Consider the following 144,179-nt stretch of genomic DNA (forward strand, 5'->3'; position numbering starts at 1 on the left):
AAAATTATTTTAATAGGAAAATTCAAACACTGTGTCAGAAGAAAAACATCTTAAATACTACGATGTGCTTTATGGAGCAGTTCGGTCATAAAAATACATGCAAGTTAAGCCAACTATATATTTTTTTCAGTTTGTCGACACAAAGATTTTACTTCCATAGTGGAAATATTAATTGTTAGAATAGATATTTTAACATGTTTGTTACTCTTTTAAATGTAGAGAAACATTAGTACTTCTTCATTAGCTTGAATAGCTTGTAGATACTGAAAAACAAATTAAGAAATCATAAATTTTTAGGGGTCTCTAATTTTTTTCCATGTAAACACATACCTAGCTATTTACCGAATCTAGATTCGGTGCATTCCTGATGCTCACATTGCTGTGAATTAACATGGTCTGGTCAAGTAAGCAAAATCCAGACAAACACTACTATAAATGGATGTGTAATTGCATTTTCAGAGACACTACATAGTTGACATTAGAGGAAAAGTATTTTAAACCCATTTAATTCTGTTTCATGCTAGTGACAGGTCTTTCCAGGATTTAGACATGTCACGTGAAAAGTAACAATTTGGATTGCTTAATTTGTAACACAGGACTTAAATGTTGAAGACAACATTCCATCTGTGGAATTTAATAATAACAGAAACTATAAAGTGTCCAAATTTTAATCAGTAGTTCATCTTAAAATTGGATCTATTAATATAACTAAGAAAGTAGGACTCCGAGTAGGGAAGGTTGTCTGATTATGTCAATAACCAATGTGCTTGGAAAACTTAATTAATTCAAATAGATAAATAAAAGTGTTGTTGTAATGAATTATGTTGTGTAAAAGTTTGTTAGTGAATAGAACACCTTTGAAAAATGTATATTTTTATGTTAAATGGCAGTAGTTGTTGGTATTATACAGTATCAGGTGAATTTATTACTTCTTTTTGGCAGTGGGTCTTACCATTGCTTTTATAATGTTGAAGAATGCACAAGTGAAAATATGACTCTAAATAAATGTACTGTCTAGTGATTTTTGAGGAAAAATAGCTACTGTAAGATTTCTTTATTATGGTGATTTCAGAGTATTTTACTTTGAAAAGTAACATTAGAATCTGTAGGTTTTACAACAGAAATGTTTAAAACTTAAAGAAAAAGGCAGTACCACAGAGAGATAATTGAGAATTGCTATTAATTTGTACTTAAAGAAAACAGGTTTTCTGAATTGCAAGTAAAAGCATTACAAAATTTTTATTTATTCTAAGCATTCCAGAAAACATAATTTTTAATTTTTTTTCTGATTATTCTTCATCTTGCATAAAATGTGTTTATGGATGCTATTACATGTTACATCTGTCTGTCTATGTGTCTAATTTTTTTACATTTAATCTAGTATTTACACCTGACCCTTCTGTGTTGAAGAACTATTGATTTGTGAAGCTGACTTTTTTGTTTCGGTCAAGAGATTTGCACTTAATGGAAGACTTGTAGAAATACAAAACTGTTGAAGAGTATTGGAAAACATGATTTATGTTGCATGCAAAGCAAACAAAACAACTATAACAGAACTTGAACTTTGGAGCCAGTGGCCTTATCAGGTCAGACCAAAAGACTGGCAGTCTTTAGTCTAGAGAGCAGAGGTCTAAGTGGGGATAGGATATGATCAAAGTTTACAAAATGGTGAAGGTGGTGGATGAGATAAATGTGGAACTGTTGTTTGTCAAAACCTCTCATATTAAGAGATATTTGTTGAAAGTAGCAAGAGTTAAGTTTAAAACTAATAAAAGAAAATACTACTTTTTGGATACTGTCCGACAATATTCTGGAGTATGTTGTCACAGGAGGTTGTAGAGGCAGATTTAAAAAGGGATGAGAAAAATTCATTTTTAGAAAGGCTCATGAACAGATAAGAAATGCAATAGGCATTCTTCTATAACATTCCTTATGTGACAGTTCTGGATAGTAGGGGGAATGAAGAGAATAAACCATAATGGCCAGACTTGGTCATCATTATTATTGCTGTGATCAGAGACTGAATACAGGGCGAGATGAATCCATGGACAGATTTAGTTGGGTGTTTCTTATGTTTTTATATGTTCTTTAGTGACAGGTAATAATTAAGGCACAATTTCATGCTATACTACAGTTGGAAATATAGCGTGTAGATTGTTCTCAAGATATAATGCTTTTGCAGTGTTTTTATAACTAGAGTTTATGTGGTTTTCATGCTAGGTTAACTGTTCATAAGGTCTTCTGTCTCTCAAAAGATGTTGAGATAATGCCCAATATATCTTTATGTGGCTTCGGTACATAGAGATTTCAGGTAGGCATGTTTCATCTAGTAAAATAAAATTTAAAGAAAAAAGAAAAAAGAACAAAAAATTCTCCCAGTCCTGAATCAGTCTTTCTACAGGGCAGGAGACCTATCTGTACACAATTTTGACATTCCTGACATTATACATGGATGCGATTTGGCATTCAGTCCTCAACATATTCTTCTCTGTCATGATTTATCTGTCAAGATGATGTATATCCATAAAAGGAGAAATGAAAAACTTTACAGTGTTGCACATCAGAGGAAAGGTGAAATAAAACACCTACTGATCTCAGAGCTTTTATCCTGACAGTACACTGCTTCTCTTGTATATAGGGAAGATGAGCTCTGGAAAATTTGCAATATATTTCTGTTAGTTTTGTTCTAAAATTTGTACTAGGCATTGATGTAAGATCAAATGACTTGAATTGTAGTGACTTCTCTGGGACTTGTAAAAGAGAATGTGATGCTATCTGTATCTGTAGATGTTGAGATTCAATCCTCATATTGGAAAATGAACTGCCACAACTGGCATGTGTGGAGAAGGACGCCCAACACTGAACACAAAAGTGGACCCTTTGGAGGGTCAATTCTGAGTGTACGAATATAGGAGAATGAAACCAGAATTGCCTTTAGTAGGCATAAAGGTATTTCTGTGTGAAGAGTTTCTGCGTGCTCCAAACCTGATTGCCTGAACCAACACTTGTTTTTAAAGATGCTTACAAGAAAAGGTGTAAGGATTTTCAGTTTCTTGTCTAAGAGTTTAGAAGCTGCTGAAAGTAACAGTTGAAGCACGTGTCATGCTGCTTGAGGCATGCTGAATAGCAGCATCTGAGATTTGAAGGAAGCGAAGAGGGCACAGAGGAGCACCTGAAGGGTGTTAATGTACTGTTAACCCCCAATCTGTATATTCTGTGCTTGTAGATAACATTTGTACCACCTCTAGGGAAAACAACGATTCATACAGTTATTGTTAGAAATATTTACAACATTGTGGGGTATATTTTATCTGACTACTGTAGCATTTGTATTGTCTGTCTCTTTAGTTGAATGGTTGTCACTTGCATACAATTTAAAAATAAACTAAGGAGAAAAAGTTGCATCTTCTGATTGGTACATTGAAAGCAAGTGCTTTCATGATGCATAAAGAAAGTAAAAAGTAAACTTTGAAAGTAGACTTGCAATGTCAAAAGAGAATAAAACAGTTATAATATGTTTTAAATAAATACATTTAAAATATTTTAACTGCATATTTCTTTTTTTTTCTATGTAAACCTGCTGTAACTCAAATTCTTACTTGGGGATAGTCTTTTTTACACATTTGACAGTTTCCTTTGATTCCAGGTGATTAAGGCTGTAGTAGTATGCTGAACTAAATAGTAATTTAAAATAATGAAGGTTCTTGTAAAAGAAATGTTTTGGAAGATGGTCTGTTTCTTATGATTTATTCATGGCATTCAAATTTGCTTTAGATTTTTTTTAATAAAACCTGTGAGTAGATTTTGACTATAAAGTATTCTAATTTGTGGTTATTAGGCTATTTGTAAATTTATTACAACTTCAGACTGCAGATATATATATGGGTGACCAGCAGGGAGTCTCAGTGTGTTTTGTATGACTGTTCAAGGACAGTGTTGAACTCAGAAAAGACCATATAAGAAAAAGACACAGTTCCTTCTGACTCCTATATGAGAGAAAAAGAAATTGGTGAGCTTGCAAACTGGAATCAGCCAGGCCCTAGACCTGGCAGTTGGATAATAAGTCTGAAAACTCCTCTTGTTCACTTGCATAAGTTCATGTCTACTTATGCAATTGTTAGTGAATGCATATAACTTACATTAGTTCACTTCATTTTGTTTTCCTTGAAAATACTCCAGATGATGGCTCGCTAAAACATATAAAAATACCATACTGTTTCTTTTCTTCAGGTTATAGTAACTTAAACAAACAAACAAACAAAACCAAACAAAAAAAAAACCCACCTTACTCTGTTTTTAAACAAATACTTTTCATTATTTTTGAATTAGTGATTAATAATAATTTTGTTGGGTTTTTGCAGATTGTTCAGAGTTTGTTAGGTTTTAGTTGCAGAAGGAAATAAAAATTTGTCAGTTTTGTATATAAAATAATATTGTGATTAACCTTAAGTGTGTGGCTGAATAACACTAAACTAGAGATTTACCAAAGGAGTTTTTTATTTTAATGTATTTTTTACAAGGATAAACCTCATGTGTATATTCTCAGAACTGTGTAATGTTGCCTTTATCTTTCCAACATTTAAATTGATTAGAACAAAATTTCATCAAAAGAAAAGATAGACATAGATACTCAGTTGTCATCTTCATGGAACTGCAGTAATCCTGTTAAAAATTTGCCTTACAGAAATTATTATTTCAATTTTCACTAATTTGGCTGTTATTAATTCATACCAACCATTCACTGTTGTTAAAGCATACATACAAAGTTATTTTCAGTATTGGTATTAATTTAAACTTTCTTCTTGCTCAGGTCTATTAGGTTTGTGTGGCAAGTTTTAGTAGTATGGGGGAGGCTACAGGGGTGACTTCTGTGAGAAGGTTCTAGAAGCTTCTTCCATGTCTGACAGAGCCAATGCCAACCAGCTCCAAGACAGACTCACCACTGGCCAAGGCTGAGCCAATCAGTGACAGTGCAAGCACCTCTGTGACAACATATTTAAGAAGGGGGAAAAGTTGCTGTGCAACAGCAACTGTAGCAGGAGAGAGGAGTGAGAATATGTGACAGAAACAACTCTGCGGACACCAAGTTCAGTGAAGAAGGAGGGGGAGGAGATGCTCCAGGCACTGGAGCAGAGATTCCCCTGAAGCCTGTGGTGAAGTCCATGGTGAGTCAGGTTGTTTCCCCTGCAGCCCATGGAGGTCCATGATGGAACAGATATCCACCTGTAGCCCATGGAGGACCCTACACCAGAGCAGGTTGATGTTCCTGAAGGAGGTTGTGACTCCTTGGAAAGCCTGCACTAAAGCAGGCTCCAGGCAGGAGCTGTGACCCTGTGGAGAGAGGAGCCCATGCTGGAACAGGTTTACTGACAGGACTTGTGACCCTGTGGGGGACCCATGCTGGAGCAGTCTGTTCCTGAAGGACTGCACCCCATGGAAAGGACCCATTCTGGAGCAGTTCATGAAGAGCTGTAGCCTGTGGGAAGGACTCACGCTGAAGTTCATGGAGGACTTTCTCCTATAGGAGGCATCCCATTCTTGAGCAGGGGAAGAGTGTGAGGAGGAAGGAGCAGCAGAGACAATGTGTGATGAAGTGACCACAACCCCCATTCCCCATTGCCCTGTGCTGCTCAGGGGAAGGAGGTAGAGAAAAAGGGGATAAAGTGTTTTAAGTATTATTTTCATTACCCTACTATTATTTGATTTGTAATAATTGGAATTAATTTCCCCCAAGTCAAGTCTGGTTTGCCCGTGATGGTATTTGGTGTGATCTCTCCCTTTCCTTATCTCAAAACAGGAGCCTTTCATTGTATTTTCTCTTCCCTGTCCAGCTGAGGAAGGGGAGGGACAGAGCACCTTGGTGGGCACCTGGCATCCAGACAGGGTCAACTCACCAGCGCAGAGTATCACTAGATCTTTTCACATATGACTGTGGGTTACCTAGAATTTTAAATACCCCACAGCTGATCTTGGAAAGATTCTGAATACCCCTCAGTCTCTTTTAATTGCATGTACTCATTGCCATTTTAGGTAAGGCTCTGATACAATGTGCGATCAAAATAATCTTTGGTTTTTTTCATAATGCCTTTACCACTTTATTCAGACTTATTCGGAATGAACACTTATTAAGGTGTGGCAGATGCATGTGACCCCCTCCCCCAGCCAAACCAGCAGCAATTTGGTCCAGGCTCCAGAGAAGGTAAAGGCCTGAGCTGCAGCCAGGCCAAGAACTCCTTTTAGGAAACTCACAAGGAAGCAGAACGGCACACTAAACACAGATAAGTTGTGGGTGCAGGGAATCTTGTGCATACCTTTCCCACTGTATGCAATTTGACTATGAGTCAATCACTTTATTCCATAGATATGACAGCCTGGGTGAGCCTACTTTGAGCTCTCTCTGCTAAATAATCTGGTTGTATGGCGATGGTTTTACTACTCACAGGTCAGTGGATGAGCCCAATTGAAGTTTCATATCAATCATTTAGCTTAAGGAAACACACACTAAATATAATGAATCATCTAGAAGTATAAGGTTGTGTGATTTTTAATATACTGTCTGCTTCATGTTACTTAGTAAGCTGGATTTGCTGAAATCTTAAGCTGATCTTCTATGACAAGGTGACCCTCTTAGTAGATGAGGGAAAGGGTGTGGATGTTTTGTACTTAGACTTCAGTAAAGCCTTTGACACCATATCCCACAGCATTAGACTTCAGTAAAGCCTTTGACACCATATCCCACAGCATTCTCCTGGAGAAGCTGGCAGTTCACGGCCTGGATGGGTGTACTCTTCGATGGATAAAGAACTGGCTGGATGGCCAGGCCCAAAGAGTTGATGTGAACGGAGTTAAATCCAGTTGATGGCCAGTCACGAGTGGTGTTCCCCAGGACTCAGTATTGGGGCCAGTTCTGTTTAATATTTTTATCAATGGTCTGGATGAGGGGATTGAGTGCACTCTCAGTAAGTTTGCAGGTGACACCAAATTGGGTGGCAGTTTTGATCTGCTTGAGGGTAGAAAGGCCATAGAGAGGGATCTGGACTGGCTGGATTGTTGGGCTGAGGCCAATTTTATGAGGTTTAACAAGGTCAAGTGCCAGCTCCTGAATTTGGGTCACAACAACCCCATGCAAAGCTACAGGATTGGGGAAGAGTGGCTGGAAAGCTGCCTGGAGGAAAAGGATCTAGGCGTGTTGATTGACAGCCATCAGAATATGAACCAGCAGTGTGCCCAGGTGGTCAAAAAGGCCAACAGCATCCTGGCCAGCAGGGCTAGTGAAGTGATCATCCCAGTGTACTCGGCGCTGAGGCTGCACCTTGAATACTGTGTTCAATTTTGGGCCCATCACTACAAGAAAGACATTGGGGTGCTAGAGGGAGTTCAGAGGAGGGCAATGAAGCTGGTGAAGAACCTGGAGCACAGGTCTTATGAGGAGCAGTTGAGGGAACTGGAGCTGTTTAGCCTTGAGAAAAGGAGGCTGAGGGGAGACCTTATTGCTGTCTACAATTACCTGAAAGGAGGTTGTAGCATGGAGGGTGTTGGTCTCTTCTCCCAAGTAGCAAGTGACAGGACAAGAGGAATCATTGAGTGTGACCAGTAAAACAAACACCCCCAAAGGAAACAGGAAATACAACAAGGAAAAATATGCCTAAAGACCCCTGAGCAGAATCTTGCAAGTGTAGAAATGAACTGTGGAGCAAAGCATTTGCACTAGGCATTCCCAGAGCCATGATTCAGGGACAGCCTACTGACATTATCCTGTGTCTAATTCAAGTGTTCCAGAAACACAATGATGGCGACAGGAGAGAGTGTATTCCAAGTACTCCAGCACCACCACCAGCTCCAAGAAAGAGTGATAACCCCTTCCTCCCTCTTAGTAATGGATTGCAAAGCATGAGGCCAAAAAATGAGTAATGCTAGGATGGCAATTGGGCCTACCTGTCCAGCAAGTGGAATCTTATCAATGAATAAATAATAATAGCCCATATATTTTGATTCCTGTTGGGCCTCAATGACAAATGGTAAAATTCCTAATACATACAGGAGAACAAATTTTAGTATTAATATAACAGGATGCCAAGATGCTGGGTGTACAATCTGGATGGCAAAGAGTTAAAATTACCAGAGTGAACAGAGCAAGTGTTATATGTCAAACTGTGAAAGTTAATTTATGGTTCCTGGACAAGAAGCACATGTTGCCTACTTGGTTTGTAGTTAAAGGTCACAATGAAAATATTTTGAATTTCGATGTTTTGAACGGGCAAACCTGGCACCTGCCATATGGCAGTATGTGGTCCTTTGGTTCAAATGTCAACCTTAATTCTGATAGAAGTTGGGAGGCTACAGTGCATGTACTCCACACAGCCCCTGCACTCCATGATTCAAAGATTACTAATGTAATGCAATACCTGATTTCTTCTGCATGAAACTGAATTTCTGAGGTAATAGCAGACTTGGAAAAACAGCACATTATTTCCAGAACCCACTCCCCATACAATTCACAAGTCTGAAAACTGGAGGGAAGATGGTGTCTGACAACTGATTATCAGTGCTTAAATGCCAACACAGCTCTGCTAATGGCTGTAGTACCCAATATTGCAAGTTCAACAACTACACTACAAGCAGCTGTACACCCATGGATGGCAGCACCAGATGTAAAAGATATGTTCTTTATAATCCTCTTGCAGGAAGAAGATAAATTTACTTTCAGTTGGAAGGGGATACAACATACCTTTTACAGACTCCCACAGGGGTATAAACATTCACCCACAATTGTTCATGCTGCACTTACTGAACCTTTACAGACAGTCTCACTCCCTCAAGATGTGAAATTGTACCAATATATAGATGATATTCTAATCAGAGGAACTTCCCCTGAAAAGGTGGAAGAAGCAGCAGCAGCAGCAGTAGTTTGGCAAGCACTACATAAAGCAGAAGTTGAGATTCCACCTGAGAAATGTCAGGGACCAAGTAGAGAAGTTTTTATGTACTTGGTGGATAGTGGGCAGTGCAGTGATTCTTACTGACATTTTAAGAAAAATCAAACAGCTGCAAATGCCCCAATCCAGGAAAGAGTTACAACAGTTGATGAGAACTTTAGGATATTGGAGAAAGCATGTACCTGGATTTTCTGTCATTGCTCATCCATTATATTTGCTTTTACGGAGGGCAAACTCTGGGAGTGGAAATTAGAACTTAAGGAGATGATAAAAACTCTGATTGAAGAATTAAAAACATATCAGTCACTGGGACCAGTAAACCCTCATGGCCCTATTGTTATGGAAGTTTCTTCACCCTAGGTATTCTGAAGCAGAGTCTCAGGCATGAATTCCAGAAATTCCCCTTAAATAAATAATTTATTTTTAAGGTACAGTGTAGAGAGCAGCTTGAGCTGGGTGCCTCTGGAAGAGGGACCCTGATCAAAGAAAACCCTTGAAAATTATACCCCTACAATCTAAGATTCCCACCCCTCACACATCGGTTTGGGCCATTTCTTGTCTTCAGATGTGCTGTTCTGTTCCTTTACTTATCTCTAGGGATGCAGCTTCTGCTGCTGCTACAAGCTCCCTTATCTTCTGGCCTGAACTGACTCTGGGACCTTTCTTTACTTAACTAAGTAGAAAGTTCACAAATTCACAGCTTGTGGCCTAAGAAAACTTAGTTATGCCAAGCGAGTTATGCTAAGCAAGTTCTATAAGAAGCAGCATACCAAATAGTTCAATAAGCTAAGGCCTGAGCATAGGCTAAGACAGTCTATATTTCCTAACACTATTATAGCCAAATGGGGTTTTGTTGAACATGGTACTTACTGTAACCTGTTCCAAACTGGCCCTGATAGACCAAAGAGATCTTTATTATTCATCTTTACTGCATTTAAAGAGATGGATCAGAGATAGTCTGAATGGGAAAAGGGACTTTTGTCTTTAGTCTGCACAGTTAAACAAATTGAGAAAATACACCAGGGACAGCCTATGCAAACCAGAGGACCATTTAATTTGCTAGAAGCAATCCTAACGGGGACTTCCCCAGAAGGAATTGCACAAAAACCTATAGTTACAAAATGGTATGCCTACTTGACAGGAATTGCAGAGGAAATTAAATTAACCAAAGGGCATAATAACGTTTCCAACTTTATTATGCCTATAAATTTAGATCCATTAGAACTACTGTCACCGTTTATCACAGGGCAACCCCTGCCCTCCCCACTAAGGAAAAGGAACAGAAGGAAAAGGGAGAGAGACTTGCAAGTTGGGAAGTTAAAAATGCTTTACTAATAATGAGAGAAAAATATTAAAAAATATACAAACCAAATATTGAATTTCCTGGCATAGTGCAGCAGCAGCCTGCCGTGGGGGCTGGTGTCGTGCCAGAGGCTGCAGGGCAGGCACCCAGAAGTCCTGGACTGGACTCAACAGTAGACAGGAACTGGATTCAGGGATGCACAGACTGGAACTAGGATCAGGATCACAGGTAGAAAAGGCAGGGCCCTCTTCAGATGCTGGCCACGGATGAAGACAGTGAGACCCTCACGATCTCCCAGTTTTATACGGTATATGACATGGATGGCATAGAATACCTAGTCGGTCAATTTTAGTCACCTGTTCTGTCCACCACTCCCTATAAGTATGGCCCTCTCACTCCTGGGATGTACAAAATTTATCAGCAACCTTGGCGGCCATAGTAATAAGGATAAACCTGGGCCTTTTCTGCATACCATTCCTACCGTTAGCTCAGTAAAACTGTAAATATAGGTCGTTATCAGCTCCAGAGTGAACACTGTTCGAAAAACATGCAGCCAGCTTCAGAAACATGCAGTTACTTAGAAGAACTTAGCTGAAAGGAAAATTCACTAAAAGAGCATTGGTCTTGTTTTAAACAAAACCAGGACTACTAAAAAACCTTTTAAGCCCTCACCAATTTTGAATGCACCTCCCTTCACTGAGGAAACACCAACAGAAAACATTTTGTTCATCAGTTTCTCAGCAAAAAGGATAACTATTAAATGGCAGTATAAGGCTTCTGCATTAGACATTACCACTGGAAAACAAACAATTGAAGAAGGTGAAGGCAGTGCACAAGTAGAATTAAGAACAGTTGTTCTAGCAGCACAGAATGAAGCAAAAATCATATAAATCATATATGTAGACTCCTTTGCTCTGTGGACTGGCACCACCACACAACGGCTCTGTCAATGTGAAATCATGAACTGGGAAGTAAACAGATCTCCAGTTTGGAGAACTCAAGGTTGGCAATTATTACTAAACGTAGACAGAAAAACACCATTCAAGATGGGATGGGTGAAAGCTCATGTCAAGGACAATAAACCAGACACAAACTGGAACCAAAAGGTGGATGAATTTACTAAAATTAGGAAAATAAAAGTAGTTAACTTCTTAAATCCTGAGTGATATTGGTTGGGGGAATGGCTGCATCAAAAAATAGGTCACACATAAAGAAACACTTTGTTGCACAGAGCAAGGGTTGGACCCTAAACAGGAAAAACTGTAAAGTTATTCTTACAAAATGTCCTCAATGGAGATTAAAATTACAAACAAATCACCCTGCTAAAGTGCTACCCCTACATATCAACCAAGGACAACCTTTGTGATCTACATGGAAAATTTATTATATTAGGCCACTCAAACCCTTTGTGGGTTATTGATATATCTTCACAGGAGTGGAGAGTCTCCAGCTTGCTTATAGTGACTAAGTGCCAGAAGGTCAATGAGCAAAATACCATACAAGAGCTATCACTTTGGTTCTCAAGTCTACCTACTCCTGGTGTCATTCAAAGTGATAATGTCTTGCACTTCCCATGTAAGGAAGTACAAGAATGAGCAAAACAAGAAGAAATTCAATGGGTATTTCACTCCTCATATTATCTTTGATCAAATGGGATGGCAGAAAGAGCTAATGGCTTATTGAAAAGGGGTCTTAAGTCACACGAGACCCGGTGGGATACTCAACTTTCCAAAGTACTGCACCAACTGAATAATAGGTATGGGCCCACTGGGAGCCCTGTGAGCTGCACATTCTTTGCAAAAGCTGAGCTGGATGTTTTAACTTCTGATGAAAGAAAATATTGGATAGCATTACATCTGGGACAAGCTGTCATGGTAAATTTACCACAAATTGGAACTGTACCTATGAGACTAACTAAACCTCATGGCCCATTTGCCTGAGAAGCTAGCAGTGGTGCAAAACACAGAATAAGCACGCAGTGGAATTTTCCTTCTTTTTAACGGGGTAATGTGTCCAAAAAACCCCACCGAGACCAGTCTATTTTACCTTTTCATTTTGCAGCCTCCTCGAAGATGAAAGTAAGATACATCATTCTACTGCTGTTGAAAATTTCGATAATATTTGCTTCCTCACAAATGCCCACCTGTGTTGACTTAACCATCAATGTAGGACAGGTGAAGAGTAAAGTCAGGACCCTGAATTTTAAGAAAGCCAACTTCCAGCTCTTCAAGGAGTTAGTCAATAGGACCCCCTGGGAAATTGCCCTCAGGGACAAGGGAGCAGAACAGAGCTGGCAGATCTTTAAGGACACTTTCCATGGAACACAAGAGTTCATGATCCCCAGGTGTAAGAAATCAGGTAAGGAAGGCAAGAGGCCCAGCATGGAGAACTCGAGACCTCCTGGTCAGACTAAAGGGCAAGAAGGAAATGCACAAGCAGTGGAAGTAGGGACAGGTATCCTGGGAAGAGTATAGGGACACTGCCCAGTTGTGCAGAGATGGGGTCAGGAAGGCCAAGGTGCAGCTGAACTTGGCAACAGATGCAAAGAATAACAAGAAGGGTTTCTACGGGTATGTCAGCCAGAAAAGGAAGGTCAAAGGAAGCATACCCCCACTGATGAGCAAGACTAGCAAACTGGTGACAATGGACAAGGAGAAGGCTGAGGTACTCAGCAACTTCTTTGCCTCAGTCTTCACTGGCAAGTTTTCTTCCCCCACCTCTCGAGTGGATGGACCTCAAGGCAAGGACTGGGGGAGCAAAGTCCCTCCAACTGTAAGAGAAGATCAGGTTTGTGGCCACTTGAGGAACCTGAACATACATAAATTTATGGGACCTGATGAGATACATCCCACAGTCCTGAGGGAACTGGCTGATGTAGTTGTCAAGCCATTCGCCATGGTATTTGAGAAGTCATGGCAGTCAGGTGAAGTCTCTGGTGACTGGAAAAATGGAAACATTGCATCCATTTTTAAAAAGGGTAGAAAGGGGGACCCCAGGAACTACTGACCTTTCAGCCTCACCTCTGCCTGGGAAGATCATGGAACAGATCCTCCTAGAAGCTATGCTAAAGCACATGGAAGACAGGGTGGTGATTTGAGACAGCCAGCATGGCTTCACCAAGGGCAAGTCCTGCCTGACCAAGGTAGTGGCCTTCTACAATGGAGTAACTACATCAGTGGACAAAGGAAGGGTTATGGATGGCATCTATCTGGACTTCTGTAAAGCCTTTGACATGGTCCCCCACAATGTCCTTCTCTCTAAATTGGAGAGATATGGATTTGATGGGTGGACTTTTCGGTGGATGAGGAACTGGCTGGATGGTCACATCCAGAGGGTGGTGGTCAATAGCTCAGTGTCTGGATGAACGTCAGTGACAAGTGATGTCCCTCAGGGGTCTGTATGAGACCAGTATTATTTAATATCTTCATCAATGACATAGAGATTGGGATCGAGTGCACCCTCAGTATGTTTGCAGATGGCACCAAGCTGAGTGGTGCAGCTGACATGCCTGAGGGACGGGATGTCATCCAGAGGGACCTGGACAAGCTTGAGAAGTGGGCCCATGTGAACTTCATGAGATTCAACAAGGCCAAGTGCAAGGTCCTGCACCCCATATTACCTTTAATCAAATGGGATGATAGAGCTAATGGCTTATTGAAAAAGAACCTTAAGCCATATGAGGGACAGTGGGATACTCGACTTTCCAAAGTACTTCACCAATTGAATAATTGGTACAGGCCCACTGCGAGCCCTGTGAGCCAAGCATTCTTCGTAAAAACTGAGTCTAACAGTCCACTTTATAATGAAAGAGAATACATAGCCTTACAGCCAGGACAGCCTGTCATGGCAAATTTATCACAAAGTGGAACCGTAGCTATGACTTTAACTGAACCTTGTGGCCCACTTGCCTGGGAAGCTACAGAGAGCAGTGGCGCAAAATTAAGAAGTAGTGCACAATGGATGTTTCCTTCTTTCTAACAGGGTAACCTGTGCATCAGACCCTGCCGAGACCAGTCTGTTTTACCTTTTGTTTTGCAGCTTCCTCTAAGATGAAAGTAAAATACATCATCCTATTACTGCTGAAGGTACACCATGTCCTGGAGGGAGTGAAGGGCGGTGAAAAACTTTATCGATGGGATACCTTATTTGGATGGTTACTGACAGCAACAGGAACTTTGAATATAATACTTCATCTGGTTGTGATTTTATTAGCCCTAATGTTATTATGCTTATTACTTATAATTATTCTGTATGTAAAGGCTTGGTACATGATGAAGCAAATGCTCCTTGTTCATCATGTGAAATCACCCAATAATGTTCAAAAGTAATATATAATTAATAGTAATATTTTACACTAAAAGCTGTTTACTTACTGTGAATCTGCAAGTGTGCCAACATGCTATGTCAAATGTTTATAGCATAAAGGCAAGAGGTGATGGTACCATCACTCTATGAAGTGAAGTAAGTTGACTGTAGTCACGTGGTGAAGTGTGACAATACACTTGACCCATAGCTGTACTTGGGTTCAAGATGACTAACAAGCAACAGGCATCACGCCCTGTGGTGAACCTGCAAGCTGGAAAGCTCCTGGCTCAGATACAAGGGAGTGAAAGTGCCTTGGAAAAATATTTCGAAAGGTGATTTTGAAACCCAAAAATGCAAGGTAATAGAAGTACAGAACAAGATACCAGAGTTAAATTATCTATCTTGTCTATACCACTGATTATCAGCCAACTACTTAACTCTATAAATATTACAACCAGGATGGGCTCAATCTGAGCTCTCCCTGAATTGCAAAAGTCCAAAATAAAGAAACTCCCAAACAGAACTCTCATGAACAACTCTCCGTCCCAGTTCTGACATGATTTGAACCTAGCCGGAAGATCCCGACTCTCCTTTAAATATGAAGCATGACACTAATGGCATGAAATAGTCTTATTGATCAATCTGGATGTCAGTCAAGGTCTGCCCCACCTATGCCCCCCTTTCTAGCTGCCTCACACCTGTGGGCAGAGAGCTCAGAGGCCTTAGCTCCCAAACAACAGTAATTAAAATCATTAACTCTGTCCTGGGGTGTTATGTTCTTGTTTTCAAACTAAATCCAAACAATGACTATGCTAGCTATGAAAAAGAAAGGTTTCTAACTGCATGAAGAAAATTAACTCACTTTCAGTCAAACCAGCACAGTTTTTTCCATGCAGTAATTAATAAGGTGAATCATGCTATCAAACTTATTGAACGTTGTCAAACCACCATTAAACTTTGTTAAATTCTATCAAATTCATTGAACTCTGTCAAATTATTATTTTACCTCAGTAAAACATATTGCTGCTTCTCTCTTTTGAGTGAGGTGCATTCCACTCATCTGCAACAAAAAAAAAAAAAGTAGGAACAAGAGACGTGTCACCATTTGAAGCTTCTGCATTTTTCCCAATATCTGTTTTTAATATTAGTGCATCTCCCAGTAGCTCTTAGGGGCAGTGATATTGATGCTAGTTGTATGTCCTTGTTGTGATTTTGGACTTAATTCTAGTCTGACTAACTTTTGAAGAGATTTATGTCATAGAATCACAGAATGTCCTGAGTTGGAAGGGACCCACAGGGATCATCGAGTCCAACTCCTGTCTCTGCATAGGACAACCCCACAGTTCACACCACATTGTCTAGTCTCTTCTTGAATGCTGACAGGCTTGGCAGTTCATAGAATTTTAGTTATAAGAAATATGGTATGTATGTGAGTATTCATATGCTGTATGGGAATTGCGGAAGATTGGGCAAGGAGGAGAAAAGTAAACACGCTCAAGTGACCGGCAGCTGGGGTATAAAGAAAGCACATACATCACACTAATTGTTTTACTGACCTTGTGTGCTTGACAAGTAGAACCTCTGTGTGAGATAACATAGGCCTGAGAGAAACCCTAGAGTACCTTATCATGTCTGAGATTCCTGCTTTGTTTTGAGAAAGAGCAGAACACAGCAAGAGGCTGCATCTGTTCTAAGCCTTTAAATATAGGCGAGCGTAGCCAGCCTAATGATCTTCCAGCAGGGCTAAACTTATCAGCGCCTGAGTCCCCGCTTACGCCGCTTCTGCCTGGGAGCTTAGGTGCAGCTATGGAGATCTGCCAGTAGAGAGGTAACTAAAATAAAACTTGCTCTTTGCAATTGCATTTGTGGCCTCTGGCTCTTCTTGTGACATGCCTGTGCTTGTGCACACATATGCTCTAAATGCATTTATTGTAAAGCATCCTTTTCAAGTTATCTGGAGTCACAGAATAATTTAGGCTGAAGAAGACATCTGGAGGTCATGCGTTTTGATCCCCTGCTTAGAGCAGGGCCAACTTAGATCAGGTTGCGCAGGTAGCAGTAGGCTGTGCAATGAACTAAAAAGTGAATTTCTGAACAGTGAGGGCTTAAGGCAAACAGAAGTAACACTGAGATTACTTCTCTTTTTCTGTATTCTGAGCAGCACTGAATATAAGATATGTGGAATGTTAATCCTCCTTCCTTAGAAGTATAAACTCTTACTGGCATAATAATTGTATGCCTCATACCCTCTACTGCTGCTTTCTGTCCAGCAGTTAGCCTAGTTAACCTTCATTGTTTTTTCACAGTTGGTCTGTTTTTCTATCTTGGCATTTGGGGGAGGGGTTCCTATTTGTATATTCATTTGCATAATATTTCTTTTCATATCTTTTTTCTGAGGTTGTAACTTTTCTCCCAACACGCCTTTTGTTTTACTGTTTTTCAGATTATTTATTTTGATATGAGGAAAATTCTACTGAGCATTAATAACTGCATTGGAACTATCCTATCTTTCCTTGCCAATAACTCTTAATGGAAAAGACAAATAGTAATGTTATTTTTTTGTTTGTTTTTAATCAAGATTTTCTATCTATTTACTTTCATCTAGATCTTCTACCTTTCTGTATATGATTTGTGTTTTAATATGTTATACTGTTTTCCAGGATAGCAATTACATTCAGAGTAGATTGCTGGTATCTTCAATGTGTTTTCTAACTAATTATGTAAGAACACTTGGTTTACAAATAACTATTTCAAATATCTATACACTTAGCAAAACAAATAAACTAGATATAAGAAAAAAGTGTCATTTTCTTTGGAGATGTTAAGAGCAAGTGTGGTTCAAAGTTTGAGGCTCTTCTGAAAATCTGTGAAGGTTGTCCTGGTTTTGTTAAAAACAAGTTTCTCTTTCAGTGAATTTTCCTCTCAGCTAAAGTCTTCTTACTAACTGCACTTTCCTGAACGCTAGATACATGTTTTGGTAGACATAGCAATGGAATGCAAGGCCATTAATAAGGATGGATGCACGATCCGCAGGAGCAGTGAACTGAAACAAGTGACCAAAACCTGACCAACTAAGTATTCCATCCCATTCACGTGATACTTCATATAAAAGTGGGAGATCACAAGGATCTCGTCCCTTTTCCTTATGGCCAACATTAGGAGAGGACCTTGCAAGTTGTCCCTGCAAACTGAGGCCTAGTGACAGACTGAATCCAGTTCCGGTTGGCTGCAGAGTCCAGTCCAGGACTTCTAGGTGCTGGCCCTACATCTGCCGGAGCAGTTGCCGGGATTTTCAAGATTGGTTTTGTATATTTTGTATTATTTTCTCTATTTTAATTGGTAGCATTAGTAAAACATTTTTAATTTTTCCAACTCTCTTCTCTCTGTCCTCCTTTCCCTCCCAATCGCCTGTCCTTAGTGGAAAGGGGGGAGAGGGAAGGGCTAAAGGGGGAAAGGGGCGGAAGACGGGATTAACAATACATCTGCCACGGTTTATTGTCACCCTGCAATCAAACTTTGACAAAGGTACAGAGCAAAATTTTTTTCAGAAAGGAAAAACATATTGTAAATCTTTCAGGTCCTGGGTGAAACATTGATTTATATGAAAGCATTCAGAATCTTTGAAGTTACAGACTGGAGATAGAAAGGTATTTTGAATTTTGAATTGTGCAGTATAATTCAGTGAGAATTCACAAGGAAAAAAGTCTAGAGCAGAATCTTGCAATTTCTTTTATGATCCATTCTGGAATCTTCTCATTTTTGTGACTGGATGCATTTTTGATGCTTTGAGTTGACAGCTGCTGTTAAATGCAATATGTCTACATTTATAATGTTGGAATATTTTTCCTGTGTTGTATTTTGCCATTCCTTCTCTCTGTTGATGTGATATGTGAAATATGGCTTCTATAATCTTTGAATATTGAGAATGGTGGAATTTTGAGATGGTTGATTTGATGAACTGATCTGCAATGCTTATTGTAACTTCATGGAATTTTCAGGTTTTGAAAGAAGTACCTAATTTTTTTTTTTTTTGCATCACTTTGGACAGGCCTTTAGAAATAAATATGTAATTCATATGCAAATGCAATAAAACTTTATGTACAGGAACTGCTGACTTGATTCAAAAATTCATTGAGAAAATGTTCTGTTTTCACACTGGCTTGCTTTGTACTTTAGTTGTTTCTCCAACTCTGCTTTTTATTCTCCATGGAGACTCTTCCTTTAATGCAAAAACTGAAACTAGGAAGATCTCCTAATTAATTGTGTGCACTGAAGACATTATTTTCTCCTGTTGATAACCTTTAGGAAGAGAGGAGTTGGACAGCTGAGTGGCTCAAGCAAATAATTTCTAAATATGAGTTTTTCTTGGATGTTATGTGTCAATACTAAATCAGTAAGATTTGTAGTATGTTAATTAATCACTTTTTTCTAGGAAGTTTTTTGCTACTTTTATATTTTTACCCTTTTGAAGAGTGCCTTTTTCTATTGTTAGCTACTTACTAGTATTTGCTCTTGCTACTGTTTTCCTCTCATGAACAGGCTGCACAGCTGACTTGAAAGCAGTCATGCCAAATCTGGTATGACATTATAACTGTTATATTCTGTTCCTTACTTTTATTCTCTTTATTCAGTCTGTCTCTGTCCAACTCTGGTCTTCTCCCTGACCTCCATAAGGAATTCTGGTTCCTTAGCCCAATTAATACTCATTCATAGTTAGTTCTTCTTTGTTTCCTTTTCTAATTTAGTTTTTCTCAAATCTTGCATATATTGGCCATCAGCAGGATTGTTGCTTGGTAATTCAGAGAGTGTACTCTCCATGCAAACAGACATGCTTATGTGTCATTCCAATTTTGAGTTGGTTTGCTTTTTAATTCATTTAGACTGGAAAATGTGAATAGTTCCCATTCATTGTTATTAGATTTAAATCTATTTCTTCCTCTCCAAAATAGTAATTATAATTAAGCTGTAATTGCTTAAATAGTGGTAATTTTTCTTGTCTTAAAAGAGTTACCCAGTTTATTTGGAAATACAGAAAAATATAGTTTCATAGTTGCTTCAACCCATTTGTTGGATATCACAGAAAAATGAAGTTGTGATATTTTTGTTTGTTTCTTACTGTAGTAAAATGTTTTACCTGTTAAAGTTTCTGTTTGTTTTTTACATTTAGGGATTATTTAAGTAACAGAGAAGCTGAAAAATTGAAAAATGATTAAGTTCTGTCAATTTTTTTGGCAGTTCCTTCCATAGTTATGTTTTTACTGATGTTGGATGTGACTTAGCATTTACTCTGGTTTAAATTACTTTAACTCTGTTTGGATGCTGGGATGCTTATTTAGAAGCTGTTTTGCCAAACAAGTATGGAAAGTTTCTCTGGATTTTTCCATCTGTTTGTGCGTACAATTCTTTTCAGTATCTGACAGGTGATTCAATATTCATTGCATTCCATGAGCTCATTAAACGTAGGCTATAACTTCTGCTGAAAGGAGAATGCTCTTGGAAACAGTGTCAAAAGCTTTACTACGGTCTAGGTAGACAACATCCACAGTCTTTCCCTCATCTACTAAATGGGTCACCTTGTCATAGAAGGAGATCAGGTTGGTCAAGCAGGACCTGCCTTTCATAAACCCATGCTGACTGGGCCTTATCACTTGGCTGCCTTTTATGTGCTGCATGATGGCACTCAGGATGATCTGCTCCATAATCTTCCCCGGCACTGAGGTCAGACCTTCTGGCTCTTCTTGTAGATGAGCGTCACATTTGCTAACCTCCAGTCAGCTGAGGTCTCCCTGGTTAGCCAGGACTGCTGACAAATAAATGAAAGTGGCTTGGTGAGCAGCTCCGCCAGCTCCCTCAGCACCCTTGGATGGATCCCATCTGGCCCCATAGACTTGTTCATGTCTAAGTGGTGTAGCAGGTCTCTAACCATTTCCCCTTGGACTACTGGGGCTTCATTCTCCTCCCTGTCCCTATCTTCCTGTCATGGTTTAACCCAAGCTAGCAATACAACCACGATAGTTACTCACTCATTCCCCTCCCCAACCCCCCCCAAATAGGGGACAGAATCAAAAGAGAAGGCAGAAACTTGGATTGAGATAAACACAGTTTAATAAAATAATAAACTACTAATACACTACTAGTAAATATGTATATATAAAATGGAAATATAATATAAAGTAAAAGATACACAAGGTAATTCCTCACAAACTCCATCCACACCAAGCAGCCAGTCCCAAGAAGCAGTGGTGAGTGCAGCAGCAGCTACAGAGTACCAGTGGGAGATTTAAATGTGGTGAACCGACGTACACAGCAGCAGCTACGAAGGAGATGACTATGGTATCCACTCTGGGCAAAGGTAAGTACTCTGCACTCAACAGGAAGGAGGCGGCAACTCAGACAGAGCTGCCACGGGAATGTGCAGCCACCCAAATCTCAGGCTGTAGAGCACATCAGAGCCTTTCACTGGTATGGAGTGGTAATACAGAAAACAGTTGTGTGAGGTGTGAGCAGGTGGATGACCTGCTCAGCCAGGTAGTAGAGCTGTGAGAAGAGGTGGAAAGGCTGAGAAGTATCAGGGAACTGGAAAAGGAAATTGACTGGTGGGATCAAACTCTGGCCGCCCGGGGGCAGGTAAGACCACCAGCAAGAAACAAAGATCAAGGGATTCCTGTATTCTCCCCTTGCCCGACTGAAGAAGGCAGATCAAGGGAAAGGGATGAATGGAAGAAAGTCCACACTTGGGATGGCAGGAGAAACAGTCCCCTACCCACTCCACCTTCCCAGGTGCCTCTGTCCAACAGGCATGAGGCTCAGGATGTGGAATGCAGCAACTTGAGGAATAAGGGGAAATTGCAGCAATTTCCTACCCAACACAGAAGGAGAAGGGTTCCTACTGTGACCACCCCACTCTCCCAGGTTCCCTTGCAAAACAGGTATGAGGCCTTGCAAGTGGAACCAAACAACAACATTGAGGGAGGTGGTTCCACTAAGTTGGAGGTGCCACAGAGGATAAGTCACCCTGTACCCTCCATCAAAACAGCTTCCACAAAGAAAAAAAGGCAGGTTGTGGTTGTAGGAGATTCCCTTCTAAAGGGAACAGAAGGCCCTATATGCAGGTCAGACCCACTTCTTAGGGAAGTCTGATGCCTCCCTGGGGCCAGGGTTAAAGATGTAAAAAGGAAACTTCCTGCCCTGGTTAGACCCTCAGACTACTATCCACTAATAATTTTTCAGGTAGGCAGTGATGAAACTGAAAAGGGAAAACTAAAGACAATCAAGAGATACTTCAGGGTCTTGGGACGACTGGTCAAGGGATCAGGAGCACAAGTAGTGTTCTCCTCTGTCCCCACATTTGCAGGGTAGGACAAGGAAAGATACAAGAAGACTCAGCAGATCAATACCTGGCTGCAGGACTGATGTCACCAGCAGAATTTGGGGTGTTTTGATCATGGGTTGGCTGACATGGTACCTTGCCTACTAGCAACAAATGGGATGCACCTATCTCAAAAGGGGAAAAGGATCCTGGGGCAGGAGTTAGCAGGACTTATTGAGAGGGCTTTAAACTAGATTTGGAGAGGTAGGAAACCAGGTGTGGCAGAGGTTTACCCAAGGGCGACATGCCAGCATCTGAGGGTAGTGCTAATGAGGCCCTTCAGTCTGCCATTCCAGTGGAATAAATGGCTCAGCTGCAGTGCATCTATGAATGCATGCAGCATGGGCAACAAACAGGAGGAGCTGGAAGCCCTTGTGAGGCAGAAAAACTATTATTTTAATTGTCATCTCAGAAACATGGTGGGATGGCTCTCATAATTCATCAAAAGGGATAGGTGAGGAAGGAGAGGAGGTGGGGTAGTCATGTATGTTAGGGAGGGTTTTGATTGTCTGGAAATTGATGAGGGTGATTACAGGGTTGAGTGTCTATGGGTGAGAATCAAGGGGAAGGGCAACAAGGTGGACATCCTGGTGGGAGTCTGTTACAGACCACCCAACCAGGATGAAGAGGAAGATGAAATATTTTGCAGGCAGCTGGGAGAAGTGTCTTGATTTCTGCTGGGTCTTCCTTTATCTTCCCTCATTGTTCTCTGCAACTGGGAGGACAGAGGAGAACACTACTTGTGCTCCTGATCCCTTGACCAGTCATCTCAAGGCCCTGAAGTCCTTCTTGATTACCCTTGGATTTCCCACTGCAACCTTATAATTGCCTACCTGAGAAATCAATAATGGATAGTAATCCGAGGGCCATACCAGGGCAAGAATTTTTCTCTTCACATCTTTAACCTGGGCACCAGGGATATAAAAGAGCTCAGTCTTAGCTCAGGAGTTAAGGGTTCTCTGAAAATGACTGATAAGTTTGTAAAAAATATTTCTTTGCTTTATGGTGGATTCACTCAACCTGCCCCCTCCAACCAAATCAGCAGCAATTTGGTCCAGGCTCCAAAGGAGGTAAAAACCTGAGCTTCAGCTGGGCCAAGAACTCCTTTTAGGAAGCCCACAAAGAAGCAGAATGTCACACTGAACACCGATAAGTTGTGGGTGCAAGGAGTCTCATGCATACCTTTCCCACTGTATGCAATCTAACTACGAGCCATCCACTTTATTCTATAAATATGAAAGCCTGGGTGAGCCTACTTTGAGCTCTCTCTGCTAGACAAGCATGACTGTAGGGCAATGATCTTATACTAATCACAGATCACTGGACAAGCCCAATTTTAGTTATATATTAATCATTCAGCTTAAGTAAATGCATTTAAAATAGAATGTAGCTCTTAGAATTATAAGGTTGTGTGATTTTTAATATACTGTCTGCTTCACATTACTTACTAAGCTAAATTTGCTGAAATCTTAAACTGTATGTTGTAAAGTTCCACTCATATTCACCGAACTTGTATATACTTAATGAAAACAAAGCAGCTACAAACCATCAATATCATCTGCAAGATAAGGCCTGTTTTGCACCTTATTGTGTAAAGTAGAATTTAATGAGGCAAAATATCACCTCCAAGGCCAGCACGAATCTACAGACCACCATGGACACCTGAAAGATAAAGCCTGTTTTGCACGTTGCTGAGCAAAACAAGATTCATTTGGACAGAATAAGAAGCAGACAGCACGAGGTGGCTGCAAACTATCAACAATGTCTGCAGCTAAACAAAACAAGGTCTTGTCTGAAGACAGTGAAAGGATCCAATGAGAAGCGAGAAGACCCCGGACTCAAATATTACTATCGTGTGACGGGTGAGGAAATAGTCTGTAAAGGTATAATTACCCAGGGACTTCTGTACTCAGCTTGGCACCTCTGCAAAGGCACACAGCTTGAGCTGTGCCCAGGTAGCCAAAAAGGCCAGCATCGTCCTGGCTTGTATCAGGAATATTGTGGGCAGCAGGACTAGGGAAGTGATTGTACCACCGTACTTGGCACTGGTGAGGCCCCACCTTGAATACTGTGTTCAGTTTTGAGCCCCTCATCATAAGAAGGACATTGAAATACTAGAGAGAGTGCAGAGGAGGGCGACGAAGCTGTGAGGGGCCTGGAGCACAAGTCTTATGAGGAGAAGCTGTTTAGCCTGGATAACAAAAAGCTGAAGGGAGACCTTATTGCTGTCTACAACTAACTGAAAGGAGGTTGTAGTATAGAGGGTGTTGGTCTCTTCTCCCAAGTAGCAAGTGATAGGACAAGAAGAAATGGCCTCAAGTTGCACCAGGGGAGGTTTAGATTGGATATTAGAAAAAAATTATTCACTTAAAGGGTTGTCGGGCATTGGAACAGGTTGCCTAGGGAAGTGGTGGAGTCACCATCCCTGGAGGTGTTTAAAAGGCGTTTAGATGAGGTTCTTCAGGACATGGTTTAGTGATAGAGTTAGGGTAGGTTATCATTGGACTCGATGATCCTGAGAGTCTCTTCCAAGCAAAATGATTCTATGATTCTATGACCCTGCTGCTGTACTACTCCATTAAATTATTTATTTCTATTAACTTTGATGCCTGAGAGTTTGCTTCTCTGAGAGTTTTCTTCTACTGTCTGCTTCACGTTACTTACTAAACTGAATTTGCTGAAATCTTATACGGTATGTTGTGAAGTTCCACTCATATTTACCAAACTTGTATCTACATAATGAAAACAAAGCAGCTACAGATCATCATCAACACCTGCAAGGTAAGGCCTCTTTTGCATGTTACTGAGCAAAACTGGATTCATTTGGACAAATTAACACCTCTAAGGCTGGCATGAAGTGTATATGGACTATCAACAATATCTGCAGCTAAACAAAACAACGTCCTGTCTGAAAACCGTGAAACCTGGTCGAAGCAGTAAAGGTGGAGGGCTGCCTGGGTTGCAGTGACCACGAGATGGTGGAGTTCAGCATCTCATGTGGCAGGAACAGAATAGCAAGTAGAATTGCAACCCTGGACTTTGGCAGGGCTAATTTTGGCCTTTTCAAACAATTGCTGGGGGAAATCCCATGGGCAAGACTGCTTGAAGGAAAAGGGGCCCAAGAGAGCTGGATTGCATTCAGAGATTGCTTCTTCCATGCTCAGGATCAGAGCATCCCCACACGTAGGAAGTCGAGGAAGGGAGCCAGAAGGCCTGCGTGGTTGAATAGGGATCTGTTGGGTAAGCTCAAGCAGAAGAGGCGAGTTTACAGGTCATGGAAGCAGGGACTGGCCACTTGGGAGGAATATAAGGCTGCTGTTAGAGGATGCAGGAAGGCAGCTAGGGTAGCCAAGGCCTCCTTAGAATTACAGCTGGCGAGAGGGGTCAAGGACAGCAAGAAGAACTTTTTCAAATACATAGCAGATAAAACTAATACCAGAGGCAATGTAGGCCCACTGATGAATGAGGTGGGTGCCCTGGTGGCAGAAGACACAGAGAAGGCAGAATTGCTGAATGCCTTCTTTGTCCCTGTCTACTCCGCTGGAGGCTGTCCTGGGGAACCCTGTACCCCTGAGACCCCGGATGAAGCCAGGTTAATGGAGGAGTTTGCTTTAGTCGATGAGGACTGGGTTAGGGAACAATTAAGTAGTCTGGACGTCCATAAATCCATGGGTCCAGATGGAATGCATCCGCGGGTGCTGAGGGAGCTGGCTGAAGTCATTGCTAGACCGCTATCCATCATTTTTGCCAAGTCTTGGGAAACGGGAGAGGTGCCCGAGGATTGGAGGAAAGCAAATGTCACTCCAGTCTTTAAAAAGGGCAAGAAGGAGGACCCGGGTAATTATAGACCGGTCAGCCTCACCTCTGTCCCTGGGAAAGTAATGGAACAGCTTATCCTTGGTGCCATCTCAAGGCACATCAGGGATAAGAGGGTCATTAGGGGCAGTCAGCATGGCTTTACCAAGGGTAAGTCGTGCTTGACCAACCTCATAGCCTTTTATGAGAATGTAACAAGGTGGATGGATGATGGCAGAGCGGTGGATGTGGTCTACCTTGACTTCAGTAAAGCCTTTGACACAGTCCCTCACAGCATCCTCACAGCTAAATTGAGGAGGTGTGGTCTAGACAATAGAGTAGTGAGGTGGGTTGCAAACTGGCTTAAAGAGAGAAGCCAGAGAGTGGTGGTCAATGGTGCGGAGTCTAGTTGGAGGCCAGTATCTAGTGGAGTGCCTCAGGGGTCAGTACTGGGGCCAATACTATTCAATATATTCATTAACGATTTGGACGAGGGAATTGAGTGTACTGTCAGCAAGTTTGCTGATGACACTAAGCTGGGAGGAGTGGCTGACACGCCAGAAGGCTGTGCTGCCATCCAGCGGGACCTGGACAGGCTGGAGAGTTGGGCGGGGGATAACCTGATGGAATTTAACAAGGGAAAGTGTAGAGTCCTGCATCTGGGCAGGAACAATCCCAAGTTCCAGTATAGGTTGGGAAATTACATATTAGAGAGCAGTGTAGGGGAAAGGGACTTGGGGGTCCTGGTGGACAACAGGATGACCATGAGCCAGCACTGTGCCCTTGTGGCCAGGAAGGCCAATGACATCCTCGGGTGTATTACAAGGGGGGTGGTCAGTAGATCAAGAGAGGTCCTCCTTCCCCTCTACTCCGCCCTGGTGAGACCCCATCTGGAATATTGTGTCCATTTCTGGGCCCCTCAGTTCAAGAAGGGCAGGGAACTGCTGGAGAGGGTCCAGCGTAGGGCAACAAAGATGATTAAGGGAGTGGAGCACCTCCCTTATGAGGAAAGGCTGAGGGAGTTGGATCTCTTTAGTTTGGAGAAGAGGAGACTGAGGGGTGACCTTATTAATGTTTATAAATATATAAAGGGTGAGTGCCATGAGGATGGAGCCAGGCTCTTCTCAGTGGCAAACAATGATAGGACAAGGAGTAATGGGATCAAACTGGAACACAAGAGGTTCCACTTAAATTTGAGAAAACACTTCTTCTCAGTGAGGGTGACAGAGCGCTGGAACAGGCTGCCCAGGGAGGTTGTGGAGTCTCCTTCCCTGGAGACATTCAAAGCCCGCTTGGACATGTTCCTGTGCGACCTCACCTAGGCGTTCCTGCTCCAGCAGGGGGATTGGACTAGATGATCTTTCAAGGTCCCTTCCAATCCCAAACATACTGTGATAAGTGCACTGTAAGCCTTCTCCCCACTTTTCCCACTCATGCCGCAAGCCGCTCCATGCTTCCCCCTCCTCCCTCCTTCTTCTCATGGTTTTTACTTATAAGATGGGGTCAGGAATGACTGTTTTCAGTCATGTTCCTAAGAAATTAGTATTGGGAGGTGATTTAGAACATAGGAAAGCACTTGGAAATATGAGGAAGGAAGAAATATTGTAATTAATGGCTTTACTTATACAAACAATATCATGAAAAAACAACTGTAACAACAACCAAGAAAACAATTAACTCACATTCCTGACAAGCTGCTTGATTTTCAGAAAGGTAATATACAGAAGCAGGTATTCCGTCATGTTCTGGTGGTTATTATGGTTTGTAAGTAACTGGAAAGCCGAAAGAAAAATCGCCACGCTCCATAGCCTTTTCACAGCATTTTGCATCACCCCTTTGTGTTCTACTTTCTTAGTCATGAAGGGGTTACTGTGTACTGTATAAGCATCATTAAAATCAGGCAAAGGAGGTGCTGAGGGCAGAGTTTTAGACTCCTGACCCAGCTCCACACAAATTATTTCTTTATCATCCGGGTGGCTGGAACCGCACATCTTGCTTTCCCACATCTTACTTTCCAACAAATACTGACATGACCATCTGGACGGTCAAAGAAGAAATAATACTAACATAATTAAATCACAGCAATTAGTTAAAATATAAAGGGCCTTGGACAGATTGTACATAAGTATGTTTTTATGAGTGTAAGAAGTAATAGCCCAGGCTGGTGAGAATGATATCTTGGGCCAGAATGCCCCTCCCAAGGATGTGTGATGGGCCTGGGCTGTGAATGAGTGGGTTGGAACAAGATATGCATGGGAACGTGACTGAAAACAGTCACAACATGAGTGTAGTGTGTTTGGAATAACAATTATTGAAAAAAATCATCCTGTCTAACCTCTTGGTCCAGGCCTGTATCTGTAAACTTATAAATTGAGAACTGTTAATTAAAGAGCCTTGGCTTGGCTCAGCTCTGCCTGGCTCTGCTCTCGCTGCTAACAAGAACTCTGTGTCTCTGTCTGCTTCTGTATACGTCATTCTCATTGCTGCACTGAACCTCCTGACTCAACCGGAGGACCTCCCTCTACCCTTTCATATCTCTTGTCCTTATATAAATCACTCTAAAAAAACCTCTCACCTTATTCTCTTTGGCATATTTGCTCCATGCAGTAATAGAGTGAACCTTGCCATCGAAGTCTTTTGAGTTGAGTGATCTAAACACAACTTTGTTGCAAGCAGGACCCTAAATCACTCATCCACAAGACCAGAGCATATTAGAAGGCATTTATATTGGCATTAGTAAAACCTGGTGGGATGAGTCCTCTGACTGGTGTGCCATGATGGAGGGCTACAGGCTATTCAGAAGGGATAGGCAGGGTACGAGAGGCGGGGGGGTGGCACTGTATGTAATGGAGTGGCTGGATTGCATGGAGATGGCAGTTGGCGATGGCAAAGTTGAGACCCTCTGAGTAAGGATTAAGGATCAGACAAATAAAGCGGATGTTGTTATGGGAGTCTACTATAGACCACCCAGCCAGGATGACAACACTGATGAGTTATTCTTTAAGGAACTAAGTGAAACCTCAAAATCATCTGCCCTTGTCCTTATGGGGAACTTGAACTTGCTAGGTGTCAACTGGGAATATCACACAGTTGGCACCAAAAGGTCCAGAACATTCCTAAAGCATCTGGATGATAACTTCTTGGTGCAGGTACTAAGGGTACCGACCACGAAAGGTGCCTTCCTAGATTTGATTCTCAGTAACAGAGAGGGTCTCATGGGAGAAGTGTCAACTAGTGGCTGCCTTGGCCACAGCAACCACGAAGCAATCAGGTTTAAAATCTTTGCTAATGGAAGGAAAACTGCCAGCAAGACCTTAACACTATATATGAGGAGAGCAAACTTGATGTTGCTCAGAGAACTACTTAGTAAGATTCCCTGGGAAGAAGTTTTTAAAGGTGTTAGGGTCCATCAGTGTTGGTCACTTTTTAAGTACCACCTATTAAAAGCACAGGACCAGGCAATTCCAAAATGCCAAAAATCTAGCAGGTGAGGCAAAAAGCTTGGTTGAGCAGAGATCTTCTTGAAATACAGTGAAAAAGAAATTACATGATCAGTGGAAGCAAGGTCAGGTGTCATGAGAGGACTACAGAGATGCTGCCCTCCACTGTAGGGAGGAAATTCCTGCTGCCAAAGCTCAATTAGAATTGAAGCTCGCCAATACTGTGAAGATAAAGGGCTTTTTAAAATATATTAATGGCAAAAGGCAAACTAGAACTAACATTGGCCCATTACTTGATGAGTGTGGTCACCTTATTAACAGGGACGCAGACAAAATTGAGACATTTAATGCTTTCTTCACCTTGGTCTTCAACACCAAAGATGGACTTGGGGGCCCTCATAACCCTGGGTTAGAAAACCATGGTTGTGTGAACAATAAGCTCCCAATTAATCCAGATCTGCTACTCCAGCTAGATTGCTACAAGTTGATGGGGCCTGATGGGATTTATCCAAGGGTTCATAGCGAGACCTCTCTCTCTGATTTTTCAATGCTCCTGGGAATCTGGAGAAGTCCCAGTTGACTGGAAGCTGGCAAACGTTGTCCCAATCTACAAGAAAGGCAACAGGGATGCCCTTGGCAACTACAGGCATACAGCTGGATAAACACACAGTGCAGTGATTGAACAATTGGCTTATAGGCTGGGCTCAAAGGGTTCTAGTAAATGGGGTTATGTCGGGCTGCCAATCAGTCACTAGCGGGGTTCTGCAGGGATCCATCTTAGGGCCAGTACTCTTCAATGTCTTCATAAATGACTTTTAGATAGGACTTGAAGGAATACTAAGTAAGTTCACCAATGACACAAAATTGCAAGGAGTTGTCGACACTCTCGAGGGCAGAGAGGCCCTGCAGAGAAATCTGGACAAACTGGAGAACTAGACAATCACCAACCGCATGAAGTTTAACAAGAGTAAGTGCTGGATTTTGCACCTGAGACACAGCAACCCTGGCTATACATACAGACTGGGGAATGAGAGGCAGGAGAGCAGCTCCACAGAGAGGGATATGGGGGTTCTGGTCAATGGTGAGTTGAACATGAGCCAGCATGAACATGAACCCTGGCACCCAAGAGGGTCAACTGTGTCCTGGGGTGCATCAAGCACAGTATTGCCAGCTGCTTAAGGGAGCTGATTGTCCCACTCTACTCTACTCTGCAGTGGTGCGGCCTCACCTGGAGCACTGTGTGCAGTTCTGGGCACCACAGTATAAAAAGAATATTAAGCTACTGGAGAGTGTCTAGAAGAGGGCTACAAAGATGGTGAATGGTTTGGAGGGGAAGCCGTATGAGGAGCAGCTAAAGTCACTTGTTTTGTTCAGCATGGAGAACAGGAGACTGAGGGGAGACCTCATAGTGGTCTACAGGTTCCTCACAAGGGGAAGAGGAAGGGCAGGCAGTGATCTCTCTGGCAACCAATGACAGAACCCAAGGGAATGGCAAGAGGATGTGCCAGGGGAGGTTTAGGTTGGACATTAGGAAAAGGTTCTTCACCCAGAGTGTTGTGGAGCACTGGAACACAGTGAGGTAGTCATGGCCCCAAGCCTGGCAGTATTCAAGAAGAGACTAGACAATACCCTCAGACACATGGTGTGAACTGTGGGGTTGCCACAGGCAGGGACAGGAGTTGGACTCAGTTGTGGGTCCCTTCCAAGTCAGGACATTCTATGTGATATTATTCTATGAGATATCTGTTAACAGTTGCAGGTCATGATATCAATTCATTTGTTCTTGATATTAATTTATCTGATCTGTGCCATGCTCTCTTTTTTTGCTGTACATGTTAAAGTTTGGTGTTGGCTTTTGCAGTTTACTGTGCTTTGCAATGATTAGTGGATTTATTGACTGAGAGATTCATTATTAAAACACTGACCTTGAGCTTAATCTGGTATTTGGGCTCTCTACTGAGACATTACTGTAATTGAGGTACCATCTCATGGAAACAAATTACAATTATACTTCTTCCTCTGATAGATTTTTTGTGGCAGAAATATAGAGTGGCACCTTTGCTACCTCCTTCTGTTATGTTCAATATTATGCAGCACTCTCAGGGAGAAAAATGAAGAGAGGGAAAACATACCAACAGACACTATGGCTAAACCAAACACTACATCAGTCGCCCCTATAACTAAAAAGAAACAATGGAAGCAGAAGGCAGCTCATTTAGTAAGGGATGAAGAAGTTTCTCCTAAAAGGGAGTAGGAGAAAGAATCAGAGGAGGTAGCCTGTTTTGCAGCAGAGCAGTCACAAGAACAGGAGGAGGAAAAGACTGAAACCACCCAATCCCTATCCCTAAGTGAGCTGAGAGATATGTGAAAAGATTTCAACCATCAACCAAGCAAGCTAATTCTTAGCTGGTTACTCTGATGCTGGGATATTGGGGCCAATAGTCAGGAATTAGAGTGTAAGGAAGACTGGCTGCTAGGATTCCTTGCTAAGGATAAGGCCATTGACAAAGGAATTGAAAAAAAGGCAGGAGCCCTCAGTCTTTGGTGATAACTCCTGTCAAGTGTGAAGGACAGGTATCTCTTCAAGGAAGATCTTGCAAATTCCAGAAGTAAATGCACCAACATTGAGGGAGTTATCCAGTATCTGACGGAATTAGCTGTGGTGGAGGTGATCTATAGCAACCTGGATAACAACCAGACATCCAAAGACCCAGATGAAATCTGGTGCATGCAGTCCATGTGGCAAAAATTTGTGTGAAATGCACTGACCTCTGTGGCAGGATGCAAACCCCCCTCTCTCCCCCTCCCTCCTTCAGTATGGAAGGAGTAGGCACATCTCCCTCTCTCTCTGCTGCTTGAGGCTAACAGCTTCTTTTGTTTGGCCCCAGAGCACCCTGGCCAGGGCCATTAGGAGAAGGGAGTGCCGAGGCGCCAGTGAGCTGCTGGGCGCCCGCGGCCAGTGTGGGGGATGTTTGGAGGTTTCAGGGGCACCCCACAGCCAGTGTGGGGGTGCAGAGAAGCTTCTAGAATGCCTACAGTTAGGTCTGATCAGCCAATATAAAAACCAGGACTCTCGTCGAGACTCCGCCCATTGTCGCGGGTCTCTCGGAGCACGAGCAAGATGCTGCCGCCGAGAGCCCCTCTCCCCGGGATGGAGACGCTGCTTACCTTGCCGCCACGTGTGTGAGTAAAACTTCTTGCAGGATTGCGAGTGTATTTATCCTTTCCGTGCACATATGCACGTGTAACTTTCCGTGCTCAATGTGAGCACGTGTAAAATGAATCCTCGCATAATCGTGGGTGTATTTTTCTCCCGTGCTTCCACATAAGCACGTGTAACTTTCCATGCTTAATACAAACACGAGTAAGTTTCCGTGCACATTTGCACGTGTAACTTTCCGTGCTCAATACGAGCACGTGTATAAATTATTTCCTCGCACAATCGCGAGTGTATTTTCTTCCCGTGCTCCCACATAAGCACGTGTAATATTCCGTGCACATTTGCACATGTAAATAAATTAACCCTCGCAGGATTGCGAGTGTATTATAAATTTACCCTCGCGGAATCACGAGCGTACACTTTCCGTACTCACTACGAGTACGTGTATCTCTTTAAAAATAATCCCGCACCGTGTTCAGGCAAGTGTGTACTCCTCCGGGACTCAGAGATGGTTCTGGCATTGTTTTGGGTGAAGCCATGTGCATGCACTCTGTGGACCGCCTGTTGTATTAGTTGCTGCCCCTTAATAATTTTCCTCAACTGATATCCGAACCTGTATTTAAGTCACTTTTGGAGTGCTAAAACCCTGTTTCTCATTGGTTTAATAAAAGTTGGTTTGGACCCTGTTGTCCCTTAAACTAACCTCGGAGTGCCTCCTTGACATTTTTGGCGTAGTCGGCAGGATATCAGAGATGGAGGAATTATTTAGAGGGTTGAGTAATATTTCTGCAGCAACTTGGCGTCTCGCGGTGTGTTTCCTTCTGGCCGTTTGCTTTAACTTAGCGCGGGATGTGCGTAAACTTGACTTCCAAATAGAGGAAGAAGTTTTGCGGTAAAACAAACGCACGGGCTTTTTAAGCGAACGCCCCTTCACCCCCCCGCTTATCGACACTGAAAACAGTGTTGATGAAATAGAAAGAGAGGATGTGCGCCCTTTCATTGAAATGGAGACGTGTACGTGCTTTGTTTGTGTTGCCCCGTGTGCCGAGGGTGATTGGATATTGTTGAGTGGTAGTTCGGTCGCTTCCCCACCCCGTGCCAAGGGATTCGGTACTGGTGGCGCTGCGACTGGTTCGTGGGAGCCTTGGTGGGTTCGCTATAGCTGGCCACCCCCCTCCCGACTGACCGGTCCCAATTGCCTATCACAGTCGAGACCACGACCTGTCCCTAACTGCGGTGTCCAGACGGTCCTCCCCCCGTACCAGCAACTCGGAGGGTCCAGCATAGCAAAACCCGACCTCGTGAGTGCCGGCGACTGCCCCAGGACTGGTGTCATACACTCACACCCTGGCGATAATGAGCTGGACAGGTATAGAGGCACCGACTATAGATGAACTGGCCAAACAACTCTGAGAATATGATGATAATCTCCATGTGGGCCTGTGTCTTGACTGTGGACTGCTAAGGATAATGGCTCAAACATTGTGGCAAAACCAGTTCATCCAACCACAGGAGATGATACATTCAGTATAAGGTGAATTGCAATTTACATATCAACGACAAGCTAACAAGCCACAGACAAAGGCCAGCTGGCTGATACAGGAGGTGGGGGATGTGCCAGAGGACACATAGCTCCACCTTCTGATATGCCCAGCATGGCACAAAGGGAAAAGCTGAGACCCTTCAACATGGCCCGAGACTTGTCAATCTTTCGCAATCACCCCCCCCCCCGGCTTTTCTATCTTTCACAATAACACCTCCAGAAAAGACCAAAAATTATGCAAGCAGGCAACCCAGAGGGCTATAAAGGACCACCTTGTGGAAGCACTGACAGCACCCACCCACCATCCTGAGGACCACTCTGCCCACCAGTCTCACCGCATGAACTGAACAAGACACCGGAGGATAACGCACATCACTGGATCTGAGACCATGAACTCCATCACACATAAAGCAGAACCATAAGGATGGTGAAATCTTTCTCCTTTCTTTCCTATACTTCTATTCTTTTGCTTCCCTTTTTATAAGTAATATAGTAACATAAGATTTACAGCCCCGCATATGCCGCAAACTTTTTGTTTACCAACTGAACCTACAGTTACGTAAATCCTTCTGCCACCAAATCATTTGCCAATTGGGCCAAGCTGCAAAATAAAAGCCTTTTGTTTATGGACCTTAAGTACTGTGTGTACTATTTTCCAACCAAGGGGACCCACAAACCTGAGTCACTTCTCCCCCCACTCATACCTCTGGGTGGGACATGACACAGACTGACCTAAAAAATGTCTGATCAAGCCAGGGATAGGTCTTCCTCACCCACACCAACCAAAGCCTCAGGTATTAAGAGTCAGCCCTTTTCTGTTCAAGGGAAAGGATACTGGTGACACACACCATGTGCCACCCTGTGGTCCTTCCTGCATGACCGGGGGGAGAACATGAGGAAGTGGGATGGTGAACCTACCTGGAGACTAGAAGCTTGGGTACAGGAATGGCAAGGAAAAACAACAAAGGTATCCATCCAGGAAAATTGCTGCTCAAGTGTCTGTTGGGTAGAATAGAAGGGCTGATCATACTTTTGACTCTGATGAATGGACTTTTGTTTTGCAATTATGAAAATCAGGTAATGGAGACCCTGACCAGGAAAAGAGGGGCTCTGCCTTTGGCCAGGCAGAGGAAAGGGACAACCAGGTTTACTGGACTGTGTGGATTTGATGGCCTGGCACATCAGTCCCATGGGAGTATAAAACTCTAGTGGACACTGGTGCACAGTTTACTCTAATGCCATCAGATTACAAAGGGGCAGAATCCATCTGTATTTCTGGAGTGATGGGAGAATCCCAAGAACTGTCTGTGTTGGAGGCTGAGGTAAGCCTAACTGGGAATGAGTGGCAAAAGCATCCTATTGTGACTGGTCTGGAGGCTCCATGTATCCTTGGCATAGACTACTTCAGGACAGAGTACTTCAAAGACCCAAAAGGGTACCGGTGAACTTATGGTATAGTTACCCTGGAGATGGAGAAGATTAAACAGCTGTATAGCTTGACTGGTCTCTCAGAGGATCCATCTGTGGTGGGTTAAAGAACAGCAGGTGCCAATTGCTACCATGGCAGTGCACCAGCAACATTATCGCACCAATTGAGACTCCCTGGTTCCCATCCATAAGTTGATATGATGACTGGAGAGCCAAGGAGTGATTAGTAAGACTCATTCACCATTTAATAGTCCTATATGGCCAGTGCAAAAATCTAATGGAGAGTGGAGGCTAACAGTGGACTATTGAGGCCTGAACAAAGTCACACTGCTGCTGAATGCTGCCATACCAGACTCCAATATGAACTGGAGTCAAAGGCCACCAGATGAAACAAGTGATATTGCCAAGACATTTTCAAGACATTTTTCTTGATCCCTCTGGTAGCAGAATGCAGGCCACAGTTTGCTTTCACATGGAGGAATATCCAGTACACCTGCAGTACACTCGCTGCAAATAACACCTTTTTTGGCTCAAGTGTTACTGAAAGAGAAGTATTAGTTTAATGTGAATTTCTGTGTATTTTCAATCAGATTTTACTCTATTTGCACTATACCTCTAAGTTTATTAAAATGGGTCTTAAGCTTTGGGAACAGTGAAGAGTAAAAGAATCTGAGAAATTATATTGAATTACAGTGGGAATAACTTAGAAAGGAATAAATAACTTAGGGAATAAATAAGCAACTGGCATTTGCTTTTTAGACACATCTTTGTAGCTTCTTTATTTATTTCTGTGGTATTTGTCTACCGCAAATAGGCAAAAGGCTACTTTGATATGAAATATATCATGTTTTGCATAAGTGAGTGCAGTGATCTGTGGACTTTTGGTTGGGGTTCTAGTATATCTTTTACCTTTAAATTTTTAATTAATTTTTAAATAATAAAATTGATCAGATTTGATTATTTTCTGAGAAGGCAGAGGAACCTTCAAGATCTGGGTAAGTCTAAGAGTGATTATTTTTTAAAGAGGCAAGAGGGTATTTTTTTTGTTTACAAAAGCTATATTTATGAGAGTAAAAGGAGAAAAGTCATAATAGGATAGCATGGGATGGGTTAGATAAGTTATGAAAAGATACAAAGGAATACTTCTTTTACATCCTTGTGCATTTTTCACATGCAGTGTAAAAATCCCCAAAGATAGACAACTGAATAGTTTCCAAAAGTTATTTTTATTAGCAGTATTTATTGGGTTTTATGGCCAAGGTAGATTATTTTCTCAAATGCAAAGTTTGACAGTACAGCCAAACATTCCATTTGGGTTTCATTTTAAAACAATTAGGAAAATACTTAATGTTATTAAGAAGTCATCTTTCTAAAATGATTTCCTAAAACTTTTCTTGATGAATTAACTTAAGCAAGAAGAAATTGTCTCTGTGGTCAGCAATATTCTTAGAAATTTAAAGCTGTAAGTGGTGAAGGAAGGACAGACAGATAGGAAGGATTTATTCATAAATCCAGAATGGTTCAGAGACATCTTCAAGGCAAGTCAGCCTGCTTGTTTCCTTGTTTTATCTAAAACCACATATGGTCAAATGCCTCATTGCCTTCCATGAAAATGTTACAGGGTTTTTATTTATTTATAGAAGTCAAGTTTTTATATCAATTGCAATTAAAAAAAAATGCTAAATCATTTTTCATCTTGACTGGCTACACTGCTATATGGCTTCTCTGAGAAAGTTCTTTTCATAACATCTCAACGTTTTTCAACTAAGCATTTCACACTCGTGTTTTTATTTTGGTTCACAGTTCCATGATATAATGCATGGTTCATTACAAGGGACTAAAGATTTTTTAGACTTAAAAAATAGTTATAGAGCTGTTATCTTTTCTAACTTATTTTTCTGGTTATGTAGGGTTTTTCACTGCAATATGATTGCTCAAGAAAAGCTGCAGAATATTAAAAAAAAAAAAAAAAACCAAAACAACAAGTCTGTTGTCTGTTCAGTAATTACAAATAACTAGGAAAACTTCTATATGAAATACATATGGAAGATTATTGGAGGATGTCGAATCACAACTGAGTATGAGAAATAAACAAAGAAATCCCAAAGACTTGATTCCCCCAGAATATCAGCCCTCCACCTAGAAAAAGGCCTTAGTTGCAACAGATTAGAATATAATGGACACACAGGACAGTTAAATGCAATTGCCAGTCAGATGTCCTGGTTCTGGAAAATTAAGTTAGGTTGCTGTATTCATAATTAGTTATTTAGGTTTGAGAGAAATGAAGGAATGTTTCAAATCTACTAATGATACAAGTTAGAAAATCATGGAGAAGGGCAAATCATATAACAGTGTAATCATGTAAACACTAAAACTGCAAATTTCACAAGTTATTGTTTGGCATCAATATGGTCATTACTGAAACAGCATCCATTTCTACACCACGGGAAGTGGTATCAACATGCTGTCAGGTACATTGAAAGCCCAGGAGTCATGTTTACAGAGACTTAAGGAAAGCATCTGATGATAGTCTGTACATATCTACTAAGGTAAAAAAAATTGAAGAAATCCTGAATTCAGGTGTCATATGTAGACCTGATAATTTGTAAGTGATATAGTATACCCCAGAAAGTACAGTGACATTTCTGGATTATAACTGAAAGTAAAGCAAATATGTTTCATTTAGTAGAGATGACTGAATGGGGGATGGAGAAATAGCCATTTGGAGAGTGTTGCTAGTTAGCATGTTGCATTTTCAGTATTGGAGAGAGTTTCTTTTGCTCTACACAGATTGTAGTTACAAGTTTGATTGTGTTTGCAGTAATAAATGAATAAAATTTTGTTATGTGTCTGTAAGACAGAGAAAGGTTGATATAGCAATACTTTGTTGCTACTTTGTAGATCTCACTTTCCGCATGGTCTACCTTAATTTACTGCATCTGCTTAAAAAAAAAAAAATCTTGAAGACTTTAGGAACAAGAAGGAAGAAGAATGTCTTGACTGGGACATTTGTTGTTTTGTTAAAAAAAAAGAGAGTGTGGGAAACATTAGAATCTTGGGAAAGTGTCAGGTTACTGTGAAATACTGTATCCTTGAAACAATGTGGAACGTTCAAAATTTCATTAGTCATATTTTTTTTTTCTCATAGACGTGGTTTGGATTTCTGAAGTGAACAAACTGACTAGATCTGTTTTATGCTTTTCGTAGAACATGTTTTATCCACCCGGATTTTTGTACAAAGGATATTCATTATTGATGCTCCAATCATGTAGCTTTCCTTTTTTCTTTTCTCTCCCCCCTACCCTATGCCAATAATTCCTCTGGCTTCCTTTTATCTTCTGGTTCTCATCCTTTCTATGAGGACTGCGGCAATATTACAAACTCTCACATTTATCTGTTATCCTAGTTCTTTTGATATGTGCAACTGCCTCCTTTCTCACATGTGCTTCGTGTTTTCTGTCTTTCATTTCATGTTGCACACAGGTCCAGTAATCTGTAATTGTTTAACAAAAATGTATGTGCCAATACGAAGCTAGAAAGTTCTGGAGTTATTTGCTAGAAAGCCTTCAAACAAGTTGCAGAAGACAGAGTATGTTTAAATAACTAAACTTTTAAAATTTTTAAGGACTGATGAACTTGTCAAATTGTGTGACATGATGAGTACCTACATATTAAGTGGGCGCCTCTGCAACCAAAGGAGACGGGTAATGGAGGAGAAATGTAGATATACTTTGCCCTAATTATCTTTACATCTCTATGAGGATAGGCTGAGAGAGTTGGGATTGTTCAGCCCAGAGAAGAGAAGGATCCAGGGATACCTTATACCAGCCTTCCAGTACCTAATGGGAGCCTATGAGAAAGGTGGAGAGGGACTTTTTCCAAGAGCATGTAGTGATAGGACAAGGGGTAATGGTTTTAAACTGAAAGATGATAGATTTAGGATGTAAGGAATAAATTCTTCACTGCGAGAGTGGTAAGGCACTGGTAAGGCCAGGTTGGATGGGGCTTTGAGCCCTTTGAGTTAGAACTAGATCCCTTTCAACCCAAACCATTATATGATACAATCTTGCATTTCAATGCTCTCCCCTTCCTGAATCAAATTTTTGAATTGTTGCCATGAATGGAATTTTACATGGCTTTGATTTAGCAGCAATTAAAGATTTATTGAGGTAGATCACAAGTTTGATATGTGATTTCTAATAACTCTTAATCAACAGCTGATTAATAAAGTACTTAAAAACAATTCAATGAGACAAGTTATAGTTAAAATCAGCAACTTAATTACAGATTCAAGAATTATAAGGGTCACATTATATCTACAAATAAATCATATACACATAGACATACACGCAGATATATGGATAAAAACACATACATGCGGACCTATAAAACATACACACTCTAGTGCATGTTAATCCATGGATACTTAAGTATATTTGGAGGTATACCTGTGGCCCAAATTTTCCTGTCAAGATTAGTGAACTACTTACTTTTAATGCATCAACATTCTCAATGGGTGACTGTTGAGTCTTGAGAAATCTATCTTTGCCCATGGCTTCACAGCATCAGTTCATTGCGAGGTAACTCTGTGTGGTGTTCCAGTCAGAGGGAGATGTGAAGTGGCAGGTTGCTTGACCCCAGAGTGGTCAACAGGTCTCAGTATTGCTTTTTATAGGTTCATGAGATCATTGACTTTAGTCAGTAAATTTCCACTCTGGTCACACTTAGGATGAGGTAATTTCTGGTGCTTTCCACCATTTGTCTATATCCAGAACTTTCAGATCGTATGGTTTTGTACTGTCCCAATCAGGGTATGATCCAGGTAGCAGGTGTGTTAGATTGCTAGGAGTGACTGATTGTTGCTACCTTTCTCAGGCAGAGGAGGGGTCTTTTCCCATACTGTAGGAGTTTCAAGAGTGCCGAGAGAGTGCCTTAGCGTTTTGACTCACTACACTTGCATAATGGGAATTGTTCTCCTCAACATGTCTGGCTTGCCCAGGTATCCAGGTGCTCAGGTGGCCCGGAGCAGGTTTCAAGCACCACAAATGTGTACATTAGTTCTGTTGTTTCATGTCTTTCCAGCAAGAAACATTCTGACATTTTTTTTTTGCTACTGATTTGTTAGCAAGATTAGACATCTGATAAATGTTAAGAGACCAGAGACCAAACACATTATTTTCTTTGAAAACTGCAATGAAAATTTGCCAGTATATGTAGAAACTTCATGTTCAACGTTCTATAGTTTTTAGAGCAACCTTCACTCATTTTAGAATATTTGATTTAGTATTACAATTCAGGGTTATATTCCTTCGCAGAATATATGGAATTCAAGTTTGCAGAGCTCAAAGTTAAGAAAACAATCTTTTTACCAGTAAACTGAACAATCTTGTTTTTAAAGATAAACAGAATTGCTGGTGCAATCTTACTGTCCCTTTCAAATGAGTCTCATTTTATATGAATTCCTAAGGCATCAAATTTGGATAGAGTTTGGCTAAATCAGTTCTATTGTTTTCAATTTTTTTATTAAGGAGCAAATAATGTTAGTGTCTTGGATATCTGTATGTTCTATTATTCTTTTTTTTTATGGAACAACCAAAAATGGGTAAGAACTGATTGAGATATAGGTACTTCATTGAGAAGACTGCATAGTGGGTGACATCTTTGAGGTGAACTATTTCCTGAAACATACAGTTTAGGTTTGATTAATGAATTCATAATTTCATGCTAAAAAAAATTAGTACCTTTGACCACAGAAAAGTAAGTAAGGAGAAACAAAACTCCTGAAACATTGTGTAGTTTACTATATTTCTCTATCCTATATCTATATAGTTGTTTGGGGTTTTTTTACCAGTAAAATATCAAAGAAATAGCATTCGTTGGACCTCAAATATTTTTCTTTATTTTGATTTGTATCCAAAAAAATTGAAGGAATTTCAGATTGACCCAGGATGAAATGAAAGACAAAAAAACCCAAACAAAGCACCCTTGAATTAAGATGGGCAGCAAAGTAAAAGAGCTGGTTTTTTAATACATATATGTATGAGATTTCATAGGAGGTTTCTCCCTTTTTAATAGAAGAGAATATTTAGAGATTTTACTAAATTGTGATTAAAAAAAAAAAAAAGTCAGCTCTATACAGGAACAAAATGTTAACTTGAAAATAATTTCTACCTTTCTTTAGGATTATCAAGGAAACATAAATAATTAAAAATAAACATACATCATTCCCAAACTTGAATTTTCTTGCGGCTAAATGGAACACAAACCTCAGAAGATCCAAGTTTTGTTCTAACATATAAGCCATGAATTTCGGCAAGGTTGAAATTTGGCAAAAGTAAATTCTTTCAATCCTTCTTTTAAGAACTTTCCAAAGTATGTATATTGTATTTTGGTTTTTTTTTTTGTAACTATAAGCCTGCTTAGGGGGGTGATGATATCTGCCTTAAAATATATTCTTATCTTAACCAGTCATAACTAATTTTATTCAGTGCAATGTTTTGTTTGACAAACAGGTACACAAAAAGTTCCACTTCAGGCAACACTATGCTCCAGGCACCAACACTTCACACTTGATGTTTTTCTATTATTACACTGTCCTTGCTAGTCAGCAAGGTAGATGGTTAAAAGAACCCTTCGATGTGTTGAACATAAGACAATTTTAAATTTATTAAGTGAAATAGTTCATCAAACAAACCATTTAAATCATATCATCATTTAATGTAATTGTTCATGATGGAGGTAGGATACTTAAATCACATTTTCGAGATTTAAACCTAAAGTGTTTTACAATTTACATCTTCTGTTTCACCAGACTCTTTTTCTAGGGCCTAATTGTTACCTCTTGATAAATCAAATGGTCAATACCATTGGCACAACAGTGTCTGACCTGATCCTATCAGACTAGAGTCTGTTTATTGGTATCCTTCTTATTAAAATAGCAAAGAATAAAGTTTGAAATGCTATTAAGAATGCTATAAAATATTTTTAAAATTCTGCCAGGCTTTGGAGAAGTCTGCCATCAAGAAAAATTGGAGGATATGAGGAAGGGTTTGACCTTGACGAGACAGGCCTGTGTCCTTGAGAAGCTGAATGAGCAAGGAATGGATTTTTTTTCTCTCATTTTTTTTCTGTAAAACTATTACTTAGCTTCTAGAATTGACTGTTACTCTGATCAAAAAACACAGAGAGCGGATTCAGGTCTTAATAGGCCGTGATCCTTCTGTCATATATGTACCATTTGTGAAATCTGATTTTTATTTTTTTTTTATTCACAATCTATGTCCTTGTAAATTGCACTAGCCAATTTTCTTAACAGCATAGCTTTTGGCATACCTAAATGTAAATTGCTGCAGAATCTGCATGTCTTTGACATCAGGCCACAGACCATACTTGTATTTGGTCCAGTCCCACATGCTCGCATAGTTTTTGTTGATAGATCAGGGAAGTCTCATAAAGCTGTAGTGGTCTGGCATGAAGATAACAATTGGCATCATTCTGTTAAAATTATTGATGGTTCAACCCAATTAATAGAACTTGGCGCAGCTTTACATTACTTAGAGCTTTTTAAGGAGGAACCTCTAAATCTGATTTGTGATTCTGAGTACGCAGTCAAGGTCCTACAGTGCATCCCCTCCAACTTTCTTAAAGAAATCTCACAACAGCAGCTCTTTGAATTGTTTGTATCATTGCAAACTGCATTACAGCATTGCAGACACCCACTGTTTGTTACTCATATACATTCTCATATGACTTTACCAGGTCTCATAACAGAAGGAAATGCAGTTGTCAATTCTTACACTGTAGCTACAGTCCGCTTCCAGTCTGCCAGGGCCTCACACGCTTTTTTCCATGAGAATGCTGCTGCTTTAAAAAATATGTTTTATCTGACACTCAGAACAAGCGAAAGACATAGTTTGCTCTTGCCCGGAATGTCAAGGCCTTATTACAAATTCACCCTCCCTTGGAGTTAACCCTCGCAGGCTCACAGCTAATGCCATTTAGCAGACTGATGTTACATATGTCTCATCTTTTGGTCGTTTGAAATACATGCACATTTCTATAGATACTTTTTCAGGTATGCTTTGTGCATCTGCTTATACTAGTGAAAAAAGCAAGGATGTTCAGTGCCACTGGACCCTCTGTTTTGCTATGCTGGGTGTGCCACAACAGATTAAAATTGACAACGGTCCTGGCTACACTGCCAGATCCACATAATATTTTTTATAGCAATGGGGTGGTTCGCATGTCACAGGTATTCCACATTCTCTTATTGGACAGGCTATTATTGAATGGAGACATTCCACACTGAAACAAATGTTAGAAAAACAAAAAAGGGGGAATATGATGCCTCAGGAACAATACAACATGCAACATTACAAAATTGAGCTGACATAGATTTTTTGTTGTTGGCCCATGGCCATGGTTGTGAAGATTTTTGGCAGAATGTGTTGTATGAATCTGTCTGATCATTCTATATCAATCCATAAAAGCATACAACAGCTACGAGGGGGAATAAAAAATTACAGGTTGATGATGGATGGGATTGGTTAAATGATTTGCTTCAGGGTTGGGGTTAAATGGATGGCTGTTGTCATTGGTGAAAGGAGGGCTATTGATTGTGGGAATATTTTTATGTATTATGTTGATTATGAATGTTTGTTGTCATGTTTGCAGGGTATGATGCAGAAGAGGATACAACGGGTAATGCTTGTGGAAAAACAAAAAGGGGAATTGTAGGATATGAGGAAGGGTTTGACCTTGACGAGACAGGCCTGTGCCCTTGGTAAGCAGAATGAGCAAGCTTTGAGAAAGCAACAGCAAGAAACAGGTTGTGGTTCCGGAGTTGCAGCACTGTGTGGACAAAGGACTTTAACCAATACAGTGACAGAAGAATACGCATGATTACAAGGCTTTACCCTAACAGCATAGAGTTGATAGCACATGAACAGCAGAAAGAGCTATAAAGCATAGCAGTTTGTGTAAATAAAGGTCTTTGGTCTGTACCCTGCCAGATTCCATGTCTTCATCCTCCACAGAAAAAAGATTTCATTATGTGAGTGGACTATTTTGAGTGTTTCATACTTAACTGCACAACTTTTGACTTTTTTATGTTTTTGTTTAAGGATAATTATTTTGTCCACGTATGAAGTAATTAAAAATAGATCAGTACTGTTACAGCTCTCTTAAAGAAGCCCCTGAAGCAATGATGGAAGGATGCTACTGGAGAAAATCCTTGGTGTTGTGGAATGTTTATATGTCTGTTTTCTTAGTGCCAGTGATTTCAACTCTAAATGCAGATTAGATTCAGGAACCAATATAATATTTGCAACTTGAAAATTTTTAATTTAAAAAGGTGAATTTTGGCAAATCTTGTGTTATTCTTAAAGATGATGAGTTTCACAGCATTTCCCAAGTCATTCTGCTAGCATTTCTCCCCTTCCTTAATCAACTATTTCTCCGCTATGTACGACAGTGTTGATTTGAAATCAACCGCAACTTCCTGAGTCCTTCTAAAGTCTTCTAATTTTTTTAGCCAGACAGTTACATTTTCTTGTTAGCAGAAGAGTTATATCTAAACATCTGACTGCATCTCTCCTGCTAAAGCCTAGCAGAACTGTAGCGTGAACATGTCAAGGCTCATTCCACTGGGAACAGAACAGCCTTGGCTGCTCGCCTGTCACAGTCCATTTGGTGATGGTTCGTTTACCTTGATCTCAAAGCACAAAATTAAGGCAACCAAAATGCCAAGGGGTTATAATTCAATCAAAAAGTGCTACTTTATTATTTTGCCCGTAAAGCGGCACACAATAGAGAGAGAGAGTAGAGAAAAGGGGAAAGGAAAAAGAAAAAGGGAAAGAAAAGAAAAAGGTGGAAAGGAAGATTTGGTTACCGCCAGACAAGTTGCAAAGGTGTCTCTCTGGTCTCTGGTCCCATACGGTCCTGTTGGTCTTGTGTTGTGATCTGGGATCCTCTGATGGGAAGATCTTAACGGTGTCCATTCAGGAGTCATCTTTTATGCCTCTTCACCCCCCCTCGCTCCCATTGTTTGAGGCCAATATCCGCCTTTGTTTCTCAATCCAGGCTTAACAGCACAGGTCTGAAAAATCTCCGCTCTGCGTGCCAGGACCCATCTGCGCCTGCGTGGCCTCGCATTCAGGGGTCTCTTTCTGGTCCATTGGGTGACCTCAGGACCCTTGGCGAGCTTCTGGGCATGCTCTTCTTTGTTGGCCTTTGTTTCAGGAAGGAGGTGGGGGGCAGGTGTGACTGAGGTAGCAGGTGAGAATCCATCTTCTGGACGGCAGTCATTGTCCCCAGGTTGGAGAGACCCGTATAACAATCCATTTTAGGAGATGGGAGCTAGTTTGGCTGAGACAGCAGGCGAAGTCCATACAGCAGCCATTGTTACTGGTAGCCCCCCAGGTCGGAGAGACCTGTACAACACAGTTCTCCTCAGGCCTCTCTCAGTCATTGTCCATCTGTTCTTTCTGTGGAGGCCTCAGTTCTCTTAGTTCCTGATGACAATGTTTCAGGCAAATACTGCTCCATCTTCGGTCGGACTCTTACATCACCTTAGATCTGTTTCCATCCAAGAGATGTGCAGAATGGCCAAATGGTATATTTTACATACATTTATAAAGTGGTGATGATTTGGATCTAACATTTAGACAGTAAGTGGTTTTTGTTGGTTTGTTGGTTGGTTGGTTGAAGTGGGAGGGAAAAGGGTGGGTTCATGTTACAGAACTAAATGCTTTGAACTGCTTGGGATGGAGTCCACTGGGAAGCAATGAGAAAACAGATATTCCTAAAATAGGGACTCAACATTTTTCTTTCTTGTCATTTTTTAGTTTCCCAATAAATAGAAATATACTCTGCTCTAGAAATCGTTTAAGTTGTCCACTTCTTAAAAATATTTTGTAGCAAGGAGTTGTGTTGGTTTGACTGAAAAAATGGGTTAATTTTCTTCATGCAGTTAGAAACCTTTCTTTTTCATAGCTAGCATGCTCATTATCTGGATTTAGTTTGAGAACAAGAAGATAACACCCCAGCACAGAATTAATGTTTTTAGTTGCTCTGGTCTGAGAGCAAAGGACACTCTGAGTGCTCTGCCCACAGGTGTGAGGCATCAAGGAAGGGGGGCAGAGATGGGGCAGACCTTGACTGACATCCAGACTGATCAATGGGAGTATTCCATCCCATTAATGTCATGCTCCAGATATAAGGAGAGTTAGGTTTTCCACTCGGTCTCTTGGGTTCTTTCTCTTGCGTGCGTTCTTTTTTTAGTTCTTTGCTCTTTTTTTGTCAGAGCCAGGGGAGTTTCAGTTGGGGCATTTAGTCTGGTCCTTTGGCATTTTGCAGAGGTCTCAGCCTTTCTGCCTTTTTCCTCTCTTTTCTCTCTCTAGGATTGGCTGTGTGACCAGGTGCTATTTCCTGGGACTGGCTGCTCAGCATGTTCATGAGGAATTGCCTTGAGTATCTCTTATTTCTATTTAATATAAATATATATTTACTAGTAGTGTATTAGTATTTTGTTATTTTACTGAATTTTGTTTATCTAAATCCAAGTTTCTCCCTTCCCTTTTGATTCTCTCCCCTATTTGGAGGGTGGGGAGTGGAATGAGTGAGCAGCTATTGTGGTTATATTGCTAGCTCGGGTTAAACAAAAACAGGCTTGTGTGGCACCCAGCGTGAGGTGAAAAACATTACAATTTGCCACTGAAAAGGGGTAAAATCTGGACATTTTGGTGTTCTAACTACTATGATGCAGATTCAATTTTCTTGGCTTGGTGCCAACTCATAGGGTTGAGATACTCACAGGTCTGTGTGCTTCGAACATCATCTAGCAGTATTAAAGCAGATTAAATTGTATTAGTTTAAAGATGATGTGGCATAAGTTGTATCAGTTACTCTCTACAGTGTGCTCTGCAGTACCTTATTTGTGCTACTATCAAGGTTTGATTGCACGGTGAAACTAAACTGTGGCAGATGTATTGTTAACCCCGTCTTCCCCCCATTTCCCCCTTTAGCCCCTCCCTCTCCCCCCTTCCCACTAAGGACAGGCAATTGGGAGGGAAAGAAGGACAGAGAGAAGAGAGTTGGAAAAAAAATTAAAAATGTTTTATTAATGCTACTAATAAAATAGAGAAAATAATACAAAATATACAAAACCAATCTTGAAAGTCCCGGCAACTGCTCCAGCAGATGTAGGGTCGGCACCCGGAATTCCTGGAATGGACTCTGCAGCTAACCGGAACTGGATTCAGTCTGTCACTAGGCCTCAATTTGCAGGGACGACTCGCAAGGTCCTCTCCCAATATCAGCCATAAGGAAAAGGGACGAGGTCCTCATGATCTCCCACTTTTATATGAAGTATCATGTGAATGGGACGTAATACTTGGTTAGTTTTTGTTCACCTGTTTCTCGTTGCCCCTCTCACGAGATGTCCATCCATTCTTATCAATGACTTTGCATACCATTGCTATGTCTACCAAAACATGTATCTGACTTTCCAGGAAAATGCAGCTAATAAGAAGGCTTTAGTTGACAGGCAAAATTCACTAAAAGATAAACTTGGTTTTAACAAAACCAGAACATTCCACCCCTTATAAGATGCCATTCATGGCATACTTAGACCTTATCAATACAATCTATCAATACAATCTAATTAATCACTACTAATATATATATATTTACATATGTACATATATACACAGGAGTAATTCATCATTCTCTTAATCTGTGGACCATCCTTTGAAAAGTTCATTAAGTTCATTTATCACAACAGTCTCCCAGGGCAGGAAAGATGGTACATCTAGTGCATCTCATGACCACCGTTTGTGGGGTAAAGACATCAACTTCAAAGAAGTTGTCAGGTGCCACTCAAAGAAGCTAGCTCTGGTTTCATCATCATTGTCTTGATCTGAAAGACACTTATTAAACACTGTTAGTATGGCAATTAACATCATGCAGTTCAATACTGAATATTCTCACCTAAAATCAAATACCCTTGAGGTACACACCGAACTTCTCCATCCTTAAGCATCACCCACCAGGTGCTGCCAGGTCCCTGAGCAAAAACAATCCCGTGAATAGGGTTGCCTTTGCCTGAGGCAGGAGTAACCCAGACTGTCTTTCCTAACATATTTTTCATGTGAACTACAGAGACTTTATCTCCTACAGTACACAGAATTATTGATTGGGCAGGCCCAGCTCGATTAGTTGATCCTCTAGTGTTGACCAACCAAGTGGCTTTTGCCAAATGTGAATCCCAGTTTTTAAAGGTTCCACCACCCAATGCCTTTAGTGTAGTTTTTAACAAAACACTGGACCTTTCAATTTTCCCAGAGGCTGGTGCATGATATGGAATGTGATATACCCACTCAGTACCATGTTCTTTGGCCCAATTGTCTATAAGACTGTTTTTGAAATTAGTACCATTGTCTGACTCAGTTCTTTCTGGTGTACCATGTCACCAAAGGACTTGCTTTTCAAGGCCCAAGATAGTATTTTGGGCTGTAGCATGGGGTACTGCATATGTTTCCAGCCATCCGGTGGTTGCTTACACCATTGTAAGTATATAGTACTTACCTTGATGGGTTTGTGGGTGTAATATAATCAATCTACCAAGCCTCTCCATACTTATACTTTAATCATCGCCCCCCCATACCATACAGGCTTTAACTGTTTAGAAACCTGAGGTCGACCCTTAGGTTTTTGGAGTCAAGGATACAAAGGATCCGAGGCCAACTATACTCCAACTGAAAAAGAGATACTAGCAGCATATGAAGGGGTCCGATCTGCTTCAGAAGTAATTGGTAGTGAAGCACAGCTTCTCCTGGCACCTCGACTGTCAGTGCTGAGCTGAATGTTCAAAGGGAAGGTTTCTTCTACGCTTCATGCAACTGATGCAACGTGGAGTAAGTGGATTGCATTGATCATGCAACGAACCCAAATTGGAAGTCCCAATCACCCAAATGATTACAGACTGACCAGAAAGTAAAGACTTTCAGATGTTGCCAGAAGAGGAGGAAGTAACACAGGCTGTGGAAGCACCACCATTTAACAAACTATCAGAGACTAAAAAGCAGTATACACTGTTCACAGATGGATCTTGCCGTCTTGTAGGTAAACATCGAAGGTGGAAAGCTACTGTGTGGAGTCCCACATGACAAGTTACAGAAGCCACTGAAGGACAAGGTGAATCAAGTCAATTTGCAGAAGTGAAAGCCATGCAGCTGACTTTGGACATTTCTGAACGAGAAGTGGCCAATACTTTATCGCTACACTGACTCATGGATGGTGGCAAATGCCTTGTGGGGGTAGTTACGGCAATGGAACAGGAGCAACTGGCAAGGCAGACATAAACCTATTTGGGCTGCCACACTGTGGCAAGTCATTGCTGCCCGACTAGAGAGCCTGCCTGTAAAATTATGTCACATAGATGCTCATGTGCCTAGAAGTCAAACCACTGAGGAACATGAAAACAACCAGCAAGGGGATGAATCTGCTAAGATTAAAGTAGCTGAGGTGGACTTGGACTGGCAACATAAATGTAAACTTTTCCTAGCTCGGTGGGCCCATGATTCTTCAGGGCATCAAGGAAGAGATGCAACACATAAATGGGCTCGTGATCGAGGGGTGGACTTGACTATGGACACTATTTCATAGGTTATTCATGAATGTGAAACATGTGCCAAAATCAAACAAGTCAGATGGTTAAAGCCTGTATGGTATGGGGGGGTGTGAGAAATGCACTTGTGATTCGTGCTAAGATGTTTAATGTTTCCAGATATAACCAAATGAGGCATGGGCTCTGAACCTGGAAAAAGGAAAAGGTGGTTAAGTTCTATGTAAAAAATTATGAAACTTCTTTATGAAGTTATATTGATAGAGGGAACTAACATTTTAAGGGTTAACCAACCACACAATAAGGACCTACTACCGAACTAACACTTTAAGCCACATAATGAGTATCTAGTTTAGAGCTGTATGCAACCAATTGTGTTAAGAAAAAAACAGGACCTCATCAAATGCCGAGATAAGAAGTTTTACAGCACCAGCTGTAACCTTGAGGAGACAAGATAGCCAAGATTCACAGCAAAAATGGGGTGCCAGTCTGATTTCGGTCGACTTGGCAGCTTGGGTTCCAGCCAATTCATCATAATGAGCCAAAGGTAAAAAGTTCACTGTGACGAAGCTGAAGGAGCCTTCATCCAAAGACCCCCGAAGACCCCTTCTCAAGACCACCAAGTGACACTGCACAGGCATAACAGGGGAGGGTCAAGGAGGAGACTATGGAAATGGTTATCTGAGACTCATTTTAATAAGAAGCAGGGAAAGGTTATGAATATGTATAGGCGTGCCTGGTGTTATTATGAATACGTAATACCTTACTGTATTTAAGCACACTTCTTATTGTTAAAAGGTGTGCATGTTGGGTGGAGCAAATCCCCCGCACACCCAGCGCTGTTTTGCTTATGCTCTAATGAACACGTGTTTAAGGAATACAATTAAGGAACTGGATTAAACGTTGTTTATCCATAGAAAAAGCGTAAGTTATTTATTTCAGGGGACGATGGTTAAAATATAAGTATGAAGAGGTTTGGCAGATTGATTAAATTACACTTCCACAAAACCCATCAAGGGAAGCGCTATATACTTACAATGGTGTAAGCAACCACCGGATGGCTGGAAACATATGCAGTACCCCATGCTACAGCCCAGAATACTATCTTGGGCCTTGAAAAGCAAGTCCTTTGGTGACATGGTACACCAGAAAGAACTGAGTCAGACAATGGTACTCATTTCAAAAACAGTCTTATAGACAATTGGGCCAAAGAACATGGTACTGAGTGGGTATATCACATTCCATATCATGCACCAGCCTCTGGGAAAATTGAAAGGTACAATGGTTTGTTAAAAACTACTCTGAAGGCACTTGGTGGTGGAACCTTTAAAAACTGGGATTCACATTTAGCAAAACCCACTTGGTTGATCAACACTAGTGAATCAATCAGTTGAGCTGGGCCTGCCCAATCAGAAATTCTACATATTGTAGAAGGAGATAAAGTCTCTGTAGTACACATGAAAAATATGTTAGGGAAGGCAGTCTGGGTTACTCCTGCCTCAGGCAAAGGCAAGCCCATTCCTGGGATTGTTTTTGCCCAAGGACCTGGCAGCACCTGGTGGATAATGCTGAAGGATGGAGAAGCTTGATGTATATCTCAAGGGGATTTGATTTTAGGTGAGAATATTCAATATTGAACTGCATGATCTTAATTGCTACATGATGCTATATGCCATACTAACAGTGTTCAGTAAGTGTCTTTCAAATCAGTGCAGTGGTGATGAAACTGGAGCTGGCTTCAGCAATTGGTGCCTGACAGCTTCTTTGAAGTTGATGTCTTTAACCCACAAACTGTGGGCATGATATGTGCTAGATATACCCTTTTTCCTGCCCTGGGAGACTGTTGTGAGAAGTGAAGCTTAAAGTCATTAAGTAAATGAACTTAATTAACTTTTCAAAGGATGGTCCATGGACTAAGAGAATGATGAATTACATCTCTGTATATATGTGTATATGTACATATGTACATATAGTAGTAGTAATTAACTAGAATGAATTGATAAGGCCTAAGCATGCTGTAAATGGTAGGGCATAAGGGGTGAAATGAATTGGTTTAACTGAAAATGGGGTAATTTTCTTCATGCAGTTAGAAGCCTTTCTTTTTCACAGCTAGCATGTTCATTATTTGGATTTAGTTTGAGAACAAGAAGATAACACCCCAGCACAGAGTTAATGTTTTTAATTGCTCTGGTCTGAGAGCCAAGGACACTGAGTGCTCTGCCCACAGGTGTGAGGCATCGAGAAAGGGGGGCATGGATGGGGCAGAAGTGAGGCTGACAGGCCTGTAGTTTCCAGGGTCATCCCTCTTGTCCTTCTTGTAGATTGGGACATTTGCCAGCTTCCAGTCATCCGGGACTTCTCCAGATTCCCAGGAGCATTGAAAAATCAGAGAGAGAGGTCTCTCTATGATGTCAGCCAGCTCTTGAAGCACCCTTGTATGAATGCAATCAGACCCCATTGACTTGTAGGGATTTAGCTGGAGTACCAAATCCCATACAAGTTCCAGATTGATTGGGAGATAATTGTTCTCACAGCCATGGTTTTCTAACCCGGGGTTATGGGAGCCCCCAAGTCCATCTTTGGTGTTGAAGACCGAGGTGAAGAAAGCATTAAACATCTCAGCTTTGTCTGTGTCTCTGTTAATGAGGTGACCATGCTCATCAAGTAATGGGCCAATGTTAGTTCTAGTTTGCCTTTTGCCATTAATATATTTTAAATAGCCCTTTTTCTTTATCTTCACAGTATTGGCGAGCTTCAACTCTAATTGAGCTCTGGCAGCAGGAATTTCCTCCCTACAGTAGAGAGCAGCATCTCTGTAGTCCTCCCATGTTGCCCGACCTTCCACTGACCATGTAATTTCTTTTTTCACTGTATTTCAGGAAGAAGATCCCTGCTCACCCAAGCTGGCTGTTGAGGAATGGCTTAAAGATAAGGGACATGGATCTACTGACCGGCTGTACGAGCAGAGCCCATTTTGAAGACTTTAGTACAAGTAGTAAGGTTAGGCCATGGTGTATGTCTGTCCTCGCAACAAAGAGAGACCCTTCAGCGCATTACAGAACAAATCACTCAACGCTGGGTTAGTCAATGCGACCCAGATATTCCTGTGGATCTGACCATTCTCAATGGACCCTCTCAACTCATAGGTGCACTGACACAGTGCAAAAAGAAAAAGGGGGAAAAGGTTCGAGTTTTAGAATGGTTGTATACAAAGCTGCAACCACAGAAAACGCTACAACAAAACATTGAAAATTTAGCTGAATTGGTCAGGAAAGGCAGAACACGCATTTTACAAATTACAGGATCTGAACCGGGAATTCTTAGGTTGCCCATAAAAAGAGAAATGTTAGAATGGTGTATTCGACAATCAGAGGAACTTCAGATCAGCTTGCTATCAACAGCAAATGACATTGTAGTAGATTCTGTTAAGTCGTCAACACTTCAGTGGATTAGCCAAAATAGTTGGATCATGCCATCCAAAAGAAGTGAAACGCCCCTACCTAATGCGATCACGGCATTCACGGATGCGGGAAGAAAGTCGCGACGTGCAGCTGTCACCTGGCTAAGCGGGGGGGTGTGGCACCACCATATCCTTTCAGCTGTGCCGGGAGACTCGCTGCAAACGTTGGAACTAGCTGCGGTGGTATGGGCTGTCCTTTAGTGGCATGATCAGGACCTCAACGTTGTAACTGATTCACTTTACGTTGCTGGAATTCTCCAAAGAATAGAAGATGCCAGACTCAAGGAAGTTAGGAATCCTCGCCTTTACGAACTCTTTCGTCAACTACAATCTGCACTCCGACAGAGACGGCATCCATATGCAGTCATCCACATAAGGAGCCATATGTGATCGGAGAGCTTAGGTGAAGGAAATCACAGAGGTGATCAACTAGTAGCGTTCACGGTGCCGCTAAATGACTTTGTTAAAGCACGAGAGGCACATAGTATTTTTCATCAGAATGCTAAAAGGCTAAGGAAGCAGTTCAATATTTCAACAGAAGAAGCCAGAGGAATAGTAAGAGCTTGTCCCGAGTGCAGTCATCATGGGCCGGGCCTAGGCGTAGGAGTTAACCCTAGAGGTTTAGGTCCATGTGAAATCTGGCAAATGGACGTTACTCACATACCAGAGTTTGGTAGACTTAAATATTTACATGTCACAGTAGATACATACAGTCATTTTGTATGGGCAACGCCCCAAGCAGGAGAGAAAGCTGGGCATGTGATCCACCATTTAACAAGTTGCTTTGCAGTAATGGGAGTCCCTCAAAAGCTAAAAATAGACAATGGGCCAGCTTATATTAGTGAAAAAACGAGAAAATTTTGCCAAATGTGAGGGGTCACACACACCACCGGTATCCCTCACTCTCCAACAGGACAAGCTATTGTAGAAAGGACTAACCAAACTTTAAAAGGATACTTGAAAAAATTCCAAGATCTTAGAGATGTTCAAGAAAGAGTGTCAAAAACCTTATTTGTGATGAACTATCTGTGTATATTTGGAGAATCTGAGATACCGCCAGTGAAACGTCATTCTGGAGTTCCTGATATTACGAAAAAGCCGGCCATGAAAGTGTATTACAGAGACTTATCCACAGGAAAATGGGAAGGGCCTGTAGAAGTACAATTCATTGGTAAGGGTTACATGTGTGTTCTTACCCCCTCAGGACCACAGTGTATTCCCTCTCGATGGACCAAAGCAGCTGTAGACAATTCTTCTTCAACTGCGTCTGGACATAAAAGGGCTTAAATGAGACATTTTTAGCAGCTACTGAGAGATAAGTGGACAATGGGTTGCCGAGTTGTTATTGTAGCCATATGTATTTGTACAGCTACAGGTTTTATATCAAGATCACTTTTTGACCCTCGGGAAAATGTATGGGTAACTCTTGGGAGAGCTGCAAATACCACTACCTTCTGTGCAAGCTTGGCGACGCCAAGCGCACCTTTTGTTACCTGCTTAGTCAGTGTACCGCTAAATGACAATTCATACGATCAGTTTAAACAATCACTCTCTGAGCATCAGCAAAAATGGAACCATCCCAGCCTGGGAAAGTCTGAGTTCAGAGACTTTCTCAGTCAACCTTCAGGCTGGGAAAAGCTCCCTGAGGGTCCTGAACCGCAGGAAATGGAATTAGTAGATTCTTTAAATGCCTCTTACTGTATTTACCTTAACAGCTCAAAAACCAAATGCACAGTAGGTGGAAATTGGCACTGCAATCTCATGTCAACTCCAGTCTCCCCGATAGGTAATGAGATACAATGGGAAAGCCAGTGGTGTCGGGAGATTTTGCACAATAGAACTCATCCAACCGGAGTCCCCCATTTCCCTAAACGCTTACCTGCGGGGTGGTTTCTTATTTGTGGCAATCGTGCCTGGAATGGTATCCCGGCCAAAGCAATAGGGGGGCCCTGTATGATTGGCCAACTTAGCCTTGCTTTGCCACATCATCATCCAAACAAATCAAACCCAGTGGGATGGAAGAGAGGTTTAACTCAAATCCTTGCCAACACCTGTGATGACAATGTTCAACTCTGGAATAAATTGGAAGTAATTTTTTCATCCCTTTTTGTCCCAGGTGTTGCTGCAGCTCGAGCCCATCGAAATCTAGAAGCACTTTCTTGTTTGGTTGTAAAACAGGCCAATCTCACCAGCAGGGTGCTATCAGATTTAGCAGACAGCATAACCACAGTACAGCATGCTGTGCTTCAAAATCGAATGGCCATTGATTTTTTGCTCTTAGTCCACGGGCATGGGTGTGAGGAGTTTGATGGTCTCTGTTGTATGGACCTAGAAGAAAAAACAAAATCAATCCATAAGGAAATTCAACAACTTACGGACCACACCCAGAAGATTAAAGAAGATATAGGGCTTTTTGGCTTGGAGGGGTTAACAAATTGGCTAGGGTTAAAAGGGTGGTTTAAGAGCTTTTAGCAAAGTGTGTTGCTTATCTTAGTTATAGTAGCTATAGGGTTATTGTATTTAAGCTGTGCTCTCTCTTGCTTTAAAAGAATGTTTGAACAAATAGCGAATCAGGCTCTACTCGTACAAAAAGAAAAAGGGGGAATTGTTGAGGAATGGCTTAAAGATAAGGGACATGGATCTGCGGACCGGTTGTACGAGCAGAGCCCATTTTGAAGACTTTAGTACAAGTAGTAAGGTTAGGCCGCGGTGGGAACCGCTGACTGTTTCAGTAAAATCAGCAAGATCACTGAGACCTTGGCAGAGTTTCACAAACAGCTTTCGAAAGCACTACAATGTAGAACAAGCATAACTAGCAGCTGCAAGTAGGAGGACCATGCAAATGTACTGTTAGAGCTTAAGCCAATTAGTAGGTGACAGGTATGCATAATTATCGTGAACTGTATAAGTATATGCTATTCGGGCTAATAAATCGAACTATGCTTTATCACTCATATTGGGTCGACCTGTGTGTTCCTCCGCTGTTCAAAGCTGGCTTTTTGCCTCACCTGTTAGATCTTCGGCATTTTGGAATGGCCTGGTCCTGTGCTCTTAGTAGGTGGTATTTAAAAAGTGACCAACACTGATGGACCCTAACGCCTTCAAAAGCTTCTTCCCAGGGAATCTTACTAAGTAGTTCTCTGAGCAACCTCAAGTTTGCTCTCCTCATATCTAGTGTTAAGGTCTTGCTGGCAGTTTTCCTCCCATTGACGAATGTTTTAAACCTGACTGCTTCATGGTTGCTGTGGTCAAGGGAGCCATCGGTTGCCACATCTACCACAAGACCCCCTCTGTCAGTGAGAATCAAATCTAGGAAGGCACCTTTCCTGGTCAGTATCCTTAGTACCTGCACGAAGAAGTTATCGTCCAGATGCTTCAGGAATGTTCTGGACCTTTTGGTGCCAACTGTGTGATATTCCCAGTTGACACCTAGCAAGTTCAAGTTCCCCATAAGGACAAGGGCAGATGATTTTGAGGTTTCACTTAGTTCCTTAAAGAATAGCTCATCAGTGTCAGCATTCTGTCTGGGTGGCCTCTAGTTCCATCAATGACACCAGTTGCTTAGTCATGTGTTGATTTGCTGGGCCTGCCTGTTCCATTTTGTATTCCTGCCCACAAATGAAAGGGTGGAAGAAAAAAATCACTTGAGCACCTGAGCCATCAAACAGTGGCCCCAAAGCTCTGAAATCCTTTTTGATTTCCTTAATACTACTTTTGCCTATCTCTTTCCTGCCAACATTAAAAACCAGTAGTGGGTAATAGAGGACCTTATCAGCCTGGGGAGTTGTTGAGCCACATCTCTTACCCTAGCCCCAGGGAGGCAGCGGATTTCCCTGTGGATTTGGTCAGGTCGGGATATTGGGCCCTCTATTCCCTTAAGAAGGGAGTCACCTATGACAATGACCCTTCTTTTTCTCTTTACATGTGAGGTTTTAACGTGTTTGCTGGGTTTCGTGCGGGGTGTGGGTTGCTTAGAGGACCACTCCTTCCCAGAAGGGTCTTCATCAGCAGCATCAACTGCTTGCCCATCCAATTCCAGGGCCTCATACCTGTTGTATACAGGCACCTGGGAAGGTGGGGCAGGCTGAGAGTGTGTTTGTCTGATGCCCCAAACTGTTACTTGTCTCCATTCTTCCCCACCTTACGGGTTGCCCCTTACAGCCTGGTGGCAAGAGGGTAGGGAATCCTTTGTATCTGGTGTCATGACTGGTTTCTGCTCCTCTGCCAGGGATGGTAGATTGTGAGTCACACAGAATCACAGAATCACAGAATCACAGAATGTTAGGGATTGGAAGGGACCTCAAAAGATCATCTAGTCCAATCCCCCTGCTGGAGCAGGAACACTTAGATGAGGTTACACAGGAATGTGTCCAGGTGGGTTTTGAATGTCTCCAGAGTAGGAGACTCCATAACCCCCCTGGGCAGCCTGTTCCAGTGTTGTGTTACCCTCACTGACAAGAAGTTTCTTCTCAAATTTAAGTGGAATCTCTTGTGTTCCAGTTTGAACCCATTACCCCTTGACCTACCGTTGGCTGTCATCGAGAAGAGCCTGGCTCCATCCTCGTGACACTCACCTTCTATATATTTGTAAACATTAATAAGGTCACCCCTCAGTCTCCTCTTCTCCAAGCTAAAGAGACCCAGCTCCCTCAACCCTTCCTCATAAGGGAGATGCTCCACTCCCTTAATCATCTTCGTGGCTCTGCGCTGGACTCTTTCAAGTAGTTCCCTGTCCTTCTGGAACTGAGGGGCCCAGAACTGGACACAATGTTCCAAGTGCAGTCTCACCAGGGCAGAGTAGAGGGGAAGGAGAACCTCTCTCGATCTACTAACCACCCCCATTGTAATACACCCTAGGATGCCATTGGCCTTCTTGGCCACAAAGGCACAGTGCTGTCTCATGGTCATCCTGCTGTCCACCAGGACCCCCAGGTCCCCTTCCCCTACACTGCTCTCTAATAGGTCATTCCCCAACTTATACTGGAACCTGGGGTTGTTCCTACCCAGATGCAAGACTCTACACTTGCCCTTGTTATATTTCATTAAATTTTTCCCTGCCCAACTCTCCAGCCTGTCCAGGTCTCGCTGGATGGCAGCACAGCCTTCTGGCGTGTCAGCCACTCCCCCCAGTTTGGTGTCATCAGCAAACTTGTTGATAGTACACTCCATTCCCTTATCCAAATCATTGATGAATATATTGAATAATACCAGCCCCAGTACTGACTCTTGAGGCACTTCACTAGATACAGGCCTCCAACTGGACTCCACCCCATTGACCACGACTCTTTGGCTTCTTTCCTTCAGCCAGTTCGTAGTTCACCTCACTACCCCATCGTCCAGACCGCACTTCCTCAATTCAGCAGCGAAGATTCTGTGGGAGACTGTGTCAAATGCTTTACTGTCCACCAGTCCACCAGTAAATCTCCTTTTCTGACTCTCTGATGTTCCTCGGCCTGGACACCTCCTTTTGAAGCTCCATCACCAGGCTGAGCAGCTCCTTCACTTGAGCACATTGCCCACTGGTGAGCTCGCTGCTGCCATCAGTCCCTGAGCAGAAACCTGGGCACACTCTGCAGCCCAGGACCTGGACAACTTTGTCTTCCCTCCCAGGCTCAGTTTGGGTGGCTGCATCAATTCTTGTAACCAGAGGGACTGTGAGGGACGCTAAAAGTACTGCTCTTTTCTGGGTGGATACCATGTCTCTTGCTGTACTTAGGTCCTTGCTAGCGGGTTGTAGCCTCTGTTTGAAGTGGCAGGGTCCTCCCCGCTTGCCTTTGCTGCTCGCCCTTCCACTCAAACTGTGGCTCTAACTGCCTCATCCCCATTTCTGGCCCTGTTTGCTGCGCTCCTGGTCACCTGTGCTCCCTAGGGGCCGTTTAAATATCCTGGCAACGCCCCTGCCGTGTCAACCTGCCAGTTTCCAGGCAGTCTCTCTGCTTGTCCGTGGATTAGCCTGGCGCTGGGTCTGCCCCTCTTTTCTCCTTGATCCGTGTTCTGCAGCAGAACTTACTATAACTGCTGTTGTGCTCCTTGCTCGCTCGTCACTGAGTGTTTATCAGACACAGATGTGAATTGCTATAAATGTCTTGCTGTAACCTCCATTTTGACTTTTATGACCAAAGGTGTTGTGAAGGGGTGTGAAAAGTTTTTGTTATAGCAAGTGTGGGTTCACTTGCTTCCCTCCTCCCCCTTCCCCTAAGATTTCTGACTGATTCCAGGGCCTGTTCTCTGTACTGAGATTGCACTTTGTTACTGTTTGCCTGCTAAAGAGGGAAGACTTCATGTGCCTTTAATTCTTCCTGATAATTTTTTCAGGGCAGGTAGAAACCAGACACATAGAACTTGTTTAGTTTTTGATCTAGTCCATCCATGGTAACTTTTAAATTTCTTTTTATATCTTCATCAAAAGTCAAATTTACACCTAATAGCAAGGCACCAATGCTGACAAACATAGAATAAATTAGTGTTTGGAGATAAGCCACTGAAGAGATGTTTCTGGTCTACTGGAATGCAACAGGTAGAACTTCTTATCCTTGTGCTTTCCTAGTCATTTAGGGACAAAAAACTTCCAAACCATCCCTATTTTGAATGCTTCTACCATATCATACTGTTCTTTTTGTGTCTGAATTAGATGATGACATTTTCTGCAAATGTCTAAATTAGCAATTATTTATTGCTAACCTTTGTCCCTCTGATTTCATAGGAGATGGTACTTCAAAGCTATGGGATATTAGACAATCTTAAAAGTCTCTTAATTCAGTGGAAAGACTACCTAGCTTCTTTTCAGTGCAAGTACACTAATTTATTCCAGCTAATAGAAACAGCAGTAGTTGTGCTGAGCAGGAGGGAGTCTACCGGAGTTTTTCTCCTCAGTTTTCATTAGGTCCAGAACTGTGCAGAAGGGACTGCACACGAGGATTCTTGGCTATTTTAGGACTTTACATTTCTTTAAAATATCACATTCTTTTTTGTAATAATTCATAGCTAACTCTGTTTGTTTTATGCATTTTTTTAGTCTCGTATATCTTATGTCTAATTAGATTAGAAACTTTTCAGGAGGAGGTGGCCAGTTCATCGCCTTATGTTCGTGTAATGAGATATATAAGTAAGCCTCATTGCTATTTTGTCTGTGATTAATAAAAAAAGAACAGCTTGAAAAGTAGGCATAACATAAAGGTGCATGGTACAAATTCAAGTTATGATGTTAGAAGTGCTAACAACTGTTCCTTGGTACTAAAATTTACTGTATTTTACTGTATAGTGCTAAGTATTGTATTTCATATTTTTATTTGTATTACCTGCATTTCTATAGCTGTAGCTCAGATGAATCCAACTCTAAGGACAATTTATACTTTTGAAATAAGATCTTAGAAAGGCAGGTCATGGACAGCTCAGTCTTGACTGCATTTTGTAGCATAGAGGAAAACTAAACAGGCAAATAGTTTTGGTCACTATAAAAATGCCATGCAGCATTGAAGAATGTATAATCAGCAAAAACAGATTTTATTCATTTATTTTTTTACTATTTTTTGTTAACTATAGTAATGGATGACAGCTGACAAAAGATTGTTTTAAAGCTTTGTCTTAAAAGGATTAACAAACAAAAAAAGATTATTTTAAGGAGTACAGTTTATAAATAATTTTCCTACACATTAATTATTCATTTGCCCAGTATGATTCATTTGCACAGTACAGACTGTTGTTTCAGCCTGCATAATAAAATACTTGTCACAGGCACTTCTGTTAAGAAAGGCAGTGGCAGTGGGAAGTTTTTTCTTTTATTGGGAGTGTGCTGGTTTGACTGAAAATGGGGTAATTTTCTTCATGCAGTTAGAAACCTTTCTTTTTCATAGCTAGCACGCTCATTATTTGGACTTATTTTGAGAACAAGAAGATAACACGCCAGCACAGAGTTAATGTTTTTAATTGCTCTGGTCTGAGAGCCAAGGACATTCTGAGAGCTCTGCCCACAGGTGTGAGGCATTGAGGAAGGGGAGCAGACTGACATCCAGACTGATCAATAAGAGTATTCCATCCCATTAGCATCATGCTTCATATTTAAGGAATCTTGCTCTCTGTCTGGTTTCTCAGGCACTTTCTCTTGTGTGCATTGTTTTTTATTTTCCTTTGCTCTTTTTTGTCGGAGCTGGAGGAGTTGTTGGTGTGGGACGCTTAGTCCGGCTTTTGCCGTTTTGCAGAGGCCTCTGAGCCTTTCTGCCTTTTTCCTCTCTTTTCTCTCTCTAGGACTGGCTTTGGGACCAGATGTGGCTTGCTGGGACTGGCTGCTCAGTTGTGGACAGAGTTAGTTTGGAATTGCCTTGAGTATCTTTTATTTCTATTTTATATATATATTTGCTAGTAGTGTATTAGTATTTTGTCATTTTATTAAACTATGTTTATCTCAGTCCAAGTTTCTCCCTTCCCTTTTGATTCTCTCCCCTACTGGGGTGGGGAGGGGGTGAGTGAGTGACTATCATGGTTGTATTGCTAGCTCAGGTTAAACCGCAACAGGGAGACATTGCAGAAGTATGAAATAGAAGTTACAGATGTGGTATGTATTGTAGTATTCTTTTATCCACTATTCAAAAAAATAAATGAAATAATATTCCTATGCTTTTTTCTGTTATACAGGTAATGACCTACTAACACTGCTGTAATTTTAATACTCCATATTTAAAAGAAGTATGACTAGAGTCAGGGCGGACTGAATAGATGCTATTCTCCTTTCACTTAAAAAAAAGAAAAGAAAATCTAGGGACAAGGTGTTTAAGCACTAGGAATCACAGAATCACAGAATGTTAGGGATTGGAAGGGACCTCAAAAGATCATCTAGTCCAGTCCCCCCACCAGAACAGGAACACCTAGATGAGGTTACACAGGAAGGCATCCAGGCAGGTTTTGAATGTCTCCACAGAAGGAGACTCCACAACCTCCCTGGGCAACCTGTTCCAGTGTTCTGTCGCCCTCACTATGAAGAAGTTTCTTCTCATATTTAAGTGGAACTTCCTGTGTTCTAGTTTGTACCCATTGCCCCTTGTCCTATCATTGGCTGTCACCGAGAAGAGCCTAGCTCCATCCTCCTGACACTCACCCTTTACATATTTATAAACATGAATGAGGTCACCCCTCAGTCTCCTCTTCTCCAAGCTAAAGAGATCCAGCTCCCTCAGCCTTTCCTCATAAGGGGAGATGCTCCACTCACTCATCTTCCAAGAGTCCCCCTCCGGGCTCACCCCCCGTCTCACCGGGCAAGTGAAAAAAAAAAAAAAAAAAAGAGACGATCCCTGCTTTGGCATTACCACTGTGTTTCTCAAGGATTTCTGTGAACTGTTCTGGAGCTGTGAAGTGAGGCACAAATCCTAAAATTCTTATATATTTATGCTATTTACTCCACCAGTTCTCATGATGAAATGCTATATTGTGACAAAACTACTTGTCCCCAAAACTAGATTTGCGGTTACTACAGATTGCATTTAAGTGGACTCTAGCTTGTGTAAATGCAACAATTTTGTAGCAAAAAGAAGGCATCATTAGGAATCTCTCCATCAAAAAATACCATTTTCACCATTAATATAAAACCCTAAAACTGTGAATTTGTAATACAGAAGAGTCTGTATATGAGTTGAACTGCCTACCTATTCCCTTGTACAGAAGGAAAAAGCTAAATATCAGAGTTGAAAAAGGTCCTTTCTTACTTATGGTGTACATAAGTAAGGTTGTAGAGTATAAAAAACAGGAGTGGGAGAAATTCAAACAGAACTGCAATGGCTCAAGTATGAGGCCTTCCCATTAGTTGTTGCGGTCTGTCAACTAGCAACTTTGTCGCGCTGTAGTGTTTCAGGATATTGTTTTCTTTTTCAGCACTTTTCTTAACCACCTGCTAGAGCACAGTAGTCTTTCCTAGCACAACAGACAAAAGCTTCTTGTGCTGGAGTTCATTTATACAGAATTTACATTTTTATTTACTTTTCATTTAAAATCCCATTTTTTTCTTCTAAATTCATCCTAAAGCAAAATCTACTCATGGATGAATTTGTTATATGCATCATTTCTGTTGCAGTAATCTTGAAATTCAAAAATGCAGAATTCATGTTAAAGCAGAAAGCATGTGTTTTTCTGGAGGGGGGAAAAATGTTTTAATTTTAAACATATATTCTAAATACAGTTTTTATTACATTGGAAGTTTTATTTAACACTAAATAATTTCTCCAAAAATAACATAAATTGGATTTTAAATTTCCCTCCTATGGAACATACCAAACCTCAGTTTAGCTCATAAGTTTCCTGAGACAAAACATGAATGCCTCAGTATCCACTCTGAAACTTCATGACAGAAAAAAGGAAACCAGCTATGTAAGATAAAGTGCAAGAGGTAGATTGTTGTAGAAGCTCTTCTGTTCTTGGGCACAGGAAGCAAAAAAGCTTAGTAGTTCCATTAACAATGAATATGGACTCCATAGAGCTAAGTGTCTGGATGTAGTCCTGATGGCATCTCCATTTGCTGGTGACAAAGTCAGTTACAGTGTACAGAAACTTCCTTTGAGCTTTAAGACTGCAAGAATGAGAAGCTTGTTAATGATGGATCCTGTATCTCTGTACTGGTTTTGTTAAAAAACAGTTTCTCTTTCAGTGAATTTTCCTTTCAGCTAAGTTCTTCTAAGTAACTGCACTTTTCTGAAGTTGGCTACATATTTTTGTAAACAGACATAGCAATGGAATGCAAGGTTGCTGATAGGGATGCATGTTCCATAAGTGAGAGGGGCAAGGAGGAGAGAACTGAACAGGTGACTAAAACTGACCAAGTATTCCATACCATCCATGTGATACTTCATATAGAAGCGGGAGATCACGAGGGTCTCGTTCTCTTTTATTCAACTATGGCTGGCATCTGGGGAGGACCCTGTCTGCTGTCCCTGTGACCTGAGGCCTAGTGGCAGACCCTGCATCCTTGAATCCAGTTCTGGTTTGCTGCAGAGTCCAACCCAGGACTTCCAGGTGCCTGCCCTGCAGCTGCTGGAGCAGTGCTGAGCTTTGCCAGGAATTCAAGATTGGTTTTGTATATTTTGTATTATTTTCTCTCTTTTATTAGTAGCATTAGTAAAACATTTTTAATTCTTTCCAACTTGCAAGTCCTCTCTCTTTTTGCCTCTCTTTGCCCTCCTATTGCCTTTCCTTAGTGGAGAGGGGGGGATTGCTGGGGGGGGAAAGGGAAGGGGGTTAACAAAGCATCTGCCGTGGTTTATTGTCACCCTGCAATCAAACGGTGACAATCTCCAAAATAAATTAGAGTGCAAATTACTGCTCACAAACCTACTTGGTTTGTGTTCAAATGAAATTTGTACTAATTGCACTTGCGCAAAGAGCTGCCAACGTAGAAAGTTCAACCAGCGGACACATGAATGAAGACCTTTGGAGGAAGGATGCGACGCCCAAAGAGACTGCAGTACCTGTAAAATGAAACTAGATGGCAGCAAAGCCCGTGAAATAATTATTTTCGTGTTTATGTAATAATTTCTCAGTATAGATGTATTGTATGTTAAAAATTTCCAAATATTGTGATGAATATGCAATAATTGTGTAAATATAAGCCACATTAGAGCATCCCGTCTTTGGGAGCACTTACGGTGGAGAATTCCCGGTGCAAACCCAGCACTGCAAATAAAGAATGCCTGCTTAACAGTGTAATCTAATGCTGTTGAGTCAATTTCTTTGTTTCAGTATGAAAAGGGCAAATAGACAGTGATGCACCTCTGACTATCCTGTTCTGTGTCTGGTGGTCTGTGACTTAGAGATATCTTGATGCAGACACAGGAATTTTACAATTAATAGCAATCAGTGGATTTTTCTTCCAGGAGTTCATCAAGGAGTTAAATACCCATGCTGCAGGTTACTGGCAGGGTCATTTACTTACTGCAGATTAGATAAAAACTCAGGAGTAAGAGTTCCTGCCTCTCCAAATTTCATAAGGAAGCTGATGCTCTGCATGCAATACTTCAGCCTTACTCTGGCTCAGTGTCTACAGGTGTGATTGGAAATTATAAGGGTTTTCTACTGTGACCATAGTTACATATCTTAAACTAGATAGAATTCCTCTCTTTCTAATAAGAATCAAGCTTTATAAAACAAGTCTTCATCCTGCTATGTACCTGCAAATTTTTTGTAGTTTTTTTCTGTCTGTTTCTTCTGTCTTGACGCTATCATCTGTGAATGGTTCTTTTGTCCTCACCTCAAATATCCACAAGAAAATAATTACATTAAAATTTCTGAATTTGAGCATTTGAGGCTCATTCTATGTAAAATATTTATAATTCCATGTAGAAGGAAGAAGAAGGAAGGGGGGGACATGCAGAGAGACAGTATTTCTCTTCCTAAGTAACTGTTATGCATGATGGAGCCCTGCTTTCCTGGAAATCACTGAACACCTGCCTGCTGATGAGAAGTGGTGAATGAATTCCTTATTTTGTTTTGCTTGCCTGCATGGATTTTGCTTTACATATTAAACTGTCTGTCTCAACCAACGATTGCCCCAACCCAGGTGCAGTACCTTGTATTTGGCCCTGCTGAACCTCATCAGGTTTGCAAGGGCCCACATCTCTAGCCGCTCAAGGTCCCTCTTGATGGCATCCCTTCCCTCTAAAGTATCAACCACATCACTCAGTTTGGTGTCAAAGCTGCTGAGGGTGCACTCAGTCCCAGTGTCCATGTCCCCAACAAATATGTTAAATACTGGTCCCAATACAGACCCCTGAGGGACCCCACTCGTCACTAGTCTCCACCTGGACATCAAGCTGTTGACTGCAACTCTTTGAGTGCAACCATCTAGCCAATTCCTTATCCACCAAGAGGTCCATCCATCAAATTCATGTCTCTCTGTCACGGTGGCACCCCAAAAGTCAATTTAGGCAGAAAACAAGCTCCAAAACAGACTTTATTCTAGCTGGAAAAGTGTAGCCAATAAACCAACTAGAAACAGGGTTTATACAAATTATTTAGGACTCTGACAACATAAAACACAGATTTGGATACCATTTGAGGAAACTATTGGGCTACAACCACATAGGAATAATGAGGATCCACAGCGTGCACTCATTCACTTGCAAGAAACAGAACTAGACACCTCTTTCACTCAAGGGTACTCAGAAGAGAATAATCACTTCCCTGGGTTGGGCAATGGCTCACTCAAGGATATATCCAGAAGAGAAAAAAGGGAAACCAGGACAAGCACTCACCAAAAGGAGGCAAGGTGCACTCAATACCCGAAAGTCTCCTTAGATAGCACCCCAATCTAAGGGGAGGTCTCCAGTTCACAGTCCCACTGCTCCAAGAAGGCCACTCAAAGGGGGGCCTTTGGCGGGGTCCCCGTTTTATAGCCTGGTCAGATCTAGATGTGGTCATTACAACATGGTCCAGAAGCTTCTCAGCTAGTCTGGGCACCTTTTTTTTGAGCACCCTGTCAATTGACTGAGGGTCCCACCCCTCCTGCCCCCCTAGCTGGGCAGAGGTGAAGTCACCCTGTCCCGGGGTGGGGGAGGATGTGACTGTCAGCACCTTAGCACCACTCTAGGCGTGTAGGTGGGGACAGACACAGTGGGGCACAAAAGGTGCTAAAGAGCCATGAACTGCCCAGTTGAAGGCTCCATATCTCATCAGGTGATGTGCAATTGCCACACTCTCCATTTTAGAGACAAGGATCTCATGCGGGACAGTATCATATGCTTTGCACAAATCCAGGTAGATTATGTTGGTCACTCTTCCCTTATCCACCAATGGTATAACTGCATCGTACATGGTGTGGTGATTGCAATCCACCCCCCCAGCCACCTGGATACCCAGACAGGCCAGGCATGTTGGGGAGAACAATACCCATTATGCAAGTGTAGTGAGTCAAAACGCTAAGACACTCCCTAGGTGCTCTTGAAGCTCCTACTATAGGGGAAAAGACTCTTCCTTCTGTCTGAGAAAGGTAGCAACAATCAGTCACTCCTAGCAACCTAACAAACCTGCTACTTGCATTGTAGCCTGAGCAGGATGGTACCAGAACTTTACAATCTGAAGAGTTCTAGATGTAGACAAATGGTGGAAAGCACCAGAAATTACCTCATCCTAAGTGTGACCAGAGTGGAAATTTACTGACTAAAGTCAATGATCTCATGACCCTATAAATTGCGATACTGAGACCTGTTGAGCTCTCCAGGGTCAAGCAGCCTGCCACTTCACATCTCCCTCTAGGTGGGCCACCACCTAGAGTCACCTGGTGATGAATTGATACCATGAAGCCATGGGTGAAAAGATTTCTCAAGACTCAACAATCGCCTGTTGAGAATGCTGGCTCATTAAAAACAAGTAATTGACTAAACTCGAGAGTGAAATTTTAGCAATAGGTATACCTCCACCTATATTGAAATATCCATGGATTGATGTACATGTGGTCGTCCACATATATTCAAGTATCTGTGGATAAATGTGTGCATGTGTGTGTGTGTGTTTTATAGATCTGTATGTATGTGTTTTTATCCATATATCCATGTGCATGTCTGTATGTATGTGATCTGATTTATTTATTTCTATGTATAGTGTGATCCTTGTCATTCTCAAATCTGTAATCAAGTCACGGTTTTGATCAGAAGAAATACCACTGAATTTCTCTGAACCACTTTATTAATCAGCTGTTGATTGCTATTAGAAATCATATAGCAAACTTGTGATATACCTAAATAAGTTTCAAATAGTCGTTAAATCAAAACTGCATAAAAAATCCATCTGCGACAGAAGGTCACCAGATTTGTCAGGCATGATTTGTCCTTAGTGAAGCCATGTTGGCTGCCACCAATCACCTCTCTGTTTTCCAGGTGCCTTAGCATAGTTTCCAGGAGGATCTGCTCCATGATCTTGCCAGGCACAAAAGTGAGACTAACTGATCTGTAATTCCCCGGGTTTTCCTTTTTTCCCTTTTTAAAAATGAGGGTCATGTTTCCCCTTTTCCAGTCAGCGTGAACTTCATCAGTCTGCCACAGCTTTTCAAATATGATGGAGAGTGACTTAGAAACTTCATCTGCCAATTCCCTCAGGACCCTTGGATGCATCTCAACAGGTCCCATGACTTGTGCACCTTCAGGTTCCTTAGATGGTCTCAAACCAGATCTTCTCCTGTCATGGGTGGTACTTCATTCTCCCAGTCCCTGCTTTTGAATTCTGTGAGTTGGGTAACATGGCTAGAGCACATGCTGGTAAAGCCCATAGCAAAAAAGTCGTTGAGTACCTCAGCCTTTGCCATGTTGGTTATAGCCAGGTATCCCATTTTGCTCACTAGGGGGTACAGTTTCTTTCAGCTTCCTTTGTTGTCCTATGTACCTGAAGAAACCCTTCTTGTTATTTTTCACGTCCCTACCCAAGCTCAGCTCCAGCTCTGCCTTGGCTTTTCTGCTCCCCTCCCTGTGTTGCCAGGTCATATCCCTATAATCTCCTTAGGATGCGTATCCCTGCCTACACCACCTAAGCATTTAGGTTTTGTGTTTTAGTTTGGCTAAGAGGACTTGACTTAGACAAGCTGGCCTCCCGCATCCCCTGCTCGACTTCCACATATCAGGATTACACCCTAAGAAAAATGTCTTTAGGTATCTCCTAGCTCTCATTCACTCCTTTGCCTCTGAGGGCAATTTCCCAAAGGATCCCACACATGAGCACCCTAAAGAGATGAAAGTTTGCCTTTCTGACATTTAAGGGTCCTGACTCTTCTTTTTACCCATCTTGTACCCCTCAAGATTGAGAATTCCACCAGGGCATGATCACTGCAGCCCAGGCTACCTCCAGTCTTGACCTGATTAGTTCTTTTGCATTAGTGAGCAACAGGTTCATCAGTGCCTCTCCTCTGGTCAAACTCTCCATCACCTGTACTAGGAAGTTGTCCTCAATGCACTCCAAGAGTTTCCTAGACTTGCTTGAAGTCCACTGTGCTGCTGCAAGTGCAATGCATCCTGCAGTTGAAGAAAGAACTCATCCACCTCCTCTTCTTGACTGGATGGCCTGTAGTAGACACCAACCATAAAGTTTCCTTTGTTGGACTGGTCTCTAATTTTCAACCATAAGCTCTTGACCTGCATATTGCTATTCTTTAAAGATAGCTCTGTGCAAGCAATCCCATTTTTGGCATAAAGGAAAACTCCACCACGTCTCCTTCCTTGCCTGTCCCTTATCAATACTTATAGCTGTCAATCATAGCACTCCAACAGTATGATTCACAGAATCGCAGAATAGTTAGGGTTGGAAGGGACCTCTGGAGATCATCTGGTCCAACCCAACTGCTAAAGCAGGTACACTTAGAGTAGATTGCACAGGAATGTGTCCAGGCAGGTTTTGAATGTCTCCAGAGGAGGAGACTCCACAACCTCTCTGGGCAGCCTGTTCCAGTGCTCTGTCACCCTCAAAGTAAAGAAGTTGATTCTCATATTCTGATGGAACCTCCTATGCTTCAGTCTGTGCCCATAACCCCTCATCCTATCATTGGGCACCACTGAAAGGGTCTGGTCCCATCCTCTTGACATCCACCCTTGAGATATTTATAAGCACTGATGAGATCCCCTCACAACCTTCTCTTCTCCAGGCTGAACAGACCCAGCTGTCTCAGTCTTTCCTCATAAGAAAGATGCTCCAGATCCCTAATTACCTTCATAGCTTGCCACTGGACTCCCTCCAGTAATTCCTTATCCTTCTTAAACTGGGGAGCCCAGAACTGCACGCAGTGCTCCAGATGAGGCTTCACCAGGGGGAGGATAACTTCCCTTGATCTGCTGGTCACACTCTTCTTAATGCACCCCAGGATACCATTGGCCTTCTTGGCCACAAGGGCACATTGCTGACTCATGACCAACCTGTTGTCAACCAGAACTCCCAGGTCCTTCTCTGCAAAGACGCTTTCCAGCAGCTACACCCCTAACCTGTACTGGTGCCTGGTGTTATTCCTCCCCAGGTGCAGAACCCTACACTTGACCTTGTTATACTTCATTAGGTTATTCTCTGCCAAGTCCCCTAGCCTGTCCAGGTCTCACTGAATGGCAGCACAGTCTTCTGGTATGTCAGCCCTTCCTTCCAGTTTGGTATCATCAGCAAACTTGCTGAGGGTGCACTCAGTCTCTTCATCTAGGTCACTGATGAACAGGTTGAACAGGACTGGACCTAATACTGACCCCTGGGGAATCCCACTAACTACAGGCCTCCAAACAGACTCTGCACCACTGATCACAACCCTCTGAGTTCTGCCATGCAGCCAGGTCATGATTCATCTCACCGTGCATTCATTCAGCCCATACTTCCTGAACTTGCCTCTGAGGAGGTTGTGAGGGACAGTGTCAAAAGCCTTGCCGAAGTCAAGGTCAACAACGTCCACTGCTCTTCCCTCATCTCTCCAGCCAGTCATAACATCATAGAAGGCTATCAGGTTGATCAAACATGATTTCCTTTTGGTGAACTCATGCTGACTATTCCTGATAACCTTCTTTTCCTCCACATGGTTGGAGATGACGTCCAGAATGAGCTGTTCTATCACCTTTCCAGGGATGGAGGTGAAGCTGATTGACCTGTAGTTACCTGGGTCATCCTTCTTGCCCTTTTTGAAGGCTGGAGTCATGATGGCTTTCCTCCAGTCCTCAGGCACCTCTCCTGTTCTCCAAGACCTTTCTAAGATGATGAAGAGTGGCTTTGCAATAACATCTGCCAACACTCTCAGCACTCATGGGTACATCCCATCAGGGCCCATGGATTTGTGGATGTCCAGCCTGTCTAAACTATCTCTAACCTGTTCTTCCTCAACCAAGGGAAAGTCTTCCTTTTTCCTGACTTTCTCTTCTACCTCTAGGGTCTGGAATACCTGAGGGTCAGTTTTAGAAATAAAAACGGAAGCAAAGAAGGCATTCAATATCTTCTCTGTATCCTCTGTCACCAGGGCACCCTCCTCATTCAGCAGTGGACCTACATGTTCCCTAACCTTCCTTTTGCTGCTGATATACCTGAAGAAGCCCTTCTTGTTATCTTTGACCTCCCTGGCCAGATTTGCTTTCAAGTGGAGCTTGGCCTTCCTCACTGCATCCCTGCATACCTGTCACAGTCCATTCGGTGATGGATTCGTGATGGTTCGTTTACCTTGACCTTGAAGTGCAAAATTAAGGCAACCAAAATGCCAAGTGGTTATAATTCAATCAAACAGTGTTACTTTATTATTTTGCCCATGAAGCGGTACGTGATAGAGAGAGTAGAGAAAAGGGAAAGAAAAGAAAAAAGGGGGAAAGAGGATTTAGCTACCACCAACAAGTCCCAAGGCGTCCCTATGATCTCAGATCCCATAAGAAGAGCCCTGCTGGTCCTCCATCGTGATCCAGGATCCTTTGGTGGGGAGATCTCAACGATGTCCAGTCAGGAACCATCTTTTATGCTTCTTCACCCCTCCTCACTCCCATGGGTTGAAGCCAATCTCTGCCTTTGTTTCACAATTCAGGCTTAATTGCGCAGGCTCAAAGAATCCCCACTTCACTTGCCAGAACTCGTCTGCACATGCATGGCCTTGCATTCAGGGGTCTCTTTCTGGTCTGTTGGGTGACCTCAGGGCCCTCAGCGAGCCTCTGCACGTGCTGTTCTTCGTTGGCTTTGTCCCATCCCAACAGATGGGATGAGGGATGAGTTAATTCTGAACGCGACATGTGCCCTGACTCAACAGATGAGATCAGGTGTGAGTTAACTCTGGGTTAATTCTGCACGGTTATGTGAAGTCAATGACAATCACTCCAGGGGTCCAATTCAATTATGAGTTTTACTAAAAGCACGTGTTGGAATACTAATAACAGTGAATAGTGGCTTGGCAAAAGTATTTTGTGATATCACAACACTTATCAATACATTAACAGCAAAAGTCCTACTACAAGCGATGTATTGACAACCATTAGTAGCTATAATACAAGACTTAACAAGAATCCAACAGCAGAGCTTAAGATAATGTTACTCTTATATGTTCAAAAGGAAAAGAGAGAAAGAGAGTGGTAGAGAGGGAAGGAAAACTAAGGTGAAAGAGAGAGAGTAAAATATCACAAAGGAGAGACAAAGAAACAGAGATATAGAAAAAAGGAGAGAAGGAAAGAGTAGAGAGAAAGGAAGAAAGAAGAGCGTGAGGGATCCAGCCACTCTTACGGCTCTGCAGTGTGGATGATGTATGATGATGTATGGCCTCCGGTGTCCCGCGGCGAGGATGCTGGGGTTCGTAGTTCAGGAGCGCAGCGTCCTCCCGTGTCTGGTTCAGTTCCCGTGGTGAGGCTGGTGAGCGGAAGGTCCTTAGGGTGGTGGATTCCCTAGTAGTGCTGTTTTAGGTGAGCTTTTTTATAGCGAGGCTGGTGAGCGGAAGGTCCTTAGGGTGGTGGATTCCCTAGTAGTGCTGTTTTAGGTGAGCTTTTTTATAGCTCTCTGAGTAGGGGAAAGTCTGGGGGAGAGGGGTGATTGCGAAAGATTGACAAGTGTCGACAAGTCCCGGGCCATGTCGAAGGGTCTCAGCTTTTCCCCTTGGTGTGCCAAGCTGGGCATATCAGAAGATGGAGCTATGTGCCCTACGGCTCATCCCCTATCTCCGGTATCCACCAGATGGCCTGGTCTGTGGCTCATTAGCTTGTCATTGATATGTAAATTGCAGTTCCCCCTATACTGAATGTGTCATCTCCTGTGGCTGGATGAACTAGTTTCGCCACAATGTTTTCAGCCATGATCCTTATCAATACACAACAGGTCTTAGTAACAGGGAGGAGGTGGGGGGAAAGTGGCTGAAGTAGCAGGTGAAAATCCATCTTCTGGACAGTAGATATTGTCCCCAGGTGGGAGAGACACATATAACACAATTCCTTTCAGGAGGTAGGGGCAAGTTTGGCTGAGGCAGCAGGTGAAGTCCACACAGCAGCTATTGTTACCGGTAGCCCCCAGGTCGGAGAGACCTGGGCAACACAATTCTCCTCAGGTCTCTCTCCAAGTCATTGCCCAATTCTTTCTATCAGGACGTCTGTTCCCTGATGGTGATGTTCAGGCAAATACTTTTCTTCAGATCGACTCTTACAATACCCTAACAGCCTCCCTGTATTCCTCCCAGGTGGTCTGTTCCTTTCTCTACATTACATAAACATCCTTCTTCCACCTGAGTTTTGACTAGAATTCCTTATTCATCCATACTGGCCTCCTACTCCCTTTACTGGACTTCTTCCTCATAGGGATGCATTGGTCTCAGGCTTGGAGGAAGTGATATTTGAATATTAGCCTGGTCTCTTGGAAGTCCCTACCTTCTAGAGCCCTATCCCATGGGATTCTTCCAAGCAAGACCTTGAAGAGGTCAAAGTTTACCCTGCTGAAGTCCATGATTTTAGTCCTATTTATTGTCCTGCTTCCTCCATGCTGGATCCTGACCTCCACCATCTCATGGTCGCTGCAGCCGAGGTTACCCCCAGCCCTCACATCTCAAATCAATTCTTCTTGGTTTGTTAGGACAAGGTCCAGCAGGATGCCTCTTCTCATTGGCTCCTCCACCATTTGTGTCAAAAAGTTGTCACCAATGATTTGTAGGAACCTCCTGGACTGTACGTGTTTAGCTGTTGTTGCCAACCCAACAGATGTCAGGGTGATTGAAGTCTCCCATGAGAACCAGGGCATGTGATTGTGAGGCTACTTCCAGCTGTCTGTAGAAAGTCTCATCAACTTCCTCATCCTGATCAGGTGACCTGTAGTAAACACCCACAAGTGTCCCCCTTATTAGCTTGTCCCTTTATTTTTACCCATAGGGATTCAACTCACTAGTCATCTCCCCCTAGGCAGTGTTCGATATATTTGAGTTGCTCTCTCACATAAAGTGCAACTCCTCTACCTCACCTTGCTGGCCTGTCTTTCCTGAAAAGTACCTAGACCCTCCATGAGAACATTCCAGTCATGTGAACCTTCTCACCACGTCGCTGTACTAGCAATGAGGTTATGGCCCTGTGAATGCACATAGATCTCTAATTCTTCCTGTTTGTTCCCCATGCTATGCACGTTGGTATACAGACACTTCAGGGAAGTACTCAAGTACTCATCCATGTTTCTCATGAGGGGTGCAGAAAGATCTGCCACAGACGTGTACCCTTGAGGTGGCTGGCCTTCTGAATCTCATCTTGGGAGGCAGCTAAGGCATATTTAGTAGAATCACAGAATGTTAGGGATTGGAAGGGACCTACCTCAAAAGCTCATCTAGTCCAATCCCCCTGCCAGAGCAGAAACGCCTAGATGAGGCTACACAGGAAGGCGTCCAGACGGGTTTTGAATGTCTCCAGAGAAAGACTCCACAACCCCCCTGGGCAGCCTGTTCCAGGGCTCTGTCACCCTCACCGTGAAGAAGTTTCTTTTCATATTTAAATAGAACCTCCCATGTTCCAGTTTATACCCAGTGCCCCTTGTCCTATCACTGGTTGTCACCGAGAAGAGCCTGGTTCCATCCTCGTGACACTAACCCTTTACATATTTATAAACATTAAGGAGGTCACCTCTCAGTCTCCTCCAAGCTAAAGAGACCCAGCTCTCTCAGCCTTTGCTCATAAGGGAGATGCTCCACTCCCTTAATCATCTTTGTGGCTCTGCGCTGGATGCTCTCAAGTAGTTCCCTGTCCTTCTTGAACTGAGAGGCCCAGAACTGGACACAATATTCCAAATGTGATCTCACCAGGGCAGAGTAGAGGGGAGGAGAACCTCTCTCCACCTACTAACCACCTCCCTTCTAATACACCTGAGGATGCCATTGGCCTTCCTGGCCACAAGGGCACAGTGCTGGCTCATGGTCATCCTGCTGTCCACCAGGACCCCCAGTTCCCTTTCCCCTACACTGCTCTCTAACAGGTCGTTTCCCAACCTATACTGGAACCTGGGGTTGTTCCTGCCCAGATGCAAGACTCTACACTTTCCCTTGTTATATTTCATTAATTTTTTCCCCGCCCAACTCTCCAGCCTGTCCAGGTCTCGCTGGATGGCAGCACAGCCTTCTGGCGTGTCGGCCACTCCTCCCAGTTTAGTGTCATCAGCCAACTTGCTGACAGTGCACTCTATTCCCTCATCCAAGTCGTTGATGAATGTATTGAATAGTACTGGTCCCCGTACTGTCGTGGTTGAGACGGACAAACGACATAGACCAAGTTCTTCCAGGATGAAAGTAATAGATGCCGTTTATTGCCACAAGTGCATTTTTATACAGTTTTACCAATTCATGTGTCTCTTCACTATTGGTTACAAGTTACAGCAGTAACATCTCATTGGCTAATTTTGCTATCATCAGTGTTACTCTTCTACTCCCTTCTCTCTCACGGGTACATCCTTAACATCTCCAGATACTCCTTTACTCCTATCTTTCTCATGGGTAGGCCTTCATATCTTCAAGGCTAATTTCTGTTCCCATGCCCTCCGTCAGGGAATCCATGGACCCACTGTAATCCCTCACACCGTACCGACCCTTGAGGGACACCACTAGATACAGGCCTCCAACTAGACTCTGTCCAATTGACCACAACTCTCTGGCTTCTTCCCTTCAGCCAGTTCCCAGTCCATCTCACTACCCGATTATCCAGACTACACTTCCTCAATTTAGCAGTGAGGATTCTGTGGGAGACTGTGTCAAATGTTTTACTGAAATCAAGATAGACCACATCCACTGCTTTGCCATCATCTAGTCACCTGGTTATGTCCTCATGAAAGGCTATGAGGTTGGTCAGCATGACTTCCCCTTGGTGAAGCCACCATGTTGACTGCCCTTAATGACCCTCTTCTCCTTGATTTGCCTTGAGATGGCACCAAGGATAAGTCGTTCCATCACCTTTCCAGGGATGGAGGTGAGGCTGACCGGTCTATAGTTACCCAGGTCCTCCTTCTTGCCCTTTTTGAAGACTGGAGTGACATTTGCTTTCCTCCAGTCCTCAGGCACCTCTCTTGTTTCCCAAGACTTAGCAAAGATGATGGAGAGTGGCCTAGCTCCCTCAGCACCCATGGTTGTATCTCAGCTTGATCCATGGATTTATGGATGTCCAGATTGCTTAATTGCTCCCTAACCCAGTCCTCATCAACCGAGGCAAACTCCTCCATTGTCCTGCCTTCCTCTGGGGCCTCAGGGGTACAGGGCTCCTCAGGACAGCCTCTGGCAGTGTAGACAAAGAAGGCAAGTTACCTTTCTTTCAAGTGGCTACCATAGTTAGGCTCCTCCTGCAAGGGTGATAACCACTAACTGCACTAATCTCTTGCACTGACAGAGTTTTCTCACCCTTACCGCTTGCCTTCCCACACAAACTGGCACTTTGCTGGCCCTCTTCACCCCACTCCTGGTCACCTGTGCTCCCTAGGGCCTGTTTAAATATCCTTGCAATGCCCCCTCCGCCTTAGCCTCTCTCCCGACATCTGCCACTTCTAGGCCATCTGCTGCTTCTCGGCCGAATGCCAGAACCACCTCTTCCTCCAGTTTCCTAGCCTCCGGGAAGCTCATTGTCTGCCCTGGCCTAGTGCTCAGCTGTGGGAACTAGCTGCCGCTGCCCTGCTGAGTGCCTCACTGACTGACTGCTGCTGCTTCCAGTTTCACCGCATTTAAATCTCCCGCCATTGCCCTGGCAATGTCCCCTCTGCATCAGCCTCGCCCCGGAGATCTGCCACTTCTCGGCGCGAATGCCAGAACTGCCTCTTCCTCGGGTTTCCCTGCCTCTGGGAAGCCCGTTGTCCGCCCCACTTTAGCACTCAGCCGCAGGAACCAGTCGCTGCCACTGCTGAGTGCCTCACTGACTGACTCCCAACTCGCTGACTGATTCATCCCACCAAGTTTCTGTGGTAGCAATCAGATCATAGTTTTCCATCTGGGTAACAGCTACCAGCTCCTTCTGTTTGTTTCCTATGCTTTATGAATTGGTACAGAGCACAGGTGTCAAATACACAGCCCTCTGGCCGGATCCAGCCCCCCTCCTTGTTTTATCCGGCCCGGTACTTTTTTTCCACCCAGTGGCAGTGCCAAGCCCCTTGCCCCTACACTCCTGCCAGCACGCTAGTCACGTGTGCAGCATGTGTGATGCGTGTTATACTGCAGGAGCAGGACAACAGCATTTGAATGAGTTTGACGCCACTGGTACAGAGGCACTTCAGCTGGGCCATTGACCACATCCCCTTTTTAGACTTCACCCTAATTCCCTTGAGGCAGTTCACAGGTGTTTCCCTGTTGCTTCCTAATGCTTCAGCAACCCCTGTCTCTTCTCTAGTGCTTACAACTCTATCCCCTTCCCCCCTTAAATCTAATTAAACTCCACATACTGATTACATCACTGTGACAGATTTGATTTATGAATTAAACAGATGCAACTTTTTACGTGTTTCCAAAAACATCCCCCTTTTATAATTTCAATGCAAGTTTTGAACCCCATTAATTTCATTTCTGATTTCTAACATGCAGAAAAACTGGGCATCTCCAGATTAATCATGCATTCAGTTAACAGACTCAAGTATTCTATTCTACAATAACTAGTATAGAAAGGAGCAGCTGTGATATGAGACATTAGAAAGCACACTGTTCAGAACACCTATGATTATGTATTCTTTCTCATACCACCTATGTATCAAAAGTGTCAGGAGGAAAAAAAATATATCCCTGAAGTTTAATTTAGAATGGTAACTCATTATACACTTGTCCTGGTTTCAGCTGGGATAGAGTTAATTTTCTTCATGGTAGCTGGTATAGTACTGTGTTTTGGATTTAGTGTGAGAATAATCTTGATAATACGCTCATGCTTTAGTTACTGCTGAGCAACCAAGGACTTTTCAGCTTCTCACACTGTGGCAAGTGCACAAGAAGCTGGGAGGGAGCACAGCCAGGTCAGCTAACTGAAAAAGGCCAAAGGGATATTCAGTACCACATGACATGATGCTCGGCATATATTTTGGGGGAAGCTGGCTGGGGGAACCACTGCTTGGGAGCTGGCTGGTTATCAGTTGTCAGGTGGTGAGCAACTGTTTAAATATCATCACTTGTTTTAAATATTCTTTTATTATTATTATTTTCCCTTTTGGTCCTATTAAACTATCTTAAACCATGAGGTTTACTTTTTTCCTGATTTTCTCCCGCATCTGTCTGGGGGAGGAGTGAGCAAACATCTGTGTGTGGTGTTTAGCTGCCTGACAGGTTGAACCACAACACACTGCACAAGCAAGAAAGCTGGGAAATAAATCAGGTTTCTGGAGAAACTCTCCAGCCTGCAGCCTGGGAAATCTTCTCTGAGACTTTTCACCTGCACAGGAATACAGCTGTCATCAAAGCTCATTAGTGTTGCGTTAAGAGGATTAATTTAGCAGAAGTTAAGACCCCTTGCTTAAGTGCGGCTGGGCTGAACCCCTCAATGATGCCTAATTACATCAAATAACCTCAAGTAGGCATTATAAGTTCAATTGTGCTCAACAGCTGGTCTGGCGTATGTGCTGCAATAGATTAATGAATGGTATAATATATACTTTAACTCTGAGTGCATTGATGTTGAATTCTCACAATTAGATTCACAGAATCACAGAATGTTAGGGATTGGAAGGGACCTCAAAAGATCATCTAGTCCAATCCCCCTGCCGGAACAGAAACACTTAGATGAGGCTACACAGGAATGTGTCCAGGTGGGTTTTGAATGTCTCCAGAGTAGGAGGCTCCACAACTCTCCTGGGCAGCCTGTTCCAGTGTTCTGATACCCTCAATGAGAAGAAGCTTCTTCTCAAATTTAAGTGGAACCTCTTGTGTTCCAATTTGAACCCATCACCCCTTGTCCTACCGTTGGCTGTTGTTGCTTTTTCCATGCGAGAGACAGAACCTGACACACCAATGTGATGTTCACAGAGTTCGCTTTCTTGTCGGACCGGGCTAGCTTTATACCAAAGCTGCCCTGTCCATGCACCTTGCAACAATGTGATTGGTTGTAACTCGTGTTATACAATAACGTGATAGGCTGCATGTACTGTCCACGCGCTCTGCTCTGCATGCGTGTGTCCGGCAATTACTCACTCATTGTTACCTTCTAATGGTGCTCCTTTAGTTTCTTTTGTCTCTGGCTTCACCTCTCAGCCAGGTTGGCGACAACCCCATCCCCCCAGGGCAGGGGGGGGCTCTGCCACTACATCTCCCCCTCTTTAATATAATATTAACAATACGCTGTATCATACTTTAAAGACAGTGTGAAATACAGGGTAAGAACGTTAAGGCTAATACAATTACAATTAACAAGAACAGACCTGTTTTCAATATTCCTTTTAACCAAACAAGGCATCCAATCCAAAAACCCAACATCATCTGTAATTTTCTTGTTCTGCAAATCTTTTATCTTTTTATCATCTTTTAAGTTCAAACAACACATACAATCAAACTCTTCATAACTGTGATCATGGCCAATAACAAAAAATTAATTGCTTCTCTGTTTTACAAAGTGGTATTCTCAACATTGGCTACATCCATTGCTAAAAGTGATAATACCTCTGAGGTTAAGGGTTGTCATCATTGCAATCGGTTTCTTCTCTGTTAGCTAGCCAAGATCTCACCCACTTTGCTGGGATCCACGAATTTTTGTGGTTACCTGTAGAAACACAAGCATATCCCCTTCCCCAGGTTATTAGTGACATAGGACCTTCCCATTGTTGTGTTGTCAGATGAAACACACTAACCTTAGGTACATTTTCGGAAAAATCTTTGACATTTTTGATATGGTGCATAACAACAGGTTCCATTTCAGTCTCACTTTTAGGATTAAACCAGTTCAGCACATACAGTGCTTTCATCAATACCTCTTCTGGGCTCACACCAATTCCCCCTTGTTTTTTCAAAACAGACAAAAGATTTTTCAAGGTGCGGTGTGCACGCCCAATAATTGCTTGGCCAGTAGAATTATAAGAGACTCCAAACAGGTGTTGTACCTTCCACTGGACGAGGAAGGTTGCAAGTGTGTCAGAATGGTATGCGGGACCATTGTCTGTTTTGATCTGTGTAGGGACACCCATGACAGCAAAAGCTTGTAACAAATGACGCTTTACCACTTTTGTGTTTGTTGAGGTCAAAGCTGTAGCCCACAGCAGTCCTGAACAGGTATCTATGGACACATGAATGTACTTTTGTCAGCCAAATGGTGCAAATTCAGGAATATCAGTTTGCCATAACTGACCTGGCTGCAAATCCCGAGGATTTACTCCCTTTTCTTGTAGAGGTTCTATGCGGGCACAATCAGGACAAGCTGCAATAATGGATCGAACTTGTTCCTTGGTAAGTGCAAACTGTTTTCAGAGTGATGCTGAGGATTGATTAAAAAATTCGTGAGCTTGTCTGGCTTGTTCAAAAGGAGATATATCTGTTACTGCCACAAGTTTGTCTATAATGCTGTTTCCCTCTACTAGACCACCTGGTATGTTAGTATGGCTTTTTATATGCATGATAAATACTGGTGCTGTCCTATAATCTAACACGTTCCACAAATTCAACAATGCTTCAAACAACAAGGAATTGGAAACTCCCTGCAAAAGTGCTCTATATATTCTTTGTACAACTCCCACAACATAAAGAGAATCTGCTATCAGATTAATTGGGCAGTTATGCCATTTTTGTAATGCTGCTAAGCATACTGAGGGCAGTTTCTTTCAAGATGTCCTGTCTGTCCGCAAGTAAAACATGCTAGACCACAAGAAGAGGGGCTTCAGCCTTTCATTGCAGGCTTAAGTGCTGCAGCCAAGGCTGCAGCGTGGGCTTGAGCATGTATTTTTGCCTTTTCTACCTCCTGTTGCATAATCGGTACCCGTGTGCAAGCTTCCACCATCTCTGCTAGAGAAGTAGTTTTTCCCAAACCGGCTAATATCTGTTGGCATTGAGTGTTTTCATTCATCATGGCCAAATCTTTCCCCACAGAAGCTTTTGCCTTTGGAGTCAGGTTAGGAGAAGCATCTATAGCTTCTTTTAAATGGTCCACAAACTTCACATATGGTCCCCCAGGATCCTGCTTTATTGTAGAATAGGGTAGCACAGGTTTACCTATATTTGGCAATTCTTTCACCGCTACCAGAGCAAGCCCTTGCGTTTGTTGCAAAATCCTTGGATGAAGTACTGCCTGAGCGGCACCATCCGCATATTGCCCACGACCCAGTAATTGGTCCATGCTAACTAATAGCAATGGATCATCAGCTGGTAAAGGAACATTTTCTAATACTGCCAATTCCACCTTCCCCTGCCACTTGTCCAAGAACAGCAGACACCCCGTTGGAGGAAGCAATAACTCCATCAATGCCCTAATATCTGTTGGAGTTAGTATTTGCCCCTTGAAAAATGAATTGATTAGCTGCATCACATGCTTATTATCCATACCATATTGCATAACTGCACTTTGCAATTGCTTGACCATTTTCCAATCAAAGGGCAACCACTGCCTTTGTCCTCTGTTATCTATGTGGACTCGCATTGCTGTAATACTACCAGGTAACATGATCCCTTCAATGGTTGCATCCCTGATTACCCCTTGCCAGCGTTGCCCTGCATTATAAGAGTGATCTCGAGGAATATCTCTACCCTGATGCACAGGGGCAGCACTCAAATTATCATTACTATCACTGCTATACAATTCCCTTGTGTTTCCCTGTGGATCACTAAGTTGACGCATATTTGCAAACCGATCTGCTGACCCAGTCTCCAGCCCTTTTCCATATCGCGCTCTCAAATATTCATCTGCTTCTCTTACAGACCACATCCCATCTTCAACACATTGTCTAGCCCATTTTTGTATTCGCTCCCTTTTAATACGGAGCTCCTCAGGAGTGAGGTCCAATTCCGCCCCCTCCCGTTCCTATTTTCCCCATTTTTCACATTCCCTGCCAATTGCCTCCAGCCCATCCTTAATTGCATCTGACGCCTTTTTATATGCTATGAACGGCAAAGTTTTACTGTTACCGCCATCTAGTCATTTCATAGCTTTCAGAACTTCTTGCATCTGGCTCTCCTGCCGTCTCAGTAAGTCCTTCAGGCTCTCCTCCTGGAAGTCAGGGCGATTCTGCGGTGTTCCATCCTGGTGTTTCATCGGGTCCTCCGGCAAAGGCACGTCAACTGGATTAACTTGTCCTGGCTTGTCGAAACTTGCTGGTTGCTGCCATTTGTCGTCGGAGGCAGGCAATGGCTCAGAGGGTATAATTTGCTCTCCGCTCCAGAACTCCAAATCTGATATGGGACATACCAGCGGTATTGATTTTTCGGAGTTCTCAGAGAGGGGGCAGCTCGCGGCGGGCGGCTCCTGGGGGACGGCACACACTTCCGGCTCCCCTGAGACTTCTTCCTCCATCAGCAGCCTGATCTCCCGCCAGGGTCCGGCGAGGTCGCAAGCCTCGCGGCTCCCCCTTGTGACCACTTCCCATAGTTCAGTCCTTATGTTCTTCCATGTACCGGGAGAAAAAAATTCGTCCATCGATTGGACACACCCCTTCCACTGGGCGAATAGTAAAAGATGCTCCACTGCGTCTTTTTTCAAAAATCTTCCTGTTCGTGCAGCCAGCTGCAGAATACTTTTCACTATTATATTTTCTTCTGCTGATGCCGCGTTTCCCATGTCACCTGCTTTCCCGTAGGCCTACTTTCCGCTATTCTTCGAGCGCAGGGCTAACTTCGCCCTCCAGACGGTGTTCCTCGCGTCTTCACGTCCCAATGATCTTGCTTCGATACGAAGTATGACGTCGGGGTCACCAAAATGTTGCTTTGTCCATGCGAGAGACGGAACCTGACACACTAATGTGATGTTCACAGAGTTCGCTTTATTGTCGAACCAGACTACCTTTATAGCAAAGCTGTCCTGTCCACGCACCTTGCAACAATGTGATTGGTTGTAACTCATGCTATACAATAATGTGATAGGCTGCATGTACTGTCCACGCGCTCTGCATGCGTGTGTCTGGCGACTGCTCACTCATTGTTACCTTCTAATGGTGCTCCTTTAGTTTTTTTTGTCTCTGGCTTCACCTCTCAGCCAGGTTGGCGACAACCCCATCCCCCCAGGGCAGGGGGGGAGCTAAAGAGACCCAGCTCTCTCAGCCTTTCCTCATAAGGGAGATGCTCCACTCCCTTAATCATCTTCGTGGCTCTGCGCTGGACTCCCTCCAGCAGTTCCCTGTCCTTCTTGAACTGAGAGGCCCAGAAATGGAAACAATATTCCAGGTGTGGTCTCACCAAGGCAGAGTAGAGGGGAAGGAGAACCTCTCTCGACCTACTAACCACCCCCCTTCTAATACACCCCAGGATGCCATTGGCATTCTTGGCCACAAGGGCACAGTGCTGGCTCATGGTCATCCTGCTGTCCACCAGGACACCCAGGTCCCTTTCCCCTACACTGCGCTCTAACAGGTCGTTTCCCAACTTATACTGGAACCTGGGCTTGTTTTTACCCAGATGCAAGACTCTACACTTGCCCTTGTTATATTTCATTAAATTTTTCCCCGCCCAACTCTCCAGCCTGTCCAGGTCTCGCTGAATGGCAGCACAGCCTTCTGGCATGTCAGCCACTCCTCCCAGCTTAGTGTCATCAACAAACTTGCTAAGAGTACACTCTATTGCCTCATCCAAATCATTGATGAATATATTAAATAATACCCACCCCGGTACTGACCCTTGAGGCACTCCACTAGATACAGACCTCCAACTGGACTCTGCCCCATTGACCACAACTCTCTGGCTTCTTGCTTTCAGCCAGTTCACAGTCCACCTCACTACCCGGTCATCCAGACCGCACTCCCTCAGTTTAGCTGCAAGGATGCTGTGGGAGACTGTGTCAAATGCCTTACTCAAGTCAAGGTAAACCACATCCACCACTCTGCCATCATCTATCCATCTTGTTATGTCCTCATAAAAGGCTATGAGGTTGGTCAAACATGACTTCCCTTTGGTGAAGCCATGTTGACTGCCCCTAATGACCCTCTTATCCTTGATATGCTTTGAGATGGCACCAGGAACAAGTTGTTCCATCACTTTCCCAGGGATGGAGGTGAGGCTGACTGGTCTATAGTTACCTGGGTCCTCCTTCTTGCCCTTTTTGAAGACTGGAGGGACATTTGCTTTCTTCCAGTTCTCAGGCACCTCTCCCATTTCCCACGACTTGGCAAAGATGATGGATAGTGTTCTAGCAATGACCTCAGCCAGCTTCCTCAGCACCCACGGCTGCATCCCATCTGGACTTATGGATTTATGGATGTCCAGATTGCCTAATTAGTCCCTAACCCAGTCCTCATCAACCAAGGCAAGCTCCTCCATTGTCCCGACTTCCTCTGGGGCCTCAGAGGTACGGGGCTCCTCAGGACAGCTTCCGGCAGAGCAGACAGAGACAAAGAAGGCATTCAGTAACTCTGCCTTCTCTGTATCTTTTGTCACCAGGGTACCCACCTCATTCATTAGTGGGCCTACAATATTTCTGGTGTTAGTTTTCTCTGCCATGTATTTGAAGAAGCTCTTTCTGTTGTCCTTGACCTCTCTCGACAGGTTTAATTCTAAGGAGGACTTAGCTTTCTTAGTTGCTTCCCTACACCCTCTGACAACCGCCTTATATTCTTCTCAAGTGGCCAGCCCCTCCTTCCATGATCTATAAACTCTCCTCTTCCACTTGAGCTTACCCAGCAGCTCCTTGTTTAACCACGCAGGTCTCCTGGCTTCCTTCCTTGACTTCCTACATGTTGGGATGCTCTGATCTTGAGCTTGGTAGAAGCAGTTCCTGAATAGCATCCAACTATCTTGGCCCCCTTTACCTTCAAGCAGCCTTGCCCATGGGATTTCCCCTAGCAATTGCCTGAAAAGGCCAAAGTTTGCCCTGCTGAAGTCCAGGGTTGCAATTCTGCTTGCTGCTCTGTTCCTGCCACACAAGATCCTGAACTCCACCATCTCATGGTTGCTGCAACCAAGGCAGCCCTCAACCTTTACCACTTCAACCAGACCCTCCTTATTAGTGAGGATGAGGTCCAGCAGTGCACCTCTCCTAGTTGGCTCCTCCGCCGTTTGTAACAGAAAGTTATTGTCAAGGCACTGGAAGAACCTCCTAGACTGTGGCTGGCTGGCTGAGTAGTCCTTCCAGCAAACATCAGGGAAGTTAAAATCCCCCACAACAACCAGGGCCTGTGACTGTGAGACTGCTCTCAGTTGTCTGTAGAAGGCTTCATCAACTTCCTCACCCTGATCTGGTGGCCTGTAATAGACACCCACAACAGTATCACCCCTGACAGCCTTCCCCTTAATTCTCACCCATAGACTCTCAACTTGCTTCTCATCCGTACCTGGACAATACTCAATACATTGTAGTTGCTCTCACTATTCACTAATAGTGCAGGCCAGATTCATGAATAGTATAATACATAGTATAAGTCTGAGTGCATTCAAGGAGAAATTCTCATGACTAGATCCACAAATGAGCTTTATTAAAGCAACAGGTGCAAGTTCTTTTAGATTGCTGTTGATAAATACATTGTCTGCAAAAACACACTCTAGTTGCAAAATACACTTTAGTTGTAAAACACATTAGTTGCAAGAAATAAGTATTTGTACCAAATATATATAAATTCTAAGATGACTATATAGCCCTATTAACATGATTACAAATATAAACTTGAAGTCTAATGTCCCAGGGAAAACTTGGTATAACTAGGTGTGCAAATCTTACACTTAAGCAAGGGGGTGGGGAAGATAGGCACAGCCCATCAGCTGGTCCCAGAAATCCTATTATGTTGTTCCCTTGACTTCTCAGTGATGGCGTCTTCCCCCACCCTTCCTCTATTGTTAGGGTATTTTATGCTCTTTTCTAGGTTTAGATGGAGCTTGAGTGACTCTAAGCATGCATATCTTTGTTATTGATTGGTGTAAAAACTCTTACTTTGATTTTTAAGGTAAAACCTTAACTGAACATGCTTGAAATTGTATTGGAGGTGGGTACCCATTGAGATGAAGGTGTGTTTTGATATTATAATGAGATTATAATGAGTAAATTTCATCCATCGTACAAATTTCTGGCTCAGTAATTAGCATTTCGGATGGAATTGAACATTTATCTTTTTTAATTGGCAGCAGCTATACCTTATCTTCAAAATTGGCAGCAGCTATACTGTCTGCTTCCTGTACCCGCCTTGTTATGCAGGGCCTGACTGTGGTATCTTCATATCATTCCCCCCCTGTATTTTCTTAATTGATACTACTCTGAGCTCCTTCATACACTACCAGTTAAGGTCGCAGGCCAGGTGTGTGTGGGGGTGAAATCACAGAACAGTTTTCTTCCCTGCGGTGCAGCTGCCTTTTATGCTGAAGATGTGGATATAGCTTTATTATCAATAAGTGTATCCTAGATAATTAGTTTCAGTAATTTGCCCTCTCAGTAACTATTCCACAATTAGAGTGAAGAGATAGAGATGGAATATATAAGTTTAGCTGAAATACAGTAGACTGTATGAACACAATGAGAAAACTGTATTTTTAAAACATTGGGGTAAAACACTGATATCAAGTTGCTCCCATCCTGGTGTGTGTAATGACACGGGTGAGTAGTTTAATTATTCTAAAAAAAAAGCAAATAAATAAAACCAAAACAAAACAGTCCTTCTACAGAAGAGCTGTTTTTTTCCAATGATATGTTTCATTCACTGCATCAAATCTAACCCAACTGTGCTATACATACCTGTATTATAATTTACCTCTGCTCTAGATAATGACAGCTGCATTCTCATGTAGTCAAAATACCTCAGTCTTCCAAAACTGTAACTTCCCCCTTACAAAGCCTTTTAATTAGAAATAACATGAGCTTATGCCTTAAGAAACCATCACAAAATTTACTGGTTTAATATAAAGAAAAATCAATCAAAATTTTTTACATAATAGAGGTTGTTAGGAAATGTAGTCATGAAACATACTGCAAAATCAATTACTGTCATGTGTAAAATTGGAAATCCTAGTATGCACAGGAATTAGTATGTAAAGAAATTACATGCACTGTGTGGAAATAAATCCACTCTGCTTTTGTTTAGTGTAATACAATCCATCTTTTATAGGTCTTGAAAATAAAAAAAAAAAAATCTAATTTGTTGCTTGTCAAGGTTTAAGGCAAGGCGGCAATAAACCATGGCAGACGCTCCCTGTTATCCCCTCACTTCCTGTCACCCCTTTCCTTTAGATCGGAAAGATGATAGGAAAGATAAGGGGAAAGGAAGAGAGACTTAGACTTCAAGTTGGAGAGTTTTAAAGGGTTTTACTAATGCTACTAATAAATAGAGAATATATACAAAATATACGAAACCAATCTTGAATGCTCGATGTGGAGTTGGCATCACTCCAGCAGCAGCGGAGCTGGGTGTGCAGAGCTGGCATGGCTCCAGCAGGTGTAGATCAGGCCCCCACAAGTCATGGGCGGGACTTCACAGCAAACCGGAATCTGGTTGCAGGGATGCAGGACCTGAGGCCTGTAGATCACAGGCAGACAGACAAGGTCCTCTCTAGATGCCCGCCACGGTCGAAGAGAGATTGACCGTCGTGATCACCCTCTTATATAGGGGGTATGACAATTATGGGATGGAATACTTCCGTTGGTCAGTTCTAGTCACCTGTTCCATCCCCCCCTCCTCAAACACGCCCCTCTCACAATGGAATGTGGGAAAACTTATCAGTCTTTCTTGGCTACCAAAATAATAAATCTAAACATGAGCTTCTCCAGCATTCCTTTGGTCTTCTTATCAGTACCGAGTAGAGCATCCTAGGAAAAATATGCAGGCTAAAACTCAGAAAAGTACAGCCACCTAGAAGAACTTAGCTGAAAGAAAAATCACTAAAAGGGAACTGGTCTTGTTTATAACAAAACCAGGACATGCTTCATTCCTCTCCTCCCTCTACATCTATATGCCTAGCACTATAATAAAACAAATGGGTAGGATTTATCACCTCTCTACACTCCAAGTCTGATGGCAGATTAATGAATAACACTTCTGGAAGTAACTATTTCTGAAAGCTTATAAAAGCATTTATGATCTTTACTGCTAAGTTTTGACCTCCAGAAAAGTCTTCAAAAATGTGCAATAAATATTAGGAATTGCAATACTAAATATTCTTAGCTTAAACTCATAAATTATTTCAGTGTTTTAATTTTCTACAGATGTGTGTACACATACGCAGGTACGTCGCAAGAAGAGCCAGAGGCCACAAATGCATTGCAAAGAGCAAGTTTTATTTTAGTTACCTCTCTACTGGGGGATCTCTGAAGCCACACCTAAGCTGCCAGGCAGAGGCGACATAAGCGGGGACGAAGGCGCTGGTAAGTTCAGCCCTGCTGGAAGATCACGGGGCCTGCTGAGATCGCCTGCATTTCAAGGCTTCAGGCAGGCGCAGCCTCCTGCTCTTTCTCACAACAAAGCAGGAATCTCAGACATAGTGATAAGGTGCCTAGAGTTTCTCACAGGCCTGTGTTATCTAACACAGATGTTCTACTCATCAAGCACACAAGGTCAGTAAAACAATTAGTGTGATGTATGTGCTTTTTCTACAGACAGGTGCAAGTCACTTGAGAGTATTTACATTTAACTAACCTCCTCGCCAAATCTTCCGCTATATTCCCATATAAGATGTTAATAAATTAACTTTATTATTTAAAATAAGTATTTAATATTGATGAATGATAAATTATTAAATACATTTTATCTTAATAACAAAAAATAAACAGAAAATGAATCAGTGAGTTTTCCTAAACACCCAATAAAGGAAAACTAAATATTTCTCTAGATTGTTTATAAGCATTTTTCTCAAATAATTTTTACTTTTATTTCCTTTCTTTTTTTTTTCCTCTCTTCCAAGAAATTCTCAGGAATGTCATCAGTGAGAATTCTATTAACTAGCTGACAGTGCTTTCACATAAATATAATAACAATAAAAAGAGTGCTAGTATTATTTTCTCACTGGAGCCGAAGTCCTGGCTGAAAGTGAAGAGGATAAACAGCAACAGCATCTTTAACGACCGAAGAAAAATATGGGGAAAGGACTTGGGAATAGATTCAGGGCTATTCACAGCCAGAAAATAAGTTTTTTTCTACAGAAGTAGACCTTTGCTCAATCAGCACATAAAAAGAGTTGAATTCATGTTGGAAGATGAGATTGCTCAAAGATAAAAACATTTGGAACAAAGAAATGATAGTTCAAATTTAAGTTTAATATTAATAATTTAGCTTAAGTAAATGCACACTAAATGTAATTAATCATTTAGAAGTATAAAGCTATATGATTTTTAATATACTCTTTGCTTCAAGTTAATTAGTAAACTGGAAATGCTAAAATCTTAAGCTGCAAAGTTCTGCTCATATTTACCAAAAGCAACTACTAACTACAATAAACACTTGCAAGATAAGGTCTAGTTTGCACTTCGCTGGGAAGAACAGAACTGACTGAAAAAAAAAAGAAACAAACACCTACTTCAAGGTTAACATGGAGACATTATAGACAACTGCAAAATGGCCTGTTTTGCACTTCGCTGAGAAGAAAAGGATTTATTCAGAAAAAACAGTACCTGCAAGGCTATGGACCATAAACAATGTCTACAGCTAAACAAAACAAAGGCACATATGAGATCAGTGAAAAAGATCCAACAAGAAGCAAGAAGACCTCAAAGTGAAATATTGCTATTGGACTGAATCATGGTATGAATGATCTGTAAAGATATAAAAAGTCTATGGTTTTCTATACTCAGGTTGGACCTCTGCGCAGGTACCCAGTTTGAGCCAGCACTCCTGCTATTCTAATCCATTTTTATTTATTTATTTATTTTTATTTCCTGAAAGCTTGCTCTGCAAACAGTTGTCAGGCCTCCCCTGAAAGTTTGTCTTTGGAGCTCTACAATACAGACTCTGGAGTGGATGGTCATCAGGGAGAGAAGAATCCTGAATGTTTGCACCGTGACGGGTATCGGACCTCCCCTGAAAGTTTACTTCCAGAGTTCTAAAAAACAGACTCTGGAGCAAATGTTTATCAAGGAGGGAAGATGCCTGAAGGTTAGATTCACAAACAGGTACAAGCTGCCAGAAAGAAGACGCCTGAAAGTTTGCTCTGTGAATGGGTATCAGACTCCTGGAGAGAAGGTAAGCAGCATTTTGCTTGGCATACTTCCCCCATACAGTAAAGAATAGAGTGAACCTGCCACTGAATTCGTTTAAGTCACTTTTCTTTGAGAAATCTAAACATTGTTCTGCAGTAAGCAGAACCCTAAATTACTGCCCTGTGACACTACCTTAATAAAGGATAAAAACAGTAAAAGACTTCCTGATTTTCCTCTTTAGAAAGCACTAAAATTCTCTTTGGTTCTTAATCACCAATATCTAATGATCTTGAATTGTGATTTAGACAATCCATCATATTATACAATGAGTTTTCAAATAAAATGAATCTATGAAGTAAATGAAATTTATGAGGGAAAAAAATCTAGAAATGCATTACGTGAACTAAGTTACCTACATGGTGCATTAAGATCAGGGATTGACTTCCCAGCTCTCAGACACAAACCATCATTTTGATGCCAGATATGTTTGTTCTAATTTTCTGTTGCAAAAGCTTGATTTTAAAATAATTTCTAAGTACATTTAATATATCTCTTTCCTTATCCATCTCTGCCAATTCCTTCCCTTTTTTCGCTCTTGCCACAGAAAGTCTCTAAAGCACTAGGTTGATTTCCTTTATACTCTTGTTTTCTGCTCCAGGTCTATCAGCTTTATTTCTCCAATAAAACAAAATTTCATTATCTTTGATTTAGCCAAACCTACCCTTGTTTATAAATTTACTTCTTACCACTAACAACAGCTCTGACTCCCAAACCAACTGTATAGTTCCTTTCCCTTTTCTCATAGAAATTATGTTGGTGCAAAAGGAATTGTGGGGTTTGCATCATTGAAATTTGCTCTTTGATATTGGAATACATTCTTAAATAAATGTGGTTATGTTATACATCATTTTAATGTGTTTTTCTCTCTGGGATAGTGTTAATGTTTTCTTCCAGCAACTTTCCAGTGTTTGAGATTGGGTATGAAAATAATGTAAGAACTCACTGATATCTTGGCTTTTGCCAAGGGACAAAGGTTGTTTTCAACTGTCCGGCTGCAGGTGCAAGATAGCAGCATAACAGGACAGCACCTAGACTGATATCCAGGTTCATCAATGAAGTATTCCATACCATGAACGTCATGCTCCATATATAAGCAAGAAGTTGCTGGGGACAGCCCTTCTTCTTTGATGGTTGTTGTCCGACAAGGGTCCTGCTCCTGCTCTCGTTGCCTGATTCTCTCAACTGAGGCATCTCATTGGTCAAGGGCCCCGTTTGTTGACCAAGGGGCATGTATATGACCATAGTAGTCCATTGGTCTAGAAGTTTCTCGTGCTTTTGGAAGGGGAGGTGGGGGTAGTTGGGTGGGGAAGAGATGCACCTGCCACAGTATTTGCTAGTATATCAAAAGAAAAAGCCTGAGAAAATAGTGGATGCTATGAGGAGATTGAATACATGGGGGAGATATGCCCACATACTTGCACAACTCTCAGAATGTTTTTCATTATTTCCCCTCTGTGAGCCATCCACGCTCTAATGCAGCTTTGTTTCTTGGTGGGTTTTTTTGGTGGGGTGTTTTTTTTTTTTTTTGTTTGTTTGTTTGGTTTTTTGTTGTTGTTTTTTTGTTGTTGGTGGTGGGGTTTTTTTTTGTTTTTTTTTTTTCCCTCTTACAGATTGTTTCACTTGCTGAAGAGGTAATGAGGGAAAGCAAAAAACAATTCCTTATGCTTCTCTGAATCCTGGGAAAGGGGCTGACAAACTGGTTCTTTCTTTACAGCCTCTGGTAGAGGAAGACTGTAAGTCTGAAAGTTGAAGGAAGTGCCACTATATGTCTGCTCTCTTGTTTTGTTCTTTCTCTCAGCACCATTCCTGCTAACCATCAGACTGTTATTACTCTTAGAATCATAGAATGTTCTGAGTTGGAAGGGACCCACAAGGATCATTGAGTCTAACTCCTGGCCCTGCATATTACAACTCCACAGTTCACACCATGTGTCTGAGGGCGTTGTCTGGTCTCTTCTTGAATACCGTCAGGCTTGGGGCCATGACTACCTCCCTGGGGAGTTTGTTCCAATGCTCCACCATCCTCTGGGTGAAGAACCTTTTCCTAATGCCTAACCTACCTAACCTAACCTAACCTAATGTCTAACTCAGCTAGATGGGCTTTTGGTCTGGCTGCATTGGGATGTATTTATGTTTTAATTTCTTGCAGTCAAGACAGAGGATACCAGTAGCTGTAGCACTTGACTGTCTCTGCCAAGCTTGAAGTGTGGTGAAAAATGGCACTGCAGTTCTGGCCATTTCACATGCAGAATTATTACACCACCTCTCATAATACTGAAATGTTTGAATTGATTGATTTATTCTCCCTAGCAAATGAGGGATGTGTAATTAGGAAGGAAGCTAGATATTGTTCTTCGGTGTCTATAGAAAGATCTGAAAATCTGGGACCCTAGGATTGTAAGGACCTCTTTGAATCATTATGTTGTATATGCTCTTCTCACTGGCAGCTACAGTGTATGTCTGGTTCCATTCCAAAACTAATTAAATTATTTGGCTTTTAGAGAAGAGATATGTGGTTTTCTAGTCTGGGAATATGTATCAACTCTTAAAATACAACTCTCTTCCATATAGTATTGTGAAATTGTTAGTTTGGGGGATGCCTAACATGAAGAAATTTGAAGGTCCCAACCTATCCCTCACATGCTGGAAAAACTTCCTTTTGATAAAAGGATATTGATTGTTACACTGTTGTAGAGTAAGGGAAGCTCTTTTTATTTGAGTTAGCTTATTTAGATAATCACATCCTGATCTAGGTCTTTAAATGCCTTTCATCATTATACACAACAAATTTTGTATGTAGAGCTAATATCTTTTATTAGGCTAGTAAATATAGTTGGTAAAATTAGATATTTTCAGGCATGCAAGCCCTTCTCATCCCTGTAACATCTGAGGACCTAATTCATATTGGTTTTAGTTTGTTTTGATTTCTTCCTAAAATATAATTCCACTTGCTCATCCAAGACAAATATTTGCTGTGTAACCTATTACGTGCTTGGTGTACAGCTATTTTGGGGAGGGCTGCATTCTCTGTCACAGTTACACAGATTAGAACTTCTTTTCTTAATGCTTTATTATACTCTTGAACTTGTGTGGTTTTATTATCATTTTTAAGTAGTAACCCAAACTTTTTTAAAAAAACAATACCTCTGTAGTCATATTTTTTCTTTTGCAGTCTCCGCACTTGTAAACTCACATACATGTTCTTAAAATATAAGCTCCAAAGGCAATTCTTGCAACTTGAGCTTATCTCACTGAATCTGGAAGGAACAGCTGATTTCCACTGCAAGGTATCACTGTAATGATACTATGTAACCTAGTCAAAAGGCAAAGTTTTCTGCTTATCACTTTTCGACCTTTTGCCAGTTAGACTGCCACTGTCATGGTTTTGATTGTGGGGTGACAATAAAACCCTGGCAGATGTATTGTTAACCCCCTTTCCCCCCACTTCCCCCTTCAGCCCCTCCCTCTCCCCCCTTCCCACTAAGGACAGGCAATCGGAAGGGAAAAAAGGACAGAGAGAAGAGAGTTGGAAAAATTAAAAATGTTTTACTAATGCTACTAATAAGAATAGAGGAAATAATACAAAATATACAAAACCAATCTTGAAAGTCCCAGCAAATGAAGAGTCGGCAACTGAAGTCCTGGATTAGACTCTGCAGCTAACCGGAGTTGGATTCAGTCTCTCACTAGGCCTCAGTTCGCAGGGACGACTAGCAAGGTCCTCTCCTAATGTCGGCCATAAGGAAAAGGAACAAGATCCTCATGATATCCCACTTTTATATGAGGTATTCACATGAATGGGATGTTATACTCCATTGGTCAGTTTCTTGGTCATCTGTTCCTCATTGCCCCTCTTGCAAGATGTGCATCAATCGTTATCAATAACCTCGCATTCCATTGCTATATTTACCAAAACATGTATCTGACTTTCCAGGAAAATGCAGCTAATATGAAGGCTTTAGCTGACAGGCAAATTCACTAAAAGAGAAACTTGTTTTTAACAAAACCAGGACAGCCACCTACTTGATAACTACCAGCAGAGGGAGCACATTATTTTTAATAAAATTAATGAGTGTGGATTAAATGGTTCTACTCACTTTCCATTAATTTTCTAATGCCAAAAATGGTGTTCACACAACTGATTTGGACAACAGTGAAATGATAATTTAATGTAACTTTTAGAATCTAAATTTGTGATAGTTTGCTGAATATTAAATATTTTGTCAAAAGTACCTGATTCCCTGTACTTCACTGGAATGATAAGGCAAATGCCGTGCTTCGTGTTCTCACTCAGGTTGTGAGCCTGGACCATTAATCTTTTGAGTTCCACACAGCCAACAGAGGTGCAGAGTGTCTGCACAAACTGCAACCTGAAGCAGCATCGTATAAATGCTCTGTAACAATGTTTTCTGTTGACTTCTAAGCAGTATCGAAACCTATATTAGTGACATAGTACTGTTATTTTTACAATTCATCTAATTTTTTTTTTCTGTCCAGTTTTTTCAAACTGTCTGTCACTATGATATTCCTTTTTTAAAGCTTTATTTATGCTTTCAAGATGATGGTGGGCCTACACTGTTAATAAAAATTAGTTTACATTTTGCTGCTAATTTCAGTGTTTACAAATTTTTATCAGCGCTTATCTTTTATCTGAAAATTCCTGTGGAAATGCTGATGTCCTTGAAACAGTTATTTTTAAAATTTTTCCACGCATTTTTCATAGCCTTTAGTGAAAGCGAAGATAGTTCTGATGAAGAGTTAATTGGTCCTTCCATGCAGTTCCAGACTTCTGCTCAAAGTCCAGCTGAAGATACTGATTATGATGATGATGAATTTGTTGGGCCACCACTTCTGCCTGGGTTCAAGGATAGTGATGGTGATAATGACAACAATGATACAGAGGAGAAAGATAAGTATTTTGTTCCTCTTTAATGCTTTAACACTTTAACACTTTGAGTAGACTAGCTTGTAAGTATGTTCTTTCCTTTGTGATTGAATATGCAGGTGAAGTATGACTGTTGCTTGAAATGCAGGGGTTTGTATTTTTTCTAATGATTATTCAACAGATGCAAATAATTTTCATTTTAAAATACCCAGATTTTTAAAAAACACATGCATGCGAATCTCAAGGGAAATTGATCATCAATTAGTATACTTTTTTGTGTCTGCAATATTAAATAAATAAATATTTTATATACATATTTTAGATAGTTTGTTTCTCAATGCATGTGCAGATTTTTTTTCAACAAAGGGGAAGCAGAAGTGGGTTTGAATCTAGAGAGAATAATTCTGCCAAAACTGTTCTGAGAAAATGTACTGCTGTAACTGGGGGAGGAGGGGGGTAGTTTGTTTTAGTTTGTGGGGTTTTTTTTTTAAATCTAAGTAAGTGCCAGACTGGTTTGTTAGAATGAATATAGGTTGTATAGATGTATGTTAAAAGCAAGAAGAAAACCCCAAACAGCCTAACTTGGATATCGCAGATACTCAGATGACAAATCTCTCTCTATTTAGTTCAAAGTTTAATGGTTTGATGTTCTTTCTCCAAAGATTCTGAGATTTAATATTTTGTGGCAGTGGTTTTTGTATGATGGTTTCCACGTTGTTTTGTAGCAACAATGGCAAAAATCCTATAAAAACAGCCTTACTTATACTGTTTTGAACTATTTGGTAGCAGACAAAACCTGAATGTCCTGTTACACAAATATAAACCTAACCCTAAAAAACAAATTCTAAGGTGTCTCAGGGTTTTTTTTTTGTCAATTCCTCTTCAGTTTTGACTAGGTGTTCAGTTTGTTTTTTCCCCTGTAAAATCCTGTGAACTATAAAACATAACTTTAGATTACTTGCTTAAAATGAGTGAGAGCAACTTCTTGAGTAATGACATAACTGATTTTTAGAGCGAACCTAACCTTATATGGTCACAAATTTTTAGGGATTTTTTTTGAGAGGATAAGTGATGAGAAATTCTGATGCTTTAAGGTTTTATATTACTTTGTCTGATCTGCTTGATTTACTGTTGCCTACTGAGTTCTTTAATTATCAGACTGTATGTTTTTAGCACTATATCTCCTGTGATCTCATCTCTACCTCACACATGACTTGTTTTGTCTTAGGGAACCAACTGCTGATAAATCCCAAACTTTCTTTGAGAATGTTGTAAGTCATAAGTGCCTTAAGTTAACTTATGAATTAACATTGATCTGTATCAGGAATTCCCTTAACTTTGAGCTGTAATGGCACTGTGGAATGAGTCCCTATTCCTGAGGGTTTTGTAGACTCAGCAGATTTCAGTTATTGTGGATCATGTCATATTGAAGTCACTACTTCTTTTCTGCCAATTTTAATATTTTCTTCCATCTCAGGTCTGCTTGTTTATACATTTTCAACTCATTGTAAAATCTGAAAATACAGTGCTTTATCCAGAAATTTAATCAAACATGAATATCTCCAACAGATAATCAGAATAATAGTTCCTGTCTTGAAAAGTACTTGCATTTATTAATGCTGAAGGAAATGTTTTGTCTTGTTCAGTTTTGGCTCTAAATAGTTTGCAATCTTTTTCATTATCCAGAGTGTTAGTGTGCTACACAGATTGTGGTGAACCCAGATGCTTGTTGTTTTGGCGGCTCCAGCAGCTGCAGGCCAGGCCCCTGGAAGTCATGGGTGGGACTTAACAGCAAACTGGAACCTGGTTGCAGGGATGCAGGGCCTGAGGCCTGTGGATCACAGGCAGACAGACAGGGTCCTCTCTAGATGTCAGCCATGGTCAAAGAGAGCTTGACCCTCATGATCACCCTCTTATATAGGGGGTATGACGATTATGGGATGGAATACTTCCGTTGGTCAGTTCTAGTCACCTGTTCCATCCACCCCTCCTCAAACACGCCCCTCTCACAACGGAACATGGGAAAACTTATCAGTCTTTCTTAGCTACCATAGTAATAAATCTAAACACGAGTTTCTTCAGCATTCCATTGGTCTCTTATCAGCATCGAGCACAGCATCCTAGGAAAAATATGTAGGCTAAAACTCAGAAAAGTACAGACACCTAGAAGAACTTAGCTGAAACAAAAATCACTTAAAGAGAACCGGTCTGGTTTTTAACAAAACCAGGACACCAGGTGTTGCTGTTATGAGAAATCTGTGATTCCTTTTTCTTGCTTGTACATCAGGATGTGGTTGGTACACATGGGGACAAAACTGGGAGAGGAGAAATGGAAAGCTCCATTGAATAATTATTTTATTTTGTTTAGAGATGGATTGTGAGATTCTCTCTTCTGTTATATATTTTGCTACTGAGTAACGACCCAAACACATTTTACAGTGGAGTGATGCCCGCATGTGAAACCCAACACTCGTATAGTCATTCCTCAAGGAGCTTGAGGTATAAAAGAATACAGAAGCAGCGCGCTCTCATTTCTTAATCCAGACTAAGATAAAGATCCATTGTCTAGACAATACACAAAATTTTAGCTCTGTTCATGAAGAAAGGCAAAACTTCAAGAACATCACACCTCAATGAAATGGCTCATTTCACAGACTTGTACTGACATTATGTTAAGCCCCCATATATACTTCTCATCCATAACTGTTAGGGAATGTAGAGTACTAGATACATCCTACAAGATCTTCCCTCAAATTATTCAATAGGCTCTTTGTTCTGCTCTACAAGTAGCTGCTGCAGATACTCCATACTATACAAAATTATTTAAGTTACCAGAAGAGTCTTCTTATTTTATAATCTAAATTTAAGTTTGTGTCGAGGTTTTGATTGTGGGGTGACAATAAAACCGTGGCACATGTATTGTTAAACCATTCTCCCCCCCTTCTCCCCCTTTAGCCCCTCCATCTCCCCCCTTCCCACTAAGGACAGGCGACTGGGAGGGAAAGAAGGACAGAGAGAAGAGACTTGGAAAAATTAAAAATGTTTTACTAATGTTACTAATAAGAATAGAGGAAATAATACAAAATATACAAAACCAATCTTGAAAGTCCCGGCAACTGCTCCGGCAGATGTAGGGCCGGCACCCGAAGTCCTGGATGGGACTCTGCAGCCAACCGGAAATGGATTCAGTCTGTCACTAGGCCTCAACTCGCAGGGATGACTCACAAGGTCCTCTTCTAATGTCGGCCATAAGGAAAAGGGACGAGATCCTCGTGATCTCTCACTTTTATATGAAGTATCACGTGAATGGGAGGTAATACTTAGTTGGTCAGTTTTTGGTCACCTGTTTCTCATTGCCCCTCTAGCGAGATGTGCATCCCAGTTTTTAACGGTTCCACCACTCAGTGCCTTTAGTGTAGTTTTTAACAGACCACTGTACCTTTTAATTTTCCCAGAGGCTGGTGCATGACATGGAATATGATATACCCACTCAATACCATGTTCTTTGGCCCAATTGTCTATAAGACTGTTTTTGAAATGTGCACCATTGTCTGATTCAATTCTTTCTGGCGTACCGTGTCACCAAAGGAATTGCTTTTCAAGGCCCAAGATAGTATTCTGAGCTGTAGCATGGGGTACGGCATATGTTTCCAACCATCCGGTGGTTACTTCCACCATTGTAAGTACATAGCGCTTACCTTGATGTGTTTCTGGAAGTGTAATATAATCAATCTGCCAAGTTTCTCCATACTTATACTTTAGCATCGCCCCCCATACCATACAGGTTTCAACCGTTTTGCTTGTTTGATTTCGGCGCAAGTTTCACATTCATGAATAACCTGTGAAATAGTGTCCATAGTTAAGTCCACCCCTCGATCTCGACCCCATTTATATGTTGCATCTCTACCTTGATGCCCTGAAGCATCATGGGCCCACCGAGCTAGGAAAAGTTCACCTTTATGTTGCCAGTCCAAGTCCACCTCAGCTACTTTAATCTTAGCAGCTTGATCTGCTTGCTGGTTATTTCGATGTTCCTCAGTGGCTCGACTTTTACGCACATGAGCGTCTACATGACGAACTTTCACAGGCAGGCTCTCTAGTCGATCAGCAATGTCTTGCCACAGTGTGGCAGCCCAAATGGGTTTACCTCTGCGTTGCCAGTTGCTTTTCTTCCATTGCTGTAGTCACCCCCACAAGGCATTTGCTACCATCCATGAGTCAGTGTAGAGATAAAGTACTGGCCACTTTTCTCATTCAGCAATGTCCAAAGTCAGCTGGATGGTTTTCACTTCTGCAAATTGACTAGATTCACCTTGTCCTTCAGTGGTTTCTGTAACTTGTCCTGTGGGACTCCACAAAGCAGCTTTCCAACTTCTATGTTTACCTACAAGACAGCAGGATCCATCTGTGAACAGTGTTACTTCCTCGTCATCTGGAGACATCCCAAAGTCTTTACTTTCTGACCAGTCTGTAATCACTTCTAAGATCCCTGGGCGATTGGGACTTCCAGTTCGAGCATGTTGTGTGATCAGTGCAATCCACTTACTCCACATAACATCAGTTGCATGATGCGTGGAGGGAACCGTCCCTTTGAACATCCAGCTCAGCACCAGCAGTCGAGGTGCCAGGAGAAGCTGTGCTTCAGTACCGACCACTTCTGAAGCAGCTCGAACTCCTTCATATGCTGCTAGTATCTCTTTTTCAGTTGGACTATAGTTGGCCTCAGATCCTTTGTATCCTCGACTCCAAAAACCTAAGGGTCAACCACGGGTTTCTCCTGATGTTTTCTGCCAGAGGCTCCAGGTAGGACCATGATCTCCGGCTGTGATGTAGAGCACATTTTTAACATCTAGTCCAGTCCGAATTGGTCCAAGGACCACTGCATGAGTTATTTCATGCTTAATTTGTTAGTAATTAGTAGGTGGAGACTTTGCTGCAATTTTGTTGATCACATCCATTGGGATCTGACAACGGCCATCTTGCCATTTTATTCCTAAAAACTGGATCTCTCGTGCAGGTCCCTTGACCTTGCTTCGTTTTATGGCAAAAGCAGTATCCAAAAGAATCTGAATTATTCTCTCACCTTTCTCGAATACTTCTTTTGCTGTGTCGCCCCATATGATGATGTCATCAATATATGGCAAGTGTTCTGGAGTTTTACCTTTTTCCAGAGTGGTTTGAATCAGTCCATGGCAGATGGTAGGACTGTGTTTCCACCCCTGGGGCAAGCGATTCCACGTGTACTGGATGCCCCTCCAGGTGAAAGCAAACTGCGTCCTACATTCTGCTGCTACAGGATCAAAGGAAAAACCATTAGCAACGTCATTTGTAGCATACCACTTGGTTGCCTTTGACTCCAGTTCAAATTGCAGTTCTAGCATGTCAGGCACAGCAGCACTCAGTGGTGGCGTAACTTCTTTCAGGCCACGATAGTCTACAGTTAGTCTCCACTCGTCACTAGACTTAGGCACTGGCCAGATTGGGCTGTTAAAAGGTGAGCGAGTCTTACTGATCACACCCTGGCTTTCCAATTGACGGATCAACTTCTGGATAGGAATCAAAGAGTCTCGACTGGTGCGATATTGCCGGTGATGCACTGTCATGGTAGCAATTGGCACCTGCTGATCATCAATCATCAGCAGTCCTACAACAGAAGGGTCATCTGAAAGACCAGGCAAATCAGACAGCTGTTCAATTTTCTCAGTGTCCACAGCTGCTATACCAAATGCCTACCTATACCAATTTGGGTCCTTAAAATTACTTAAGTTAGCAGAAGAGTCTTCTTATTTTATAATCTAAATTTAAGTTTGGCTTTTAAAATTTAAATTAAGTCACTGTTAATTCTGTACATAATAATCTCGTTACTTTAGTTGAGATGGATTAACAGCAACATGCATCTTCAACTTGGTCATTAGGCAGTTAACAAAGTATTTTTACTCACACTCATCTAGTGTACAGAGATGGCAATTTTGTTGTTTTGCACCTGCAGATGGCGAGAAAAATAAGTCCTCGCAATGACCAAAACATTCTTCTGTTTTGTCTTCTTTAGATGTGCCGTTCCATTCCTTTCCTTATCTCTACGGATGTAGCTCCTGCTGGCGATCAAAATCTTCTTGCTTATCTTCTTGCTTGAACAGAGTCTGGGGCCCTTCTAGGCAGAAAGTTTGAAAGTTCACAGCTTGTGGCCTGAGCAAGCTTAGTTACTTATGCTAAGTGGAGTTATACTAAGCAAGTTCTATATAAGCAGTTTCTAAACAAGTTCTATAAGAACCAGTTTTCCAAAATAATTCAGGAAGCTAAGGCAGTCTATTCCCTAACACCTTCGATGAGTGACAAATGGTCAGGGACTAAAGAGAAATGTTATCTATTCACCTTATTTCAAATACAAACATGCTGCACATGTGTTTGGATTCTCACATCAGTTTTTGGTCTGCAAGACAAGTTTCCTAACAAATTGTGGCAGGTGCCCTTCCTCCGCAACACCCCTCCTTCCCCCTGAAAGCACCAGAAACTTCTAGACCAGTGGACCGCTATGGTCATGTACACACCCCTTGGTCAACAGACAGGGCCCTTGACCAATTAAATGCCTCAGTTGAGAGAAATTTATAGACCAATTACCATATATGACCAGAAGCTCAGATTCATCTAGAATATAAATGGATCCCGCCAGTGACTCCTGATGAGTTCGTCTTTTTTAGAGCAGCAGGTCTGCAGTGGAAGGCTCTCCTCCTTAGACTGGAATACAATCTAAGGAACATTCCTCAAGGATGGAGAGATGCCTTGCTGTCCTGGTTTTGTTAAAAAACAAGTTTCTCTTTTAGTGAATTTGCCTGTCAGCTAAAGCCTTCATGTTAGCTGCATTTTCCTGGAGAACCCAACACATGTTTTGGTTAAACCTAGCAATGTAATGCAAACTTATTGATAAGCACGGATGGACATCTCGCGAGAGGGGCAACGAGAAACTGATGACCGAGAGACTGACCAATGGTGTATAACATTCCATTCACGTGAATACTTCATATAAAAGTGGGAGATCACGAGGATCTCGTCCCTTTGCCCTTTTCCTTCCGTTCTGCTTATGGCCAACATTAGGAGAGGACCTTGCGGGTCGTCCCTGCGAACTGAGGCCTAGTGAGAGACTGAATCCAGCTCCGGTTGGCTACAGAGTCTAATCCAGGACTTTGGGTGCTGGCTCTGCAGTTGCTGAGACTTCCAAGATTGGTTTTGTATATTTTGTATTATTTTCTCTATTCTTATTAGTAGCATTAGTAAAACATCTTTAACTTTTCCAACTCTCTTCTCTCTGTCCTTCTTTCCCTCCCGATCGCCTGTCCTGAGTGGGAAGGGGGGAGAGGGAGGGGCAAAAGGGGGAAGTGGGGGAGAGAGGAGGTTAACAGTACATCTGCCAGGGTTTGATTGTCACCCCGCACTCTTAACCCTCGACAGATAATTGGCGCCCAACGTGGGGCAAGAGAAAGGGGTAAATTTGGAGATTTTTGGCTTTTCTACTGCTCTGACGTACCTTTCAATTTTCTTGGCACGGTGCCAACTCATAGAGTTGTGATACTCGCGCGTCTGTTTGCTTCGGATATTATTTAGTGGTATTAAAGCAAAGTGAATTACATTGACTTAAAGATGCTGTGGCATAAGTTGTATCAGTTATTTTCTACATTGTACTCGCTGATCCCATATCTGTGTTGGTGTTTCTTTCTGAATCGAAGTATTCATTATATAACAACAAGAAACTGGACAGCGGTCATGATGATTCTGTGTGGTATGGCACTGGTTTATTTCATTATACTGCAGCCACTAATGAATTTCTACTCGCTTCTGCTTTACCTTGAAAAACCTCCAGGAGAGATTAAAGAGCAGAATGGCTCTATATTTGCTAATTGGTCAAGCGAATCTTTAGAAAGGCTGACTAACAATACTTTTGTGTTTTCGCTAGGACAGTTTGCAAATGTTTTAGAGAACTTTGAATATCCTTGGAGCTTTGATAGAACTGTGATGGTGTTATCTGGTTTGCTGAATGTGTGTCAGTTTGTGTTACTGTTAAGAGAAATGAGGTTCAATAGGAGATTTGCGTCTCTTTTTAGTCCTGAGATTTGCAGTGCATCTTCGGAAGCTTTAGCAAAAAGCACTCCTAGCCGCTCGAGAAAAGGCAAAACAGCCAAAGCTGCTGCTGCAGCCACTGCCCCCCCAACCGCGGCTTCACAGGCTGAAGCTACAGCTCCTCCGCAGAGCTCCTCTGCCAAGGTCGCTGCAGATAACGTTACTTCCCCAGCCTCAAAGGCTAACAAGGCAGCCCCCCCGTCTTCACACACTGGGCACTGTTGCTGCTGTAACCACAGCAATCACTGTGACAGTCATTCAGACTCTGAAAATGAATCAAATGATGGTGAACCCATATCAGCATCAGTTGCTGGTTGTAAGAAAGTCACTAGAAAGACTACCCGTGCAGCAGGTGATGGCACAGGGCCAACATCAACCCAAGAGGCATCATCAGGACAGGGTGGAGATGAAGTGACCACCACTCGGTCCTTTTCTCCAGGTGAGCTGAGAGATCTGCAAAAAGACTTTAGTCGTCGTGAAGGCGAGAATATTTTAACCTGGCTACTGCGATGCTGGGACAATGGGGCAGAAACAATTGAATTAGAAGGTGGTGAAGCCAGGCAGCTGGGATCTCTGTCAAAAGATTCCACCATTGATAGGGCAATTTCAAGAGAGTCTAATTCCGCTACTCTCTGGACCCGACTCCTGGCAGCTATGAAAGTCAGATTTCCCTACAAGGAAGATTGTATATCCAAGTTAGGGAAATGGAATACTATGGAGAGAGGTATCCAGTTCCTGAGAGAATTAGCTGTGCGAGAGATCATCTATCTAGGACCAAACAGCCAAGAGGGGACAGACCCAGATAGAATCAATTGTACAAAATCTATGTGGCGCAGATTTGTACAAAGTGCACCACCTGCATATGCTAAGTCATTGGCAGGAATGGTCTGGTCGGCTAGAGGTATACAAGAAATTAATGAAGTGATTGAGCAGCTCCGGTACTTTGAGGACAGCCTTGCTGGTTCTCTACGGGCTTGTGTCTCCGCTGTGGAGAAACTGTGTGAAAAATCTGATGACCGGTTTGAAAAGCTGTTGCAAGAAATCAAAGAGCTCAGAGAAGATTCATACCGTTCACGACCTGCAAAAACCTATGTTTCAGCTGTTAGGAGAAGGAGTTTCCAATCTCGAGAGAGAAGGCAGAGACAGCCCACAAAAAGAGGTTCACTGTGGTTCTTCCTACATGAGCAGGGAGAAAACATGAATAAGTGGCATGGAAGGCCTACCTCAGAACTTCAAGAACGAGTACGTGAGATAAAAGGAAAAACTCCTAGGAAGGTGGCTGCTCCAGTTTACAGAAGGAGCAGAAGAGATTCTGATGCTCTTGAAGGAACCTCTAATTCACACCCAGAGACTGTGCAAAACAGAAATTAGAGGTGCCCTGCCTCCAACCAGGTGGAGGAAAGGGATAACAGAGTTTATTGGACTGTACAAATACTATGGCCTGGTACAACACAACCCCAGGAGTACAAAGCTTTAGTGGACACTGGTGCTCAGTGCACAATAATTCCTTCTAATTATAAAGGAACGCAATCCATCAATATTGTTGGAGTGACTGGGGGATCCCAGGAGCTGACTGTTGTAGAGGCTGAAATGAACCTAACTGGAAAAAACTGGCAAAAGCATCCCATTGTGACTGGTCCAGATGCTCCGTGCATCCTTGGTATAGACTACCTCAGGAGAGGGTATTTTAAGGACCCAAAAGGGTATAGGTGGGCATTTGGTATAGCAGCTGTGGACACTGAGAAAATTGAACAGCTGTCTGATTTGCCTGGTCTTTCAGATGACCCTTCTGTTGTAGGACTGCAGAGGGTTGACGATCAGCAGGTGCCAATTGCTACCACGACGGTGCATCGCCGTCAATATCGCACCAATCGAGACTCTTTGATTCCTATCCAGAAGCTGATCCGTCAATTGGAAAGCCAGGGTGTGATCAGTAAGACTCGCTCACCTTTTAACAGCCCAATCTGACCAGTGCGTAAGTCTAGTGACGAGTGGAGACTAACTGTAGACTATCGTGGCCTGAATGAAGTTACGCCACCACTGAGTGCTGCTGTGCCTGACATGCTAGAACTGCCATTTGAACTGGAGTCAAAGGCAGCCAAGTGGTATGCTACAACTGACATTGCTAATGCATTTTTCTCTATTCCTGTAGCAGCAGAGTGCAGGCCGCAGTTTGCTTTCACCTGGAGGGGCATCCAGTATACATGGAATCGCTTGCCCCAGGGGTGGAAACACAGCCCTACCATCTGCCATGGACTGGTCCAGACCACGCTGGAGCAAGGTGAAGCTCCAGAACACTTGCAATATATTGATGACATCATCGTATGGGGCGACACAGCGAAAGAAGTCTTCGAGAAAGGTGAGAGAATAATTCATATTCTTTTGGATGCTGGTTTTGCCATAAAACGAAGCAAGGTCAAGGGACCTGCACGAGAGATCCAGTTTTTAGGAATAAAATGGCAAAATGCCGTCGTCAGATCCCAATGGATGTGATCAACAAAATTGCAGCAATGTCTCCACCTACCAATAAAAAAGAGACACAGACTTTCTTGGGCGTTGTAGGTTTTTGGAGAATGCATATTCCTGACTACAGCCACATTGTGAGCCCTCTCTATCGAGTGACTCGTAAAAAGAACCAATTTGAGTGGGGCCCTGAACAACGACAAGCTTTTGAACAAATTAAGCGTGAGATAACTCATGCGGTGGCCCTTGGACCAGTCCGAACTGGACTAGATGTTAAAAATGTGCTCTACACCGCAGCCGGAGATAATGGACTTACCTGGAGCCTCTGGCAGAAAGCACCAGGAGAAACCCGAGGTCGACCCTTAGGTTTTTGGAGTCGAGGATACGAAGGATCTGAGGCCAACTATACTCCAACTGAAAAGGAGATACTAGCAGCATATGAAGGAGTTCGAGCTGCTTCAGAAGTGATCGGCACTGAAGCACAGCTCCTCCTGGCAGCTCGACTGCCGGTGCTGAGCTGGATGTTCAAAGGGACGGTTCCCTCTCCACATCATGCAACCGAAGTTACATGGAGTAAATGGATTGCATTGATCACACAACGAGTTCGAATTGGAAGTCCCAACCGTCCAGGGATATTAGAAGTTATTACAGACTGGCCAGAAAGCAAAGACTTTGGGATGTCTCCAGATGAGGAGGAAGTAAAACGTGCTGAAGAAGCACCACCATATAATACGCTTTCAGAGACTGATAAGCAGTATGCACTGTTCACAGATGGATCCTGCCGTCTTGTAGGAAAACATTGAAGGTGGAAAGCTGCTGTGTGGAGTCCCACACGACAAGTTACAGAAGCCACTGAAGGACAAGGTGAATCCAGTCAGTTTGCAGAAGTGAAAGCCATCCAGCTGGCTTTGGACATTGCTGAACGAGAGAAGTGGTCAATACTTTATCTCTATACTGACTCATGGATGGTAGCAAATGCCTTGTGGGGGTGGCTACAGCAATGGAAGAAAAGCAACTGGCAACGCAGAGGTAAACCCATTTGGGCTGCCACACTGTGGCAAGACATTGCTGCTCGGCTAGAGAGCCTGCCTGTGAAAGTTCGTCATGTAGATGCTCATGTGCCTAAAAGTCGAGCCACCGAGGAACATCTAAACAACCAACAAGCAGATCAAGCTGCTAAGATTGAAGTAGCTGAGGTGGACTTGGACTGGCAACATAAAGGTGAACTTTTCCTAGCTCGGTGGGCCCATGATGCTTCAGGGCATCAAGGTAGAGATGCAACATACAAATGGGCTCGTGATCGAGGGGTGTATTTAACTATGGACACTATTTCACAAGTTATTCATTAATGTGAAACTTACGCCGAAATCAAACAAGCAAAACGGTTGAAACCTGTATGGTATGGGGGGCGATGCTAAAGTATAAGTATGGAGAAACTTGGCAGATTGATTATATTACACTTCCACAAACACGTCAAGGTAAGCGTTATGTACTTACAATGGTGGAAGCAACCACTGGATGGTTGGAAACATATGCCGTACCTCATGCTACAGCCCGAAATACTATCTTGGGCCTTGAGAAGCAAGTCCTTTGGCGGCACGGTACGCCAGAAAGAACTGAATCAGACACTGGTGCACATTTCAAAAACAGTCTTATAGACAATTGGGCCAAAGAACATGGTATTGAGTGGGTATATCATATTCCATATCATGCACCAGCCTCTGGGAAAATTGAAAGGTACAATGGTTTGTTAAAAACTACACTAAAGGCACTTGGTGGTGGAACCTTTAAGAAGTGGGCTTCACATATAACAAAAGCCACTTGGTTGGTCAACACTAGGGGATCAACCAATCGAGCCAGGTCTGCCCAATCAGAAATTCTACAGACTGTAGAAGGAGATAAAGTCCCTGTAGTACACATGAAAAATATGTTAGGAAAGGCAGTCTGGGTTACTCCTGCCTCAGGCAAAGGCAAACCTATTCGTGGGATTGTTTTTGCCCAGGGACCTGGCAGCACCTGGTGGGTGATGCTTAAGGATGCAGAAGTTCGGTGTGTACCTCAAGGGGATTTGATTTTAGGTGAAAATATGCAATGCTGAACTGTATGATGTGAATTGCTGCACTAACAATGTTTAATAAGTGTCTTTCAGATCAAGACAATGGTGATGAAACTAGAGCTAGCTTCTTCGAGTGGCGCCCGACACCTTCTTCGAATTTGGTGTCCTTAACCCACAAACAGTGGTCATGAGATGCACTTGTACCATTTTTCCTGCCCTGGGAGACTGTTGTGACAAAATGAACTTAATGAACTTTTCAAAGGATGGTCCACTGATTAATTACTCCTGTGTATATATGTACATATGTATATATATAGTAGTAGTGATTAATTAGATTGTATTGATAGATTGTATTGATAAGGTTTAAGTATTCAGTGAATGTCATATTATAAGGGGTGGAATGTCCTGGTTTTGTTAAAAAACAAGTTTCTCTTTTAGTGAATTTTCCTGTCAGCTAAAGCCTTCACGTTAACTGCATTTTCCTGGAGAACCCAACACGTATTTTGGTTAAACCTAGCAATGGAATGCAAACTTATTGATAAGCACGGATGGACATCTCGCGAGAGGGGCAATGAGAAACTGATGACCGAGAGACTGACCAATGGTGTATAACATTCCATTCACGTGAATACTTCATATAAAAGTGGGAGATCACGAGGATCTCGTCCCTTTGCCCTTTTTCCCTTTTTTCCTCATGGCTGACATTAGGAGAGGACCTTGCTGGTCGTCCCTGCGAACTGAGGCCTGGTGACAGACTGAATCCAGCTCCGGTTGGCTACAGAGTCTAATCCAGGACTTTGGGTGCTGGCTCTGCAGTTGCTGAGACTTCCAAGATTGGTTTTGTATATTTTGTATTATTTTCTCTATTCTTATTAGTAGCATTAGTAAAACATCTTTAACTTTTCCAACTCTCTTCTCTCTGTCCTTCTTTCCCTCCCGATCGCCTGTCCTGAGTGGGAAGGGGGGAGAGGGGGGGCAAAAGGGGGAAGTGGGGGAGAGAGGAGGTTAACAGTACATCTGCCAGGGTTTGATTGTCACCCCGCACTCTTAACCCTCGACACTTGCCTTATTGGTAAGTGATTTTCTGGGTTACCCTTGAGAGTCCTCACTTTTTATGAGTGGGAAGATGTCATTTTGAATTATCACTCTAGAGTTTTGGGATCCTTTGAGTGTGAATTAGCTGTGTAGCAATTGAACTCTCAACCAGTATCCAAATCTGTGTTTTATGTTGTCAGAGTGCTGAACAATTTTGGATAAACCCTGTTTCTAGTTCGTTCTCTGCTAAACAATTCTGGTTATCATAAAGTCTGTTCCATTTTGAGTTCTGTTCTGAGTGACCAACCCCCTTTTAACAATTAAAAAAATAGTACGAGGAATTAAAAAACAAACAAAGAAAAAGCAATATTCAGGAAAGTGGTGCCATTTGCAGAAACAAGCTTGCCTGGGTAGCTCAGCTGGGAGAGCATTGGATTCTTGGTCTGAGGGATCTGAGTTTGAATGCTGGCTCTGGCAGGAGAAAACCTGGAAAGCTCAGTTGAGAGAGCATCCGGTTTATTCTTTGAGAGTTTTGAAGAGTTCGGAAATTAAAGCAGACAATTTTTCATCAATTTTTTTCGTCATTAAGCTCAGTATTATACCATGTCTTTTCAGAGCTAAGTGTCTTAATCCTACCTTATCTGCTGTATGCATTGTTTGCTAGTGTTTATGTGTGGTTTATGAATTCTGGGCATTGGGTGAAAGGCATAACTTTGGGTGGTGTTTAGTACTGTTATATGCCATGATAAACTGGACCATTATCGCTCCGATCTCCTATCTTTATCAAGTGATGATAATGAGTAGCACAGAATGCAAACTGGTGGCAGCGACTTCATCTGAGTACTTTGGTCACTACCTAGCAGAATTTTTTAGTAATTACACTTTTAATTTGGGAAATCACACATTTCCTTATTATGCCAACCTGACTTTGCCAGAATTTGGGAAGTTTGGATATTTTTGGGACTATTGGACTAACATGCTTCTGTTATCGGTCTCCCTGAATGTTCTTCGAGTGTGGTGTAAGATTAAACATTGGTGCAGGCACTGTGAAGAAAGTTCTGAAAGTGAGCCAATTACATTAGTGGTCATGCAATTACCAGAGAAAACATAACTTCTAAGAAACTTTCTCATATTACTAATTCTTATTTGTCTAATTCACCTCTCAATCATTTAACTGCTGTGTATAATCCATGATGGAATGTACTATAAAAAGTCTGCTGTCATAGATCTGACTGTATAGAACACTTCAAGATATAGACAGATGCAAAATTTTCTCCTAATTTACCATAGATGTTGGGCAATTTCTGTGATATTCTGCCACCCACTCAAACAAGGTTGCAGAGTCCACCAGCAGGTTACTTCCTAAAAGTATCAGACAGGTGTGCAGCTTCCAGTAGTTTCTACACTATGAGACAACCCCCAGGAGGCAAACCAATGCAAAATTACATGAAGCCACATAGAATCAAACTACAGGCAAAAAACAAGGCAGACCTGTTTGGCAGAGTGCCTTGGGAGGCAGTCCTGAAGGACAAAGGAGCCCAGGAAGGCTGGTCACTCTTCAAGAAGGAAATCTTAGAGGTGCAGGAGTAGGCTGTCCCCATGTGCCAGAAGATGAGCTGCCGGGGAAGAAGACTGGCCTAGCTGAACAGAGAGCTTTGACTGGAACTCAGGAATAAAAGGAGAGTTTATGACCTTTGGAAGAAGGGACAGGCAACTCAGGAGGACTACAAGGATACTGTGAATTTATGCAGGGAGAGAATTAGAAGGGACAAAGCCCAACTAGAGCTGAGCCTGGATACTGTTGTAAAAGGCAACAAAAAATGTTTATATTAGGTTGTTGCAAAAGTAATTGTGGTTTTGGACCATTAATATGGTGGATGAGGCAAAACTTCATAGCTCAATTTGTTCAGCTTTGGAATCATTAGTTGTGCAACATGCGGTTGGGCATTGTCATTGAGAAGAATTGGGTCCTTTCTGTTGATCAATGCCATCTGCAGGTGTTGCAGTTTTTGGTGCATCTCATAGATTTGCTGAGCATCCTTCTCAGATGGAATGGTTTTGCCACGATTCAGAAAGCTGTAGTGGATCAGACCAGCAGCAGACCACCAAACAGTGACCATGACCTTTTTTGGGTGCAAGTTTGGCTTTGGGAAGTGCTTTGGAGGTTCTTCTCAGTTCAACCACTGAGCTGCTCATCACTGGTTGCCATATACAGTTCACTTTTTGTCGCACATCTCTATCTGATCGAGAAATGGTTTGTTATTTTTGCTTAGAATAAGAGAAGATGACACTTCGAAACAATTATTTGTGTTTTTTTTTTTATTTTGGTCTGCTCATGAGGCACCCACTTATCGAGCTTTTTCACCTTTCCAGTTTTCTTCAAATGCTGAACGACCATAGAATGGTCAGCGTTAAGTTCTTTGGCAACTTACAGTGTAGTCGTAAGAGGATCAGCTTTGATGATTGCTCTCATTTAGTCATTGTCAACTTCCGATGGCTGGCCACTACACTCCTCATCTTCAAGGATCTCCTTTGCAAAACTTCTTGAACCACTACTGCACTGTACGTTCATTAGCAGTTCCTGGACCAAATGCATTGTTGATGTTGCGAGTTGTCTCTGGTGCTTTACGACCCATTTTGAACTCAAATAAGAAAATCACTCGAACTGGCTTTTTGTCTCACATCATTTCCATAGTCTAAAATAAATATAAAATAAACAGCAAGTAATAATTCACTAGCAAAAAATAAAAATAAAAAGTGAGAAAAGCGCATTAAAATGATGTATAACATAACCATATTTATTTAAGAATGTATTCCAATATCAAAGAGCAAATTTCAATGATGCAAACCCCACAATTCCTTTTGCACCAACATAATTTCTATGAGAAAAGGGAAAGGAACTATACAGTTGGTTTGGGAGTCAGAGCTGTTGTTAGTGGTAAGAAGTAAATTTATAAACAAGGGTAGGTTTGGCTAAATCAAAGATAATGAAATTTTGTTTTATTGGAGAAATAAAGCTGATAGACCTGGAGAAGAAAACAAGAGTATAAAGGAAATCAACCTAGTGCTTTAGAGACTTTCTGTGGCAAGAGCGAAAAAAGGGAAGGAATTGGCAGAGATGGATAAGGAAAGAGATATATTAAATGTGCTTAGAAATTATTTTAAAATCAAGCTTTTGCAACAGAAAATTAGAACAAACATATCTGGCATCAAAATGATGGTTTGTGTCTGTTTTAGGAAACTTAGTGGTACCAGACAAAGCCTCATGAGAACTGGGAAGTCAGTCCCTGATCTTAATGCACCATGTAGGTAACTTAGGTCACGTAATGCATTTCTAGATTTTTTTTGGAGTCAGAGCTGTTGTTAGTGGTAAGAAGTAAATGGAGAGCAGGGAGAGGGTCTTTCTGAACCAGAGTTATCAGGAGTGGAAGAGTCAGAATGAGAGGTAACTGTCCATTCCTTATCCTTGAAGGAGTTGCGAGATACGAAAAAAGATTTTATCCATCATGAAGGTGAACCACTTATCACCTGGTTGCTTCAATGTTGGGACTTAGAGGGCAGAGAAGCCAAGCAGTTGGGATCCCTGGCCAGAGAAGGTGGCATTGATAAGGCAGTTGGGAAAAAGACAAAAACTGAAAGCCCCTGGAGGCAAATCTTGTCAGCAGGAAAGAGCAGGTATCCCTTGAAGGATGATACAGTATGCTGCCCAGACAAATGGACCACCATGTAGAAAGGTATTAGGTATCTGAGAGAATTAGCTGTGTGAGAGATGATTCACAGCGACCCACAGACAATTTTGGATCCTTATGAAATGTCATGCAACTGACGTTTGCTGCAGAAGTTTGTGCAGAGTACACCATCGACATATGCCCACTGATTTGCAATATTGGTCTGGGGAACAGACGAAGAGTCACTAACTGTGGGTGATGTGGCTAACAACTGCAGCAGTATGAAGACAGTCTCTCTGCCCCTCCTAAAGACATGTATCTTGGCTGTGGAAAAACTGACTGGGAAGTCTGAGCACTTATTTGAAAACCTGTTTGACAAACTGTCCAAGATATAGAATAGACCCTACTCTCCACCTATATGGGTCCATGTCGCAGCCATTAGGAGAAGACATCCTTCTGCAGGACTGACTCAAGAGAAACAGAACATGCCACAAGGTGACTTATGTTTTTTTCTGCATGACCAGTGCAAAGATCTGAGGGACTGGGATGGAAAAACAGCCAGTGACCTAGAGGCACAAGTATGTGAGTTAAAAAAGAAAACTCCCAAGATAAAAGCTGCTTCAGTTTCCTGTGGGTGGCTCTCCAGCCAAGGTATGTGGGATTCTAGACTCCCCCTGCTGTTGCAGAATAAGTTAAATCAAGCTAACTTTTTAAGTTGTATTCTTTTCTTTTAGTTGTATTCTTTTGTTTGAATAACCTATTTTAGCCTGAATAGCCCAACTTAGCATGAGTGTCCAGGCTCACTGGAATTCCAGGCTGCATATCGTGATCTTGACTTGGTTGCTTGGTTAGAGTGAGCCTTGAAGACCAGCACTAAGAGACAAGAGGAAGACTTTCACCAGAGGCTGCAACCCTTCTAGATAAGAGGGGAAAAAAAAAAAAAAAGAAAAAAGTAAGAAACAAAGAAGCAGCCAGACCCAGAATTACCACTGGACCAAAAGGTGCATGGACAGCACCTGAAGGATGCATCAAGAAGAGCAGGTGCATAGACTGTAAGGGTTTAAAAGCCTAAGCCTCTATTGTCTCAGGTTCCCTTCCCTGGAGAAGCACTCAGTCCAGACTGTTTCTTTGTTGTACTTTTCAATTTTTTTAAATCTTATCTTTTAATTAAGTTACTCTTTTTTTAAGCACAGATGTCTGAGACTCTACTACAGAAAACCTAGGGTCAAGAACATTTCTTTAACACTACCAGACATGATTAAACAGAATTAAAGGAGCCCTGCCTCCAGCCAGGTGGAGGAAAGGGACAACTGAGTTTATTGGACTCTGTGTATTTGATGGTCTGGTATGTCAGATCCACATGAGTATAAAGCCCTGGTAGACACTGGCACACAGTGTACCCTCATGCCATTTAATCATGAAGTGACAGAATCTATCAGTATTTCTGGAGTCACTGGGGGATCCAAGGAGTTGATGGTATTAGAGACTGAAGTGAGCCTAACTGGAAATGAATGGGAAAGGCACCCTGTTGTGACTGGCCCAGATGCTTTGTGCATCCTTAGTACAGACTACCTCAGGAGAGGGTATTTTAAGGACCCAAAAGGATATCCATGGGCCTTTGGTATAGCAGCTGTAGAGGCAGAGGACATTGAACAGCTGTCTGCCTTGCCTGGCCTCTCGGAAGACCCTTCTCTTGTAGGGTTGCTTGAGGTCAAAGAACCACAGGTGCCAATTGCTACCACAACGATGCACAGACAACAATATTGCACCAACAGAGAAAGTTGAGAGAATAATTCAAATTCTTTTGAAAACTGGTTTTGCCATAAAGGCAGGTAAGGTCAAGGAACCTGCACAAGAGATTCAGTTTTTAGAAATTAAATGGTAAGATGGGCATTGCCAGATCCTGATAGAGGTGATCCCAATGGGCGTGATCAACAAAATAACAGCTATGTCCCCACCAACTAGCAAAAAGGAAACACAAGCCTTCTTAGGTGTTGTGGGTTTCTGGAGAAGGCATATTCCAGATTACAGCCAGATTGTGCGCCCTCTCTATTAAGTGACCTGAAAGAAGAAAGACTTTCAGTGGGGTCCTGAACAACAACAGGCCTTTGAACAAATTAAACAAGAGATTGTGCATGCAGTAGCCCTTGGACCAGCCCAGACCTACCCATGGAATGTGCTCTATACCGCAGCAGGGGAAGCAATTAGTATTGAAGCACAGCTTCTCCTGGAATGTCGACTACTGATGCTGGGTTGGATGTTCAAAGGGAAGGTCCCCTACATGCATCATGCAACTGATGCTATATGGAAAAAATGGATAGCACTGATCACACAATGGGCTCAAATAGGGAATCCTAATCACTGAGGAATCGTAAAAGTGATTACAGATTGGCCAGAAGGTCACCAGATGAAGAGGAAGTGACGTGCTGAAGAAGTCCCACTGTATAATAAACTACCAGAGAATGAAAAGCAGTATTTTCTTCTGGTTACACTTGAGTGAAAGAGGCCTCTGTTTTTCATGAGTGAGTGCGTGCACCCTGTGGATCCTCATTCTTATGTGGTCATACAATAATAATGTCCTCAACTTGTATCCTAATTTGTGTTTTATAATGGGTTGGAGTGATAAGTAAATTGTTTAAACTGCGTTTCTAGTTGGTTTCTTTGCCAAACAGTTCTGGTTAGAATAAAGTCTGTTTGGAACTTGTTGCCTGCCAAAATTGACTTTTGGGTTGCCTCCATGACAAAAAGGTCCCAGTTGACTGGAAACTGGCAAACATTGTCCCAATCTACAAGAAGGGCAACAGGGATGATCGTGGCCACTACAGGCCTGTCAGTCTCACTTCTGTGTCTGGCAAAATTATGGAGAATATTATTCTGGGAATTATTGAAAAATAGTGGAAAGACGATGCAGTCATTGGTCTCAGCCAGCATGAGGGGAAAGTTCTGCTTAACAAAATTTACTTCTTTGATAAGGTTACCCACCTAGTTGACCAAGGGAAGCCAGTTGATGTGATATTTTTCGATTTCAGTAAAACTTTCAATACTGTCTCTCACAGTATCCTGGACAAGATAGCCAGCATACAGCTGGATAAACACACAATGCAGTGGGTGAGCAATTGGCTGACAGACCGGGCTCAAAGGGTTCTAGTAAATGGGCTTATGTCGGGCTGGCAACCAGTCACTAGCGGGGTTCTGCAGGGATCCATCTTAGGGCCAGTATTCTTTAATGTTTTCATAAATGACTTGGATGCAGGAATTGAAGGAATATTAATAAAGGTCACCAATGACACAAAATTGGGAGGAGTTGTTGACACGTTGCCATGTCCTGGGATGCATCAAGCACAGCATTGCCAGCCAGTCAAGGGAGGTAATTGTCCTGCTCTACTCTGCACTGATGCAACCTCACCTGGAGTACTGTGTGCAGATAATATTGATTTCAGTTTGCTTTGAATTATGTCCTAGAGAATCTGAAAGCAGGATCTGAATTCTGATCTCATTTGTACTACCTTATTTCCTCTGAGGTAGATGGGCATCACAATGCGTCTTACTGGATTTCTGTGCAGAAATACTGTTCACTCCATGTGATCACTTTGGGCATGAACATGTCATGTGTACATGAATGTAGTCAGCCTCAGCTAAGCATCTAATTTAATGTAACCTAATGTAATAGACTTAATCTAGTATATTTATTTTGCAGGTGGTATAAAGTATATAGTCCTACACAGTAGTGAACTATGTTTCATCTTCCTTTCCCCTTCCACACAGTAATAAGCCCAGCTTCCCACGTCTCCCACCACAATTCTGTTTCCTCTCCATATTCTTGATCTCCCTCTCATAAATGTTACTTCTAGCTTTTCTTCCTGCATCACTCTGTACAATACATTAGCTCCTTCATGTCTCTTTCACTCATCCTAATAATACATGCAACTTCCCACCCATTCCTGATGTTCTCTATTTATGTTCGGTTTGCCAAATAGATACGGCACATTATGGATGATCTAGAGTAACATATATGCTGATGGGCTGATCAATATTGAAACTGGATGGCTGCTGATATGCTTATGGATAGAGTGGCAAATTTGTCCTTGCCTTTTCTTCTATGGTAGCAATATTTTTTTCCCTCTTTCTCTTCTGTTTAGGATCTATGTTCTTTTACAGATTTGGCAAGGCAAAAGATAAGGGATAAAAAATATTTTTTTGGGGGGTGAAGTTGTATTATCACTTTATTCTTTGCTTTTCAAAAAAAGGAGGCAAAACAAATAAAGGATGCATATCTGAAATTAAGCTGGGATTTGAATAGAGATGAGTCAAAACGTAAGTCTGATTGCTCCCTGAGAAAATTCCATGCATTTCTATGTTGATATCAGAGTTTCCTTGTGAAGTACTTGATACAGAAAGGTTCTAAGTATATTTCTGAGCAAGAAAGAGACAATGAAAAACAAATGAACAAAAATCAATTATTTTAGTAGCCGTAAAATCAAAAGTCTTAGTGTTTGAGGAATAACAAAACAAAATTATTATTTGTGACAGGATTTTATTTAGGCATTAATTTGAAACAGATATTCCAAGACCTCTTCCCAGACATCATGAGAAAAAAAATCTATAGTTATTGTGATGAGGAATACCTCATGGAGAAAGAATTTGGGGTATTGGATGTTTGGTGGATGTCTAAGCAATTTCACTGTGTTTTAGTCATGACTTCTTTGAAGGGTACGCTCCCTTGAGCTGTCCTATCTTTATGTCTTAACAACTATATACTGTATTGATTTGAAAACTTAAAGATCTCTAGAAGTAAAACTGTTTGTGTTTGGCAGCATGTTCCTGCCCAGTGCAGAAGGAGAGTCTCTGCTGTGACTACCCACCTTCCCAGGTTCCCTAGCAAAACAGGTATGAGGCTCTGCAAGTGGAACTGTCACGGAGGTACCCCAAGGCTAGTTTAAGGGACAGCAGGGTCCAAAACAACTTTTATTAAACCGGTGAGAAACAGGGTTTTAGCACTCCAAAAGTGACTTAAATACAGGTTCGGATATCAGTTGAGGAAAATTATTAAGGGGCAGCAACTAATACAACAGGCGGTCCACAGTGTGCATGCACATGGCTTCACCCAAAACAATGCCGGAGCCGTCTCTGAGTCCCGGAGGAGTACACACTTGCCTGAACACAGTGCGGGATTATTTTTAAAGAGATACACGTACTCGTAGTGAGTGCGGAAAGTGTACGCTCGCGATTCCGCAAGGGTAAATTTATAATACACTCGCAATCCTGTGAGGGTTAATTTACTTACACGTGCAAATGTGCATGGAATACTACACGTGCTTATGTGGAAGCACGGGAAGAAAATACACTCACGATTGTGCGAGGAAATAATTTAAAGTACACGTGCAAATGTGCATGGAAAGTTACTCGTGCTTGTATTAAGCACGAAAAGTTACACGTGCTTATGTGGAAGCATGGGAGGAAAATACACTCACGATTTTGCAAGGAAATAATTTTATACGTGCTTGTATTAAACATGGGAAGTTACACGTGCATATGTGCACAGAAAGTATAAATATACTCGCAATCCTGCAAGAAGTTTTACTCACACACGTGGCGGCAAGGCAAGCGGAGTCTCCATCCCGGGGAGGGGGGCTCTCGGCGGCAGCATCTTGCTCGTGCTCCGAGAGACCCGCGACAATGGGCGGAGTCTCGACGAGAGTCCCGTTTTTATACTGGCTGATCAGACCTGACTGTAGGCATTCTAGAAGCTTCTCTGCACCCCCACACCGGCTGTGGAGTGCCCCTGAAGCCTCCAAACATCCCCCACACTGGCTGCAGGTGCCCAGCAGCTCACTGGCGCCTCGGCACTCCCTTCTCCTAATGGCCCTGGCCAGGGTGCTCTGGGGCCAAACAAAAGAAGCTGTTAACCTCAAACAGCAGAGAGAGAGGGAGATGTACCTACTCCTTCCATACTGAAGGAGGGAGGGGGAGAGAGGGGGGTTTGCATCCTGCCACAGGAACCAAACAACAATATTGAGGAAGGTGGTTCAACTAAGTTGGAGGTGCTGCAGAGGATAAGTCAATCTGCACCCTCTATCAAAACAACTGCTATAAAGAAAAAAAGGTGGGTCATGGTCTTGGGGACTCCCTTCTAAGGGGAACAGAAGGCCCTATATGCAGACCAGACCCACTTCTTAGGGAAGTCTGCTGCACCCCTGGGGCCAGGGTTAAAGACGTGAAGAGAAAAACCTCCTGTCCTGGTTAGGTCCTCCGATTATTATCCTCTAATAATTTTTCAGGTCTTGGGAGGACTGGTTAAGGGATCATGAGCACAAGTAGTGTTCTCCTCTGTCCCCTCAGTTGCAGGGTATGATGTCGAAAGATACAGGAAGACCAAGAAGATCAATACTTGGCTGTGGGACTGGTGTCACCAGCAGAATTTTGGGGTTTTTGATCATGGGTCGTTTTACATGATACCTGGTCTTCTAGAGACAAATGGGATGTACCTGTGTGCTGGTTTGACTGAAAATGGGTTAATTTTCTTCATGCAGATAGAAACCTTTCTTTGTCACAGCTAGCATGGTCATCATTTGGACTTAGTCTGAGAACGAGAGATAACAGCCAAGAACAGAGCTAATGTTTCTAATTGCTCTGGTCTGAGAGCCAAGGACACTCTGAGTGCTCTGCCCACAGGTGTGAGGTATCGAGTGTAATAGACTTAACGATATATTTGTTAATCAAACCGATCTAAATGGATATGTTATCAGTGGCTGTGAAACCTGAGCATATAATATTAGTACATGCTGCCATTAAACAATGCAACCTGTATGTAGTCTTTGTAAAAAAAAACTTGTTCCACAGATATGTGTAAAAGCCTAATTTAGTGTACCCTGCAGAACATTCAGGAAGAGACTGACAGAGATAAGGGCCCAGTTGCATCCTTGTGTGAACGGGATAACAGGGGTCTTCAGCACAAAGCAGAAGGAAAACCAGCTCAAGCTGTAGGAGCCTTGGCCAAACCCAGCGTGCTAGGCCAAAGATAAGGAATGCACGACAAAATAGACCACAGCCTTCATTCAAAAGACCCCCGCTCGTGACCACCCGGAGACACTGCGCAGGTGCAACAGGAAAGAGCCAAAGGTGAAGACTATAGATATAATTCCTTGGAACTCATTTTAAAAAGAACGGCCTTTTCGAGGAAAAGTTATTAATATGTATAGGCGTTCCTGGAATAACCATGAATATGTAATCCTTTACCACATTTAAACAAGCTTGCTGCTACTGGAAAGGTGCGCCGTGGTGGAGCACAGATTCCCTGGTCGCCCAGCGCTGTTTTGCCCGCTTGCCGCTTGCTGTAATAAATTCTAAGCAGTTTATTCCAACGATTGTGTGCTATTTATTGTGATCATCTATAACATCGAGGAAGGGACGCATGAATGGGGCAGAGCTTGACTGACATCTAGACTGATCAGTAAGAGTATTCCATCCCATTAGCATCATGCTTCATATATAAGGAGAGTCGAGACCTTCCAGGTGGCTTGCTCTCTTTCTGGGAGGCTTGATCTCTTTCTCACTCTTTCAGGCGTTCTCGCTCTTGTTTGTTCTGGGGTGCAGCTGGGGGAGTTTGGGTGCGAGACGTTTAGTTTGGCTTTTTGCAATTTTGCAGAGGCCTCTGAGCCTTTCTGCCTTTTCTCTCTTTCTTATCTCTTTGGTATCAGCTGTGGCCTCCTGGGACTGGCTGCTCAGTTGTGAATGGAGTTCTTTTGGAATTGCCTTGAGTATATTTTATTTCTATTATATATATACATTTAATGTGTTTATCTCAATCCACGTTTCTCCCTTCCCTTTTGATTTTCTCCCCTATTGGGGGGGGGGAAGGTGGGAGAGGGGGTGAGTGAGCGGCTATCATGGTTGCACTGCTAGCTCGAGTTAAACCACAACGACCTGTCTCAAAGGGGGAAAGGATCCTTGGACAGAAGTTGGCAGGGTTCATTGAAAGAGCTTTAAACTAGATTTGAAGGGGGAAGGGGAGAAAAACAGGTACAGCAGAGACAAATCCAAGGATGGCATACCGGCATTTGAGGGATGGGGTGCTAGCAAGGTCCTTTGGTCTGCCATCTCAGTGGAGATAAGGGATGGAAAGCCATATGTGGCAGCAAAGACACAAGGTTACAGATGTGTTAGAACCCACAGAAGCACCTGAGAATGGCCACAAAGGAATTAGGGTTTCTCACCACAAAAGGTGGTGGGATCAATAGCCCAGCTGAAGTACATCTATACCAATGCATGCAGCATAGGCAACAAACAGGAGGAGCTGGAAGACACCGTGTGGCAGAAAAACTGTGATATAGTTGTTATCTCAGAAACATAGTAGAATGACTTGCACAACAGGAATGCTACATTAGATGGCTATCAACTCCTCAGAAGGGATAGGCGAGGAAAGAGAAGAGGTGGAATAGCCCTGTATGTTAGGGAGTGTTTTGATTGTCTTGAGCTTGATGAGGGTGACAATAGGGTTGAGTGTTTATGGGTAAGAATCAAGGGGAAGGCCAACAAGGCAGATATCCTGGTGGGAGTCTGTTACAAACCACCCAACCAGGGTGAAGAGGCAGATAAAATATTCTTCAGGCAACTGGGAGAAGTCTCACGATCGCTAGCCCTTGTTCTTATGGGGGACTTCAACTTACTAGATGTCTGCTGAAAATACCACACAGCAGAGAGGAAACAGTCTAGGAGGCTTCTGGAGTGTATGGAAGACCATTTTGACACTGTTTCCCACAGCATTCTCCTGGAGAAACTGGCAGCTCATGGCTTGGACAGGTGTACTCTTCACTGGGTTAAGAACCGACTGAATGGCTGGGCCCAAAGATTATAGATCTGACAGATGTGAAAGAACATGAAACACTAAGTGGAACTAAAGAGCTCTAGCTGTAGAGCACTGTTAAAACTCAAGAATGTGGAATTCTTTAATTACTGTTAAGATAAATAATGTTAATTCCTTTCTTCTAGTTAAAAATCTCAAGTTGTTTTACTTTATTTAAATAGAATCTCACCATATTGCATGTTTCTCTTGTAGGTTGTTTTGGAATAACAGTTGCAGCACCCCAGATGAGACACTAATAAAAACCTTGCCCGGTCCAGCTTGCTGCAGCGGTGGGGAGGGGGGGAAGAGAGCGGGGGAGGTGCCGATTGGGCTCCAGCACGCACTGACCTGTTTTGTCAGGGAGACCCAGCAGCACCTCTACATGGCTGAGCAGTAAGCGGCCCAAAGGTGCAATGCAAAAATTGAGATATTGTCTTGAATTAGTGTAACTGTGATCTATCTGCATGTTTGAACTTGGTATTTGGTTTTCATATCTGAGCTCAGTATTTTAATTTGCATATTTATATTTGGTACCAAAAGAATTTTGTTTGGGGAGATAATTACAAAATGGGAACCGGTTCCACTGCTAAATTCCACCTTGCTCCCCCTTAGGATGCATCCTAACACATTGGAGTAATTGCTTATATTGTTATCTAGTAATTTTGAGACCAGAAAAAAAAAAAAAAAAAACCACCAAAAACCACCACACCTAAATGCTATGATGGATGTGAACTTGGTATTATATGAGGTTGTATTTAAAAGTTGCTAGAATATGAACTGATTTGGATCTAGGAAAATGGAATAATGGATTGATGCTTAATATACTGTTTTTTGACATCTGTAAATTGTAGGTAAATGGAGCTAAGGAATGTAACTATTACTGAGCTACTTGGAATTGCGTATAAAGTGTATTATGGTTGGAATTAAATGGGCAAACAAAAAAGCAAAATATCCCAGGCCTGTGTTGTACAGTTTTAATATAAATTTCAGGCCTGTGTCAAGCTACAAGATAAACTCAGCTCATTGCATCCGAGGAGTGTGCCAGAGCCTCCCACTCTGTACCAGTGATTATGCCACCTGTGTGGCCTTGGCTACATCTGAACTGCAGCAAGAAGAGTAAGAAAAAAAAAATGGAAAAACCTGTTTTCCCAATGCTGAGCAAAGGGGGGCTTTACTCCCCCCACTCTGTCTTTTTTTTTTTTCCCTGAAGTGTTGTCATCCATCCTTGTTGTGGCACTGTGTTGCTTCTCGGCTTTGAATCAGGGGTTGTTGGTGCTGTTTCTTTTTGCTTCTGTCTTGTCTCCTAGGTTTTGGCACATAAGGGGAGAGAGCTCATCATTTTACCTCCTTGCTGAAGTCAGTCTTTTCACACTGGTCAGCTGTGGGAGGTCAGAGTGCTCAGTGCAAGAGGGAGGTTTTATTCTCCCCCCTCAGCAATGTTACTGCTAGAGAACTGTAATACTGCATGAAGGAGTCTGAGGGTTGAAATGTAAAGGCATCACCAGTGGATCCATAGTTCTAATGAAGCTGGGAAACGAAACAATTTTTTTTTTAATAGACTTATTCTGTGTCTTTTAACAAAACCAGGACATTCCACCCCTTATAATATGCCATTCACGGTATACTTAAACCTTATCAATACAGCCTATCAATACAATCTAATTAATCACTACTACTATGTATATATACACATATGTACATACATACACAGGAGTAATTCATCATTCTCTTAATCAGTGGACCATCCTTTGAAAAACTTAATTTAGTTCATTTTGTCACAACAGTCTCCCAGGGCAGGACAAATGGTACATCAAGTGCATCTCATGATCACTGTTTGTGGGTTAAAGACATCAACTTCCAAGACGTTGTCAGGCGCCACTTGAAGAAGCTAGCTCTGGTTTCATCATCACTGTCTTAATCTGAAAGACACTTATCAGACACTGTTAGTATGGCAATTAACATCATGCAGTTCAGTATTGAGTATTTTAATCTAGAATCAAATCCCCTCGAGGTACACACCAGACTTCTGCATCCTTAAGCATCACCCACTAGGTGCTGCCCTTGGCAAAAACAATCCCACTAATGGGTTTGCCTTTGCCTGAGGCAGGAGTAACGCAGACTGCCTTTCCTAAGATATTTTTCATGTGTACTACAGGGACTTTATCTCCTTCTACAGTCCGTAGAATTTCTGATTGGGCAGGCCCGGCTCGACTGATTGATCCCCTGGTGTTGACCAACCAAGTGGCTTTTGCTAAATGTGAATCCCAGTTTTTAAAGGTTCCACCACCCAGTGCCTTTAGTGTAGTTTTTAACAAACCATTGTACCTTTCAATTTTCCCAGAGGCTGGTGCATTATATGGAATATGATATACCCACTCAATACCATGTTCTTTGGCCCAATTGTCTATAATACTGTTTTTGAAATGAGTACTATTGTCTGATTCAAGTCATAACGCTTACCTTGACGTGTTTGTGGAAGTGTAATATAATCAATCTGCCAAGCTTCTCCATACTTATATTTCAACCATCACCCCCCATGCCATATAGGCTTTAACCGTTTAGCTTGTTTGATTTTGGTGCAAGTTTCACATTCATGAATAACCTGTGAAAAAGTGTCCATAGTTAAGTCCACCCCTCGATCGCGAGCCCATTTATATGTTGCGTCTCTACCTTGATGCCCTGAAGCATCATGGGCCCACCGAGCTAGGAAAAGTTCACCTTTCTGTTGCCAGTCCAAGTCCACCTCAGCTACTTGAATCTTAGCAGCTTGATCCGCTTGTTGGTTGTTTAGATGTTCCTCAGTGGCTCGACTCATAGGCACATGACAAACTTTTACAGGCAGGCTCTCTAGCCGAGCAGCAATGTCTTGCCACAGTGTGGCAACCCAAATGGGTTTACCTCTGCACTGCCAGTTGTTTTCCTTCCATTGCTGTAGCCACCCCCACAAGGCATTTGCTATCATCCATGAGTCAGTATAAAGTACTGGCCACTTTTCTCGTTCAGCAATGTCCAAAGCCAGCTGGATGGCTTTCACTTCTGCAAATTGACTAGATTCACCTTGTCCTTCAGTGGCTTCTGTAACTTGTCGTGTGGGACTCCACACAGCAGCTTTCCCCCTTCAATGTTTTCCTACAAGACGGCAGGATCCATCTGTGAACAGTGCATACTGCTTATCAGTCTCTGAAAGAGTATTATATGGTGGTGCTTCTTCAGCACGTGTTACTTCCTCCTCATCTGGAGACATCCCAAAGTCTTTGCATTCTGGCCAGTCTGTAATCACTTCTAAGATCCCTGGACGGTTGGGACTTCCAATTCGAGTTCGTTGCGTGATCAATGCAATCCATTTACTCCACGTAACATCAGTCGCATGGTGTGTAGAGGGAACTGTCTCTTTGAACATCCAGCTCAGCACCGGCAATCAAGGTACTAGGAGGAGCTGTGCTTCAGTACCGAACATTTCTGAAGCAGCTCGAACTCCTTCATATGCTGCTAGTATCTCTTTTTCAGTTGGACTATAGTTGGCCTCAGATCCTTTGTATCCTCGACTCCAAAAACCTAAGGGTCTGTTGGAGAATGGCTTAAAAATAAGGGACATGGGTCTGCAGAGCAGTCGTACAAGCAGAGCCTGTTCTGAAGGTCTTAGCATAAGTAGCAAGACTAGGCCGCAGTGGGAACCGATGACTGTTTCAGTAAAATCAGCAAGGTCACTGAGACCTTGGCAGAGTTTCACAAACAGCTTTCAACAGCACAAGAATGTAGAATAAGCATAGCTAGCAGCTGCAAGTAGGAGGACCATGCAAATGTGACTGTTAGAGCTTAAGCCAATTAGTAGGTGACAGGTATGCATAATTATCGTGGACTGTATAAGTATATGCTATTCGGGCTAATAAATCGAACTATGCTTTATCACTCATATTGAGTCGACCTGCGTGTTCCTCTGCCGCTCAAAAGGGTCGACCTCGGGTTTCTCCTGATGCTTTCTGCCAGAGGCTCCAGGTAGGACCATTATCTCTGGCTGTGGTGTAGAGCACATTTTTAACATCTAGTCCAGTCCGAATTGGTCCAAGGGCCACCGCATGAGTTATTTCACGCTTAATTTGTTAGTAACTAGTAGGTGGAGACTTTGCTGCAATTTTGTTGATCACATCCATTGGGATCTGACGACGTCCATCTTGCCGTTTTATTCCCTTGACCTTGCTTCATTTTATGGCAAAACCAGCAAGGCAATCCTCGAAGCTGCGGAGCTGCTCAATCACTTCAGTAATATTTTGTACACCTCCAGCTGACCAGACCATTCCTGCCAACTATTTAGCATATGGAGGTACTTTGTGCAAATCTGCGCCACAGAGGTCGTGTACAATTGATTCTATCTGGGTCCATTCCCTCTTGGTTGTTTGGTCCAAAATAGATGATCTCTCGCACAGCTAATTCTCTCAGGAACTGGATACCTCTGTCCACAGTGTTCCATTTCCCTAATGTGCATATACAGTCTTCCTTGTAGGGAAATCTTACTTTCATAGCTGTCAGGAGTTGGGTCCAGTGGGTAGTGGCTTTAGGGTCTCTTGAAATTACTTTATCAATGGTGGAATCTTTTGACAGAGATCCCAGTTGCCTGGTTTCACCACCTTCCAGCTTAATTGTTTCTGCCCCATTGTCCCAGCATCAGAGCAGCCAGCTTAAAATATTCTCGCCTTCACGACGACTAAAGTCTTTTCGCAGATCTCTCAGCTCACCTGGAGAAAAGGACTGAGTGGTGGTCACTTCCTCTCCTCCCTACGCTGATGATGCCCCTTGGGTTGATGTTGGCCCTGTGGCCCCTGTGCCATCACCTGCTGCACGAGTAGTCTTTCTAGTGACTTTCTTACAACCGGCAACTGATGCTGATATGGGCTCACCATCATTTGATTCATTTTCAGAGTCTGAATGACTGTCACAGTGATTGCTGTGTTTACAGCAGCAACAGTGCCCAGTGTGTGAGGAAGGAGGGGCTGCCTTGTTAGCCTTTGGGGTTGGAGAAGTAACATTATCTGCAGCGACCTTGGCAGAGGAGCTATGCGGAGGAGCTGGAGCTTGGGCCTGCGAAGCAGCGGTGTCTGTGATGGGGGACGGGGGGCAGTGGTTGCAGCGGCAGCTTTCGCTGTTTTGCTCTTTCTGGAGCGGCTAGGAGTGCTTTTTGCTAAAGCTTCCAAAGACACACCGCAAATCTCAGGACTAAAAAGAGACGCAAATCTCCTATTGAACCTCATTTCTCTTAACAGTAACACAAACTGACACACATTCAGCAAACCAGATAACACCATCACAGTTCTATCAAAGCTCCAAGGATATTCAAAGCTCTCTCAAACATCTACAAACTGTCCTAGCGAAAACACGAAAGTATTGTTAGTCAGCCTTTCTAAAGATTCGCTCGACCAATTAGCAAACACATAGCCATATTGGTCTTTCATCTCTCCTGGAGGTTTTTCAAGGTAAAGCAGAAATGAGTAGAAATTCATTAATGGCTGCAGTATAATGCAATAAACCAGTGCCAAACCACACAGAATCATCGTAAGCATCGTCCAGTTTCTTGTTGTTATATAATTAATACTTCATTTCAGAAAGAATGCCCAGCACAGGTATGGAATCACCAAGCACAATTTAGAAAATAACTGATACAACTTATGCCATAACATGTTTAAATCAATGTCATTCACTTTGCCTTAATATCACTAAATAATGTCCGAAGCAAACAGACCCACGAGTATCACAACTCTACAAGTTGGCACCGTGCCAAGAAAATTGAAAGGTACGTCAGAGCAGTAGAAAAGCAAAAAAAATCTCCAAATTTACCCCTTTTTAGTGCCAAATTTTAACCCTTTCTCTGTCCCACATTGGGTGCCAATTATCTGTCGAGGGTTTTGATTGTGGGGTGACAATAAAACCATGGCAGATGTATTGTTAACCCCCTCTCCCCCTCCTTCCCCCTTCAGCCCCTCCCTCTCCCCGCTTCCCACTAAGGACGGGTGATCAGGAGGGAAAGAAGAGTAAAACCTGGACACCCCTGCTCAAACTTACTTGGTTGTCAGATAGGCCAGTTTGGGTCGACCAGTGGCCCTTGAAAGGGGAAAAATTGCTCCAGGTTCTTTCACTAGTTCAAGAACAGTTGCAGGCAGGACACATAGTACCTTCCACGAGTCCATGGAATACTCCCATTTTTGTTATCCCGAAAAAATCAGGGAAACGACGTTTGCTACAAGATTTACGTGCAATCAGTGCAGTAATGAAACCTATGGGAACCTTACAATTTGGTGTCCCAAATCCCACTATGCTGCCTAGTAATTGGACACTATAGATTACTGATTTAAAGGATTGCTTTTTTACCCTTCCACTAAATCCTGACGATTGCCAGTATTTTGCTTTCTCATTTCCCAGCAATAACAATACTCAGCCTCTGCAGCGTTATCAGTGGACGGTTTTACCTCAGGGTACGATTAACAGTCCCACAATTTGCCAGCTTATTGTGAGTACCGCTCTGCAGTCTACACATGAGGCATTTACAGAGGCTATACTATATCATTACATGGACAACATTTTAGTTTGTGCTGAACAATCTGATTATCTCCAGGGTATGGTAACACACTTACTTCAAGCTCTGAAACTTCATGGCTTACAAGTTGCACAGGAAAAAGTGCAGACTGTGTCTACTTGGAAATATTTGGGCTGGATTTTAACAGAAATGATGATCAGACCTCAGCCTTTGACAATTAATAATGACATTAAGACATTGAATGATTTACAGAAATCGATGGGTACAATGAACTGGGTATGACCCATGCTTGGAATTTCTAACCATGAACTCCAGCATCTGTTTAATTTGCTAAAGGGAGATTTAGATTTAACATCTCCTTGCACTTTAACTCCACAGGCACAGAGAGAATTAGAGCTGGTAGCACACAAAATTACAAACTTACAGGCTGACTGCATTCAACTGGATTTGCAGATTTGCCTATTTAGAGCTACAACACAAAAACAACCTGTGGCTATTGTGGGACAGTATGATGAGAATGCAAACAGACTGATATACTTGGAATGGATTTTTTTGCCCAATTCTTTTTGTAAAACTATTACTGAGCCCCTGGAATTGATTGTTACTCTGATGAAACAAGGCAGAGAATGGATTCAGGCTTTAGTGGGTCGTGATCCATCTGTCATATATATACCTTTTGTGAAAGCAGATTTTGATCTTTTTTATTCGCTATCTCCTTGCAAATTGCGCTAGCTAATTTTCTTAACAGCACAGCTTTCGGCATGCCTAAATGTAAATTGCTGCAGAATCTATGTGTCTTTGATATCAGACCACAGACCGTACTTGTATTCAGTCCTATCCCAATTGCTCGCACAGTTTTTATTGATGGTTCAGGGAAGTCTCATAAAGCTGTAGTGGTCTGGCGTGAAGATAAAGATTGGCATCATTCCGTTAAAATTGTTGAAGGTTCAACCCCGTTAGTGGAACTTGGTGCAGTTTTGCATGCCTTAGAGCTTCTTAGGGAGGAACCTCTAAATTTGGTTTGTGATTCTGAATACGTAGTCAAGGTCCTACAGTGCATCCCCTCCACATTTCTTAAAGAAATCTCGCAACAGCAGCTCTTTGATATGTTTGTATCATTGCAAACTGCATTACAGCTTTGCAAACACCCACTGTTTGTTACTCATATACGCACTCATACAACTTTACCAGGTCCCATAACTGAAGGCAATGCAATTGCAGATTCTTATACTGTAGCTACAGTCAACTTCCAGTCTGCCAGGGCTTCACATGCTTTCTTCCATCAGAATGTTGCTACCTTAAAAAAGATGTTTGGTCTCACTCTCGAGCAAGTGAGACATAGTGCGCTCTTGCCCGGAATGTCAAGGTCTGATTACAAGCTCGCCCTCCCTTGGAGTTAACCCTCGCGGGATCTAAGCTAATGTCATTTGGGAGTCTGATGTTACACGTTTCATCTTTTGGCCATTTGAAATATATACATGTTTCTATATACTTTTTCAGGTATGCTTTGTGTATCTGCGCATACGAGTGAGAAAAGCAGAGATGTTCAGTGTCACTGGACCCGTTGTTTTGCTATACTGGGAGTACCACAACAGATTAAAACTGACAACGGTCCTGGATACACTGCTAGATCCACTAAGTATTTTTTACAGCAATGGGGTGTTTCTCATGTCACAGGTATTCCACATTCTCCCACTGGACAGGCTATCACTGAACAAGCACATTCCACATTGAAACAGATGTTATTAAAAGAAAAAAGGGGGAATCTGATGCCTCAGGAACAGTTAGATAATGCAACATATGCGTTAAATTTTTTGGATCGTACTATGCCTCCCTCCTCTATCGCAGCAGTGGAAAAACACTTCCATGTTCCAGATTCACTGTCTCAGAGACCAAAGGTTTTATACTGGGATCCCCTGCACAACAGTCAGTGGCAAGGGCCTGTGGAGTTAATCACCTGGGGAAGGGGGTATGCTTGTGTTCTTCCAACAGGACCAAAGTGGTTTCCTGCAAAATATGTTAAACCTTTCTACGAGTTGGACAAACATGATGCAGGACCTAATACCAGAGATAAAGGATCTGTCCCTGCAGCAGAGGGCAACAAAGAAACAGAAGAGACCAAAGGAAGAGGCACTAACATATCAGAATGATACAGATTTACATTATTTCAGCTGGGGACTAACTGGTGAAAAAACTTTCAATGCATTTGTTTTCCTTATTAGTATGGCTAACCAGCTTTCTCCAATATTTGTTAATAACTGTAATTGTTGTAATTTGTATTATTCTGTTCTATTGTAGGTTGATTTGCAACAAGAAAATGACACATAAGGTATGATGATCCACAGTGGGCATTCAAACTCACCAACAGAATGCCCCCTTTTGACTTTGGAGGCAAGAGGTGACTGTACCACCACTCCAAAGGAGTTTGTCAGATGACTGTGGTCACAGGCTGGATTGTGAGGCAGTACACATTCCCCTGAAATCTGGAGCTTTCAATGAGGAGGTTGATGGCTCTTTAGCACCTTCTGTGACCCACTGTGCCTGTCCCCACATATATACACCTAGAATGGTACCAAGGTGTTGTCAATAAACTTCACCTCTACCAACTGATGGGTCAGGAGGGGTAGGAACCTTGGTCAATTGACAGGGTCCTTAACAAAGGAGGTGCCCAGACTAGCTGAGAAGCTTCTGGACTATGTTGTAATGCCCACAGCCACATCTGGTCAAACAATGAAACGGGATTCCCGCCGAAGACACCCTTTGAGTGGTCTTCTCGGAGCTGCGGGTCTGTGAACTGGAGTCCTTTCCTTAGACAGGAACACCATCTAAGGAAACTTCCTGGGTTTAATGACACCTCACTTCTTTGAGTGAGTGAGTGTTCCTTGTGAGTAGCCTGAAGTAAAAGGCCTCTAGTTTTGTTTCTTGTGAGTGACTACATGCACGTTGTGGATCCTCGTTATTCTTATGATATTGTATTTAAATAATCTCCTTAGCTGATATCTGAACCTGTATTTTCTGTTATCAGAGTGCTAAATATGTGTAATACCATTGAAATTGAATTATAGTGTTTATGAGTGATATCAAGTAAAATAAGAGTCTTAGCTAATGTGCAGGGCCTGATTTAGGATTTAGCTAGTACCCTGAAAAATAATTACATAGTTTGTAAGAATTAGGACTGTAAGACAAAATGGTTAACATTATCTAATAGCATAAAGTGATTAGACCCTAAAACTTCATTTTCAGCTCTCAATCTGCATATATGTTTTTTTGTGGGAATTGGATATGCTTGTGTGATGTTTTTTCTTGTAGTCCTCCGAATCATCTGGAGAATGATACAGAATGCAAAGAAGAACAAAGCCAGGGTCCTTACTGCTCTCATTGAGAACCTGATGTTTAAAACAAAAGAGGGGGAAATGTTGGAATGTAAGATGTGGGAAAGCAAGATGTGCGGTTCCAGACACCTGGATGATAAAGGAAGATCAATACTAACATGACCATTTGGACGGTCAAAGACATAATACTAACATAATAATATATAAAGGGCCTTGGACAGATTACTTTGAAGTACGTTTCTCGTAACTGTAAAAAGTTATAGCCCAGACTCGTGAGAATGGTATCTCGGGCCGGATAACCGCCCCCAAATGCATGGGATGTGTGAATGTCCTTGGGCCTGGTCTGTGAATGAGTGGAGAAACAAGTGAGAGAAACATCACATGAGTTTAGTGTGTTCTTAATAACAATCAGTGGAAAAGCACCTTTTTGTAAACACCTTAGTCCAGGCCTGTACCTGTAAATCCTATAAATTGTCAATGGTGAATAAAGAAGGCAGCCTAGGCCTAGGTCAGCTCTCGGCTTGCCCAGGCTCTGCGCTCCTTCCTGAACAAGATCTCTGCCTCTGCGTGGATTTCTGTCTGCGTTCTGGTATGCGTCATTCCTAATCGCCACAGTGCCGGTTCAGACTTCAGCAGTATTAGTTGGCACTTCAAGGAAGAGGCAAAAGAAAACACAATTGGAATCCATTGTGAAGGAAGGTGAAGAACAGTCAGTGGAGGAAGGAGAAGGTCTTTCTAAATCAAAGCAACCAGTAAAGGAAGAGGTAGTAGACCGCTCCTTATCTCTGAAGTAGTTGAGAACTGTGAAACAAGATTTTAGCCATTGTGAAGGTGAGCCAATTGTCACTTGGGTCATTCAGTGCTGGGATGGCAGGTAATTAGTTTGGAATTAGATGGCAATTGAGCCAGTCAATTGGGATCCCTGGCCAGAGATGGTGGCAATTGCAAAGAAGAAACAAAATCAAAGCCTCCAGAGGAGAATTTTGTCAGCAGTAAAAATCAGGCATCTTTTAAAGGATGATACTGTATGCTGCCCAACCAAATGGACCACCATGGAGAAAGGTATTAGGTATCTGAGAGAATTGGCTGTGCGAGAGATAATTTACAGTGACCCACAGACAATTATAGATCCTGATGAAGTGCCATGTACCCGAGGAATACTGCAGAAGTTTGTGCAGAGTACACCACGGACTTATACCCACGCTTCAGGATTATTTGACATTTCAGCGGGAGACCACCCATCAACTGTGGTTGAAATAGCAAACATTGCGGCAGTATGAAGACACTCTTTCTTCTCCCCTACAAGCCTGTGCCTCAGCTGTGGAGAAACTGTATGACAAATTGTCCAAGAAGGAGGATAGATCCTACTCATCAGCTGCGCGGGCCCAAGTCACAGCTATTATAAGAAGATGCCCTTCTGCATCACCAGCTCAAGAGAAGCAGAACGCATCACAAGGTGAATTATGGTTTTTCCAGTGTGACTGAGGGAAGGTATGAGTACTTGCCATGGAAAACCCACTGCTGACCTGGAGGCATGAGTACATGAGTTGAAAAAGAAAGCTCCCAAGACAAAAGATGCTGCAGTTTCCAGTGGGAGGCTTTCCAGCCAGAGTAGGAGGGATTCTTGTGTCTCCCTACCAGAGTCGAATAAAGAGAATTAGGGGGGCCCTGCCTCCAACCAGGTGGAGGAGAGGGACAATGACAACTGTGGGACTGTGTGGATTTGATGGCCCAGTACATAAGAACTACGTGAGTATAAAGCCCTGGTAGACACTGGTGCACAGTGTTCAATGATGCCATCGAATCTTAAAAGGTCAGAATCTGTCAGTATTGAAGGAGTGATTGGGGGATCCAAGGAATTGACTGTATTAGAGGCTGCAGTGAGCCTAACTGGAAATGAGTAGTAAAGGCACCTTGTTTTGACGGGTCCAGATGCTCCATGCATCCTTGGTATAGACTACCTCAGGAGAGGGTATTTTAAGGACTGAAAAGGCTATTGGTGGGCTTTTGGTATCACAGGTGTAGAGACTGAGAACATGAAACAGCTGTCTACTTTGCCTGGTCTTTCTGATGACCCTTCTGTTGTAGGACTGCTTAAGGTCGAAGAGCAACAGGTGCTCATTAATACCACGATGGTGCACAGAGGACAATATCGCACCAACTGAGATTCTCTGATCCCCATTCATAAACTGATCCAGCAACTAGAGAATCAAGGAGTAATCAGTAAGACTGGCTCACCTTTCAACAGTCCTATATGGCCAGTGTGAAAGCCAAATGGAGACTGACTGTAGACTATCATGGACTAAATGAAGACTACGCCACTATTAAGTGCTGCTGTGATGGACATGTTAGAACTGAAGTATGAACTGGAGTCAAAGGCAACCAAGTGGTATGTCACAATTGATATTGGTAATGCATTTTTCTCTATTCCTTTGGCAGCAGAATGCAGGCCACAGTTTGTCTTTACCTGGAGGGGGCTATCCAGTACACCTGGAATCGACTGCCTCAGGGGTGGAAATATAGCCCTACTATCTACCATGGACTGATCCAGACTGCACTGGAACAAGGTTAAGTTCCAGAACACCTGCAATACATTAATGACTTCATTGTATGGGGTGATACAGCAGCAGAAGTCTTCAAGATAGGTGTGAGAATAATTCAAGTTCTTTTGAAAGCTGGTTTTGCAATAAAGAGAAGGATAAGGGACCAGCGTGAGAGATTCCATTTTTAGGAATTAAATGGCAAGATGGGTGTAACCAGATGCCAATAGAGGTGATTAACAAATTAACAGCTGTGTCTCCACCAACTGTCAAAAAAGTTTCTGGAAAATGCATGTTCCAGGTTAAAGCTAGATTGTGCGCCCTCTCTATCAAGTGACTTGACAGAAATGTGATTTTTCAATGGGGCCCTGAGCAACAACAAGCCTTTGAACAAATTTAACAAGAGACTGTACATGCAGTAGCCCTTGGAAAAGTCCAGATAGGACAAGGTATTAAGAATGTGCTCTATACTGCAACTGGGGACAATGGTTCTACCTGGTGCCTCTGGCAAAAGGCACCAGATGAGACTCGAGGTTGACCTCTAGGGTTTTGGAGTAGAGGATATAGAGGTTCGGAGGCCAATTATACTCCAACTGAGAAAGAGATAGTGGCAGCATGTGAAGGAATTTGAGGTGCTTCAGAAGTGGTTGGTGTTGAAGTTGGTACTGAGGTGCATTTGGACTGGCAACATAAATGTGAACTTTTTCTATTTCAGCGGGCCCATGATGCATCAGGCCATCAGGGAAGGGATGCAACATATAAATGGGCTCGTGACTGAGGAGTGGACTTAACTTGTGAAATAATGTCCATGGTTATCCATGATTGTAAAAAATGTGCTGCAATCAAGCAGGCCAAAAGGTTAAAGCCTGTGTGGTAGGGGAGGTGGGGATAGAAATATAAATATGGGGAGGTCTGGCAGATTGACTACATTATACTTCTTCAAACCCACCAAGGCAAGTACTATGTGCTTACAATGGTGGAAGCAACCATGGGATGGCTGGAAACATATCCTGTGTTGCATGCCACTGCCCAGAACACTATTCTGGGCCTTGAAAAGTAAGTCCTGTGGTGACATGGCACTCCAGAGAGAATAGAGTCAGGCAATGGGACTCATTTTAAAAGTAGTTTCATAACCAACTGGGTCAAAGAACATGGCATTGAATTGATATATCGTATCCCCTATCATGCACCAGTCTCTGGGAAGACTGAGCAATACAATAGCTTATTAAAAATTACCCTTAAGGTAATGGGAGGTGGAACCTTTTAAAAACTGGGATAAGCATCTGGCACAAGCCACCTGGTTAGTTAAAACCAGGGGATCAATCAGTCGAGCTGGCCCTGCTCAATCAGACCTTTTACATACAGTAGAAGGGGATAAAGTCCCTGTGGTGCATGGAAGGAACATGTTAGGAAAAGCTGTCTGGGTTTTTCCTGCTTTGGGCAAAGGCAAACCCATTCGTGGGATTGTTTTTGCTCAAGGGCCTGGATGTACTTGGTGTGTGATGCTCGAGGGTGGTGAAGTCTGATGTGTACCTCAAGGAGACTTGATTCTGGGTGAGAATACTCAATTACAAGCTGAATTATGTTAATTGCTGCATGATACTAACAGCGTTCAGTAAGTGTCTTTCAGGTTGATGTAGTGGTGGTGATAAACCCTGAGCTAACTTCATTGAGTGGTATCTGGTAACTTCCCCGAGACTGACATCTTTGACCTGCAATTTTTGAGTGTGAACTGCACCAGATTACACACCATCTCTCCTGCCTAGAGAGACTGCTGTGATAGGCAGAGACGTGCAGTCATGAACTAGTGATTTACATGTTTGTGTGTGTATATACATTTGAAGATAGGCAGAAAACAGTAGTGATTTGAGTATGACATAAGTGGTATGGAATAAGGAGTGGAATGTCACCCTACAGTAAATGTCAGTGATAAGACACGTTTTATTCGTTGCTAAGCAGTGCTTATATTAAGTTAAACTGGGAGGGGACTTAGCCAAGACAGATGACTCAAACTGGTCAAAGGGATATTCCATATTGTATGTCATGCTCAGTATATAAACTGGGGAGAGTTGGCTGGGGGAAAGGGGGTGACCTCTGCTTGGGAACTGGCTGGGTGTCAGTCAATGGGTATTGAGCAATTGCATTGTACATCACTTGTTTTATATATCCTTTTATTATTATTTTCCCTTTCTGTCCTATTAAACTGTCTTTATCTTAACCCATGAGGTTTACCTTCTTTCTAGTTCTCTCCCCATCCTACTGGGGTGGGGAGGAGTGAGTGAATGGCTGTGTGTGGTGGGTAGCTGCCTACCAGGTCAAACCACAGCAGTCCTTTTGGTGCCCAACATGGACCTCGAAGGGTTGAGATAATGACAGATCTAACCAGAGTGTGTTAAAACAAATTTGTTATAAGCATTCATTATATTAGTTTAATAGTTGCTGGTTACAATGTTGTTGTTCTCAGGGTTGTGTTATGCAATACCCAGCTTGCAGTGTATACTCCCTATGCTGCTGTTTATCACTTCTAAGAACTGGATCAAAGTTACCATTTTCTTATACTGTCTAACACTGGTTTATGATATAATAAAATTATTTACTGTGAGACTGATGGTCTAATATGGTATTTTTACTCAGTGTTGCCATCATGTCTCTATTTTGAGAGCCATGTAGCTGAAACTATTAATAAGTACACTCTTTATCTTTTCTCCTTGGAGACCCAATCTATGGGGGAGATGGAGGGAGTATTTTCTTCTGCTTCTTCGCCTTCCTCTTCTCCTTCAGGCTAGTTAGAACAGCTCTTGACAATTAGAAATATCTTTGGTATGTCCAAGCCGGCATACTCCCTTTGCTATGTCTCCTGAACGTTTTTCAGGTCTCATTTAGGGTCAAACAACTTCTTAAAAATACCACCCAGCAATCTGCTCCGAGGCTGGATAGTTATGAGTGGCAGGGTGTGTGGAATAGTATGGTCAAGTACCTAGGACAGTGGGCACTTCCAGTGTTTTGCAACTTCACCCCCTGAACAAGTGCAGAATCCTGAAAAAGTAGTAAAATATTTGGGAAAAGTATGCTGTCACCCTGGTAACTCCAGAGAGGCACAAATCAATGCAATATGCTGGGGCCTGGCCCAGTTCTACTGAACCCTGTTCAACACTATCTAGTACCCTCAAGGGGAAGGGAAAGTCTCTGGATCTGATGAGAGAATGACAGGCACTGCAGCTGAACCAGAGAACCAACACGTGCTGATATCAATCACTATGCACAAGAAGACATCTTGAAAGTGGAAGTTAGCACATTTAGTAAGGGATAACAAAAAAGCAGAGCCACAAGGAGAAGAGGAGGAAGTATCCAATATCTGAGGAGATTAGCCATACCGGAGGTGATTTATGCTGACCTGGACAGCCAACAGTCATCCAAAGATCCAGATGAAGTCCAGTGAACATGGTCAAAGTGGTAGAAGATTGTATGGAGCACACCATCATTGCAGTACTGAGCTGGAAAGACAGAGAGGGGCCAACAATGGAGGAATTGGCAGGCCAACTCCAGCAATATGAAGAAAATCTCTCTTCTTCTTTCATCTTGGCTGTAGAGAAATTATCCCAGGAGTTCCAGCAATTCAAAGAGGATATATCCTATTCCCCACCTTTACAGACCAGTATTTCAGCTATTAGGAGTAAGCGTTCCTCTGCTCAAGAGAGAGGAAATAGAGGGTACACACTGTGGGCCACCCTGTGGTTTTACCTGCATGACCACAGAGACGACATGAGGAAGTGGGATGGAAAATCCAGCTCAGTCCTAGAGTTGCAAGGAAAAACAATCACATAAGGGGATTCTTCCAGGAAAATTGCTGCTCCAATTTCCAGTGGGCATTTCCCCAGACAGAGTAGAAGGGCTGATGTTACTTCTGTTCTTAATGAAAGAACTTCTGACTCATATTTACAAGTGAGTAATGAGTGCTATGACCAGGCCTAGAGGTGCCCTGCCTCCAGCCAGGTGGAGGAAAGGGATAACCAGGTTTACTGTACTGTGTGGATTTGATGGCCTGGCACAATAGAGCCACAGGAGTATAAGGCTCTAGTGGACACCAGTGCACAGTGTACCCTAATGCCATCAAGCTACAGAGGGGCAGAACCCATCAGTATTTTTGGAGTGACAGGGGGATCTCAACAGCTAACTGTATTGGAAGCCAAAGTGAGTCTAACTGGGAAAGACTGGCAAAAGCACTTCATTGTGACTGGTCCAGATGCTCTGTGCATCCTTGGTATAGACTACCTCAGGAAAGGGTATTTAAAAGACCCAAAAGGGTACTGGTGGGCTTTTGGCACAACTTCTGTGGGGACAGAGGGCATTAAATTGCTGTCTACCTTGCCTGGTGTCTTGTAGGACCCTTCTGTTGTGGGGTTGCTGAGGGTCAAAGAACAGCAGGAGCTGATCGCTACCACAATGGTGCACTGGTGGCAATATTGCACCAATCGAGATTGTTTCATCCACTGGAAAGCCAAAGAGTGATCAGTAATACTAATTCCCCCTTTCAACAGTCCCATATGACCAGTGGAGAGTGGAGACTAACAGTAGACTATTGTGGCCTGAATTAAGTCATGCCGCCACTGAGTGCTACTGTGCCGGACATGCTAAAACTACAATATGAAGTGGAGTCAAAGGCAGCCAAGTGGCGTACCACAAATGATACCACTAATGCATTTTTCTCAATTCCTTTGGCAGCAGAGTGCAGGGCACAGTTTGCTTTCATTTGGAGGCTGTCACGGTCCACTCGGTGATGGACCTATGATGGTTCGTTTACCTTGATCTCAGAGCGCAAAATTAAGGCAACCAAAATGCCAAGGGGTTATAATTCAATCAAGCAGTGTTACTTTATTAATTTGCCCGTAAAGCAGCACGCGATAGAGAGAGAGAGTAAGAAAAAGAAAAGGGAAAAGAAATGGGGAAAAAGTAAAAGTAAAGATGAGAAATGAGGTTGCATTTATCACCAGTCCAGTTCCAGAAGCGTCTCTCTGGTCTCCAGTCCCATAGAGCCCTGCCGGTCCTCCGTCGTGGTTCAGGATCCTCTGGCGGGAAGATCTTCAATGGTGTCCATTCTGGAGTCATCTCTTATGCTTCTTCACCCCTCCTTGTTCCCAGTGTTTGAGGCCAATCTCTGCCTTGATTTCGCAACCCAGGCTTGTACTGTGCAGGTTCGAAAGATTCACGCTTTCTTTTGCCAACGCTTACGTGTCCAGCATTCAGGGGTCTTTCTCTGGTCCATTGGATGACCTCAGGACCCTTGGCGAGCTTCTGGACATGCTCCTTTTTGTTGGTCATTGTTTGAGGGAGCAGGTGGGGGACATGTGTGACTGAGGCTGCAGGTGAGAATACATCATCTGGACAGCAGCTATTGTCCCTGAGTCGAAGAGACCCTCATAACAATCACTTTCAGGAGGCAGGGGCTGGTTTGGCTGAAGCAGCAGGTGAAGTCCACACAGTAGCCATTGTAAGCAGCAGCCCCCCCCATATTGGAGAACCCAGTGCAACACAATGCCTCTCCTCGGGCCTCTCTCCAAGTCATTGTCCATGTGTTCTTTCTGTCAGGGCCTCAGTTCTCTCAGTTCCTGATGGCGATGTTCAGGCAAATACTGCTCCATCTTCGGACCGAATCTCGCAGTCCAGTACACCTGGAATCAACTGCCTCAGGGGTGGAAACGCAGCCCTACTATGGCTGTGGACTTATCCAGACTGCACTGGAACAGGGCAAAGCTCCAGAACACCTGCAATACATCGATGATGTCATTGTGTGGGGCAATACAGCAGAAGAAGTTTTTGAAAAATGGAATAAAATAGTCCAAATCCTTCTGAAAGCTCGTTTTACCATAAAACAAAGTAAGGTCAAGGGACCTGCACAGGTGTTAGGGAATAGAGTGCCTTAGCTTATTGAATTATTTGGTATACTACTTCTTGTAACACCTGTTTAGAAACTGTTTTCATAGAATTCGCTTACATAAGTAAACTTGCTTAGCATAACTTCTGCAAGCTGTGAACCTTTAAATGTTCTGCTTCATTAAGTAAAAAAGGCCACAGAGTCTTCAAGCTAGAAGGTAAGGGGAGTTGGAGGTACGTAAAGGAACAGAACTGCATCCAACAGAAGAATGTTTTGGCTATTATCAAGAACTTATTTTCTCCAGCTGTTGTCCCAAAACCAGGGTTCTTTACCAAATTTAGCACACAGAGATGAGATATTGTGTTTATTACAGAGTTGTGCAAGCCTGGATGCTGGAATAAAACCAGTATGCCAGCAAGAAAAGTAAAAGGCATTATATACAAAATCTTATCACTACATTCACACCCTAAAGAGCCAACTATTTACACATTTGCATATTGGATTACATAATCCTTTTAGTGTATAATGAGCAACATTCAGCTAAAGGACGCTTTATCCAACAGTCTTGAGATATGTGTTAAAACAAGACTCAACTAATTGTGCAGGCTTCAAAAGGTCTAAAGCTGCAAGGTCAGTAGTGTCTGTAGTTTCTGATTATGTGAGCAGACTGATCTAAAACTGAAAAGATTTACATATCTTTAGGTTAGCAATTGCAGACAGGATTCATTCTTTTAAGTGATGACAATGCAGCTGTTGGTGCAAAATAGCAACTGAAGGTCAGAACTTTAATTGACAGCTCGCCTGAAGAAAATGAGGAGATCCAATGAAGAACAGGGAGACAGCAGACTCTAATTTTGCAATTGGCCCAGAATGATGCACAGGGGGTTGGGGTTTTGGATTCTGGGGATATAATTGTCCAAGTTTTTTTCTGCTGAGGGTCCCTCTTCAGGAGGCACCCAGCTTGAGCTGTTCTATGCTGTACTTTTGAATAAATTATTTATTTTAGAAGAATATCTGGAATATGTACCTGATTCCCTGCTGTGGGAAACCTAGGGGAAAGAAACTTCCTTAATACAGGAGATCCAGTTTTTAGGAGTAAAATGGAAAGATGGACATTGTCAGATCCTCATGGATGTGATCAAGAAAATAGCATCTATGTCTCTACCAACTAGTAAAAAGGAAATACAAGCTTTCTTAGGCATTGTGGGTTTTTGGAGAATGCATATTCCAGATTACAGTTTGATTGTAAGCCCTCTCCATCAAGAGACCCTGAAGAATAACAATTTTAAATGAAGCCCTGAGCAACGACAAGCCTTTGAACAAATTAAACAGGAGATAGTTCATGTGGTAGCCCTCAAGCCAGTCTGGGAAGGACAAAATGTTAAAAATGTGCTGTACACTGCAACCAAGGAGAATGTCCCTACCTGGAGCCTCTGGCAGAAAGCACCATGGGAGACTTGAGGTCAACCCCTGGGATTTTGGAGTCAGGGATACAGAGGTCCACTATACTCCAACTGAAAAAGAGATATTGGCAGCATACAAAGGGGTCTGAGCCGCTTCTGAAGTGATTGGTACTGAAGCACAACTCCTCCTGGCATCCCGACTGCTGGTGCTGGGCTGGATGTTCATAGGGAGGGTCCCTTCTACACATCATTCAACTGATGCTACATGGAGTCACACTGATCACAAAATGGGCTCTAATAGGAAACCTCAGTCACCCAGGGATCTTAGAAGTGATCATGGACTGGTCAGAAGGCAAAGATTACTGAATATCACCAGAGGAGGAGGAGGTGATGCATGATGAAGAGGTCCCACTCTATAATAAACTGCCAGAAAATGAGAAGCAATATACCCTCTTCACTGATGGATCCTGTCATATTGTGGGAAAGCAGCAGAGGTGGAAAGCTGCTGTGTGGATTCCTATACAAGTCACAGAAACTGCTCAAGGAGAAGGTGAATCAAGTCATTTTGCCTAGGTGAAAGCCATCCATCTGGCTCTAGATATTGCTGAACGAGAAAAATGTCCAGTACTTTATGTCTATACTGACTCATGGATGGTGGCAAATGCCCCTGTACGGGTGGTTAAGTTGTTGGTGTCAAGTGTTGCCTCCAATATTTCCATTTGTGCAAAGAAGCAAGACTTCAACAAAGAAGTCCTTACAGAAGAGAAACTAAATACATCAGAAACTGTCAGGCAGATGCTCCAAGATGAAATGTTTAAGTTAGTTCAGGTGAGAGCATCTCATTATTGAAAATAGCATTCACAGTATAAACTATTAAAACATTATTTAAAACAACAGGGATAATTACTGTTTTAAAGGTATTCTGTGTTTTGCTGTTTTTAAAAGAGATTTCCAGTGCCATGTAACTACTGTGAAAACTTATTTTAGACTTAACTCTTGCTTTTGACTCAAGAAAACGAGTAATATTATAATAAAAGTTTGAGTGTTCGCACAACTTGTTGTGCTCTGATAGTATAGGTTAGGAAAGATTCTGAAGCTGAAATTAATTAATTTTTGTTAGTATATTGAAACGACTCATTTACTTAAATTTCACACACACACACACAAAAAAAAAAAAGTGAAGGAATTTGTCTTGCTATAGCCTAACATGTCTGTGACAGGTATTTAATGTATCTTAAAAGGAAATCCAGTACAATAAAAATCATACAAATTAATCATTATTGAAACATTGGATTGTTGCTTATTTTTTCACCTATATTAACAGGATAACAAAGTTATAACATAGCCTAGACAGATAATTTTTGCTAAGATCCCTGTTAAAGGATTTCACAGTGTTAACTTTGCATGTGTGTATCCAGCTACAGCAAACCAAATTCATGAGTTAAATGCAAATAGTGCAGTCATCCTTTACCAACCTGCCAAATATGCAACAAATTTTGCAACAATATCCATCTGTTCACCTGTAAGGAAACCAGTCTGCACACACTGCCAAAGGCAATGACCTTCCAAAAACACAGTTTCCCACTCAAGAAGATAAAGGAAAAACTGGTCAAAAGAGCTCCGATTTTCAACCAAGGAACAGTTTAAGAGATAAAAGTATCAAAGTGTTGTTTATGAGGACTGTTCTGTATATCTGATGTGTTATCTGTCCTGTTAAATTAGGAAATGTTTTTGTAGTGGTTGCTGTAGACAAAAAAGATTTTTATCATTTTTGTGCATATTTAGTGCATGGTTGTTATTTCAAAGTACTTGTAAATACTGTTTTATTTGCTTTTCTGATTTAGAATCATCTGAATGTGAATGTTTCCTTAAGCCTATTAGCCACAGCGGAGAAATAGGATTTATGCCACTGTCTCAAGATTTTCATTCTTCAGCACCACTTCATCTCCTAGTTCCTTTCTCAGACATCCAGAAAACACCCAAGATTATCCCTATTAAAAAAAAAAAAAAAATTACTCAAATTCAAGTTTAAGCTTGGATCAGGTTATCATTTCAAACCAGCATTTTTTACATCCATGTCACTATTTATTGCAGGGCAACAATAAAGTGTGGCAGATGCTCTCTGTTAACCCCTGCCCTCCCCACTAAGGAAATGGGATAGGAGGAAAAGGGAGAGAGACTTAAAAGTTGAAAAGTTTAAAAAGGCTTTATTAATAATACTAGTAATGAGAGAAAATAATGCAAAATATACAAAGCTGGTATTGAATTCCCTGGAGTAACACAGCTGCCATGGCAAGTCACCTGCTGTTACCTGCACCACAGGTTGCAGAGCAGACACCAGGAAGTCCTGGACTGAACTCAGCAGAAGACAGGAACTGGATTCAGAGATGCATGGATTGGAACCAGGATCAGGATTGCAGGCAGGAGAACAGGCAGGGTCCTCTTCAGACACCAGTCATGGACAAAGAGTGAGACCCTTGTGACCTCCCAGCTTTTAAAGTGTGTATGACATGGATGGCATGGAACACCTCATTGGTCAATTTGGGTCACCTGTTCTGTCCAGCCCTCCCTGCAAGCATGACCCTCTCACCTACGGGACATACAAAGTTTATCAGTGGCCTTGGCTGCTATAGCAAAAAAGATAAACCTAGGCCTTTTCTCCATGTCTTTCCTACTGTTACCTCAGTAAAACTGCAAATATTGGGTGTCATCATCTCCGGATCAAGCACTGTCCTAAAAACATGCAGCCAACTTCAGAAAAATGCAGTTACTTAGAAGAACCTAGCTGAAAGGAAAATTCGCTAACAGAGAATTGGTCTTGTTTTAACCAAAACCAGGACAATCCAATAAATACGTCATCAGCTTTTGCTAGACCACCCCCAGGATCGCAAGTAGCTTGGAGTTCCTCAGATTCCTTATGATCATTCATCACCATTCCTTA

Source organism: Patagioenas fasciata, chromosome W (genome assembly GCF_037038585.1).
Source record: "Patagioenas fasciata isolate bPatFas1 chromosome W, bPatFas1.hap1, whole genome shotgun sequence".
Lineage (NCBI taxonomy): Eukaryota > Metazoa > Chordata > Aves > Columbiformes > Columbidae > Patagioenas > Patagioenas fasciata.